A 144179-nucleotide genomic window follows, 5' to 3' on the forward strand; every position below is an offset into this window, starting at 1 on the left:
TTTCTAATCCAATTCATGACTACCAGCCAACAGCTTTCTACACAGAATTTAATCATTTTGGTCTCATAAACAGCCCAGACATGAGGAAGACATGCCCCCCAGCTCCTGGGGAAAAAAAAAAAAAAAGCACTAGGAAATGGAAGAAATGAGACATGAAAACTTGGAAAATATTTAAGAAGGCAATTACTGAATCTTTAGTGTTGATTACTAATTTGAGTAACTGTATTATTTACGCTTTGGTTTATGAAAACTCATCACATTTGTCACTTTAAGAATGATTTTAATCATTTCTACTCCCAAAGATTTGAGAAGGTAAGATTTAAGATCCAAGCAAGGCTTTCTTATTTTCTGGAACTTCCTTCAGTGATAGCTGCACTGATGACAAACTAGGGGTTGAAGAGTCACCTGGATGATGTATTTAGGTCACGATTCATAGAGGATCAATTTAGTCAATTACTTTCCCCAATTCACAAAAGCATGACCTTAATACATATAAATTGTTTTATTTTTAGAAGTTACACGTTTTAAAAGAACAATTTCTTTTTATTCTTTCATTCTAGTAATATTATCACTACTTAGAACATTAAAGGAAGATATTTTCACTTATGATAGTTGAAACCAAAACTTTGTGAGGCCAAAGCAATGAATAATCTTCAATTCAACAAGAGATGCTGGGATACCTAAGGATTATGTTTCCCGTTCTGTATTAAAGAGCACAACATTCAAAACTATAACAAAATTCAGACATTAGTTCCTTAGCTAATGGAAGTTTATGCATTTGGTATACTCTACTTCATTTTTAATTTGGAAAAGTACATGTTAAAAATAGTTTTAATACAAAGGCATTATAAATGTAAATTTAAAAATCAGACTTTGTATGATCAGTGAGAAATGTTTAAAATATTCAGCACACACTTTCCTCTTCCTGGAAATTCTCAGATTAGAAAGCCCAAGTTTGTGAACTTCTCATTTGGCAACAAACCTCAATTTAAGAACTAAAGTGTCTTAAACTTCTTCTTCCACCAAAAACACAAATGAAATCTAATTTTCCTCAATAACTAGAGAACAATCCCTGCTCTTAATATACTGTCCTTTTTCTGAAAATAGTTCAATTTCATAAACATTTATTCTAATATTTATTGCTACTAATGTAAGGAATGCTTCTTGATATCCAATATGTTCTTAAAAAGTTTAGCATGAATCCTAGTATCAAACAAAGAATACGGGGAGCAATAAAATTCGTGTTTTCTAAAATAAAAAGTTCATAAATATAATTTTTTACAATAACTATATTTGATCATTCTAAGCAGTACACTTTTTAACACCTCTAAATTAGGATGAGTCTTAGAATTGATGTCAGCTCACCATCAACTGCATGGCCTCAGGCTCCTGGAGCCACCAGCTACTCTCCTGCTCCATGAGGATCCACCCTCTACTCCCAGTTTTTCCAGCCCTTCTCTCAGCCTGGTCTGCACAGTCCCTCTAGCCTGTGTCCTCTCAGCTAAGGACAAGCCTGAAGAGTCCCTGGACCGCAAACTGAGGGCTTTTAAACCAGGCAAGCATGCTGGAGGTCAGAGTGAAAAACTGTTATCCAGTTCTTATACTGGTTACAAGCTCTTGGTAGGGAGGACAAAGGACTGAGAAAAAGGCATGTGTAGAAGTTGGCAAAGCTTCAGTGCTCTGTACAAGTGTCTTACTGCCCTTGCACCCCACCCTCTGCAATGAGAAATCCCTCCCTTCATCCATTTTTGGTAACTATAGAATGTAATATCTGGAAAAGCAAAACTAAATATAATCAGGTGCTCAAACTTTTATTTTCTTACAAAATGCTATAGAAATGAACCCAAACTAAACAGGTATGTACGTGTATATATGTACAAAATTTTATTTCTGAAAAAGAATCTATAAAAATAGATGGTATAAAAAAAACTTAAAAAGATTTAAAACCAATACTATGAAATTGATTTTCTTAAAGTAATAGTAATCTTAAATTGCTGGTTGTAGTTGGTTTTCTAGGCTTATTTATACGTTTGATTGTGGTTGGATATATAAAGGAGTTTCTTTCATTTCAGAATGTCTCCAGTCTCATTTTATTATATCAAAGAGTCCAGAATTTTTTTCCCTTCACAAATCCTTCAACATCAGGACAAGGCATGTTACGTTACAAATCAGCTTTGGTCATCTTCCTCTTGTTGAGTCACAGGTCTGAAAGGCAATGTAGTTTGTCCTCTTTCAGGATCAGACATTCGGAGAATTCTTATCAGTTTACTTGATGGAAGTGAACTGGAAGAAGCAAAATCAATTAATCAAATTTCCAAGAAACCTTTTACCAATTAAAAAAAATTCTAATGTTACCTCATGAAAATATAAACCTAAATATTTGGCTATTATCTGGGATATGTCTAATATCTAGAGTTCTAGGAGAAACATCATTTGCAATAAGGAAATAATTTGTTTTCAATTTTAAAAATTAACTTCCTGCTAGATTCCATGGATTTTCAGTTTGGAGGAAAAGAAAATGAAAGAAATTTATATATCAACTATTTTAAATTTCTGTTGTTGTTCAGCAAGGAAGGAGTTACCTGAACATTCCCGACCACAAATTTAGATCCCCATATAATCACATGGCCACTTTAGAGACAGAATATCAACTCTAAGTGACATAATGTCTGACACATTGTAGGCACCCAATAAATACTGACTGACAGCAGAGTAGAACTCTTTGTTTAGAAAGATTGACATCTGTAAGTCACTAAGAGAAAAGAGGCAAGATTAGGGAAATCATAAATCATTTTAGTCCAAACAGAATTACTAAAATTATATTACTTTAGTTTGTCATGATAACTACAAAGAAGCAGACTCAGAATAGTAACAATTTGCTTCAGTTAAGAAAGGGAAGTAATACAAGTAAAATTTAAATATCTCAAAAAGATAAAAACATTCCAAATTTCCCAAACTAGTAGGGGAGTTAATTTTTATTTTCATTGGTCTTGTATGTATTTGTATTTTAAAAATCAAAATTGTAAAAGATTTCTTTCCCCCTTTTGTATACTTGATATGTATCTAGAAAGTTTTAAAAAGCTACCTCATGCTTTGAGGTGTAAGTAAGATAAACTGTCTAAAACGCTGGGAATCTGCCATCTTCAGTATCAAGTCCATGGCAATTCTCCTATTAACCATATCCTGAAAAACAAAGGCAAAAGTTAGGATTGCTACTGTGTAAGTCATATTTCTGTAAAAGCAGCATTCTGTGGGCTGACACAAGCTTCTGGATTTTCATCCAGGGATCAGCCATTACATTATCTATGATGTCCAATAAATCTGTTATACTGGAAAAGAAATACCAGAAACCATTAGGAGAAAATTGGCTGGCTGCAGTGGCTCATGCTTGTACTCCCAATGCTCTGAGAGGTGGAGGTGAGAGGATCAATTGAGGTCAGGAGTTCGAGACCAGCCTAGGCAAACATAGTGAGACCCTGTCTCTACCCCCCCAAAAAAAAAAGTTGGGCATGGTGGTGCATGTCTGTCATCCTAGCTACTTGGGAGGCTGAGGCAGGAGGATCACTTGAGCCCAGGAACTCAAGAGTATAGTAAGCTATGATCACACCATTGCACTCTAGCCTGAATGACAGAGTGAAACCCCATCTCTAAGGGAAAAAAGAGAAACTCTTAGGGGACAATAACTGAATAAATATGTCTTTCAGGTAATTTCTATAGTCAAAATATTTGTATGCATGGCCCCCCTCCCTCAAATACGTGTAGCAATTGAAATAATCAGAAAATATTCTCCTGACACAAATAAATGTTCGAGAATAAATCTAATTTGTACAGTAATGGTTAATGACTCAGGGTAATGGTAACAAAAGTGGCTAGTCTCAAATTCATTAAGTCTCTCAAATTTTCCCTTAATGATAAAGGTTAAGTAAAAAGTCTGCCTCTCCCCATTACCTCTACCATTTGTACAATGTAAACCAATTTGAACTTACAGATCAATTTCTTGATTGTATCTTTAAATAAGTTAAATAGCACATCAAGGTAGAGAAAAAGAATAATGCTTAGTTATAATAGGGTTTGGGATTAAATGATCTAGACCTGTGGCTACATTTTCTGAGTTAAATAACAGTAAAAGAAAATCAAAATGTTCCTCAACCACCTTGAAAACTCCTAAAAGTTGAAATCATTGACACATGAACACGTATATTTTAAAGGTCTTAATTTAAAACTATATGTGGTGCCGGGCACAGCAGCTCATGCTTGTAATCCCAGCACTTTGGAAGATTGAGGCGGGTGGATCACTTGAGGCCAGGAGTTCGAGATCAGCCTGGCCAATATGGCAAAACCCAGTCTCTACAAAAAATACAAAAACTAGCCAGGCATGGTGGTGAGCACCCGTAATCCCAGCTACTCAGGTGGCTGAGTCACAAGGATCACTTGAACCCAGGAGGTGGAGGTCGCAATGAGTTGAGATCACACCACTGCACTCCAGCCTGGGCGACCGAACGAGACTATGTTCTGAAAAAAATAAGTAAATTAAATAAAAAATAAAACTGTATGTGGCAATACAGCACAGTGATTTAGAACAAGGGCTGTGGAGTCAAAAGGGGATACAGATCCCGGCTATATTGCTCAATGGCTCTGATTATAAAAATTCCATCAGGCGTATATGCTGTGAAGGCCTATTATTTTATAACAAAACTGCTAAAGTACCAAAAAAAAAAAAAATTGTTTTCCTTGGATTAGCTCACAGAACTTGGGTACATTCTTCTGAATAATTTCATTGGGGCAAAGTGCCATTCTGATTAAGAAGCTCTAAGTTTCTGAAAGAGAAAGGCGCTGCTTAGAATTAAATCTGACATACAAGATGGGTGATAGGACTGCACAGCACCATTCTGGACAAAAACACTGCGTAGAAAGAATAATCATCTTCTGTGACTCGTGATTAGCTCTGAAGACAATTCTTGGAGGAATAGCTAACCCATTTTCAGCAATAGTATCATAGGAAAAAATTGACACTGAGGGGATTATACAGCACTCACAGGTATAAATTCTGATTCATGAATACACACTTACTGTTTATTATAGACTAGGCATTAGGAGACATAAATATCTAAGACATAGCTGACAACCTCAAACTGGTTACAATCTGGTGGGGGATTCAGATATAAAAATAGACAACTACAACAGAATAAAAAATAGTATAAAATACTATATAATAATATAAAGCATTGTTATATTTTTATCTTAAATAAAAATACAAAAGTAATATATATTATGAGTTGATGTAAGGTGGTGCAAAGGAAGCTCTGAGAAGTTCCTCATCCTGCCTGATAGGGTATGGCGGTCACAGAAGTCTCATAAAAGTGGCATTTGAACAATGTCCTGAAAGATGAGTACAGTGACATGTGATTAAGGAGGGCGTACTAGGTAGAGGCACCATATTTGGAGAGTTACAAACAGCTTAGAACAGCCGAAAAAAGTAGGCAAATAAGGCAGAGTGACATGTGATTAAGAAGGGTGTACTAGGCAGAGGCACCATATTTGGAGAGTTATAAACAGCTTAGAACAGCTGAAAAAAGTAGGCAAATACGGTATCATGAAGGGTCTGAAAGCTACCCTACAGAATTAAACATTTATTCCATATATAATAACCACCAAAGGGTTTTACATAGATGAATGACCACAATCAGATCAACTGTAGAAATGTAAACCTGCCAAAATGGTGGAGGATGGACCGAAGAAGGAGCCACATGAAAGCCTGGGAGTCCGGAGAAGAGGCCGTCACCACAGGCACGAGGCAAAGAGAGGGCGATGAGAGGAAGAATGTCAGCGAGAAAGGAGAAGAGGGCAGAGACCAAAGAGCGTTTTTAAAGGAGAAGCGGACAGAAGTCAGACTTGGACAAGGAAGAATCCAAGATAAATCACAGGTGTCAAAGGTAGGTGACTGCGTTGGAAATGACAGTTTGCATTAATCAAGGTAGGGAATTCAGGCAAAGAAAGAGGAGGCTTTGAGATGAAGGCACATTCAACCTCAGGCCTGCTGAATTTCAGATACTGGTTGTTTACCAGGTGATGTCTAACAGGTAGTAGGGCATTTGGGTCTAGAGCACAGGAGGGTACAGGATGTGGTGCCATGAGTTGGTAGGTATCTGTCCATACGCAGGTAGTAGTTTTGGGGACTGTGATATGTGTATATGCGTAGGGGGAAGTAGAATATGGAATTCAGGAAAATCAATAACACTATAACAAGCAAACAAAGACGTCAAACATTTAAGGGCACCAGAATTAGGGGAGGCAGCGTGGCAGATTAAGAACAAAGAATAGAAAAACAGGAAAACCAGGAAACAGAGGGTGGCAGCTGGTAAGAAGACACATTTTAAGGTATGGAGGATAGGTCTGTGGTGTCAAATACTTTAAAAAATAAGGTAAGATGAAAGCTCATTTATAACCTTTGCTAAACAAGTTTTGCTAGAGTAGTGTCATCTACATCCAGATTACAGTAGATTTAGGAAACAATGAGATATGAAGAAGAAAATAATTGCTCATTTATGAGAACTTAATATATGCCTGAACCACAGTAAGTATAATGTATGAAAGATACCATTTGAGCCTCAGTCTAATCCTGAGAGGTAGGAATTAGTAATAATATTGTTTTGCAGATGAAGAAACTGAGACCCAATAAGTAGAGATATTTTGCCTGTCAGAGGTAGGTCTCAAATCCTACGCTTTTTAACCGGAAATTAAAAAGTTCTTGCTCCCTTATGTTCTATACACTGTTCTGAAATGTGCCGGTATGATGGAACAGTAAACAGTGGCTAGGGTGAGTCAAAGCCAGGGTGGTGAACTGGTTAGAATTTTGTATTAAAACAAAAAGCCTGAACATATTTATGGGTTGATGAAAATAAGCTGGGAGAGAGGGTGAGGGAGAAAACGCCGATATGATGGAGGGCACGGATATCCATGCTGGGCGAGGAGGACCCCTCCCGGGTCTCTAGGGGTACTGTGTGTCTGGAAGCAAGGGAGAGAACTCCAGTTCTTTAGTTCTTCCCCACTACTGGTCACAGACTAAACAGTCAGGGCAGGATCTTTCCTGTAAGGGGTAAAACTAAAGAAAGATTTCCTTCCTTTAGAAATACATGTTTCAAACAAACAAAAAAATGAAAAAGAATTTAAAATTGAACAATACCATGTAGACATCAAACTCATCCAGGCATCTGAAAGGAGATTCCGCGATGGACCACAGGGAAAGAATAAAACACACCGTGGAGAAAGAACGTTCGCCTCCAGACAAGGCTCTCATGTCATTGAAGGCAGCTTTATTTCCTTCTCCAGGCTGAACCTTGAAGAGAATGAGTTGACAAGGAACAAAAAACTAAGTAAATGAAAGGCCAGATTAAATTTTTTACAATACAAATAATAGATATACAGTAAAAAGGAGATGAGAATAAAATGACTTAGTGATTTGAAAATATCCATTCCATTCAAAATATTTTACAGTAAAACAGTTACACATAATGGTATTTCTTGCTCTACTGCAAGAGAATAAAACTGAAAACTTTTTTTCACCATAACTGAATCTAACATACCAAAATTCCAAAGGTTTAATAATTTAAAAAATGTTAATAAACGGTGTGATCGTGGCTCACTGCAACCTCTGTCTCCCAGGCTCAAGCGATCCTCTCACCTCAGGCTCCCAAGAAGTTGGGACCACAGGAGTATGCCACCATGGCCAGCTACTGTTTGTATTTTTTTGGGGGGGTGGAGATGAGGTTTCCCCATGTTTCCCAGGCTGGTCTCAAACTCCTAGGTTCAAGCAATCCTCCCGTCTCAGCCTCCAAAGTGCTGGGATTACAGGTTTAAGCCACCACACCCGGCCCTGAAATTTAAGCTTCAAACATTTAGAAGTGCTGGGATTTTTTGTTACTTGAATTATAGTGACACCTAGTGGTTAAGCTGCATTAAAAGTAATTACTGAATGTCAAAAGGACAGAACCAACTTGAAAAAGTTTACACTGGCCGAAGAAATGCATTGAAATACATCTTTTAAAAGATTTAAAGGGCCGGGCGCTCACGCCTGTAATCCCAGCACTTTGGGAGGCCGAGGCGGGTGGATCACAAGGTCAGGAGATCGAGACCATCCTGGCTAACATGGCGGAACTCCGTTTCTACTGAAAATACAAAAAATTAGCTGGGCGTGGTGGCGGGCCCGTGTGGTCCCAGCTACTCTGGAGGCTGAGGCAGGAGAATGGCGTGAACCCAGGAGGTGGAGCTTGCAGTGAGCCGAGATCGTGCCACTGCACTCCAGTCTGGGGACAGAGCTAAGTCTCAAAAAAAAAAAAAAAAAAAGATTTAAAGGATTGCTTGAACCTAGGAGTTCAAGACCAGCCTGGGAAACATGGGGAAACCTCATCTCCACCAAAAAAAAAAAAAGTACAAAAATTAGCTGGCTGTGGTGGCACAGTCCTGTGGTCCCAACTACTTGGGAGGCTGAGGTGGGAGGATCGCTTGAGCCTGGGAGGCAGAGGTTACAGTGAGCCAAGATCACGCCACTGCACTCCAGCTTGGTCAACAGAGCAAGACCCTGTCTCAAAAAAAAATAAAATGTATTTCTTTTGTATTGTATTTCTCATAAATTCTAAATGAAATCTTTTAAAATTTAAATAATTTTAAATTTTAAAAAAATCTAAATAAAATCTTTTAAAAATTCTTTACTAAATAAGGGCCCCTGAAAACAGTAAGAAAGCAACTAATAAAATTAACAGCAAATCGTTCACACAATTTCCTGAGAAGATAATATACAATAACATTAGGAAGGATTCTATTTTTTTTGACAAAATTCCAGACATACATATATGCATACAAGGTGAAAAAAGAGAAACAACTAGTTTCATATCAACAGCAGACATATAACTTCCTATATTTTTTAATTCACTATTTGAAAAATGATACAGCTCTCAAGTGAGCATTTATTTATTTATTTATTTTATTTTATTTATTTATTTATTTTTTTGAGGTGGAGTCTCGCTCTGTCGCCCAGGCTGGAGTGCAGTGACCGGATCTCAGCTCACTGCAAGCTCCACCTCCTGGGTTCACGCCATTCTCCTGCCTCGGCCTCCCGAGTAGCTGGGACTACAGGCGCCCGCCACCTCGCCTGGCTAGTTTTTTTTTTTATTTTTTAGTAGAGACGGGGTTTCACCATGTTAGCCAGGATGGTCTCGATCTCCTGACCTTGTGATCCGCCCGTCTCAGCCTCCCAAAGTGCTGGGATTACAGACTTGAGCCACCGCGCCCAGCCTCATTTATTTTTTAATATTAACATTATGAATATTCTAAGGTAAAAATTCCAATTCTAAACATAGTCTAAAATTTTACATCTATCGTAAGTCTGAACAAATCAAACCAACAATCAACCAAATAAAAATTCCCACATAAAAGCAAGGACTAAACACCAAGATGCAATCTTGCCCCAAAACTGTACTTTGCACCAATTTAATAAATGAAGCCCTAGGTAAATCTGGGGGATCTAGCTTTTACCCTCTCATCTATTACTAACATATCATGGAACTTCAGTGTCACTTTCCTTATTAGTAAAATGAAGGCCATATAAGTTAAAGATTCATCTGATATTCTTTTGAACAACAGAGATGACAACATCAGAAAGTCTAGCTTGAGTTGTTTTGTATAGTTAGCTCTGGAGATAAATTATTCAAGCACTTCTAATACTTTCCTTTTTCTCCATTTTTTATTACAGTAATAGTTTTTATAGAGTAAAGAGCACAAAAATGTAGAACTCAATTTTTACATGAATACATACACACACCTGGGTAACCACTACTGAGATGAAGACACAAGAATATTCCCAGCATCTAAGCAAACTATTTGTATCATACTACCATCCCTGAAAAGGTAACTATTATTCTGATTTTAATCACCCAAAATCAATCTTAACAATTTCTGAATTTCATATGTAGATGTTACATATAGTCTTTTGTATATACACTCCATATTTATATACACTATGTACACCCTTGTAACTGGCTTCTTTCACTCACCATTGTCACATCATCTATGGTGTGTGTAACAGCGGTTTGTTATTTTCATTACTGAACAGCATGTCACTGTTTGAATATACCCAACTTAACCATTTGACTCTAGGTAGACACTGGGTTGCTCAGTTTTGGGCTATGATAAGAAAAACTTCTTTGAACACTTTCAAACATATCTGCTTGAGAAAATAAGCGCTAATTTTTTCTTGGGTTTATGCCCAAGAATGGAACTGCTTTAACAGACATTGACAGAGAGGTTTCCAAATTAGTTTTACCAAGTTATACTCTCACAAGCAATATATGAGAGCTGCAATTTCACATCCTCACCAACACACGACATTGCCAGTCTTGTTCATTTTCATCATCATAATAAGGGTGTGACAGTAACTTACTGTGGTATAAATAATATTTCTCTGATGACTAATGACACTTTTTCATGTGTTTACTCACCATTTAGATATTTAAAAGTGGTTTCTGTTTAAGCCTTTTGACCATTTTAAAGAGACATCAGTCTCTTTCTTACTAATTATTTTAAAATTCTAGATAAGTCCTTTGTTGCATGTATGCATCACAAATCTTATCCTAGTCTGTAGCTTCTTTTATCACTTGTTTAATGTTACTTTTTTATGAAGAGAAGGTCTTAATTTTAATAAAGTCCAAATTATCCATCTTTTCTTTTCAGTAGGTTGCCTTTTGTGTCACCCATTCAAAAAATCTCAAAAAACCATGAAGACATTCTCTTCCTCTAGAAGCTTTATTGTTTTAAATTTAGGTCTATGATCAACTTCTAAATTAGTTTTTGTACATAAAGTTAGGGGGTCAAACTTTGCTTACTATTATTTTTTTTTTAATTTTTAATTTTTTTGTTTTTTGTTTTTGAGACAGTTTTGCTCTTGTTGCCCAGGCTGGAGTGTAATGGTGTGATCTCGGTTCACTGCAACCTCCGCCTCCCGGGTTTAAGCGATTCTCCTGCCTCAGCCTCCTGAGTAGCTGGGATTACAGGCATGTGCTACCATGCCCAGCTAATTTTGTATTTTTAGTAGAGATGGGGCTTCTCCATGTTGGTCAGGCTGGTCTCAAACTCCCAACCTCAGATGATCCACCCGCCTAAGCCTCCCAAAGTGCTGGGATTACATGCCCGGCCACTTACTGTTTATTTTACCAAAAGGATATCCAACAATCTGAATCTCACACCATTCATGAGAAGACAGGCTTGCAGTGGAGTCTTGTCATTACATATATGTATGACTTATGCATGTAGGTAAGGTCTTCCTCAGGTGTCTATTCCGTTTCATTGCTATTGTACATTTGCTTTCTACTATCCAATTTCTGCTTTTATCATTGTATCCATCTCTCTACTTGAATTTATAATGGACTTTTTTTCCTTTTAGCATCCTGAGATAGAACTTAGATCATTAATGTTCAGCCTTCCAGTTTTACTAATGTATTTAGAGCTATAAATTCCCTTCTGAGAAATCCTATGGCTGTATCATACAAGTTTTGATGTTTTCTTTTTATTGTTGTTTGATTCAAATTTATCTTCTAACATCTATTTGATTTCTTTTTTGACCTACAGATTATAGAGAAATGTGCTGCCTAATTTTCTAACATTCATTAAGTTTTAAGGTTACCTTTCTGTTATTTCTAATTTCATTCCACTTTACAACATATTCTGTATGACATCAATTCTTTGAAATTTGTTGAGATTTGCATTATAGCCAGGAAATGGTCTATTTTGGTAAATGTTCCACATGTACTTCAAAACAATATACAATCTGTGGTAGTTTGGCACAATGTTCTATAGTTCTACCAATTAGGTGAATTTGGTTGTGTAATTTAAATCTTATATTGCCTTACTGACTTTTAATATGATTGTTCTATCCATTACTGAGAAAAGTTTACTAAAATTTCCAACTATAACTGTCAATTCTTTTACTTTGCCTTTTAGTTCTCCCAATTTTTATGTATTTTGAAGCTACGTTATTAGGTACATACAAATTAATTTTTTTTTAAGTAACTTTTATAACTACAAAGTGGTCCTTTTGGCTTCTAGTAATATTTCTTGCATAAAGTCTACTTTGTTATTATTATAGCTTAACCAGCTTTCCTTTGGCTAATGTTTTCATGGTGTATCTTTTGCCATATTTTACTTAGGATCTTCTCCGTCCTTATGTTACTATTTAAGGTGTATTTTGATAAACAGCAGTTAGTTTTTTTCTATTCAGCCTGTTTTTAATTTAATAATTTAGTGCACTTACACTTAATGTAATTACTGATGTATCTATATTTGAGTCATGCATCTCCTTTCAATTTGTTCCGTATGTTCTTTATTTCTCTTCCCTTTTTGCCTTCATTTAATTGAGTATTTTTGCTTTCCATTCCTTTTATTTGGTCTCTGTTAGCTTTAAAATTATACATTCTTTTAAAATTCAGTGGTTACTCTAGAGATTGCAATATGTATCGCTGATGTATTAGTGTATCTTAAATTAGTATTGGTATTACTTCCTGAAAGGTACAAGAACCTTACAACAGTTTAGAACTCTATGTACTTCTATTCCCTTTTGGTGCTATTGTCATACATTTGATTTTTACAGCTTCTAAGCCCCTCAAGACTTGAGTGTCTATTCAACAATATTATTATTGTTGATTTAGACAGCCGAAACTGTTTTGTATTTACCCACAGATTTACCTTTTATATTCCTCTCTGTTCCTTCTGCAATTCCATGTTTCCATCCATTTTTCTTTCATCTGAAGATGTTCTCTAGTATTTCTTGTGGGCCAAGCATACTGAAGAATAATTATTTCAGCTTTTGTTTGTCTGAAAACTAAGATGTTTCATCCTCATTTTTGAAAAGTAGTTTTGCTAGTTATTGAATTCTAGATATCAGTTTTTAAAAACAATTCTGCTAGCACTTTAAAGTCTGTCAGGTAACGTTTATTTTCCACAATTCCTATTAAAAAGTCTGCCTTCGGTTTTATTGTTGCTCTTTGGAAACTAACGCATATTTTTTCTCTTGCTACTTGTAAGGTTACCTCTTTGTTTGTGGTTTTCAGCTATTTGACTATCATATAGATTTTAAGTGTGGTTTTCTTTATATCTACCTCACTTATAGGTTGCTGAGGTTTCTGAATCTAGATAGATGTATTTCAGTTTTGAAAATTCTCAAACATTATCTCTGCAAATATTCTTTCTGCTCATTCTTTGTTCTATCCTATAGGGACGCCAATTATGTTAAACTTGCTGGTTGTGCTCCTCATATCTCAAACTCTGTTCAGCGTTTTCTGTTTTTATGCTGTTCAATTTAGACATTTCCCTTTAACCTGCCTTGATTTGTTAATTTTTTCTTCTGTTGTGTCCAGCTGGCTGTTAAATTCATCCAATGAGTTCTTAATTTCAGATACTACACTTTTCAGTTTTAGAATGTTCTTGTAGCTTCCAATTCTGTATTGAAATTGTGGACTCCAATTCAATGTTGAATCTGTTTTGTCCATTTTGTTTATGATGAACTCTATGCTCTTTAACAAATTAATCATGGTTAAAAATATTAGTCTGCTTTCTCTTGTAACTATCATTTGGTGGTCTGGTTCTATTTTCTACTTTAAAAAAAATTATCAGTCACCTTTCCATGCTTCTTTATATATGTGGTAATTTTTACAGCTTTAAGTATAAATGAAATATAATAAACTGTATATATTTAAAGTGTACAATTTGATAAGTCCTTCAATTTTATTCTTCCTTTTCAAAGTTGTTCTGGCTAGTTTAGGCCCTTTGCATTTCTATATGAATTTTAGGATCAGCTTGCCAATTTCTACAAAAACGTCTGCTGGCATTTTAATGAAAATTGAGTCGAGTCAGTCTGTAGATCAATTTGGGAAGAACTTACTTCTTAATAACACTGAGTCTTCTGATCTAGCAATACCCTGTGTCTCTCCATTTATTTAGGTCTTCTTTAGCTTCTCAGCATCTATTTTAGTAGTTTTCAGTATACAGGTCTTGAATATCTTCTGGCAGATTTTTCCCTAGGTAGTTTATATTTTTGATGCTAATATAAATAGTATTTTTTAAAATTTCAATTTCTAATCATTTGGTGCAAGTATATAGAAATGTAATTCATTTTTGCATACTGATAGTGTCTGCAACCTTGCTAGTTATAACTTCAACTAGTTCTAGTAGCTCTTTTTGTAGATTCCATCAGATTTTCTGCAGAGATAACCATATTATTTGTGGACCAAAAGAATTTTACTTCTTCTGTTCCAATATACATGTCTTTTAGTTCTTTTTCTGGGCTAACTGCACTGGTTAAAACCTTTAGTTCTACTTCTGAATATAAATGGTGAACGTGGACAAAACTGCTTTCTTCCTGATCTTATGGTGTAAGCACTCAGTCTTTATTATCTTACGCTTGATATTTTGTGTAAAAGATCAATGGTGCCTCCAAATGTACAATATTTCACGAAAGAGGGGCCCCCTTTCCTTATATTAGGCTTCAGGTATGACAGGGCTCACAGTCAATAAGGGAGAAAGCTGGATTGGGCATAAATTGCAATTTTCCTAAGACTTAGTCCACTTTTCATTCATAACTGTTCCTTGGGCCAACTGTGCACAACATCAGAACTAAGGAATTGACTGACTGAAACATTAGTTAGGTGCCTAGCAGTTCCCTTCCCAAGTTTCTACTGTCTTGTCAGCCCTCCTCCTCCTCCTGCTACTACTTGTTAGCCCTCCTCCTCCTACTAGACTACTGAAAGCCCAGAATCAGCAAACGCTCCCAGGAAAGAAAATGTCCAGCAATTGTCAGTTTACCTTGGACAGGCTCCCCTATCCCTTGGAATTCCAATTTGTCTAGTCATTACTGTTTAGACAGCTTTCCCATGTCTTTTTAGAAGTAAAAGTTTTGTAATTTCCCTGGCTTTTTTATAGTCTACAGTGACAACAATAAACTACTATGACATACTACCTTCCCTATCAATAACCACAATTCTTCTCAATACTTTCAATTTGTATCTTTAATAACTGGGTCTTTTAAAAACCAAAGGTAGGTAAAGAGGAGTTACCAATGATCTAGCAGTAGAAATTAAAGAGACAGTAAAAGTTAACTTTCTAATATGGTTAAAATACAGAGCTTTTAAACAAAAAAGATGTTTCAAAAATTTAACATTTATTCTAAGTACTAAAATGAAAGGATAAGATTTATGGTAACTAACAGTAGTAGGTAATTATTTGAAAATTCTGCCCCAGAATAGTTAGAGTGGGTAGTTGTTCCTGGCCTCCTGACTGTACATTTTTTTAATGCCATATCTCAATATGCCCTTTTAACACATGACTATGAAAGAACCTATAAAATCAAGTTGAATACGGTAGCTTTTTTTTACTCAAAAGTGGCCAGATCTAGGGACAACTTCAGAAGTAAAGAGTAAAAACACAATTAAGTGGGGAAGAACCTTCTTTACTTCCTTATAGGAGACTGGAGACTATGTACTTTCCATAAAGTCCCAAATAATTTAAAATGCTGTATAAATTTTAAAAGGGAACTAGTGGAGTAGAAAGACAAGGTAAATACTTGTCACTGAAAAAAAATTCCCAATTATCACCCTAAGAAAATAATGTGTTTGTCTACAAATAAAATCTACGCTAGGAGCTTTATTTAGTAAGATCAATTTAAATTCAACACGTTGGCAAAGACCATCCTTAAGTTAAAAATCAAAGACAACAGGTTAAAGTTTATCAATGTTTTATCAAAAGAAAAGCAGCAGGCTAGGCATGGTGGCTCACACCGATAATCCTAGCACTTTGGAAGGCCAAGGCAGGAGAACTGCTTGAGGCCAGGAGTTTAAGACCAGCTTGGGCAACATAGTGAGACCTTGTCTATACAGGAAAAAAAAAAAAAAATTAGCTGGGCATGGTGGCATGCACCTATAGTCCTAGCTACTTGGGAGGCTGAGGCAGGAGGGTCACTTGAGCCTATGCAAGGTTACAGTGAGCTATGATTGTACCACTGCACTCCAGCCTGGGCCACAGAGTAAGACTCTGCCTCTAAAAAATACCCAACAAAAATAGAAAAGAAATAACTAGTTTTTCTAATGATTAGGATGAAAAGAATTAAGATACTTACTGATATACTTAGAGTTTCATTCTTGTGGTCAAAATTCATTTTTCCACAATAGGCCCGCTGAGATAGTAAGTTGTCAAAGTACAATTTGCATCGTAAAGTCAAACACCTTGAAATTTAAAAATTAGGCACATTATAATAAGAAGGCAACGGTTTTTTAAAACTATATTCAGCATGATCTAAGCATGTTAGAAAACCAGATGGAAATATGCTGAAATGTAAACATTGGTTATTCACTTACTAGTTGAGTTTTAGGTAATATTTTTTCCCTTGTGTCTTTATATTCATTTATGTCCCTACATTTTCACCAGTACATTTACTTTTATAATAAAAAAATTAAAGAGTCATCTCATGTTTAATATAACACATTATACCATAGTCAGTGCTTAGGAATGTATCAGTCATTCAACTAATTAATAATCTAAGGCATTACCCTAATATATTACAAAGATATTTTGTCCTTGAGAGGATTAACTCTAACGGTGACAAGATAAACGGACAAAGTATTTATTTTGCTTCCTTCCAATTTCACAGTAGCAAAAAAGCTAAGGGCACTCTCTTAAGCACTGGGTACCTCTAATGCCTTACACTTTGCTTGGCACAATGCAAACTCTATCTTTCCTTCTCTATATATTAGATGGCATTTTACCGTAAGGAACTTTCCCTTCTTCCTCAATTCTTTATTTCCTTATCTAACTTTCTATGTATCAGAATAGACTAGGGAGTCTTATTCATTGGCTTTATTTTTACATTATTCACACCATCTATTACTATCCTTATTGAGATCCTCAAACTATCCTAGATTTTTCCAGTGGGCACCCCCTTCAAGCTGGATCATGTGTCCTTTCATCATGACTCCCCCTTTTTTCTTGAGCCCTTCCTTCCTTTCTGCCATAGCATGAGGTTCATCTGTACCTTCCCCGCCCAGTTCTGGAATCCGCCATTTCTCCATGGAGCCCTGGTTCCTTTCTGCGGGGAATGGTATTTAGAAAATAAGATTTGTGTGGTAAGTCACTGGCCGTGGTTTCAGAACATCTTTGCTCCCTAGTAAGCCTAAGGCTCATTTCTCTGGTACTCTTTTCCTTCCTATTTCCCTCCCTGAACTGCATTAAATTCCCACACTAGAAATCACTGATAGCCTGAGTTTCCTTCTGCTGCCACAGCAACCACTGCTAGCTGGTTTTCAGAGTTTTCTATTAACTTTTCTTTCAATACAGATATGTATTCATTTATTGCTCCATTCATGGGATGTCTAAAAGAGACTGTTGTCATAAAATGGCAAAGTTCTGGCTGGGTACGGTGGCTCACGCCTGTAATTCCAGCACTTTGGGAGGCTGAGGTGGGCGGATCACAAGGTCAGGATATTGAGACCATCCTGCCTAACACGGTGAAACCCCGTCTCTACTAAAAATTAAAAAAAATAAGCCTGGCATGGTGGCGGGAGCCTGTAGTCCCAGCTACTTGGGAGGCTGAGGCCAGAGAATGGCGTGAACGTGGGAGGCAGAGCTTGCAGTGAGCCGAGTTCGAGCCACTGCACTCCAGCCTGGGCGACAGAGCGAGACTCTGTCTCAAAAAAAATGGCAAAGTTCTCCAGAGTAAAGACATAACAATTTTAAAAATTAGGTCACTTTCACTCCCCTTCTAAGACTGAGTAAACAATACGAAATATGTAAGTGGTAAAGAATCATATGAAGGTAATACAGGCATACTTCAGAAATACTGCAGGTTCAGTTCCAGACTACCACAAAAAAAAGTGAATATTGCAATAAAATGAGTCACACACATTTTTTGGCTTCCCACTGCACACAAAAGTTTTGTTTACACTATTGTTGATATTTTGACTTCCTCCCATGAATCATAAATGTTCTTAATGGTATCTAGAATGATGAGTCCTTTCCAGAAGGTTTTCAATTTACTTTGTTCAGATCTATTGAGGAATCACTATGTACAGCAGCTATGGTGTTAAAAATATATTTCTTAAATAAAAGACTTGAGAGTTAAAATTACTCCTTGATCTATGGGTTACAGAATGGATGTTAGTAGGCATGAAAACAACATTTTCTTCTTGTATATCGTATCAGCTCTTGGGTGACCAGGTGCACTGTCAATGAGCAGTAACATTTTCAAAGAAATATTTCTTCTGAGCTGTAGGACTCAATAGTGGGCTTAAAATATTCAGTAATCCATGATGCTATAAACAAATGTGCTCTCATCAGGCTTTGTTTTTCCATTTGTAGAGCACATGCAAAGTAGACTGCATAATTCTTAAGGGTCCTGGGATTTTCAGCATGGTAAATAAACATTGGCTTAAAGTCATTAGCTTCATTTGCCTCTAATGAGAGATTTGGCCTGTCCTGTGAAGCCAGGCACTGACATCTCCTTTCCAGCTACGAAAGTCCTAGATGGTATCTTCTAATACAAGGATGTTTTGCCTGTGTTGAAAATCCATTGTTTAGTGTAGCCACTTTCATCAGTTATCTTAGTCAGATCTTCCAGATAATGTGCAGCTTCTACATCAGTGCTTGCTGTTTCACCTTGCACTTTTACATTACAAAGATGGCCTCTTTCCTTCAACCTCATGAACAAACCTCTGCGAGTGTCATACTCTTCTTCTGCAGCTTCCTCACCTTTCTCAGCCTTCATCGAATTGGACAGTTAGGGCATTGCTCTGGATTAGGTTTTGACTTAAGGGAATGTTACAGCTGCTTTGATCTTCTATCCAGACCATTGAAACTTCCTTCATTTCAACAATAAGGCTGTCTAATTTTCTTATCATTAGTGTGTTTACCGGAATAGCACTTTTAACTTCCTTCAAGAACTTTTCCTTTGCATTTACAACTTGGCTAACTGGCACAAGAGGCCTAGCTTTTGGCTTATCTTGGCTTTTGACATATCTTCCTCATTAAGCTTAATCATTTCTAGCTTTTGATTTAAAGTGACAGAAATCCTACTCTTCCTTTCACTTGGACACTCAGAGGTCACTGTAAGGCTATTAACTAGCCTAATTTCAATACTGTTGTGTCTCAGGGAGCAGGGAGGCCTAAGGGGACAGAGAGAGATGAGGGAATAAATGGCCAGTCAGTGGAGCAGGAAGAACACACACAACATTTGTTGATTAAGTTTGCTGTCTTATATGGGCACAGTTTGTGGCACCCGAAAACAATTTCAACAGTAACAAAGATCACTGATGACAGATCACTACAACAGATTAATAGTAACGAAAAAGTCTGAAATATTGCAAAAATTAAACAAAATATGACACAGAGACATTAAGTGATCACATGCTGTTGGATAAATGGTGCTGACAGACTTGGTTGAAGCAGGCTTGCCATAAACCTTCAATTTGTAAAAAATGCAACATTTGTAAGTGCAATAAAGTGTACTGCAGTAAAATGAGGTATGCCTGTAAACTGTAAGACCAGTACTTTACAAAAAACCTTTTAAATACAAATTTCTGAGTAATGATATAAAAATAAATCCTACTGCATCTGGAACAGATTTATGTAGTAATAGAGATTGGGTTTATTCTTCTGCCTGAAACTAAAATACGAGACAAAATACATAAAACAAGCGTTTTCAGACTCTGGCTATCTTCGGGCTCCACATTTAATTCTAGTTCTCTTGCCACTTCCACCACATCTGCAGTCACTTCCTCCACTGAATCCCGCAAAGATAGCCAAGGGGGTTGCAATTAACTTCTTCCAATCCCCTAGAACAGGCAGTTCTAGTCAAATGATCTCTGAAAGATAGGAAACAAACACTGAACCCTACCAATGCCCCACATTGCTCTTTACCGAAAGAGGACAAGGGAGTAGAAACCAAAGTAGAGCTGTTGCTCTTGTTTGAGGAGCTGGAGCTGGGAGTCTGGGGAGGCAAAATAAACTTCAGAGGCTCTACAAAGGGTTCTGTTCCAGTCTTGAGCTGAGTACTGGTCAGTGCATACGTGTGAGGACACCATTTGAGGCTGGGAAAAGAAATATCCAAAGGAAATAGAATTCCGACAGCTCACACACGACCAGGAATAGTTATCATATAGGTCTTGGCTACAGCGAAGACCTCGTGATTCATAAAGTATCGGGAGAGTATTCAGAATAGCACTGCCTCAGAGGTAGGAAAAAATTAGCCCGCAACCAACGGCTGCTCTAATCTCATCTAACAAGGCTTAAAAGTAGCCTCAAAAGGGTATAAATGGGTCCTATTCAATTCAAGTCCTACTAATATGCCTGTAAAACTGAAAAAGGAATTTCAAAAACTAACCTATGGTTTCACTAAGGAATATAAGAGCTAGGTACAATTTTTTTTTTTTTTCATTTGTACAGGCTTAAGATGGTAGAATTTTTGGTGTAAAGACAGTTTTAAAAAGCATATTACTGAGGGAATTTGCCTGGAGAAAAACAGAGGCAAATGGAAGAACTAGGGCTGTCTCGGATTCGTGTACATTAAAGGGCCATCCCTCCCTATCAACTATCCTCTGTTTATTTCCGCCACTTGTTATCAGTTGGAGTCAATCTATCTTTGTGAGTCTGTACATCTCTGGATATACTAATATCCAGTTTCCCTAATTCTGTATTCATTTATCCAACCAACGTATATTGGTATGTATCAGGTACGGTTATAGAAACTAGAGATACAGCAGTAAACAAAACAGAGTTTCTGGATTCATGGAGCTACGTCATTCTAGTAGATTACGGTAAATCAACTGAGGTATTACCTTTATAGTTCCTACCAAATGCTTGTATCCATTAAAAACATGCAATAGCCAAGGGTAAAGTAGGCTATTTTAGAACCAATGAGTTCCCTTTCAAAGGACCTGTTTAAGCATAAAGGACCTATTAAGCATAAAGAATATCTAACAGAGTGGAACAGTTAGATAAGCTCACTATAAAGAGTCCTGCAGATTCAGAATTGTCTGATTAAATTAGAGAATCCTAAGAACTGAATAACAAAGCAAGCATTAATAGTCTTTGCTATAAGAGAATTATATAAATAATGTGAAAACAGAGAAATACAAAAATGTACAATACATAGTAATGTTTTCCAATGTACTTACCTTCTAAATTGTTGATATGTTTTGAATCTGTGGTCCATGATTTCTCCCAATAATTTAATAAACTTTTTTAAAGTCCTTACTTTATTATCTAGATCAAGATAGGTCTCTCTTGCTTCTTGGTACTGCCTATTATATAAACAAAATATTACGTAAGAAATATGCCACACGTAAAAAACGTAAGAGTAGAATCTGAAACAGATTTAACTGGGAAGAATAGGGAGGGGCAGAGAGTACTAAGGGGACCTAGCAGCAGTCAATTTCATAAATTTCCAGTGAAATTACACTCCCAGAGTGAAAGGGTGGTAGGAATGAGAGAGTACTACCGAGACAGGGAAGGAACAAGGTCCAAGCCCTACAGGAGGCAGAGACAGTGTGTGAACAAGTACCCTGGTGGGGCCTAGAGGTGGCAGATCTTAGAGAATGCCAGCAAATACACACCTTCAAAAAGGGAAGGGGTCACACTGGAAGAAAGGTTTCCTTCAGTAACAGATGCCAATAAAAGAAAAAAAGAACTCAAGCCAGCATTAGAATCCACCCTCCCCTGTCCTAAACAAGATAAGATCAAAGAGGCAGAGATGGCATGGCTACTCAAAGTGCTATTACAAAAGGCAAAAGCCTTTTACTGTGGCAAGCCTATAATTGAATTAGCATGAAAGGCAATGCTGGTCGAGGCTCCCACAGCTACCCTTCCCATTCTCCTTCAAATAACTGGTCCAGGAAAATTCAACTAATTAAAAAAATAAGTAACAAAAAACGCTGGCACAGCATCCAGATATTTATGGGGAAAATATGAAAAAGAACAGCAAAACTCTCCTACAGACAAAGAAAACTTATTAGAACAGTGTTGCCACAAAGCAGATGAAAATTATAATTGAACATCATAAATTAAAACAACAAAAGAGGCCAGGTATATTGGCTCATGCCTATAATCCCAGCACTTTGGGAGGCCAAGGTGAGAGGATTGTTTGAGCCCAGGAATTAGAGACCAGCTTGGACAATATAGCAAGACTCTATCTCTACAAATAATAAAATAAAAATCAGCCAGGTGTGGTGGCATGTGCCTGTGGTCTCAGCTACTCAGGAGGATGAGGCACAGGATCACCTGAACCCAGAAGTTCAAGGCTGCAGTGAGCCATGATTGTACCACTGCACTTCAGCCTGGGTGACAGAGCAAGAGCCTGTCTTAAAGAATAAAAACAAACAAACAAATACAAACATCAGACAAGTGCTACCAGGAAGGAATACCTCAAAGCAGACAAAAGAACTGAAAGAACAGATAAACAAAAGAAGGTAATCATCAGACAAGAGGAGTAGGTAAAGCAAGAGAACCCACAGGCAGGAAGGTAGGAGGGCTAGAACCTCCTCCTAAAAAGAATACACACAGATATGAAGACAAAATGAGAAGACGCATAGGAGAAAAGAGAAACGTGGAAAACACATAGATGGAAAAAAACATAAATGAGAAAATCAAGCAAAATGAAAAAAAACAGACAAAAGGGTTAGACAAAATGATAACTAGAGAAGATATAGATATCCAACATTATAAGTAAAGGCCACAAAAAAAACCAAAACAATGAAACAAAATATTTTAAAGTAAAATTCAACAAAATTTTTAAGAACTAAAAGACTTAAATCTAAATATTGAAAAAGCAATGTTTAACAACAAAAGAATCACTGAATTCTAACATTCTGGACAAGTTACAGGACATAATAGACAAGCACCAACATAAACAAGATGCTCAGGAGAAAACGTATGAGCTAAGGATTTTATATTAGGCCAAACTATCCTTCAAACATAAAAGCTAAAGACAAATTCTTATCAACTTATAAAACATAGAAAATATTCATACACACTATCCTCAAGCAAAAGAGAACAAACAACTTTTCAAATGGCTGCATCGTCATGTGGAAAAAGACAAAACCTATTCCTCACACCATACATGAGAATAAACTCCAAGAAAATCACAGATATGTAAAAAATGGACATACAGAAGTACTAAAAAATCATAGGTAATTAGAACATGTGGAAAAAGGAATAAGAAAAAAAATTGTAGGTGAATATCTCCATAACCTAGATGCAGAGAAAAGCATTTTAACTACGACCCAAAATCCAGATGTAATCAAAGAACGACAAATTGAACCAAATAAAAATAATCTTTTCATAGCAAAAAATATATATGCAAATTCAAAAAAGAAATCAAGAGAAAAATTTGTAATATTTGGCTAATACTCCTCATACACACATATATGTTAAAAACTTAAACTTTGAGGGGAAAAACACTATAGAAAAACAATTTTAAAAAAGAATAGATAATTCACAAGGTATAAAAATGATTCTTAAATACATGAAAAAATGTTAAGTTTTATTCATAATGATGGAATGTAATTAAAGTTACATTAATATACAATTTCTCAGCCATCAGACAGGCACAAACTAAAAAGCTTAACTATATACTATACACTTTGTTGGCAAAGTTGGGGAAAAAGTATCCTCTCTTATACAGGTTGAGCATTCCTAATCCAAAAATTTGAAATTTGGCCAGGTACAGTATCTCACGCCTGTAAGCACTTTGGGAGGCAAAGGCAGGAGGATCACTTGAGGTCGAGAGTTCGAGACCACCCTGGCCAACATAGTAAAACCCTGTCTCTACTAAAAATACAAAACTTAGCTGGGCATGGTGGCAGGTGCTGGTAATTCCAGATTCTTGGGAGGCTGAGGCAGGAGAATTGCTTGAATCCAGGAGGCAGAGGTTGCAGTGAGCCAAGATCATGCCACAGCACTCCAGCATGGGCAACAGAGTGAGACTGTATCCCAAAAAGCAAACCAAAAATCTGAAATTCAAAATACTTCAAAATCTGAAACATTTTGAGCACTGATAGGATGCCAAAAGTGAAAAATTCCACACCTGACCTCATGGGACAGGTTGCAGTCAAAATGTAGGCACACAATGCAGTTTATTTATTTAGTGTCCCCAAGGGAAAAGAGACCTTCCTAGCCCCCTTCAGCTGTGATATATCTTTTCTGTACATGTATGACATACATACATGGTAGATATATATGTCACATTTTTTACTAAGTACTTACGTGTGAATAAGTGTAAGAAAACGATTGCTTATATAAATTCAGAATCAGGAACGACAGTGATGTCAAACAACCACAGATTGTTTACATGGACGGCTAAGATAGTAACACTTTCACTTTCTAATGATTCAATGTATACAAAGTTTGTTCTGTGCACAAAATCATTTAAAAATTACATAAAATTACCATCAGGCTATGTGTATAAGGTGTATATAAAACATAAATGAATTTTTGTGTTTAGATTTAGGTCCCATCTCCAAGATATCTCATCAATACGCCAATATTCCAAAATCCAAAATCCAAAATACTTCTGGTTCCAGGCATTTTGGATAAGGAATACTCAACCTATACAATGCTGGCACAAATGCAAAAATGATAGATAGACAGTAGAAGAGAAGGTCTGAAAATATCTAACAAAACCACTTACACATTTATGCTTCAAACTAGTAAAGTCACTTCTGGAAAATTACTGTGAAGATACAGATTTGAGCACTGATATGATGCCAATAATACACATACACACAAATGTGCGTGCATGTGCAAGATAATTCATTGCAGCATTATCTGTAACTGCAAAATACTGGAAATAACCAAAATGCACACACACAGAATGATTGAATAAACTATGGTACAGATCAATGTGTGTGTGCAGACTCACAAAACAGAGTACAACGAAGCTGTAAAAAGAATGAGGAAGATCTCAATGAACTGATACAGAGTGATCTTCAGGTATATTGGTGAATGATAAAAGCAAGATGGTTGACTACCTTTTATGAAAAAAAGTAGAGGAACCATGGAAAAAAGAAAACACATATGAACCCGCTTACTTTCACAAACAAATAAAAAACATGAAAGATAGAAAATAAAAAAGAACTGTTGCCTATAGGGAGTGGGCCAGAAGAAATGGGGTGGAAAGGATGAAAGGGAGAACACATCCCTAAATATACTTTTGTTTATGGCTTTGACTTGTGAAAACATGTTAATTTCTACATATTCCCCTCGAAGAGAAATTACATAAACAAGGATTAGAGAAATCTAAAATTGAATACAAACAAAAACAAAAGCATTTCTAAATCAAGACAATAACTACAACAATAAAAACCTAATCCAAATAACTTTAGAACACAGTAAATTTACTAAATAGTAGAGAAAAAATAATTGCAAACACATCTTGAATGTTTTTCAATAATTTTCTTTTTGTAGATATATATTGTGGAACTGAGTAAATATTAACATTGTTGAGAGCCAGAGTTCCTCCCATGGAGGAAAAAAAGCAGAAACAAGGAATAGGTTAAGGTTAAAATGCCCTTTGTGGGATTGGACTGCCACTGGAGACACCAATACAAACTCACATTTTTAGTTCTGTTAACTGAAAGGTACTAGAAGAAATGCTACTCCAGCAAAAATTAGCACCCCTAAAATCCAAATTTTGTTTTTAGGTATCATTCCTTAAAAAAGGAACCAGGGCTCTTTGGAGAAGTGACTGACTTCAAGGCTGGGTCAGGTATAGAATGAGCTTGAAACATTCTGTTATGTCACAAAGTTTAAAAATGCTATTTAAAAAAAAGAAGAAAAGCATGTTAAGAAAATGCAGGAACCAGCTTGAAGAGCCTCCATTTGACCAAAGATGAAACAATTTAAATCTTAAAATAGGCCATGCAGTGGCTTATGCCTATAATCCCAGCACTTTGGGAGGCTGAGGCGGGAGGATCACTTGAGCCCGGGAGGCAGAGGTTGCAGTGAGCCGAGATCCTACCACTGAACTCCAGCCTGGACAACAGAGCGAGACCCTGTCTCAAAAAAAGAAAATCTTAAAATAAACATGGACTATAAATGACTACAGTCCATTGAGTAAAACAGAAGTCTGTAAAATTAAATTAACAAGGAAACTGAACGCAAATAAAAACATTTCCAAATCAAGTCAATTAATAACTGTAACAGTAAAGAGAGAAAGAAAAATTTAATCCAAGTAACTTTAGAACACAGTAAATTTACTAAATACCAGAAAAAAAATAATCGTAAACACATCTTGCAGACGGGATTTGGCAATAATTGCAAAGCCCATATTGCAAAGGCAAGTAAATAAATTAATAAATAGATAAACTGGAGATAACGTAGGCTCTTCCTTTCAAGTGACTGATAAATATGAAGGATGCAACAGAATTGAAAAATCCTCATTTTGCAAGCAGTATAGTAAAGATTCGTTCAGGTAAGAATCATTAGCAGATGATAAATCTAGGGATGAAAATATGATAAAAAGCAGGATACTGACAGGGTTGCAAAGTGTCTGTCTGCAGAATGTTTATTAGTTGCAAGGAAAAAACAGTAAAGCATACGACGGAAAAACCAATTAACGCCTTTACTTTTGCTTTTGCTCAGGTTACTAAATTCACTGAATAAATTAACAATGAAAATCAGAAAGAACATCATAAAGCCACAATAACTAAAACAGTATGGTTTTTTAACAACTGCCCGTGGCCAGATGTGGTGGTCAAAATTAACATCATCAGTGAGAGAGACAGAGAGAGAGAGAGAGAAAGAGAGAGACAGAAATAGATAGATTATGTGCCTCTGGATGTGATATCTGGAAAAAGATACATCATCATTTCTGTGGCATCCTGGCCAAGAACACATATGAACCTAATTATGAGAAAAAATATCATATAAAACCAAAACTAAGAGCATTCTGTAAAAGAGTATGACAAATGAAATACACGACCTTAGACTGCATCTGATATCGTAGGAAAGACATGGAGAACTGTCAACATTGGAATTGGACTACAGGTATCAATGTTAAGTTTCCTGAACTTTATAACAGCATTGTGGTTATGTAAGATAATACTCTTATTCTTAGGGAATATATTGAAGTACTAAGAGGAAAGGGTCATGAAATATGAAACGTACTTTTGAATGGTACAGAAAAAAAAATTTAAAGAAATGTGAGTGCATGTATATGTGTGCATGTATACATGCTAAATATATATATGGCTTTTCAATAATGTTTGACGTTTTATGATTTTTGATAGAGCTCTCCCTCAGTATCCGCGAAGGAATTGGTTCCAGGGACCCCTGTGCAGATACCGTGAATCCCTTTTATAAATGTCACAGTATTTGCGTATAACCTATATACATCTTCCTGTATACTTTAAATCATCTCTCGAGATTACTTATAATACCTAATACAATGTAAATGCTATGTAAATAGTTGTTTTACTGTATTCTGTATTTTTTTTAATTTGTATTATTTTTTACTGTTGTATTCTTTTTTTGTTGTTTTTGAGATATTTCCCCCCGTCTTTTCAATCTGTGGTTGGTTGAACCTGTGGATATGGAACCAGCGGATACAGAGAGCCAACTGTATTTATAATAATGGATGCATGTCTATGGCAACTGGATCTAGGCAATTTCTCTGTTCAATACACTATTAATTCCAAATGGGAAAATCTACTAGGGTTAAAATTTTGTTTGAGCTCCAGTTGCCTCTTAAATCATTACTGCAATTATTTTATTTTGTAACTAATAGAAAGAGAAATGTAATATGTGAGTGACTAGCAGACCATGGGATTAAAAATTGATTTTCCACAGAAAAATAAATAGCTTTTGCTCAGGTTACTAAATTCACTGAAAAATTAACAATGAAAATCAGATAGAACATCATAAAGCCACGATAATTAAAACAGTATGGTTTTTTAACAACTGCCTGTAGCCAGGTGTGGTGGCTCATGCCTGTAATCCCAGCACTTTGGGAGGCTGAGGCAGGTGGATCACCTGAGGTCAGGAGTTCGAGACCAGCCTGGTCAAAATGGCAAAACTCCAGCTCTACTAAAAATAAAAAAAAATTAGCTGTGCGTGGTGGTGCACGCCTGTAATCCCAGCTACTTGGGAGACTGAGGCAGGATAATCGCTTGGACCCAGGAGGCAGAGGCTGTGGTGAGCCAAGATCGCACTACTGCACTCCAGTCTGGGTGACAGAGGAAGATTCCATTTCAAAAAAATCAAACAAACAAAACAAAAAAACAAAAAAAAACCTACCTGTGAATATATATCACAAAATTAATTTAATTTAAAAAATCTGCATAATGTACTGAAAATTTAAAAAGTACATGAAAAGGTTACAAAAAAATAAATATAAATAAATGAAAAGATGTTCAACTTCACTCAATCTAAGAGAAATGTACATTAAAATTACAGTTAATTATTTTTTTTGGGAAATCAGCAAAAAAAATCTAAGGACACACACTGTTTAGGCTGTAGGGAAACAGACACTCTAATACATTGCTAATGGGAATGCAAAATTAGTAATCCTTAGAAAGGGAAATCTGACCATATGGAGCTTATACTATTAAAAAAAAAAACCCTGAGTACATATAAAATAACGCACATTCAGTTACTGTGTTCCACCATTTGCAATAGCAAAAGATTAGATTAAAACTCAACTATCCATGAAAAGATTATTAAATACAGTGAAATTATAAAAGACACTGAGGAAATATCTATGTACTGATACAAGATCTTCAAGATATATCACTAAATCAAAACAGCAACTATTCACAATAGCCAAGATATGTGATCAACCCACATGTCCATTAATGAATGAAGAAAGAAAAACGTGTATACATACACACACACATACACACACACACACAAACCCCAGAATACTATTCAGCTATAAAAAAGAATGAGGCCAGGCATGGTGGCTCATGCCTGTAATCTCAGCACTTTGGCAGTCTGAGGCAGGCAGATCACCTGAGGTCAGCAGTTCAAGATCAGCCTGACCAACATGATGAAACCCGGTCTCCACTAAAAATACAAAAATGAGATGGGCGTGGTGGCATGTGCGTGTTTGTAATTCCAGCCACTTGGGAGGCTGAGGCAGGAGAATTACTTGAACCCGGGAGGCAGAGGTTGCAGTAAGCCAAGATTATGCCATTGTACTCCAGCCTGAGCAAGAGGAGCAAAACTCCATCTCAAAAAACAAAAAAAGAATGAAATCCTGTCGTTTACAGCAACATAGATGGAACCGGAGGTCCCTTATTAAGTGAAATAAGCCAGGCACAGAACAACAAATCTTGCATATTCTCACTCATACACATTGTATGTATGTATCAAAATACCATACGTACCCCACTGGAGTATGTAATAGCAACAAAATTACCTGGTCAATTAAAATTTCGACAAAATATGTTGACATACCACTAAATGTTTTTCAGAAAGACATTAATGATAACTAATACACTATATTTCCTACATATTGTTTACAGATCATTTCATTTAATCTTCAGAACAATCCCCATTTTGTAAATGAGAAAATTAAAGTTCAGAGAGACAGGTAATTTGCCAAAGTCATATAAGCAGGTGGTGGAAATGCAATTTAAATTGAGATAACTCTTTCTTCAGAACTTGTGCTCTAATTATCAAGAGCGTCCGTTTTTATCAGTAATATAAAAATTTCTATTTCACTGAACTCTACTGACATAGAATATTAGCGTTATTTTCATCCTATTTGATTTGATGTATTTGAAAAATGGCTTCTGTTTTGATTTCCATTTCTTTCATTACTTATGAAGTTGAACATTTTCATGTCTATATGAAACTTACAGATACACAAAAGCATTTATGTTAAAATGAAATTCCATAAGTTTTATAATAGTTCAGAAGAAAAAAGGTTACTACTTATTGAAAATAACACACACATTAAGGACTACTTCAGCTATAAGTATTTGCTACAGTAACACTTCATTTAAATTTAAGACGTGTATATGTTTTTCATTTTTTGTCTTGATGATATGCATGAATAATATGGTAAAGCAGAAAAGCTACCAGCTACTTACCTCATTATTTCCTCTCGATCTCCATGACTAGCATGTTCTGCCTGTATCTTCTGCCTTAATCGATTAATTTCTTTGTCCAGAATTGATGCAGATTTTTCTACTTCTATACGCTCCGGGCAGATCTGTCTTGCTTGTGACATTTTCTCCTAAGAAAATAGATGTTTAAATCTTTAAAACTCTTCTTTGATATAACAATTCATTACACTACTTGTGGCAAAATATGCAAAGTAAAATTCTGAACTTATGTTTAAGAAATGTATTTTAATTACATTTAATATCAATGTTATTTATATTTATCTAGGTTTTATATTGAAGATAAAGTCCAGAGGGAATGACCTCAAGAGAAAACTGCATTGCTGTGTGTAACTTTAATAAGGTGCAAGATCTCCCCAACTTCTTAGTGAAACAAATTTAATGTAGCAGTTCCGAAAAGCTTGCTACCCAGGGCACCAAGGTGAGATGTAGGTTTCCATGTCCTTTAGGGTGGACTCTGAGCACCAATGGTATTAAAAACACAAACAAAGACCCTCATGGGGTAAAGAATACAAGGCACTTTTACAGATAGTACTTATTTATATTCACAACTTTCTGTATTATTCTTAAACAAATGAGGAAAACAAATAAGAAAATGAATTACAGTTTAGATCATTTTCCTTAAGATATAAATGCAAAATTGGAATCCATCTGTTCTGGTTAGGACAAGATTGCCTTCAATTTATTCTCCTCTAAACACTGGGCCACTCTAGCTGCCAACAGACATGTCTAGTAGGAGCTAAAATCTAGCCCAGCCCACAGCCCAACTACTCTCTGGAAGGGGTGCCTTTTCCGGACACACAATGGCTATCCACTTGCCAAGGTGGGCATCTAAGGAGCTATGTTAGCTGAAAGACAGTGCTGCTTTCTAAAGCACTCAGAGGCATAATACAGGACTGCTGGAGTCTTGCCTATTTAAGTCCTCACACTTTGAGGGTCCCTAAGTCTCTTCTGTTGATTCACCCAAACACCTATTACTCCATATGAAACAAATTCAGACAACTTGTCTGTTTTTAGAAACATGACATTAGGGAAAACACACTTTAATAATCATGACTCAGGCTGACAACAAAATAACTTGAAAAACATGGTGAAAAACCTGTAGTTCTTTCTCTTTCATATCCAGTTCTCGTTTCTTTTTATTTAAGGTATCCAAGTGTTCTTTTTGTTTTTCTTCATAATGTCGTTTCCCTCGTTTTTGGTTATCCACTTCAGAATCAGCAAGGTTTAATTCATCCTGTTTGAACAAAACCAAAATAAAAGACTGTTTTAAAAAAATTTCCAGTATAGGCATAAAGATAATTAACAAATCAATAGAGTGGCTAGGATTATGCTGTTTGAAGAGGCAAGTGTTATTTTATCCATATGAGTCTGAATACAAGTGAGGAGTCTCCCAAATTAGGAAGTCACCTTAAATTCAAATTCTTATCTGAATTCCCCATATATATTTCAGTTTTATTTTAATAAACCAGGCATTTTTTGGGGAATCCACATTAGCCTTTAAAAACTTACAACAATGCAAGTGTTAGGTACTTACAGAGGACACCTGAAAAAGAATACCTGGTTTTAAAAAAGGTGGGTCGGGGAAAAAGCAAGGATGTAAAAAAATTTAACTCTGATTTATTTAGTAATATCTGGTATAACTTCACAATTTTGAGCATAAAATACAACTGGAAAGAAGCTATCCCAAGATCACTTTAAAAACAAACAGTAGTAGATACAAGGTAAAGATGCATACTGTAATGCATGGCCACCACTGGAAAAATAAAACGAAGGGTATAGCTAAAAAACTGGGAGAAGAGATAAAGGAACATTCATATTTACTTGGTAATCTCAAAGGAAGGACACGAAGAGGGAAAGTATGAAGAACAACAAAAACAGGACCATTAAAAGCAAATAGTAGCTATTACTTCATGATGAAATATAGAATGCTTTCTTTCTAAGAACAAGAGCAAGGTAAGGACTTCTAGTTTCATGGCTTCTATTCAACAACGTACTAAAGGTCAACTGTTGTTGGAGGTCCTGGCTAGTTCAATTAAAATAAAAGGAAATAGAAAGCATAAAAATCAGAAAAAAAAAGCGTAATACTGTATTTATACAGAAACAGATGATGGTACATAAATTCCAAAAGAACTTTAAACTAATGAGTGAGTTTAGAAAGGTTACTGGATACAGGTCAATACAACATTCAGTAATGTATCTATATACTAGGAATAACTGAAAAATGAATTAAAACATTTACTATACCATGAAAAACAGCCAACACATATCCAGAATAAAGAACTCTTACAACTCAAAAATAAAAGACCCATAACCCAACTGTAAAATGGGCAAAGATTTAAAGAGACATTTGCCCAAAGATAAACAAATAGCCAATAAGCACATGAAAACTACCAACGGTATTAGCCATAAGGAAAATACAAATCAAAATCACAATGAGATACCACTTCTCACTCACTAGCATGGTTAAAATTAAAAAGGCAGAAAATAACCAGTGTTGATAAGGATGTGGAGAAATTGGGACATTCAAACACTTGGTGAGAACGTTAAATGGTACAGTTTGAAACTTTGGAAAGTTTCAAAATTCTTCAAAATGCCGTATAAGCACATAGCCTAGTAATTCCATTCCCAGGTATCTGAGACAAATGACAATACATATCTACACAAAAACTTGTACATGAATGTTTGCAGCAGCAGCGCCCAAATGTCCATCAACTGATGAACGCATAAATAAAATGTGAACTTGACTAGGCAATAAAAAGAAAGTTCTGACACATGCTACAACACGGATGAAACTTGAAAACATTATGCTAAGTTGAAGGAGCCAGTAAAAAAAGACTGCATATTATATGATTCTACTCATATGAAATATCTGGAATAGGCAAATCTATAGAGATAGAAAGTAGATTAGTTTTTGCCAGGGGATGGGGATAGGAGAGAATTGGGAGTGACTGTTAATCAGTACAGGTTTCTTTATTAGGTGATGAAAATGTTCTAAAACGGTGGAAATGGTTACACAACTCTGAATATATGAAAAATCATTGAACTATACACTTTAAATGGATAAATTTTACTAAACAATATTTAAATAATGATTAGATCCTGTTGAGTTTTTCTATATCCTTGTTCACTTTTGGTATAGTTGCTCTATCAATTATTGAAGTTCTATAAGATTTTGATAGGATTTTGCTTCCCATATGTTACAACTCTAATATTTGTTGCACACATATTTAGAACTGCTATGTATTTTTGGTGGACTGAACCTTTTGTCATTACATGTCCTTGTTTGTCTCTGGTAATTTTATTTTGAAGTCCACTTCATCTGATTTTAGTATAGCTACTCCTGCTTTCCTTTGATTATTATTTGCAGGATATACCATTTTCCATCCTTTTACTTTCAACCTGCCTATATGGCTGTATTTGAAGTGAGCTATTTATAGAGAGCATATAGCCATGTTTTAATCTACTTTGTCCATATCTGTCTTTCATTTATTTAGACAAGCAAGTCTAAATTTAAGTCTGTCATTTTATTTTTTGTATTCTGTTTGCTGTTTATCTGTCTTCTCCTTCCTGCCTCATGTGTTTACTCCAACATACATTAAGGATTCCATCTCATTTGTAGTATGTTTTAGTGCACCTCCTTGTATAGCTTTTTTTAGAAGCTGCTGTAGGTATTACATTATATACACCAAACATCACAGTCTATTGGCATAATTATTTTACCAGTTTGAGAAGTATAGAAATCTTATCTCCCTATTGTATCCCTTTTCTTTTCCCCATTTTAAATATGAGTCTTAAATACCTTCCTCTACATACATTTAGAATTACCTCAGATATTATAATTTTTGCTAGCCTTCTAAACATAATTTTTAAAACTCAAGAAGTAAAGTCTATTGCATTTTTTCCTATTTTTATCTCATTCTTTTTTCCTTCCTGATGTTGAAACAAATTCTCTAAGTTTGCCTTTATCTGAGAATATCTTGATTTTTTCCTTTATTGCTTGGAAATATATTTGGTGGACACAGGGTTGACAGGTCATTTTGCACTTGAAAAATATGCCACTTCCATCTGGCCTCCATGGTTTCTTATGAGAAATATGCTGTCATTCAAAAATCCTTTTCTATATAAGGTTTTCTCTTGCTATCTGTAAGATCTTTTCTTTAATTTCCAGAAGTTTCACTATAATGTGTCTTATTGCAGATTACTTTGGGTTTATCTTGTTTTCAGTTTACTTACATTCTTTAATCTGTAAGTTTATGCTTTTTGCCAAATTTGGGAAGTGTTTAGCCATTTTTTTTAAGTACTTCTTCAGTCATGCCCTCTTTTCCCTCACTTTCTAAGACTCCAACAATACAAATGTCAGCTATTCTGTTGTAGTTTCACAGGTCCCTAAGATGTTGTTTGTTTGTTTCAGTCTATTTGTTTTTCTTTATTTTTTCTCTGTTGATCAGATTTACGAGGAATAATAAGGGAATATTATGAAAAACTTCATGGCCAATTTTGTCTTAAAAAATACGAGCTAAAAATAAAGTCAACTGAATTCAGCCTGGAACATAATGAGATAGCTGACAAACAAGAGATGAGTAGTACTTTATTTCAAGTTGGCTTTTATAGCAACGAATCTTTGAGTTATTGAAGCAAAGCTGGGACAACAGAACAAGTAAGCACAGGGACATTCCACATGTACAAGATGTCTCTGCTCCTGGTTCTGATTTTTAAAAATCATAGACGTTAAAAAAAAAAAAAAACTATAATCCTCTAGGAGAAATGGAAATTTGGTGATTTATTCTCCTAAAGGCATGAACAGAAGTGTTTAATACTAATTGATCTAATGATGAAAGTTTGGTTCCCACTATTCTTTATATTTGATTTTTATGCTATTATATTTACATTTAACCAGAAATGCTTTTAGGCCAATACCCAATAAGTACACTGTGGATATAAAACTAAACCATAAAATATATACATAACAGAATATCAAAAATATATACCTTAAGTGGGTCGGCTAGCTCTGATAGTTGATTAATTTTTAATTTAATTGCATCATACTTATTTTCTGCTTCTATTTTCAGACTTTTAAGATGCTCCATATTTTCTTTTTGTTGCTCCATATGTTTCTCAACCATTTTCATTTTGCTTTTATTTTCCTGAGCTTCATCTTCCTGATAAAATTTAAACAGCATGTAGGGTTAATTAAAACACTTTAAGCTTTCCAATAGAAGAAACATATAAATAATTCTGAGAGGAGAAACTATAGGCTATACGCAAATCAGATCAAATACAAATAGAAAGAACACTAGAATATTTTTATACTCTTAATGGTAAATTAGGAAGTAGAGGAAAACAAGCTGAAAAATCAGAAGGGATGATATTTAGGAGACAATATTCTGCTTAAGATCATAATCAAAAAGAATAACTTTCATTCTATCTATTCATTTTTTCCAAACTATACTATATCTTGTGCCAGAGAATATGTTAGATGCTAAGTAAACAAAGATAAGTAAGATATTATCCGTATGTTTAAGAAATTTAGTCGGCCAGGTGCAGTGGCTCATGCCTGTAATCCCAGCACTTTGGGAGGTCGACACAGGTGGATCATCTAAGGTCAGGAGTTTGAGACCAGCCTGACCAACATGGTGAAAGCCCGTCTTTACTAAATACAAAAAATTAGCTGGGCGTGGTAGCACATGCCTATGTAATCCCAGCTACTTAGGAGGCTGAGGCAGGAGAATTGCTTGAATCTGGGAGGCAGAGGTTACAGTGAGCCAAGATTGCACCACTGCACTCCAACTGGGGCAACAAGAATGATACTCCATCTCAAAAAAATAATAATAATAAAAACGAAATTTAGTCTATCAATAAAAGGAATTAAAGCGGAAAAATAAAAAGCAGAAAGTGAAAAACAAGACTACTAGTAAAAAATGAAGAGAAATTCTAATCAGAGTAAAGCTTCACCAGCACTGAGACTTATTCCATTTTGTGCACTGTTGTATTCCTTAGCAGTTAATATGCTTCCTGATACAGAGCAGACACACAATAAATATTTATTAATTTTAACAAAACTGCAATTTATCTAATTCACTGTTTACTGAAACTCAGAAAAAGCTAAGTGTCATAAACAGACTCCTGGAAAAAAAAATACAGTAAAAAATGTGTTGAATTAAAATGAAAAATACTGATTTGAAAAAAAGAAAAAAAAACAAGACACCAATTAGAACTGATTAAAAAATGATCCTGACATCTGTGCCCATTCATATTGATACTGATGAACTCTGAGAGTGCCTATATGAAAAACACTATGCTCAGTAGCAGGGTTTGATGGGCCCTTGTTTAGAAATATAATTAAGTTCGGGTAAAGCTTTTTTGCATGTGATAGAAGACAAAATCAATTATTATGCATGAAAGTTATATATACACACAACATTAAAAAATATGAAGGCTATATACCAGGTAGTTTTTACCTTCTTGGTGAATGGACACAGCAATCATAAAGAGCAGCTTCAATTAAAAGAACTTTCTAAAAAAGCTGAGTTGATGCCATTAACCTGAATCGTGGCTTTATCCTTTAATATTACATTTAAATTGAAAAAAAGTATTTTACCAAAGTTGCAATATCTACAGACTGGTGTTCTTCTATGTTCTCAAGTTCCCGAATTTCAGAATTACTTTTTCGTATTCTCATCTAAAAGAAAAGTATTTGGATTTTAGTAACAAAAAAAAATTTAAACCAAAAACCTTGGAAAGGATGTATTAATCTACAAAGCTCTACAATGTTGATGATACAGAAGGATTCCATAATTAATGAAAGGGGTACATTAGTATTAAATTAACCAAAGGAAATTACATTAAATTAACCAAAGGAAATTACATTCTGCCATATCACTCTTATATACTAATCCATTCCCATGCAAAAGAGATGTAAGTAATCCATCTTAGCATTTTAAATGATGGCACTGTTGAGTCCATCAAGAAAAATTTTTCTGAAACATCCAAAGTCTCAAGTTATGGAATGATTATTCTAATCCAGTGGTTTTCCAAGTATGAACCAAGTAACCTATGGGGGTTTCTGATATCCTTTCAGATAGTCTGTGAGGCCAAAACTATTTTCATAAAAATAATTAGACATTATTTGCCATTTTTATTAGCATTTTCTCATGAGTGTATATAAGGTTTATAAATGTATGATTTGTAATATCACAACAGACTGAATGCAAAAACTGATACAACTATTTATTGAATTTTATTAAACTGAACATTAGAGACTTACAAAAATATTCCAATCTTCTCACAAAATCTTTTTGGTTTCAAAAATTTGTTTTTCTAAATAAAAAATATTTCTGTTAACTAAGTTTATTATTATTTTTAAATGATTTGATATGGTTTGGCTGTGTCCCTACCCAGATCTCACCTTGAATTTAAGTTCCCATAATTCCATGTGTTGTAGGAGGAACCTGATGGGAGATAACTGAACCATGGAGGCAGCTACCCCTCTACTGTTCTTGTGGTAGTGAATAAGTCTCATGAGAGCTGCTGGTTTTATAAGGGGTTTCCCCTTTTGCTTGGCTCTCTTTCTCTCGTGGCTGCCGCCATGTAAGACGTGCCTTTTGTCTTCCGCCATGATTGTGAGGCCTCCCCAGCCACGTGAAACTGTGAGTCCATTAATTACCCAGTCTCTGTCTTTATCAGCAGCATGAAAACAGACTAATACATGAATTAATAAATATTCTTAAATATTGTTTTAATTTTTAAAAATGTAAACGTTGATAGATATACCCACAGAAAGGAAAGCTCTATGAGTGTAAAGGGGCTTGAGGCCAAAACATCTGAGAATTACTCGAAGTTAATAATGGGATCTTAAAATCAACTTGGTAGTAGTAAGTTGAAAAAAAACAAAAGAATGTTTATTTGTTTTTTTACCTCCAGTTCTTTATAATGTAGTTGGCACCTTTTAAGAAGTTCCTCATTGCGTTTAATACCTTTTTCAAGGTCAGATAAATGTTGCTGAAGATTTAATATCTGGGCCATCTTATTTTCAACCTCATTCTCCAAGTCACTTGATAGGAAAGGAGAAGATAAAAAATACTTCAAAACTTTTTCTCAATATTACAAATACTTTAGACCTTTACAAAGAAAGCCTTATTTATAGTAAGTTATGTGCAAAATCCTTTTCAGTTAAACTAGTTCTACAATCCTACCAAGCTATTAATCATGAAAATCTACTGCAGACATTTCAAAAAACATTCTAAACAGGAATCAAGTTTTACTTATTTCCTTAACAAGTAGAGTTTACTCTTGAACAAAGCAGGGTTTGAAATATGTGGGTCCATTTATACACAGATTTTCTTCTGCCTCTGTCACCCCAGACACAGTAAGACTAACCACTCCTTTTCCTCAGCTTATTTAATGTGAAGAATAAGGATAAAGACCTTAATGATGATCTACTTTTATTTAATTAATAGTAAATATATTTTCTCTTCCTTATGATTTTAACATTCTCTTTTCTGTAGCTAACTGTGTTGTAAGAATATAATATGTGATACACTGTATGGTATAATATACTGCGTTTGTAGTATATTGTATAATATACTGTACTGTATATACTATATTATAAGAATACAGTACATAATAGATAAAACATCTAAAATATATATTAATCAACTACTTATGTTATCAGTAAGGCTTCCAGTCAACAGTAGGCTATTAAGCTTCTGGGGAGTCAAAAGTTAAACACAGACTTTGACTGTACTGTGAGTCAGTGCCCCTAACCTCTGCACTGTTCAAGGTTCAAATGTACTTATGACTTCTGTGTGCCAGTATTATGCATAGTGGTAGACAGAAGTAGAAACAGAATTAAGATGTGACTCTGAAAAAAAAAATCAGGAAATAAACTATAACATTAAAATGTGAACAGGACACTATACTATATATCCACAGTACTACAGGAGCATAAGAGTGAATCTGGGAGAAGAGATAACTGAATTGTATTCTCTAATTTTTCATCAGCTGGACCAACTAGGGGAGAAGATAAAAAACACAAAAAGGCACAGAGAGTGATTAAAACAGATAAAACTAATAGCTTAATACTTCTGTTGGTGAATAAACACTACGAGGAGTGAAGTGTGTGAGGAGTGAAGGGGAAGAAGACGACGACAATAAAAAGATACAGAGAATAAACAAAGTACCGGATTCCAAATTCATAAAGAAGGGTCCCCATATGGCAGAGTCAAATGGCTTCAGAAGTGATCTTTTCCTCACTAATCCAAGTATCTGTCTTCCAAAGCTGTGTGCTTGGTGGAAGAGAACTACCTTTGCAGTTAAGAACAACTTTTCCCTAGTCTGGGGGATATTCCCTGGAGCTGGCCATATTCCACTGAGATGCATATTTCTCCACATTTTAACATCTCTAAAATATGAAACCATTTTGCAGTCTGTGGTTCAATTAGTATTTATTTCCTTTTTACTGGTACATAAGATAATAGTATATACAACATTTACTGGTATGTAAAATAACCATGCTACCTTGCTAGAATTTTTAAATTAAAAAAAAAAGGCTCAATAAATGTTAGCTGAATAAATGACAAAAATGGGGAAAGGAATAGTATGGGGATAATGGAATAGATAGAAAAATGGGGAAAGAAATAGGAATTTCTGATAAAAATGGAACCAGGAGAAAAATTTAATATGGCTCCTCAGGATTGAATATGAAATATTTATTTTATCGTATATAAACCTAAACTTTTATTAATAGTAATTTTGCTATTAAAAAAAAAAAGGCTGGGCATGGTGGCTGACGCCTGTAATTCAGCACTTTGGAAGGCTGAGGCGGGCAGATCATTTGAGGTCAGGAGTTCGAGACCAGCCTGATCAACATGGTGAAACCTTGTCTTTACCAAAAAGTACAGAAATTAGCCAGGTGTGGTGGCATGTGCCTGTAGTCCCAGCTTCTCAGGAGGCTGAAGCAGGAAAATAGCTTGAACCCGGGAGGCAGAGGTTGCAGTGAGCTGAGATTACACCACTGCACTCCAGCCTGGTCGACAGAGTGAGACCCTGTCTCAAAAAATAAAATAAAATAAAAATAAACATTGCCCGGTCAGGTGCAATGGCTTAACCCTGTAATCTCAGCACTTTGGGAGGTGGAGGTGCCAGGAGTTTGAGACCAGCCTGGTCAACATGGTGAAACCCTGTCTCTACAAACATTAGTTGGGCATGGTGGCGCTTGCCTGTACTCCCAGCTACTCAGTTGGCTGAGGCACAGCAATCACTTGAACACTGGAGGCAGAGGCTGCAGTGAGCCAAGATCCTGCCACTGCACTCTAGCCTGGGTGACAGAGTGAGATTCTGTCTTAAAAAAAAAAAAAAAAAATTGCCAAGTAAACAAACTTTAGAAACTACAGCCTAAACCAAAAATGAAAACCAACAAAATAAGCAAGACAATATTGTTATTATATAATTTTTCTGAACATACAGAATAAATTGAAGCAATCAATGTAATCTGCATTAATAAAACTAATAAATTTTACAACTTTCTTTTTACTGGGTAAAACTAATTCCTATACATTTTCATAGAATGTTCCTCCTTAGTTTTTTTAATGAGTTTTTACATAGAGAACATGTTACCTAATGAAAACTATATTAAGCCTGAGCTGAGTATGTGAGTTGTTTGTGTGGGACGAATACATATTCCCCGAAAGCCTATCTAAAATAGTATACTTGTCACTCTCTTGCCCCATACTATGCTTTATTTGTCTCCACAGCACTGATCACCACCTAACCTAGTATTCATTTATAGTCTATCTTCCCCTTAATTTAAGATCCAGTAGAGAAATTATGTATATCAATACTTTGTTTCCTTATGTGTCTTATGCCTTGATTAGTGACTGGAATTTAGATAGCCATTAAATATCTGTTGTTTGAAGAACAAATAAAAGAATAAAATTTTAAGAGCATACTTCAGAAGATTACATTAAAACGTTATAGTGTTTTAACAACTCAAAAATTCACATGTAATTTTTTTTATGTACCACCCTGGTAATCATTCTAAGGGCTTGGTTACACATTATGTGCACTTTTATAACTGAAAACTGCATTAAGATAATAAACAAAAGCAAGTGCCACAACACCAAGGTGCTAGTCATTCAACTTTTTCTATTGCTAACTGAAGTTTTACTAAACTTTCCAACATCCATTATGGTATTATGGTTATTTTCCTTTCCTCTGCTCTCATAATCACATAAAAATGACTAGAAGAAATCTATTTCAACAAAACTCTCATTTCCCCTACACATACAAGTCATTTATAATTTTTTTTTTTTTTTTTTTTTTTTTTGCTCAGTTTTCTTAGATATTTCTTTTAAGTCCTAAGCTCTTCTACTGAAGATCTTCTAAGTCATTAATTCAGGCCCAAACCGTCAATTCATCAATTGAATGAATTCAGTTAAGCAATCATGGGGTTGTTTTTTGATACCAAAATGTCTTTTTGCATGTTCTTGAATCTTTTATTAGTTTTTCGTTTAACTTCTCAATTTGTCTCTTCTAGCAGCTGTATTTTTCTAGGCATGAGTTCTAATCATGTCAATTGATCTTCTTTCTAGAACTGTGCAACTCAAAGTACCAATCAGGGACATTAAAAGGAGCTTGAGCCAGAATGTAAACCAGCCTGCTGTATCCTCTCTTAGACAAATCAGCAAAATTAAACAGTAAGCACAGTGATGTAGCTGATTTATATTCTGAGTCAAGCTCCTATCTCCTTGAGGACAAGCAACAAATAGTGTACAAATGAGCTAGCTGAGGGAATACGTTCTGGATTATCAGTCCTGAATGCTGTTATCAAAGTGATGATGCAAGATAACTGTCAACCTCGAATTCTATAACTGGCTAAGTGATGTTTTAAGACTAAGCACTGAGATCGATTACTCCCGTCCTCACTGAAACAACACTGAAAGAGTAATATGAAAGAAAATGAACCCCAAAGGAAGCAGTGGGAATAATACAGTAAAGTTAAACTTGACTCTAACCTTATTTCGGAATCCACATCTCTGCTTAGGAACTTAGGTCTTGTATATTCAGATGAATAATAACGTCCTGCAAAAACTTGATCACCCTCAGCAGTAAAAGCTTCTCTACAATTTTTGGGTGGCTTTTGGGACTGCATTATTGCACGAGCTACAGAATTACTCTAAAAGAATAGAAAAAAATAAATTTTTTAAAACGATGTGAAAATTTTTCTGATGTATAGAATTTCAAAATGTTACTCATCCTTATTATTTTAATATGATTCAAGTATTCTTTTTAAAACGTTCAAATAATTTTATAAAGTTAAATGTAAGAATTTTAAAACTTTCAAGGTTAGAAGAATTAAAACTATTTAAAAAGTCTTAAAACAGTTTAGTAAACAAGGCTTCATGACAAACTGGTGTATATTTATTTTTAAATTTGAGTGTTGTTATCCATTTAAAAGTTAAAGCTATTTTAAGTGCTTTTTAATGTGAAAATACAGACTTTAGACCAGTTCATACTAATTATTTTTTCTAAATGACTTTTACACCCTAGAAAAGATATGAATGAATAGCAAATTCCAATAAAAGATTACTATACTGAAAAATGTACGGAAAGTCTGGAAATATTTAAGCCCTGGAGGAAGTGAAAGAAGATTAGGTTAATTAAGGCCTAATCAACCTCTCTGGGGACAGACCTTTATAACAGGGCTTTATTAATTTTTTTTCAAGTATTATTCTAAAATATGAGAGAGAACACACAAATAATTACAATATGAACATATGTATATATATACACACACACACACATTTGAGTTATCTAGACCCTTCTTAGCTTCTGTTAATGAGAAAAAAAGACTTTTGTCTTGATTACAGATTTGTTTCAAATAACAAGGCAATATAAATCACCTTGTCCCTTCTCAGCAAATTTATGCCAACAGAGGAAACAAAATATGGTGATCTAATCTAACAAGCACATAAAAATACCTACACAGATAAACAGTAAATATTGATTTATCTAACAGAGTACAAAGTTATATGAAAAAGAAGTCATAAGATATCAAGCAAAATACTTCATTTAAGTAGAATGATAATAATATATGTATCTGTAAGGGCAAATAAAGAATAAATTTGTCAGCTAAACAAGAATGAACAAAAAAATTTTATAACATCATGCACCAAAAGAATAATATGCGTTTGTGAAATGATTTTATAAGGAACAGCCAAAAGTTATAAAGTTCCATGGGGCAGAAAACATACAAATCAATCAGTTTCTGTATTACCCTATGATTTTCCTATCAGGTAAAAGTACAATAGTGAAACACATCAACAACTCTATGATAAAAGGAGAACTGGAATTTATATAATCATCTTCAGTTTTAAAAATTTAACAATAACATAAAATACAGCAAAGATCTGGTGGTCTTACTTTGATTAGTAGCACTGTCTCTATGCCTCTCATGTCAATTAGGCTATTTGCCACGACCGCATTATCTATTTCTAAGGCTGTCAGAACTGTTGGAAACTCTGGATGATAAGCAGCTCTAGGAGACAAAAAGACAGAAGGATTAACTTAACAAATTTTAATTATAAATATATACATATGAAAACTGTGTATATATCTACATACAATAGAGTATATATATTTCCATATATATTTGTAACAGGGGGAGATTATAATAAAGCAGACAGTATCAAATACCTGGTAACATTTGAAAACACAGGTTTTCAAATATATAGAGGTTTGTTTATTTAGCATTTATATAATACTATGTGTTAGGCACTGTTCTAAGCATGTTACAACTATTAGCTCATTAAATCCTTATAACAATCACATAAGATAAATAGTATTATTCTCTCCACATTTTTTTCAGATGAGGATGCTTCAGAGAGTTGAGTATGTTCCCCATCGTCACGAAGCTAGTTATGTAACTGGGCTAGGATTTAAACCAGGCAGCTCAGCTCTAGAGTCCAGATTCTTAATCAATATGCCCTGCTGCCTACTATAATTAATAATTACAATTTTCTTAAATCTCATACAGTTATCATACACATAAAAGTCATTTAAAATTTATTATAAATAGCTAAACAATTTTTTCCCCGATATAAGAAAAGAAAAATTGAAGCAAAGTTTATTACCAACACAGAGGAAATATGAAAGAAAAGATATTCTTAGGAATTGTAATTTGGGCTCATGAAAGAGACAGTCTTTCAACTAAAATGTAAACATGTAAGCTATTACTAACACTGAAAAATGAACACACTAAGAATAGGAGGTACAGGAGCAATGAATGGCTGAGGAGGAGATAGTGGTAGCATTCTTAGTGCTTTTCTAGTCCTAGAATTCCAAAACAAAGTATCTTTGCATGCATGTTTTATACCTACTCATCCATTAATTCAACACATATTTAGTGAGCACCTACTTTGTGCCAGGTGCTGTTCCAGAGGATAAAGGGAGCAGTATACAAAACAGACTACACCCTGTTCATGGAGCTTACATTTTTTTGAAGGAAGACAGAGAACAAAGAAAAAGAACAAGGGAAAGGCATAACACACACACACACAAAGACTAGAAAAAGCCTCACTAAGATAACACTGGGCAGATATCTGAGGAAATGAGATAGTCACATAAGTAACCTTAGAAGACCATTCCGGACGAGGAAAGAACAATCATGAAGACCCTAAAAGGTGTGTCAGAGAAGCAAGGAGACAGACTGCCACAGCAGACAGATCAGGGAGGGAAGTGCTTCTAGAGACAGGATAAGAAAGATGGTGAGAGGACAGATCACCCAGGCCTAGAGGTCACAGTCAGGCCTGTGATAAGGAAAACAGCAAAGTTTAGAGTCCTTTGAGCAGAGGCACAACATGACCTGACTTTACGTTGGCTGCTGTACTGAAACTGTGGTGCCAAGTAACCAGAAGCAGGGAGATCAGCCTGTGAATCCTCAAGGGAAACATGATGATGGCGTGAGCCAGTGTAGTCACCACACAAGTGGTCAGATCTTGGATATATTTCTAAAGTACAGCCAGTAGGATGTGGGGTAGCAGAAAGGAGTCAAGAAGGACTCTGCAATAGGGAAATGAAGATGGAGAAGATTACTGAAAGTGCAGGTTTTGGGGTGGAAATCAGGAGTATAGCTTTCAGACATGTTAAGTTTGAAATGCTTATTGGGCATCTAAGTGGAAAATACATATTAAGTACATTATATCCTAGAGTTCAGAAGAAAAAGGCAACCTACAAACATAGTTTCACAGTCATCAATGTATGATCTGTAGTCATGAAATCAGATGAGTTCACCTAGGGAGAAGTGCAGGCCAAGAAGAGTTCTGGAGCACTGATACAGTCAGTAGTGAGGAGGAAGCAGCAAAAGATACCAAAAACGAATGCCTAGAGAATTAGGAAAAGGAGAAGAGTGAGGCCCTTGGTGCCAAGTGAAAAAGTGTTCAGGAAGAATGAAAGGATCAAGGGCAAATACTGCCAGTAAGTAAAATTAGTGAATAGTAATGACTTTGAGTTAATTGAGTTAAGCAAAGTGAGGCTTGCTGATGCCTTCATGAGAGCTGTTTTGGTATGTGATGAAATTATAAAGTCTGGCTGGAGAAGGTTCAAGAAAGAAGGTAGAGAGAATTTAGAGACATAGACCACTCCTTTGAGTTTTTCCTGAAAAGGGAAGCAGAGAAAAGAGACAGTAGCAGGTAAATGGCTTTTTAGGACAGATTTCAGGTGGAAATAAAAGCAAGGATAAGAAAGAATAGGGTGTGGATGCTCTAGAAATGTCGCGTAGTCAATGAAACAAAGTAGAGAACAAGGAGATAAAGAAAGGGAGTAGAAGTCTAAGAGGGGAGGATGTGGTAGGCAGTTCTGGTGAAATGCAGACTCTCGTCAGCCTGTGGAGAGCACAGGTTTTGACACTAGGAAGGAGTCACCATTTTTGGGCAGCCACAGGCCATCATTACATGAAGTTGTTACTACCAGTTTGCTCTAAAGCTCTAAGTCACAACTACCTCTTCCTTTTGCTATTCGTCCCTGGGATTTACTTCATACTGGCTTATATTACAATTAATAGTATGTTGAGGGAGGATACAAAATCAGTCTAGCAGAGCAAAAAGTAGAAAGGAACATTAGTAATGAGATGTTGGTGACAGGGGACAAGAAGAAGATAATAGGACATAGGATCACAAACAATGTTAAGCAGAAAGTCTAAACAAAACATACCGACAAAGGAAAAAGTGCATAGAAAATCTAGGCAAGTATAATAGGCCTCACTGGTAAGTGGAGTTACAGGACAAAATGCTTTTTCCATCCTAATTATATTTAAATCATTTGATAAAAAGATGTGACTTCTAAAGTCAAGGAAAAGGAAAAACACCACTAAGTTAAAATATAGGAAAAACAAATATGATTCAAATTTGGTGTATTTTTATTTTATTTTTTTTGAGACAGGATCTCCCTCTGTCGCCTAGAGTGCAGTGGCACGATCACAGCCCACTGCAGCCTTGACTTCCAGGGCTCCAGTGATCCTCCCACCTCAGGCTCCTATGTAGCTGGGACCACAGGCACACAGCACCATGCTCAGTTTATTTTTGTATTTTGAGTAGAAACGGTGTTTCAGCACATTACTCAGGCTGGTCTTAAACGCCTGAGCTCAAATGATACACCCGATTCAGTCTCCCAAAGTGCTGGGATTACAGGTGTGAGCCACTGTGACTGGTCTAAATTTGGTGTATTTTTAATTTTCCAAATATAAGAAGATATAAAGTGAGAAGATACAACAGACTATGAAGAGAGCTGTAGGGAGCACCAGAAGGAGATGAAGAAAAGCCCACATATAGGCTGAGAAATACCTAAAGAGTATGAGAACCAAGAAAATGGTGTCATAGTAACAAAAGGAATATGAAGTTTGAAGGAAGGTGTATTTGATAGTATCTAATGCTTGAGAGAAGGTAAATATCAACTGGATTCCGCAACAAGGAAATAATTGGAGAATGTAATTAACATTTAGGGACCTAGAGTGGTATGTCTATGAGTGAATGCAGTCTTCCCTAGGAGGGGTGTGTTTTTAAAAGGAGAAACACAAATCAGAGACCTACCATGTTTAAAACAGAGAGAAAATTTTAACGGGAAAGTTTAAGGCTCAGGAGAGCTGAAATAATTTTTTTAAATGGTTAATGAGTCAGGCAAGAAAGTATGTGACTCAAGGTACGAGCAGACTAGCCTCAGAAAGAATCTCTCTTGAGATGGGGGCAAGATGTACAAATGCAGGCATAATAGCAGGAGGAGTAGTTTAGTAGCTTCTATGTCCTCTGAGAAGAAGAAACAAGACCATCTTTATAGGAAAAGTGAGCTAGGCACCTTCCTAGGTACCTCTGTTAAAGTTATCTAGCATAAGCCTAAATGACTGAAATGAGTCCTGTGTATCTGATGCATTATAAACTCTAATAATATTTTACTATTTTTCACATTAAAATAATGTAGCCAGTTTTTAAATTTAGCATTTGAACCATAATTCATACCGAAAAAGTTCTTCAAACACACAAAAAAATCACCACTTCAAAATGTTTACAAGGCAGGTATAGTTAACAGAATGTTAGACGTACTCAAGACTCTTGTCAATATCCTGTGAACACCCAAGAGGATGACAGTCTAGTTTCTTCCACTATTTCAACAACTTGCGTTTCAGCTACCCGCTCCTGAAGCCAAAACACGGACTTTGTCATCCCTTAGACCTGTTCCATTCAACCTGAATTTTTCACTCTTACCACAACCTCCTCTCCTTCCAGACTTATCATGCCTTTAAGCATGTTCTCTAACTTTATTAAGGTGGGTCTAAACACTTTCTCCCAGTCCTCTCTTTCTTTAAACTAATTTGTCAACAATACACTCAACTGCTTCCCTTTTCCCTTTCTGTAATACCTATCCACTCTAAAACATTCTAATATTTACCTAACAGTACAGACTCTCCCTCCACTCATCTCTAAAGAAACATTATCAGTGAAAAATCCTGCAGCCACTAGACTTTTGTATCTTAACAGACTTTGAGTCAGCTTCCTCTCTCATTCTCCTTGGCAGCCAATCTAAACCCTTAAAGAAGGTACCTCCTACGAACTCCTGAGGCCCTTGTTCTCGGCACATAAACTCACCTACTTCCAAGAAAACTGGCATTATGACACACACATTGGATCCCTTGTCACATGTGTTTCACGGCTAAGTGACTAGAAGCACAGGCTGGGACACACAATGTGCCAGCAAGGCAGCACCAGGCACTCTTCTTCAGAGTCCTCATGGCAGTTCACAGAGCAGGCCCTGCCAGAATGGCCATTCTCTTTGGTCCCAAATGACAGTTCGGATTCAAGGAGGACATTCCTCACAATTGATGGCATCCTTCAGCTAGTCACTCCAGCCAGAAACCTAGAAGTCATCCTGATTTTTCCTTCTCTTGCATTCAATTAACAAATTTTATTTTGTCCAAATCTCTGCTAATCTGTTTCTTCCTATCAAAAATGCAAATGCTATTTTTTGCAGAATAACTCCCAATGTCATGCTTCCACATGTTTTACACACAGAATTCTATTTGCCTACAAGGCAATTAACTTTTTCTATCACTTGACAAACTCATCAGTTAAATCACTGATGATTTCTCATCTCCTCTCTGAATTCTTCCTTGTCTACCTATTAACATGAGTTAATTACACACACAAATTTACCAAATATGAGAGACACAGCATTAGACTTAATTAAAAAGAAGGTTTATTTTAAAAAGTGCAGATGGGAGAGAAAAGAAATTTTAAAATGTAATCTGGGAATAGAGATATATATACTTTTTTTTTTTTTGGATACAGGGTCTCATTCTTCACCCAAGCTGGAGTGCAGTGGCATGACCCTGGCTCACTGTTCACTACAACCTCCGCCTCCTAGGCTCAAGCAATCCACCCACCTCAGCCTTCTAAGTAGCTGGGACCACAGGCACACACCACCAAGCCTGGCTTTTTTTTTTTTTTGTATTTTTGGTAGACAGGTCTCCCCAAGTTGCCCCGGCTCGTCTTGAACTTCTGAGCTAAAGCAATCGGCCCACCTTGGCCTATCAAAGTGCTGGGATTACAGGCATGAACCCGTGCCTGGCCTACGTTCATTTTTAAAGTGTTAGCCAGCAGTTAGCAAAGAGGCCAGTTTGGGTACTGAGCTCCCTTGAAAAGACTTATTAAGGTCATCAAAGAACACAATTACTGTCTTTATGGATTCTGTGGAACACCTTCAGAATTTAACTGTGTGTAACAAGCGCCAATGTTCTTCCTTAGGCCCTCCCTCTTAATTTGGTCATATCATTTTCCTCACGGGTGTAATTTCTAAGCCATACTACATCTGTTTCCCTGTAATGTCTCCCACATATAAGAACTTCAATCATAGGGAATATTTATCTATGTTTCTCTAACGCCTAGAACTAACACCTAGACAGAAATTAAAGTGGCTTGATGAAATTTTACAAATCAGTGGTAAAGATATGATTAACATTAAAAGTGTTTTAACTCTTTCCAGTCCTGTATATGATTAAACAAAGCCAGAAACATATTCAATTACTAATGCCTTACCTGTGTCTTACATCATATATCTCATTCCGAAACTCAGAAACTATTATCTGTGGCCGTGAGGTCCCTGGTAAATAAAACCTTTTCATGAGTGCCTGAAGGACACTTTCATCAGCATGATTATGGCAACAATAGGCCTGCAGAAGCCCTTTTAAGCAAGATTCAATAGCCAAAGCAAGTTCTGGGTCCCGAAGATGAATGCAAGCTCCTAAAAGTGAGAGAAAATTATAGACAAGCTCATAAATACTTATTTTGAAATACTAACATCACTCCTCTTTAATTATAGTTTATAAATGACATATTTTTATACAAAGCAGTTTAAATGACATTACAGATCATTTAATCATAGTTTATAAATGATTTAACATACTTTTATATAAAGCAGTTTAAATAATATTTTAACTGAATGGGAAATCCCCTATACCCACAGGATACAATGGAGAGAAAATCCACCAAATCCTGTGAAAAAAATCGTCCCACTCTAATGTAAACCAACAGTGGCTTTTCTATATTCAGTTTATACTATTCTAGTCTTTCAATGGGGTTCTGAAAATCAAGGGCTTTTCAAATTCCTTAATGGGATGGGAAAAAAAAAGCCTCGTCCATTGAAATGGATCCTGGTATAAAGGTACATATCATTTAAAAGAAATATTACTATAACATTTAAATGCAATACTTTACGAACAAAATATATTTATAAGCATTTTCACCTAATGATTTTCAGAATTAAAGATAACCCTCCAAGAAAACGTGATTTAAAATTTTTTTTAAGTACCATGTATACGTAAGAGTAAAGTAACCACAGATTTTACAGTTGGAAGAGAACTTAGAAATCATGCTGTCCAACCAAAACAGAAACTAAGAAAGAAAAGTCATTTTAAAAAGGTTACCAAAACTCAGGTAACTGCTCCTTCAACTATGTCTTGATGTTATTATTTTTTTTTTCTGAATACTCAATTATATTAGTTCATTCACTTATTTATTCAGAAAAACAAGAACCAAATTATTCAACTCTATAATTACTTTTCCTTTTCCAAAGTTCTCTTCCTTCTGGATATTTTATGCTCTAAAAATATAAAATGAAAGCTACAGAGCTTAACATAATTTCATCATTTTATCTTTCTTAATGAAATCACTTTATTTTGAAAACTTCAATCATTCTGAAAATAAAAACTTATTTCTAAAGTTTATTATAACCTCACTAAATTAAGACAAATACCTAAAGGGCCTACAGGTTTATAGGTAAAAAGTCCTTGTCTATAAGCATCATCTATGGCTTCAAGAAGAGCTGGAACATTAGGGCCAAATCTTTTGAGTCGATCAGTTTTACTATCTTTCAATTCTTTCAGTTGCCTCTGATTGTAGCCCAGTGCATGCTTCACATCTGATTCTTCTCTCCTAAAAAACAAAAGCAGAAAAACAGGACAGATATGTGATAGTTTTAGAGAAACATTTAACCTTTGCCCATAACACCTACATCCCAGTGAATGACCCACCTAGCTACCCTAAAAACCAAAAGCAGAATTATTTATTTGAAAATAATTGTGTTACCAGAGAAAAACAGTCTGGAGTCCTCAAAACTTGGCATAAAAAAAGTAATGCAACGATGATGGGCTAGGAATCCCAGAAATTGTTCAACTCTACAACTATAAGAAGTCTTGAAAAGTGATTTTAAAAGATCCAGCTGGCTCTAGGTACACTGGCTATGAGTTAGCCCTGCTCTGCAAGGTATTTAACATAAAAATAAAATCTTTTTTAAAAGATCCCTTATTATGTAGAAGAAACAACCGTATTTGCTCTCTTCATATAAGAACAAAACTATATGATGTGAAAGTAATTGAAAAAAATCATTCTAAGGATGTTGCAACTTACTTAATTTTGCCATGTTCTTCTTTGTCCTTTTCTATGGCTTGCTGAAACTGTTCGATCTCTTGATTGACTGAATTTTCTTGATTTCGTAAGGCCTTTACTCTCTCTTTTAACCAAGATATTTTTTTTTGTCTTTCCAACCGTTCAGGTTCCAAAGATTGGTCAGTACTAACAGTAAATAACCCAAAGTGAAAAATGTTAAATGAACAGCTTAACATTTAAAGAACACAAGCCAATGTAATAAAATTCCATTAACAACAATACATAAAATATAATATTCCAATGCATCTACCTTACTTTATTACAAAATGAGAGTCATGAAAATTTCAAAATAACTATCCTACCTTTTTTTCAGTTCTTCAATTCGTTTACAAAGCTGCTCATCATCTTTCTTTAATGCTTTATATTCATTTAAGGATCGGTTATATAAAACCTAACAAAAAAAATTAGACACGTTTTGCTAAAATGAAAACAAATATCCCATTCGAGTCCACTTTCGTCAAATCCTTAGAGACTGAATGTGTACAGGAATATATTTTTTAAATGAAGCACAAAATGGCCATTTGAAACCATTACATTTTTTAAAATCTCAAAGCATCACTAATTTCAACTCACGTACAAAATCTCTACTTTAAAAAATAGAAGGCTGGGTGCTGTGGCTCATGCCTGTAATCCCAGCATTTTCAGAGGCCAAGGCGGGTAGATCACGAGGTCAGGAGATCGAGACCATCCTGGCTAACACAGTGAAATCCCATCTCTACTAAAAATACAAAAAATTAACCAGGTGTGATGGCACGTCCCTATAGTCCCAGCTACTCAGGAGGCTGAGGCAGGAGAATCGCTTAAACCCAGGAGGCGGAGGTTGCAGCGAGCCAAGACTGTGCCATTGCACTCCAGCCTGGGCGACAGGGTAAGACTCCATCTCAAAAAAATAATAATAAAAAAATAGAAGAGGTTGGGTGCAGAGGCTCACACCTGTGATCCCAGCACTTTGGGAGGCTGAGGCAGGTAGATCACTTAAGGTCAGGAGTTCAAGACCAGCCTGGACAATGTGGCGAAATCCTGTCTCTACAAGAAATACAAAAAAATTTAGCCAGCCGTGGTGACAGATGTCTGTAGTCCCAGCTACTCAGGAGGCCAAGGTGGGAGGATAGCGTGTGCCCAGGAGGTAGAAGCTGCAGTGAGCCGTGATGGCGCCACAGCACTCCAGCCTGCATGACACAGCAAGACTGTTTCAAAAAAACAAAATACAATAAAAAAAGAAGAACAATCTTTATATTTGCTGTGTGGCTTTTAATATTCCAGTTTAGAAAACTTCTCTCACCTCAGCTTCATTATAGGCCCTTTTCTTAGCAACGACATCTGCTTTCAATGCCATACATTCTGGTGCTCGTGCATTTGTCTCTTCACTAATCTTTTCTAGTTTGTCTTGAATATCCTTGTACTTTTGTTCTGCTTCATTAAGTCTGACCTTTAAGAAAATAACATTATCAAAGTATATTTTTTCAATAGAGAGAATTTTTAAAAATTATCTATAGTTCATATACCAATAACAAATTTAACTTCACTCAAGACATTAGGCAAATAAACACAGTAACATAACATTATATAAAATACTATAATATAGGCCGGGCGTGGTGGGTCAAGCCTGTAATCCCAGCACTTTGGGAGGCCGAGACGGGCGGATCACGACATCAGGAGATGGAGACCATCCTGGCTAAACCGGTGAAACCCCATCTCTACCGAAAAAAAATACAAAAAACTAGCCGGGCGAGGTGGTGGGAGCCTGTATTCCCAGCTACTTGGGAGGCTGAGGCAGGAGAATGGTGTAAACCCAAGAGGCGGAGCTTGCAGTGAGCTGAGATCCGGCCACTGCACTCCAGCCTGGGCGACAGAGCGAGACTCTGTCTCAAAAAAAAAAAAAAATACTATAATATAATTTGATCTTAACCCACAGTCAGTTATCCAACAAATGTGCTATCCTCTAGGGATACAAAGACATGATAACAAATGTCCTCAGTTAACATAAAAGAGAGAGATATAATTTAGCAGAAAAACAGAACACAAACTGATGATACAGTCTGTATACAATAATACTAAAGCAGGGTACACTTATTTTTAATTGTGGGAGCACAGAGAAACAAACCAGAGGTTGGCCAGAAAGTCAGGAATGCCTTCAAAGAGATAGTAGTATTTTGAGCTGAGATTTTAAAAATTAATCTAAGTGTACCAGGAAATAAGTTGAGGAAGGGTGTTAGAGGCAGATGAAAGAGCATGTACAAAGGTATTCATATTTTAGAAATTAAATATTGCTAGAGCTTAAATTCATAGGATAATGATAGCAGATGAGATGAAGGGGTAGAGGGGCCTTGCATTCTACAATGAACAGCTTACAACTTAATGTTCTAGACAACAGGAAGACAGCCTAAGTCTGTCTCTTATCTCCTAAGTCTGTGTGTTAGATTACTCTGGAAGCACTTGGAACACAGGGTAGACAGAAAAATCAAAGGAAAAGATTTCAGTAAGAAGTTAATATAATATTATGGATCAAAGACAATTAGGGACCAAAATGGGATGCTAACAATAGGGACTGATGAGAAGGAACAAATATAAGCACTATTTCGATCGGGGTCAGCAAACTTTTCTATAAGAGGCTAGATAGTGTACACTTCAGGCTTTGTGGGCCACATGGTCTCTCCTAAAACAATTCAATTCTGCCATTAAAACATGAAAGCACCCAAGGACAATGAGTAGAGGAATTGCTTTTTAATAAAAATGAAAGCTGGATCCAGGTTTTATACAAACTAAACATGATTGATATTATTTTTCAGTTTTAAATTAACAAAAGTTTAAAGTCTGCTTTAGACACTGTTTCTTCAGAAATCTTCCATTTAATAGTCATTCTACAAGCAATAATCAAGCAAACACAATGTGAAAGGCTTTATGTAAGACAAGATGGAAAGGATATAAAGACAAAATAAGATAGTCCTTACCCTCCAGAAATTTGCCATTTACTACATAGAGTATGCAAACGCTTAAACGGAGAAAAAGGCCTACTAAACTAAACATCACCTAGCCTTATGATCCTCCTTTCCCATTTAAAAAAGAGGTGAGGCCAGGCGCGGTGGCTCAAGCCTGTAATCCCAGCACTTTGGGAGGCCGAGACGGGCGGATCACGAGGTCAGGAGATGGAGACCATCCTGGCTAACACGGTGAAACCTCGTCTCTACTAAAAGAATACAAAAAACTAGCTGGGCGAGGTGGCGGGCGCCTGTAGTCCCAGCTACTCGGGAGGCTGAGGCAGGAGAATGGCGTGAACCCGGGAGGCGGGGCTTGCAGTGAGCTGAGATCCAGCCACTGCACTCTAGCCTGGGTGGCAGAGCGAGACTCGGTCTCAAAAAAAAAAAAAAAAAAAAAAAAAAAAGAGGTGAGCAGCTGTTACTCAGACTGAATTCCATCTTAGACTGGGAAATGCTTGAGGAGGAAAGTATTTAAGGCCTTACCTGATGATAAGCTGAGAAATGAGGGTGAGAAGAGAAACATACTTGATGAAAATTTCAGAATATTCTCTCAGAAATGAAAATTTAAGGTGAGAGATGGAAAGCGTTGAAATTCCACTTACTGCCTGAAGAGGGAGTAAGAAACTTAGCCCACAAATCACTAAGTGTACTATCTTTACCTATTTTTACATACTCATCTATTACCTCTGATGAATTAACGTCATAACCCTTAAAAGAAAAAAAGATCAATCTGCTCATCTTAGAGGCAGACAGAAAAAGCAAGCTAGGAGAGATTACATTCTATACCATAGCCAAGCTTGGGGGCCAGAAAGAAATTTCCTAAGCAAAACAGAGAAAATGCTAAGAGGTAAGTAAGCTACACCGACATACTGAGTACATTTGCTGGGGAAGGGGAGTAAAGAAAAAAAAAACTAGGAGTTCTACTTCTGGCATTACAGCATGAGAAGCCCCACAGTGCTGGCTGCTCAACCTTGTGAGTATACTAAAACCCAGTCAATTATACACTTTACATGGGTGAATTATATGGTATATGAATGATATCTCAATAAAGCTGTTCAAAAAAGAAACAGTGAGTATAAAGAGTGGATCTGCTGAATGGTAAAAAGGTCACATGGAAAGCCCCACCAAAGAATGACTGCCTTTACTCGACACTCAACTTCTGTAACCTCTAGGCCCATGTGGAAGACTTTGGTGACTTTCTTGAATTTTAGATAGGGTAGTTTCTACCTGCACTCCTAGATGTCAGGCTGAAATTAACCTTAACAGACCTAACAATGAATTTCACTTGCCTTCCACCTATATAAAATCCTCTGACAGGCCATCTTAGTTCTGGACCATACATCTCAGTTCCCTTAGCAATATCTGGGCATTGTTTTCAGTTCTGAGTTCTCATACTTTCTGATACCTACCTTTAATGTGATTCTAATTTATATTATTCTAGCACCCCTTTATTTCTCAGGTCTTTCTGTGTTTAAAGTCCTTAATGAACCAAAGAGTAAAAGCTTCAGGCTCTTCTTATACGTCTTGTCAGTAACAAAGTTCCACTGACAAAATGCATGAGTTCTAGAGCCCTAGCCTCAGACAGGCTTATCATAGATAGAATATTCTTTTCAAAAGAGAGTTACCACAATAGGCCTTGAAAACAAGTTTAGGTCTATTTCACCTAAGCAATAAATTCAAATATAGACAAATATACAGTCTGAAACTGCCAGTTTAGTGGGTCATAAATAGTCTAACATCAATAATTTCATATGATTCAACCTATTAAATCTGCATTTAAAAAACTGTAATTACCTGCTGTTCTTCCATTTTCCTGTCAAGTCTAGCAGCACGATCTTCTCCAATTTTGATATTATCTCTGATAGCATTCAATTGTTTTTCAATTTCATTGACCTAAAAAAATTATACAGCAAATTGATAAGATTAACAATAATAACCAAATATATTCTGCAGATCCCCTATATATGTGAACAAGTAATTAAGTGATAATTACCACTGCCCAAGCCATTTCATGTTTCAAGGATTCTAAATTAGTCTTCATTGTACTTAAACCAGCAATACTTTGAAAACGTTCCTCTTTCTCTACGCACTGGCGCTTCAGTTCAGTAAGCCGCTTAAAAAAAGAAAACAGAAGGGACATATTTTTCATTAATGTTGAAAAAACACATTTTTGCAAATCTATTTCTTTTAAAAATAATGCCTAAACAACTATTTCACAAAGATTTGTTTAAAAATAACTTCTATTTTTTTAAATTATTCTTGATTCTTCGGTATACTTTTAATAAGTCCAATAATTTTGTGAATTTCTACACTATAAAAATGGCCAAATACTCTTCAGATGAAGAGCAAAGGAATTAAAGGTTCAGGACTACGCAAATATAGAGAAATCCCAAAACTCACTTTCCCATTTTCCCTCTTTATTCCCTATCTGATAGACATGATGGTCTGTTCTTCAAAGTAGAGTCAGCAGGCATTCCAAAGAGAATGTAAGGATCAGGAGAAATTTATTTCTGAAAATCAAACAAGTTATAATTTTCTTAACTAAGGTCACTTTTTTTTTTTTTTGAGACAGAGTCTCACTCTGTCACCAGGCCAGAGTGCAATGGCACAGTCTTGGCTCACTCCAACCTCCACCTCCCAGGTTCAAGCGATTCTCCAGCCTCAGCCTCCCAAGTAGCTGGGACTACAGGCAAGCACTACCACGCCCAGCTAGTTTTTGTATTTTTAGTAGAGACGGGGTTTCACCATGTTGGCCAGGAACTAAGTTCACTTTTAATAATTAATTAAAAATCACCAAATATCAAATACTATGATATTCAATTTCTGGAGATTATATATCTCATATTCTGTACACCTGGGTAGACAGCCTCTCCCCTTCATTCATGCTTACCAGAGTCAACTAGGGCCTGAACACTGTAGACCTTACTTTGTTTCCCTATCAAATGCACTTTCCTATTCTACAAAATTCTTTCAATCTATTATCATTCTCTTCAAACCTCAAATGCCCTGCCACCATATTCCCTCATTCATGCCACCATATTCCCTCATTCATCCCCCTCTCCAGCTTCAGATAATTTAGAAGCCATCAGACAGAAACTCCCTCAACAATCTTAACTACAAATCTAAAGCAGGCATCCCTTTCCTTTTGCAACAAAAGAAAGGTGGCCTCATATTTAAGACCCATGCCATCCTCTACCTATTATCATGGATTGTACCCCTTTTCTATCTTCTCAAAAGTCTAAATCCACTGATTTTCCATCACATCTTTTTGTCGTTGTTTCCACTTTACCCTCTTCATGACTCATGTTCATCACTACTTGCTCATCTTTCCAACTTACAAACAAAACCACCAATACCCATCCCTTGGCACCACCTCCTCCTCTAAAATTCTTCTTCCCTTTCTATCCAAGTTTCATGAAAATTGTCTCTATCTCCTCCATCTCCTCAAATTTTCTAGTTCCACAAATCTGGCTACTGTTTCCACTGCTACTGAAACCCACTTTGCCATAGTCATCTATGAAGATTATGTCATTAAATACAGTGAGTTTTTTCAATTCATGTAGTGTCGGACCACAGGTACATCTCACGGTCATGACTTGTTCCTTCTCAAAATCTCTCTGCCCTTGGCTTCTCATGGTTCAGGCCTGGCCCCACTTTTCCCCTATCTCAGCAATCTATATTATTCTTTTGGCTTATATACTAATAGCACACTGACAACTCCCAAATTTTTATTGAGGCCAGACTTGACTTCTGTATTCTTAATTTACATATCCAACTTCCCACTTCATATTTCCACTTGGATGCTTTATAAGCACCTCAAAATTAATGTGTTCAAAATATAATTCAGTTTTCTTTAAAAAAAGAAAAACTGGCTTTTCTTCCCAAACTTCCTATCTCAATAAACTTACTCTACTACTAAAGTAATTAATTTGGAGGTCATTCAGTCACCTTTGATGACTCTGTCTTAACTTTACTTCTCCATGTCCACTACAACATTTGCCTACATCATTTAAAAGTTCTCTTTCCTACTAATGCCAATATCCTTAACTTAAGCCATCATTATCTCTTTGGACAATGATAATGGCTTCTTTATCGATCTTTCCACATCTCTTCTCTCCTTATAGCAGTTTATTCTCTTGTACAGCAATCTACTGAAAATACACAATTAATGAAGTCATCCATTTTCATGTCTTCTATTGCCCCCTAAATTTTATAAGGTCCTCCACAGCCTGGCCACTCATCTCTCACACCTGTGTTTTACACTCTAGCCAAACTGGAATTCTTCTAGTTTTTTAAAAGAACACATGCTTTCTTGCCCCTGAGGCTTTAACCATGCTATTTCTTAGAACATCCTGCCTTACCCTCACCATCCTTTGCCTGGTATTACTCATCCTCCAGTTTTCTTCTTAGGCATCACTTCCTTAATAACTCCCCCATCACGACTGCCCCCGACACTGACAGTACCCTATTAAGTGCTGTTGCCTAGTCTACATCTCTTTTAGTAGTCCTCACCATACTCAAATTATTTACCATCTATGTTTCCTGCTGAATAACTAGGTCTATGATCCCAAGAATCCTATTTATTTGTCACTATATGACCATGGCCAAAGCACGATGCTACAAGGCACATGGTAAGAACTTAATATTTATCGACTGAATGATTATTCTAGCTTCTAGCCTTTACATACTATTTCTTAAAGATTTAATTATTCAAACCAAGAGTTTATTTTGAGAATATAGGGTATTTCACCAATTAAGAGAAAAGTTCTTACTGAGTACATATTATGCATCAGGAATTCTCCTACATAATTTAGGGAAGTGCTCCTTATACTTCATAATTACAGTATCTTTAATTGTTATTGGCATACTTTGTATACCATGGAGAAAATAAGTGTTTAATCCCAAGTGGTCGGAAACAAATTTATTTCAAGTCCTGATTTATTATATTAAAAATAGTAAATGTACAGTTTGTTTGAATATACAAGTATTTTCCTTCCCCAATAATAACACTGATATTCCAAGAAAGTGTGCTTTAGTATTTTTGTGGTTTATAGTAGCTCCTTAAACACCACCACATAACCCAGGTTTGAAAAGATAATGTGGGAAATAAAAATAAATATACTCATCCTTAATTTTTGAATTTTCATTTAATGAAACATATAACTATAGACCTAACTTAAAATATGCATTCTTCAAAAACCTGAAGTAAAAAGGTCAGTATAATATAATGAATTTGACTTTAATCATTAGTACAATCCTACCTCAAAAGGACAAGCTACAAAGTTGATGAAAATTCAACTGGTTATATAAAACTAACAAAAGAACAATATATGGAATTACATAAAATTGGTGGGACTTAATACACTGGATAAACAGCTATAACGTAAGCCTTAAAATTTTGAGGTCTCTGATTATCACACAGAAAGTTGGATCTTCAGGAATCTGAAGAAGAAAGTATAAGAACAAAATATAACAGATTTAAAAACAAATTGAAGTCAGTCATGGCTGGCATCAGTGATTTAAAGTGCAAGCAAATCTGCACAGCTGCCAAGCCTGGTGAGTAAGGATGTCACAGCTGCTACCAACCTACCAGTTGCTTAAGAAATGTTAACATTTTACTAGAGTTATAATTACTACGATTTGTAGATTACAGTATATAATTATAAATGCATACTATGTTTAATAACAGTTTGAACCTTGTGCTGCTTATCCCAGAGGAAATACTGTAGTTTTTAAACTACTTATAGTTTTTAAACTACTTAAACTACCATATCTTACTGTGGAACCCATTAGTCATATTATCAGAGGATAAGTATGTAAGATACCGCCCTGTTCTTCAGCTTATAATCTAATAGAGAAAGTAAGACACGTACGTACTCATTATTACAAAATAAAAAAGTAACAGCTGATTAATACCCGGAATATAAACACTACATTGTATATACTTCAGAGTGCTATAAAAATATTACTAGTTTTATATAAATATATAGATGCATAGTTTTACAATATCATTTACTGTAATTACTATAGGAATTTGGCTGATCCCAAAAAGATTTATATTAACTGTTTACAAACCTCTTCTCCTTGATGTATCTGCTCCTTTGTTCTTTCTTTTGTTTCCATAATGTATGAATAATCTTCCTTCATCTGTTCAAGTTGCGTTGCTTTCATGAAGAACTATTATCAACAACAAAAAAACGCAATTAGGAGTTTGTAAACTTCCATAGAACTGTTAAAAAGAAAAAGAAAAATTTGGTCTCTGAAAACTTTTAGATCAATGATATAAAAAGACATTAAAAACATAAGCAATCACACAAACACAAAAGAATACATTTCAGATTCAAGTTTACTGAATCTACTATGCTCACATCCACATGTTCATTTGCAAAAGCTCCTAAAACTCCATGAAAGAAAACACTGCGGGGTGTGATAATAAGCTCGTTTTCACTATTGACATTATTTAAGCAAAAACAGCTGAAAAGACTGGCATCCTTGGTCTTAGTACATCTTAAATTTTTAGAATAAGAAATACCAAAACTCACTCAAAAGACTACACAGAATATTTAGCAGTATAGTCAAGTATTTTGTTAGCTTTTAAAGTTTTTAATAGTTTAAGATTTACAGGCACACTGGCTCACACCTGTAATCCCAGCACTTTGGGAGGCCAAAGCGGGTGATCACTTGAGGCCAGGATTTCAAGATCAGCCCGGCCAAACAGGTGAAACCCCGTCTCTACTAAAAATACAAAAATTAGCCAGACATGGTGTCATATGCCTGTAACCCCAGCTCCTTGGGAGGCTAAGGCACGAAAATCACTTAAACTGAGGGGTGGAGGTTGCAGTGAGCCCAGATTGCACCACTTGCACTCTATCCTGGAAGACAGAGCCTTGCTCTGTCTTAAAAAAAAAAAAGATTTACAAGTTATTATGTATGTAGGAGCAACTGTTACCCTGTGTTTCCTTAAAGATTAAGAATTAAAAGCCAAAAAGTAAAAGCAAAGATTTAAAAAAATTATACCCCCATCATACTTAACAATTTCCTAATCTAGGAAATTGAATTACTTTAAACAGATGGCTTTAAGAAAAAAAAAAAAAAAAAAAACTCAGACTCCATTATGTGAGCAAGAATATTGTTTACAATATGCCTAAAGGTACTCTTTTTAAATGGGTTTATATTACCTTGGTGCCACTTACTTTGTATTTGTCTCCTTCATTTTTAGACTGTAAGAACTGCTTGCTCATTTCTTGTGTTAAAACAGAAACTGGATTATCCACCTCAAACAAAAAGTCATTTTTGAATATTTTACTTTAATGCTTTAAAGATAGGTAAAAACTGAAACATACATTACAAGTGATCTATGGTGCCATCAGGAAGGCCAAGCAATAGCCAAAGGTTATAACATTAGGATAAAAATACTAAAAAAAAAATTAGAAATGTATAATGCAGGAAAAATAATTTAAAATTTCATTATACCAACATACATCGTATAGTTAAAATTCAATATTCTACCAGTACATGAGGGCACAAGCACAAGAACCCTGTGAAAAAGTGTTTTTATTAAAAAGTTTTTCACTTCTTACCTGCTGTATAGAATATCACCCTCGTGCCAATGGTTAATCATGGGATAGCAGAATGGGAAGAGTCCTAGCATGGTAAGGAGTCAGCCACCTTGGGTTCTTGTTTGAGCTCTGTTGCTAACTTCCTATGTAGCCTTGGACAAGTCAGTTACTCCAGTTAAACACAGTCCAACTCAGGTATTTCTAATCAGAATCATGATAACAAGTACTGTTTATTTTTCTTATAGAAGTTCTTCATATTATTCCTTCATGAGGATATTGTAAAACAAATGAAAATAATGAAGCCTTTCTATCTTTTGGAAACTAGTCATTGCTTGAATGAAACTACCTTTGCCTAACGTGACGGTTATTACTGAGTGTCAACCTCATTGGATTGAAGGATGCAAAGTATTGATCCTGGGTGTGTCCCCAAGGGTACTGCCAAAGGAGACTAACATTTGAGTCACTGGCCAAGAAAGGCAGACCCATCCTTAATCTGGGTGAGCACCATCTAATCAGCTGCCAGGGTGGCTGGAATATAAAGCAGGCAGAAAAACTTGAAAAGATTAGACTGGCCTAGCGTCCCAACCTACATCTTTCTCTAAAACTGGATGCTTCCTGCTCTCAAACATTGGACTCCAAGTTCTTCGGTTTTGGGACGTGGACTGGCTTTCCTTGCTCCTCAGCTCGCAGACAGCCTATTGTGGGACCTTGCGATCATGTGAGTTAATACTTAAAACCATATATATCTCCTATTCATTCTGTCCCTGTAGAGAACCCTAATACACCTAACAAGTTAAGATATCACAATAAATTGGAAAAGTATAGAAAAAAATACAACTTTTTCCAAAAAGATATAGGGTCATTACTCAATTACTAACAAATAAGTTTACATGTTAAATGTTAGTCAATTACTAACAAATCCGTTTACATGTTAAAAATAATCTTAAGGTTATCGTATAAATGAAAAAAACTTTAAACCCTTCACGTTTACTGTCTATGAAATAAATATTGTGTAATTTGTTGGTATACCAATGGTTAAAACATTTCTCTTAAGTAAAATGTTGGGCCTCTCTTCTAAGATAATAAAAAACATTTATGTAGTTATAAACAAAACTTTACATGTGACATGTTTCTTATTATATAGACCAGACTCCATCTGCCACATATTTTTTCACAAAGCACCCCTAGCTCATCATTTCATACTGCATCTGACCACTTAATAGACCTAATGCAGTAGTAGCTCTAATAACAAACATCTTAATGTCAACTTTCAGTTAAAAGCTTCACCAAAGTTTATATTCATTTCTCTATACCTTTTTCACTGTTTTTGAAATGGAGTTCCTACTTCTTGTACTACTCTTGGGATTATTTAAGAATCTTGGCCAGGCACAGTGGTTCATACCTATAATCTCAGCACTTTGGGAGGCTGAGGCAGGTGGATTGCTTGAGCCCAGGAGTTCAAGACCAGCCTAGGCAACATGGTGAAACCCTGTCTCTACAAAAAGTACAAAAATGAGCCGGGTGTAGTGGTACCCGCCTGTAGTACCAGCTCTCAGGAGGCTGAGGTGGAGGATCACTTGAGCCTGAGAGGTGGAGGTTGCAGGGAGTCGTGATCATACTACTGCATTCCAGCCTGGGCGACAGAGTGAGACCCTGTCCCAAGGCTCATGCCAGCACTTTGGGAGGCCAGAACCAAGGTATGAGGATCGCTTGAGGCCAGGAGTTCAAGACTAGCCTGGGCAACATGGCAAAACCCAGTCTCTAAAATCAAACCAAAAAAAAGCATGTTGTAGCTCTATCTGTCAGAACCCTGAAAAAAGCAAAAAGCAAAAACAGGTAAACTTCAGCAAGAGGATAAGAAACGGAGGCACAGAAGACAAGTATGATGAGGTACTTAAAGACATTAAATGCCCTCTTCCCTCCTGGTTGTTCTAGACCAACACTGTCCAAGAAAAATATAACGCAAGTCACCTATAATTTTTTTTTTTTTTTGAGACAGGGTCTCACTCTGTCACTCAGGCTGGAGTGCAGTGGCGTGATCTCGGCTCACTGCAACCTCAGCCTACTGAGTTCAAACAATTCTTCCATGTCAGCCTTCCGAGTAGCTGGGACTAAAAGCATGTGCCACCATGCCTGCCTAATTTTTGTGTTTTTTGATAGAGATAGTGTTTCACCATGTAGGCCAGCCTGGTCTCGAACCCCCGACCTCAGGTGATCCACTGGTCTCAGCCTCCCAAAGTGTGGGGATAACAGACGTGAGCCACTGCACCCAGCCCACACATACAATTTTAAATGTTCTAGTAGCCACATTAAAAATATAGAGAAATAGGCGAAATTTAATAACATATTTTTAATCCAATATAACCAAAATATTATCATTGTAACATGTAATCAATATAAAAAACTAAGTTATTTCTTTATATTAAGTTTTCAAAATCTGGTGTGTATTTCACATTACTGCATATCTCAATTTGAGCTACCCACTCTTCAAGTGCTCCACATCTACCTATGGCATGGCTCTAGATCTTCTGCATTTTAATCAATGAAACTGAATCTTTTGTTACACATTAAGTAAACCATGGAAGAAAAAGGACCACGAATCTTTAAATATTTCAACAGAGAATAACATGTTTTACATTCCCCAAGGAAGTGAGAGCTTAGAGAAATACGCTTTTTTTCAATTTTCCTCATAATGAAAACTTTCTAATAAATACAGCTGTCCACAGAAGAAGGAAGCAGCCTTGGACAGAGGTGATTTCCCCATCATCCTTTCAAGAACCTGCGCAGGAAAACCTGGTGGAGATTCTACACAGGGTCAATACACAGTATTTATACAGTATACTGAATACCCTTCAAGATTCTCCCAACACCTATGATTCCATAAACTCTAACTCTTGGTTTTCCTGATTCTAATAAATTGTCCTGCATTCTAGTCTGAAATTCATTTGCTGTACCTGCTTTTCTCTAGATTTTAAGAATTATTTTTCCTAAACTTGTACTGTCTGATATGCAGCAGGCCCATTTGCCATGTGTGGCTTATTCTACTTAAAAAAATACTATTAAAAATTAAATTTCTTAGTCACAATTTCAAGTAGTCAAGAACCACATGTGGCTAATGGTTACCCCACTGAACAGCATAAATACAGGACATTTCCACCATCACAGAAAGTTCCGTAGTTCTAAACCAAAGTGAAAAAGAGACCCAGACTCCTAATTGTTCTTTTTCTTTGATCGCAAATCTCGGAGTTCTTAATTCTGTAACGAGGCAGTATTGCACAATGGATAGAGCAGTAGAATGAAACAGGGATGCCTGGATCCCAAATCCAGGTTCTACCAGTAACCACGTCTAGACAGCGTTAAATATAAATTTATTTTTGGTAGCTCCCAGTTTCTCATCTACAAAACAAACAGCCTGGATTAGGTGTCTTCTAAAGGTAAGTCTAGTGTAAATGTTTACAGAACTACATGTACCCTATTATCAATTAATTCAGCCAAAGTATCTTAGCAGAAAGGACTCAAGCCTTGTCCCCTACAAGTGTGATCAGTAGCTCTGAAATAGAGAAGTGCTTTATCTTTCTAGAATAAATTTTCTTTAAGAATTTAGTTGGCCGGGCGCGGTGGCTCAAGCCTGTAATCTCAGCACTTTAGGAGGCCGAGACGGGCGGATCAAGAGGTCAGGAGATCGAGACCATCCTGGCTAACCCGGCGAAACTCCGTCTCTACTAAAAAATACAAAAAACTAGCCGGGCGTGGTGACCGGCGCCGGTAGTCCCAGCTACTCAGGAGGCTGAGGCAGGAGAATAGCATAAACCCGGGAGGCGGAGCTTGCAGTGAGCTGAGATCCGGCCACTGCACTCCAGCCTGGGCGAGAGGCCGAGATGGGCGGATCACGAGGTCAGCAGACCGAGACCATTCTGGCTAACATGGTGAAACCCCGTCTCTACTAAAAAATACAAAAAACTAGCCGGGCGCGGTGACGGGCGCCTGTAGTCCCAGCTACTCGGGAGGCTGAGGCAGGAGAATGGCGTAAACCCGGGAGGCGGAGCTTGCAGTGAGCTGAGATCCAGCCACTGCACTCCAGTCTAGGCGACAGAGCAAGACTCTGGCTCAAAAAAAAAAAAAAAAAGAATTTACCAACTTAAGAAGCTAAACACTCATCCAGGAAAAAAAGAGAAGAGTTTAGCAACTGAGTTTAGGGAACAATGATGCTATTTTGACTAGGACAGCAAAAAGCAAAGAAACCTGACATCCTTATTAAGATAAATTTTAGCCTAAAGTAGTATAGACTAAATGTTCTTGACTGCTCTATCAAATTAAAGGTGTTATATTATGTATTGACAATCCTGTGTTGAATTAATAAATTCTGGTGTTTTTTTTTGAGATGGAGTTTCACTCTTGTTGCCCAGGCTGGAGTACAGTGGCACAATCTTGGCCCACTGCAATCTCCACCTCCTGGGTTCAAGTGATTCTCCTGCCTCAGCCTCCCTAGTAGCTGGGATTACAGGTGCCCACCACCACACCCAGCTAATTTTTTTTTTTTTTTTTCTGTATTTTTATTAGAGAAGGGGTTTCAGCATGTTGGCCAGGCTGGTCTTGAACTCCTGACCTCAGGTGATCCACCTACCTCAGTCTCCCAAAGTGCTGGGATTACAGATGTGAGCCATTGCACCCAGCCAAATTAGTAAATTTTAAACAACTTCACTGATAATAGTTACACATATGCTTCCTGTGGTCAATTTACTCATATGAGGCCATTTAAATTTTTTTCTACACAAGTGAAATCACACTAAAAAATGACAAGCTGTATGAATTAATCTGAAACACAAATTCACCAATTACCTGGATGTTAAAATGATCAAGAATTGCAATCAGCTCTTCTTTCTTAGTGGAAACCACGGAGCCTAGTTATGAGAAACATATGAAATAACCAAACTGTTTCTAGGGCATAACACAGAAAAAATGTATAGTTACTTAAAAATATAAATATTAATTAGCTTTCATTGCATCATCAAGAAAGGTACCATTGAATATGTATAAACATGAATGAACACAGCACAAGTACAGAGGAAGAAAAAGTACCCACATGCAATAATGGTGCTTATCTTGTTCCCATAGCTAAACATATTTTGCTCCTCATCTATCTCTCTTCAAAAACTAAATGCTCACCTCTTCTTTTATGTCATTTTGCACCTTTGCTAACCACTTATTTCCACATGCTATAAAAACCCTGGTGTGACAGGAAGTCTGTAGGTGAAAACAAAATAGCACAACCTGTTTCAAATAATCCCCAGTTCTGCTAATTATGCTTTTGGTGCTATAATATCCTGGGGGAAAACAATCATGTGTAATACACACACACTTACAACCAATCATGTTACAAGGAAGACAGTTCAATCAATACCAACAGTCATCTAATTCTTTCTAATTGAGTATTTCCTAATATTTTACAAGAAATGAAGAGAATCAAAACAAACCTGTTGCACTTTTAAGTTTATAAGATCGACTTCCATCTATGCTGATGTGCTGCTGTATAAGTATAGAGTTACCATACACACTGGCTTTAAAGGCATCATCTCCTCTGTTCCTCAATGTTATTGAGATATCGGCAGAGCTGAAACAATGAGGTTAAACTAAGTTACGTGAAGATACAGTGTAATTACAATACTAGGTTGCCACAATTTTCAAAATTTTCAAAACCACCAAATAATTTGGCCAATTCATTTGCAAATTAGCTTTACATCAATAGCTGACACTGATTATTCACTACAGCATAACATTAACGATACTGTGCCTAACAAAAAAATAAAGTTGAGAATAAGTGATGCTTCATAAAAAATAATTGACTGACTATTCTATCTATAATAGCACATTTGCACAAAAACCATTAAGTTTCGGTTGTTTCAAGACATGTAGGTAAGTTATACATTTTCCTGTAAAAATCAAGTAATCAACATTATACTGCCTGACTACTATAAGTTATATAAAGCATCATGCCTGACAGTAGGCCTTTAAAGAATGATGAAATAAAAATTATGGTAAAGTAGTAACATTTTCAAAGAGGATTAGAATTAAGAAAGATAATTTTAATTTTTCAAGTACTTAGAAATAAAACATAAAACCGTTTGATATCAAGAAATGTAACTAGGCTGGGCACAGTGGCTCATACCTGTAATCCCATCACTCTGGGAGGCCAAGGTGGGTGGATCACTTGAGGTCAGGAGTTTGAGACCAGCCTGGCCAACATGGCAAAACCCTATCTCTACAAAAAATACAAAAATTAGCCAGGCGTGGTAGTGCATGCCTGTATTCCCAGCTACTCGGGAGGCTGATATAGGAGAATCGCTTGAGCCTGGGAGGCAGAAGTTGCAGTGAGCTGAGATCATACCACTGCACTCCAGCCTGGGTGACAGAGAGAGACTCCATCTCAAAAAAAAGAAACTAAAGCCCAAAATTTCTTTACTGGCATTAAAAGTAATGAGTATAAATCTGCCTAACCAATAGGCTCTGTTATAGTTTTTAAAGTTTTAAAGATGTTTTAGGGACTTATAGCCATGCATGTTTTAAGATCTATAGGAGTAAAAAAAAAAAAAAAAAAAAATTTATTTGTGTACTCCAACTTGTGTTAAAATAAGACTTGGTAGAAAAACAAAGATGCTGATAAAGGACATTAATAAAGATATACTTATAATTTGCTTACACATAAAAGCAGATATTTTACCTGGTAGATATGAGTATCTGTCAAAATGCTAAAGTCCTTTAATATAAAAGTGTTTTAATTGGTAATTAAATGAAACCTTTAACAGAACAAACTTGTTTTTGTGATTTTGTAATCATACTCGAAAACTGTTCCCATTTGTGGGAAATGCAGGAAGAAATATTCCAGATGAGCTTCACTGTGAACTACTGCTAAGACAGCAGACACACTGAAGTGTTCGCTCTGTTGCTCACCCATCCTCTTCTGTACAAGTGCCCTAGCAGAGAGAGCAACGATATAATTTTCCACCCTATCCTCTTGGGATTGAGCTAAATATAGACATTTTTACCAACTGAGCAATCAGATTTTCTTCTTTAAAAAATCAAACTGGCCGGGCGCGGTGGCTCAAGCCTGTAATCCCAGCACTTTGGGAGGCCGAGACGGGCGGATCACAAGGTCAGGAGATCGAGACCATCCTGGCTAACGCGGTGAAACCCCGTCTCTACTAAAAAATACAAAAAACTAGCCGGGCGATTTGGCGGGCGCCTGTAGTCCCAGCTACTCGGGAGGCTGAGGCAGGAGAATGGCGTAAACCTAGGAGGCGGAGCTTGCAGTGAGCTGAGATCGGGCCACTGCACTCCAGCCTAGGCGGCAGAGCGAGACTCCGTCTCAAAAAAATAAAAATAAAAAATAAAAATCAAACTAAGAAAATCTGGTTAAAAAAAATTCAAAAGTCTGTAGTTTAGTTGATTTTGTACCAATGTTAACAGCATAGCTTTGATAAATGCATCTTAGTTACGTAAGATATCTACATTAAGGAAAACTGGGTGAAGGATATACAGAAAATTGTACCATCTTTGCAACATTTCTGTAAATCTACAATTATTTCAAAACAAAAAGGTTTTAAAAAATTCAAATTAAGACATGATCAAGTCGAGAGATAGTGAATCCTGGGAGCCACAAAGTTATGGAGCCTCTAGAGCTAGAGAAACCAATTTGGGGCATTACACTCTGATAAGAAAATAGGAAAAGCTGAATAGAACAGATAAGCTCTTCGGAAACCACCTAGGCAGACTAATAAAAAGACACACATACTCACAGATACTGGCAGTGAACCAGAGGCACAGAAAACATAAGATTACTTCCTTACACACATACACCACAGACTAGGACAGTAAGACTTATAAATGCCTGCACATGCGAAGACACACAGTAACAAAGATTAGCAAAAGAATAAGAAAGTACACATACTTGAGACAGTGATACAGAAAAACACACTCACTTACTTACCTGTACACTTTTTGTAAGGAGAGACAGGAAAGAGCAGAGCATAGTACACACACACAAAAGTATAGCCAATCAAGTTAGGATTGTGAGGGAGGTGCAGAGAGCAGAGATGCAGAACAACCAAAGGGAGGGAGAGGGAGACAGAGGCCCAGAGACAAGACACACAGAGACAGCCAGAGATGCAATTACTCGGTTCTTACAGGGTCTCAGTCTGGTCCCTCAAGAGACCCTGCAGTATTTCCTCTCTGCAGTTTCATGGATATATATCCTTCCCTCTTTATGGTAAATATCCTTTCCTAGAGCTACCCTGAATAAATTGGTGTGGTTTTTCTATAAAAACAAAATTACCCAATTAAGACAGATATGCTTCAGAAAAATTACAATTAATGGGATTATTTAAAAGCTCCCTAAGTTGATTCTAATGAACAGTTAAGGTTGAGAACCACTAAAGTATGAGGGGAAGGCTGGCTGGCCTCTGATAATGTAGCTAACAAATATTTTATTTCATTAGCTAGTATGATTACCTGCATTAAGTTACTGTACCTCATGAAAACATTTCTTAAATGACTACATATATGTGCTCTCTGAATTATCAAGCACCTCTCTTGATTACCAAACACCTACTTTATTATCTTCATTCCTAGCTACTCCCTGTATTTGAGCTATCTTTAGCATAGTGAGAACTTCAGAGGCACTGATACCCTACTGCTATATAAATTTTCTTTTCTTTTTCTTTTTTTTGAGACAGAGTCTTGCTCTGTCACCCAGGCTGGAGTGCAGTGGCATGATCTCAGCTCACTGCAATCTCCACCTCCCAGGTTCAAGTGATTCTCCTGCCTCAGCCTCCCAAATAGCTGAGATTACAGGCACCCACCACCATGTCCAGCTAATTTTTCTATTTTTAGTAGAGACAGGGTTTTGCCATGTTGGCCAGGCTGGTCTTGAACTCCTGACCTCAAGTGATCTGCCCACCTCGGCCTTGAAAGTGCCAGGATTACAAGCGTGAGCCACCGCGCCTGGCCTGCTATACGAATCTGACAAATACAAGAAAGCAAAATTCTTCTAAAAAATAACACTTATAAAAAAGCCTCATAATTACTGCTAAACAAACAAAAAAAACCACTTCTGCTGGAAGACAGAGACAACGAAGCTGGGCACTAGCTCTGCAGTCTTCCCCTTTACACCGATACGGTCTGTGCTGATGCTTAATTTGGGTCAAACAGCCATAGAGCCGAATGCCTGTAAATACAGGAGAGCCTTAACTGAAAAGAGAGGCTATCTATGAGATTTTTTTCAGAATGACAACACAAACAAGCAGTACCACAGTAAGAATTTAGCTTCTTTCTGAACTCAGGAAGAATCTGTCTACGTGGAAGTAACCGGCAGCTGTGCACATGGATGAGAACAAGGAAAAAGAAAAGTCATACAAAAAGATGATACAACTGCTCCTTCTCTGCGTCACCAGCTCATCTGTAACAAGTTCTGTATCCTTGACTAAATAAATCAGGAACATAAAACAGGAGAATGAGTTTTTGTCCCTCTATAACCCTTGTGCCACAGTTGATGTCAAAAATTAGACTACTGCAAAGACCCCAAGGCTACTAGGGTTGGTATTATGAAGGCCAAGGGAGGGAACAGTAAACTGTATATGTTTAAAGAGAATCTAAATAGCAAACGGCATGAGGCCTTGGGTCACTGAGAAAGGTTTTCATGTGAAGAGATACATTAGGAGGATTCATTCAGTCCCTGTGTCACTGCAAAGGCTTGGTAGATAATTAGAAGGATGAGTCCCAGGCAATGTCTCAAGGTGCAGTTCTGTGGCTTCTCCAAACAGTATTACGCAAGCATCTCGAAGGAGAGTTGAAACATCCCAAGGAAGGAGACCCAGAGCACAGGTGTCACAAATGGTGAATGTAATGTTAGAGATGGGGGAAGGGAGGGACAGACTCCTTAGAAGAACTACCTCAAACTTGTGCTGGACTACAATGACAACATTTCTTCAGGCAAAGTGAGACTCCTGCATAGACTTTAGATGTGCAATAGAGTAAGAACAGAACTAAAAACCTCAACAAGCTGATTCTGCAAAAAAGTGATGACAGAATCAGAGACTATAAAACCAAGGGAAATTTTATAAATACTAAATGTTTTCAATGAGGGAGGGGATAGATAAGAACAATACAGATACGGAAAAACTCTTTGTTACTTTTTTAGACAGAAGACTAAGTTGAGGTTAGAGTTTTTAGCTGTTACTAACTGTGTTTTAAAATATATTTCCCCCAATTTTGTACTGGAAAAGAAAAAATAAAATATATATATTACTATTTCACTCTACAGGCAGCCATGTCCTTAAAAGTTGGTGATTTGTTTAAGCTAGTCTTTTTTTATTAAATAGTGTTCAGAGGACAGGTCTCAGAGAGAAATTTCTACCCTGGGCTAAGCACTTTTCAAATGAAAAAAAAAAAAAGAAGTATTTAACTGAGAAAACATGTAACAGTACATAAAAAATAATTTCTTCCTAAAGACTGTATCTGAAAATTCAATGTGCTATTTGGCCAAGTAGACTGGGTGATTGTTTGGACAGCTAAGAAATGGATAGTGGCTGGGTGTGGTGGCTCACACCTGTAATTCCAACACTTTGGGAGGCTGAAGCAGGCAGATCACTTGAGCCCAGGGGTTTGAGACCAGCCTGGCCAACATCACAAGACCCCTTCTCTACTTAAAAAAAAAATTAGCCAGGCATGGTGGCATGGCTGTAGTCTCAGCTACTTGGGAGGGCGAGGCATGAGAATCACTTGAACCCAGGAGGTGGAGGTTGTAGTGAGTCAAGACTGCGCTACTGCACTATGGCCTGGGAGACAGAGTGAGACTCTCTCTCAAAAAAAAATAATTTCTCATGGATTCTAATGACTAATACATAATAATAATTATAAAAAAATTTTTTAATATAATGAACTGAACTAAGAGTTGATACTACTAACTTAAAGGTGTTAAAATAGCTAATTTTTTGTTACAAACGTCATTTTGGTTTGTGGTGAAAGGAAGACTTTGCTGGACTGGGGCCCCATGAAGTGGAGACAGAAACTATGCTGGAGAATTGTTATCAAATAGTTTTTTCCCAAGGCCACAGAGCATGGGAAATAATCTTCTGTGTATCTTTTCTCTTTTTTTTTAAGTCAATTTGGAATCTTGGCTTAAGGTTAAGATTCCTAAGGCTTCTGAGGAATACATAAGAAATCTGCAGGTCTAATTCACATCCTGTCCTTGTTCTATTTTTTAGTAATAAAATAGAAGAGAAATGGATATAACACTGAGTAGAAGGAAAAGTCAACTGAATGAGAAAAAAGATATTAGTGTTAATTATGAAAGTTTCAAAAGTTCTCGGCACTGGGCATGAGAAGGAGGAATGGGAGTAGCCTCATGCTAGAAGATGTATGACAGCATTTGGGGCACTTTGTTGTTATGAAAAACAAAGATGCCTTCAGAGGTATCTGGGGCAGTCTGGAAAAGAATGAAGAGATAAGCCTGAAGACAGAACAGCTAGTGGGCAAAAAGCAGTGAGTCCATGATGATGCAAACTGGACAATTCATATATAGCTATGTGATGGCAACTTACGACAAAAAGAAATATAAATGTAAAGCCAAAGACAGTAGTGATATAACTATTCACTAAGGGTCTGGGATAGACCACAAACAGATCTGTCACTGTGGTCCTCAAATTAAACTCACTGGCAGCCCACTTGGGTAAAGGGTATAAAATCAGAGTCAAAAAGTAGAATTCTTATTGTGGGACTTCTTAGAGAGCTAAAGACAGTTTCGTGCAGGGACACTTTGGCTGGTCACTGATTTTGCTCTCCCTACTATCGTATCAATGTGGACTCACCGATGCTGGGTTTGGGTCAAGAGTCAGGAATTAGCCAGGTTTATAAACACTTGTTAAACAGGATACATAGATTTATCACAGCCATTTCTTTCAGCAAGTAACAGAAGCAAGATGGCCAGGCACATGGCAGTAAGTTACACAAGCTATCTGTCTTGAGAGGATAACAGGCAACAGTGCGCCATGCCAGCAACAAGGGGTAAAAGAAAGGAATGAAAAAATAGGACACCTCTGCTCCTATTCTGGGAAGGCACTTCATTTCCAGTCATGTCGATGTGAACTGGGAATCTAAAGTAACTGTTTTCTTACTAAAGAATTGAAAATAGATGGTAGAAAGCAAACACTTACTTCTGTCCATCCTTCACAAAACCTTTTAAAGAGGATCCTCTATTAGTAGCAACTGCTCTTCCACCAAGACCAACTATGAGAGCTGTGAGTACTGCACTCTTCCCACCTAAAGAAAAAGACATTGAAGAAATCACATTCATTAAAAGAAAAAGGAAAAAGCTGACTCCTACCATGTAATGCAAAAAGATTTACGAATGAGACTCACTTTAAAATAAAATGTTAAAATTCAACTATAATGTTCTTCCCATGCAAAGCAACAACTTAAAAAAAAAAAAGTTATATATGTAATGAAAAATTGAGCTGCCGCTATTAGCAAAAAAATAGTACATTTCAGGAATCAAATTTTTGCCACTAAAAGGAAAATGGTAAAAATTGTTTTGACACCTTTCCAACCTAAAACTTGCATTGTACCACCTTGGCCTATCAACCTAATAAATGAATGTATCCCTCTATTTACATGTATATTATTAATCCATCTAATTTTTACGACATTTTATTGGCATACTCATTGCTCACTGTAACCTCAAACTCCTGGGCTCAAGTTATCCTCCTGCCTCAGCCTCCTCAGTAGCTGGGATTACAGGCACACATCACTACGCCCAGCTAATTTTTTTTTTTGTAGAGACACATTGTTGGTATGTTGCCCAGGGTGGTCTCAAACTCCTGGTTCTCAAGCAATCCTCCTGCCTTAGCCTCTCACAGTGCTGTGATTATAGATGTGAGCCACTGGGCCCAGCCAGAAACTACTGTTAACATCTCTCCAAAGTAAGCTCCATGTGGACAGGAATGTTGTCTCTTTCATTCAATACTGTATCCCTAATATTAGCACATAATAAGTACTTGCATTATTTGTTGAATGAATGAACTTAAGTAGAAAAAAATCAGCCAAGTCATATACATGTTTTTATACAGTATTTTAACAACTGTTATTTGTAACTTGAATATTATTCATTTTCTAGCTCTTCGAGAACTGTACTTCTTTATACCCTCACGGATCTAAAATATTACAAGCTGAGGGCTAGGTGTGGTGGCTCACACCTGTAATCCCACCGTTTTCAGAGGCTAAAGCAGGAGGCTCACCTGAGACCAGAGAGACCAGCCTGAGCAACAGAGTAATACCTGGTCACTACAAAAAATAAAATTAGGCAGGCAGGCTGGGCACAGTGGTTCACGCTTGTAATCACAGCACTTCGGGAGGCCAAGGCAGGTGGATCACTTGAGGTCAGGGATTCGAGACCAGTCTGGCCAACATGATGAAACCCCGTTTCTACTAAAAATACAAAAATTAGTTGGGCGTGGTGGTGCACACTTGTAATCCCAGCTACTTGGGAGGCTAAGGTGGGAGGATTACTTGAACCCAGGAGGCGGAGGCTGCAGTGAGCCAAGACAGCACCACTGAATTCCAGCCTGGGCAAAGCAAGACTCTGTCTCAAAAAAATAAATAAATAAATTAGGGAGGCATAGTGGCATGTGCCTGTGGTCCTAGCTACTTTCAAAGCTGAGGTGAGAGGATAGCTTGAGCCCAGGAGTTCAAGGCTGCAGTGAGCTATGATCACACCATGCAGTCCAGTGTGGGTGACAGAGAGAGAGAGATCCTATCTCTTTAAATACACACATACACACACACACACACACACACACAGAATATGGTAACAATTTTTTGAACTCCATTCAACCAATCCAATCAACTTTTATTAGCCCATTACCTTCCTCAAAGTAACACAAAGTAACTAACACACACCACTGATTAACCCAATTTAGTTCCTGGAATGCCTTTAAAGTTCCTATTCTAACTCTCTTTTCTTCATTACCAAACGCACTGCCTCCACTGTTTGCATTATTTCCTCTTCTATTAGTTTTTATTAATAAAAACCATTGTTCGAAAGTTAAAAGACCTAACTTCAGAACCCACCAGTATTTATTTCTTGTCCCATGTGACCCCTCTAAAATAGGGATCCCCTTCTCCATCCATTTCTCCTAGAGACACTTTCTTCTTGACTGAATGATCAAGTAAGAAAAACAGAACAACAAAAGGGACGGCAGAGCTACACATAACCTAGCTTCCTATTCTAGCACTGTCACCAGTTGGTAGACTCTGGTAAGCCTCCTCTCCCTGTGTACCTTCTCAGTCCAGGAGTTAACACCACATTCTTGGCAGACCTACCACAGAACTGCCTGGAAACTTTCTGCCTCCTGTATTTTTCCCCTTCTAATCCATTGTCCACAATGTGGTCAGTCTGTTTCATGAATTGTGGCCATGTCATTCCTTTACTCAAAAACTTTAATTGTGGCCAGGCACAGTGGCTCACACCTGCTAATCCCAGCACTCTGCAAAGCCAAGGCGGGCGGATCACTTGAGGTCAGGAGTTTGAGATCTGCCTGGCCAACATGGTGAAATGCTGTCTCTACTAAAAATAACAAAAATTAGCCAGGCGTGAAGGCACACTAATCCCAGCTACTCACAAGGCTGAGACAGGAGAATCACTTGAACCTGGGAGGCAGAGGTTGCCCTGAGCCAAGATAGCACCACTTCACTCCAACATGGGCGACAGAGGGAGACTCTGTCTCAAAAAAAAAAGAAGAAGAAAAAAAAAAAAAACAACCCAAACCACCAAGCAACAACAAACAAAACTCTAATTGGTTCCCCACTGTCTTCAAAATAAAACTCCAAACTCTTTATCATGACATTCAACATCCTCAACAATACTGCCTAGAATATGACTCTCCATAGTCAGCTTCTGCTTCTCTCCACCGTCCACCATACAATAAATCATATAAGGTTATTCACCAGTTCCTATACACATCTACCTCTACTCCTCCAAACCTTAGCTGATGAGCAATCTTTGTCTGGAACATCTCAGCTTCTTCTTGCCAATGAGACCTACAGAATCGATAATTTTCATTCAAGAACTGGCACAAATACCACCTCCTCTTAAAGCTTTTATTGGCCACTTGGTGAGAATTTGTTACTTTTATGTTTGGATTGCCAAGTCACTTCATTTGTGCTCTATTACAATGTTTAGTAAAGTAAGACACAAGGCTGCCTCAATTGCAATAAGGATCGCTTGTCTACCCTTCTGTGGTATAGATTCCAAGATAAATACAAAAACATAAGCAGGAAATGTTTATTCCTATTGCTTAAGTAACAAACCTAGAGTTAACTCAATATTTTCTTTAAGTGTACACTGGCAGCAAATACCAAGAATATTCATAACCACAAGTTATACATCTATAGACAAAACACTTATTAGCACTAATAGTCACCTGTTTCAAAAAGTTAATGTACTCTAATCTCAAAGCACTACTCAAAGTCAAACAAAGAGGGAAAAAACACTTACTTCCATTGTTGCCAACAACAAAGTTGACATTAGAACCAAACTTAAAGGGTCCAAGCATTGAATGACACATGAAGTTTTTTAAGTGAATACTCTCAATTATTCCAACTTCTGCTGCAGTCTATGAATAAAAAACAATGGGAGAAAATAGTCAATCTAATTCACTCATTATAACCATTCAAGCATTGTTGGCATCAGAAAGACTAGCACCATCATCAATGAAAAAATTTACAGAAAGTGACTAATGGTAACTTCAATGAATAAGATGAAATTAAATGGGAACCTTCTATGAGTCAGTACTCATTCTAAAATCTTTAAAGGATTTAAAAGTGTATCACCAGGTTTCTTACTATTGGCAATAACATTTTGGGTCTGATAATTTTCTGTTAGTGGGGAGGTCTGTCTTGTGCACTGTAGAATGTTTAGCGGCATCCCTAGCCTCTATCTACTAGATGCTGGCAACACATACCTGTCCCTAAGTTGTGACAACCAAAAATATATCCAGACATTGCTAAATGTCTCTGGCGGACACAAAAGGGAGAGAGAAGAATCCCCTTTGTTGAGAACTGCTATCCCAATTGGCATAGCAAAACTTCCTATATACTTTATTTAGAATACCTCTGAAGGATGACTATCCAGCCATGCATTCAACACTGAATTCACTATCTGACATATACTATTTCAATTCAAAGAGCGGAGTACATGTTCTCAAAAAGTAAAGCCTGCTCTTCTTGTGACTTTGTCACTTATTATGGCAGCTGTGTGACTTTTGGCAATGTTATAAAGAATATACAGTTTCCGAGTCCGTAAAACAGGAATAATATTTCCTATACTGTAAATATTATATCAGCATTAAGTTACACAAGGTTTACAAATGGTTAAACCAAGAGTTTGGCAAGTGGTAGTCACTTGCACTTTGTAGTTATCTAAGTACCATAACAAATCAGCCTTATTTTATCAGGCCTTCTAATTTTTTTGAAGACCATTTTCAAGTCTCCAGGTATTTTAAAGATTTCTTTAAAACTCCCTGGCTCTCTTCTTTTGGACATACATCTTATTAAACAGTAGAAAACATTTACATCCTTGTATGAGTAGAATACTGGAAATCACGGTTGAAGAATTTTTGAAATATTTTTATTTTTAAATAATAACAGATTCACATGCAATCCTTAAGAAATGAGATCCTCTGTACCCTTTACTCAGTTTCCTCCCATTGTAACTTCTTGCAGAGCTGAAGTACAATATCACAACCAAGTTACTGACACTGACATAGTCAAAATACAGAATATTTCCATCATCATCAGGATCCATCATGCTGCTCTTTTATAGTCACATCCACATCCCACCTTAACCCCTGACCCACTAATCTGTTCATTTCTATTAACTTTGCCCTTTCTAAAATGTTAAATAAATGGAAACAGACAAAATGTAGCCTCTTGGGACTGGCTTTTTTCACTCAGCCTAATTCTCTGTTGTTGCCTCTATCAGTAGTTCACTCCTTTTTATTCTTAAGCTATATTTTATAGTATGGATGTACCAAGGTGTATTTACTAGTTCCTTTGCCTTTTCATCTAAATTTTAGAATAAAATATACACCTACAAAATATCTTGCTGAGGTTTTAATAGAACTGCATTTAAACTTACATATCATTTTGGGGGAGAATTGACATAATTTCTATATTATGTCAATGAATAAGTATGTGTCTCCATTTATTCAGGTGTTCTTTGATTCCCTTCATCAGCACTGTATAATTTTCACCATATTAGTCCTGTACATATTTTGTTAGCTTTAGACGTATTTCATTTTTTAATACTTCATTTTTTAAGAGTAGTTCTAGATTCACAGCAAAATTGAGAGGAAGATACAGAAATATCCTATATACCCCCTACCCCCACACACGCATAGTCTCCCTCATTATCAATATCCACCATCAGCGTGGTACATGTGTTACAGCTGATGAACCCACACTAACACATCATTATCAACCCAAGTCCACTGTCTGTACTAGGGTTCACTCTTGATATTACTGTACATTCTATAGATTTGAACAAATTTATAATGACGTTGCCACCATTTTAGTATCGTACAGTTATTTTTACTGCACTAAAAATCCAGTGCTCCACCTATTCATTCCTCGCTTTCCTCAACCGCTAGCAACCAACCACTGATTTTTAACTCTCTCCATAGTTATACCTCTTTCAGAATGTCATATAGTTGGAATCATACAGTATGTAGCCTTTTCTGATTGGCTTCTGTCACTTAGTAATATGCATTTAAGGTTCCTCTGTGTCTTTTCATGGCTTAATAGCTTAATACTAATAGTCCATTGTCTGGATATACCAGAGTTTATTTATCCATTTATCTACTGAAAGACATTTTGGCTGCTTCGGAGTTTTGGCAATTATGAATAAAGCTGCTATAAACATGAAAGCACAGGTTTTCGTGTGGACGTAAGTTTTCAACTCCTTTGGGTAAATACTGAGGAGTTCAATTGCTGGACTGTATGGTAAGAGGATGTTTGGTTTTGTAAGAAACCGCCAAACTGTGTTCCAAAGTGACTGGACATTCTCACCAACAATGCATGAGAGTTCCTGTTGCTCCACATTCTTGTCAGCATGTGGTGCTCTCAGTGGTTTGAACTGTTGCCATTTCATCTTTATCAGGTGTGTTGGTATCTCAATATTGTTTTAATGTGCATTGCCCCAAAGTGGTTCATTTTTTTTGAGTGATTGAAAATAGTATTTTGAATTTTAATGTCCATGTGCTCAATGCCAGTATATAAAAGTAAAGCATTTTAAAAATACCTTATCCTGTAACTTTGCTGAATGTATTTATTCATTTTAAGAGTTTTCTGTAGATTCCTTGAGATTTTTTATGTAGAAAATGAACAAATGGATTATCTACATAATCTGCAGACAGACACTTTTTGTGTGTTTTTTTCCTTTCCAAACTCTATACCTTCTGTTTCCTTTCCTTGATTTGTTTGCACTGCTAGATTTCCCAGCACTATGTGTTCAATAAGTGATAAAAGCAAACAACTTTGTCTTCTTCCTGATCTTTGGGGAAAAGTATTCAATGTTTTACCATTAGGTATAATGTTAGCTGTCAGTTTTTTTGTGGGTGCACTTTAACATACTGAGGAAGTTCTAGTCTATTCTTATTTTTCTGGGAGTTTTAGTAATGAACAGGTGTTGAATTTTATCAAATATTTTTGCTGCACTGAGTAATATAATCATGTGATTTTTCTTCTTTAGCCTGTAACATGGTGAATCACAATGACTGATTTTTGGATACTGAATCAGGTTTGTATACCTAAAATAAACCCATTAATCATGACATATAATTCTTTTACATATAGTTGGCTCTTCCTATCTACGAATTCTGCAGATGTGAATACACAGGGCAGATTATAAGGGACTTCAGCATCAGTGGATTTTGGTCTGAAGCAGAGTCCTGGGAACCAATCCTGCTTGAATACCAAGGAACAACTACATTGCTGAATTCTCCTCGTAAATATTTTGTTCAGTATTTCTGCAACCATATCTGTTAGGCATACTGGTTTTACAGTTTGTTTTTTTGGGGGTCCCACTTTGTCTGGTTTTGGTATCAAGATAATACATTGAAAAGTGTTCTCTCCTCTTACGTTTTCTGGAAAAGACTGTGTAGATTCATGTTGATTCTTCTTTAAATGTCTGGTACAATTCTACAGTGAAACCAACTGGGTCTGTAGATTTCTATTTTAGGAGTTTAAAAATATGAATTAAATCTCCTTAGTAGTTATAGGGCTATTCAAATGATCTATTTCATACTGGGTGAGTTGTAGTAATTTTTCCTTTTTGAAGATTGGTCCACCTCATCTAAGTTGTCAAATTTATGTGTGTAGACTTGCTAATTGTATTCCTTTGGATGTCTGCAGGGTCTGTGGATAGCCCCTATTTTATTCCTGATATTGGTAATTTGTGTCTTTTCTCTTTTGGCATTTGTTGGTCTTACTAAAAGTTTGTCAATTTTATTCACTTTTCCATACATTCAGTCCTTTGATCATTTTCTCTACTAATTTTTCTAATAATTAACATAAGCTTCAAAATTAGCCAGAACAGATTTTACCTCAACTTTTAAAAAAACGTATTACTTTTTCTTGATTTTAAGTTATCACAGAATGTGATATTATGAATGTGACAAGAAAAACATATCAAAAAGCATAATTTTATAATTTTTCACTTACCAAAGTAGAAGTACCTTTACATTCGTCTTCGTCACCATCTTTATCAAAATCCTCCAATTCTTCTTGTCTTGGCCTTTTGGCATTTTTAGGAGAGGAAAAATTTTCTTCCTTTCTTTTGGCCATCAGGTCTGAACAAATATTTATAGCAACAATGAAGTAAATCAAGTTCCATATATATTAAACTTAAAATAAATCTAACAAAGTTAATCAAACTTTAAGTACTATGTCCGTCTATTTTTACCTTAAAAATTAAAGTAAATTAGTCTTGCATCTTGCATTGAGGAAGAGAGACATGAGTCAAAAAATGCTGGACAAGGCAAGGAAACAGATTTTCTCTTAGAGCCTCTAGAACAGAACATAGCCCTACTGACATTTGGATTTTAGCCCAGTGAGACCTGTGTTGGACTTCTAATCCACAGAAGCGTAAGATAGTAAATTTCTGTTGCTTTAACATCTGCATATTCTATACTAGTAGATTTTACTTCAGACATATTCATAGCCAAGATTTTATCAGTAAAAGATTTTGTGAAATTGTGGTTTCTAGTTTTCTAAATCTATTCATAGAGATGGCATGGTGATTTCTGAAATTAATCCAAAGCAATCCCTAGTTTTTACAAGCTATAAAGTAATCAGATAAAACTTTTAATTTTTAAATTGTTTTCCCAAAGAATCATATTTTGAAGCACATTGCCTAACACCAGTGGTTTCCTTTAACTCTTCCCTAAAAAAAAGTCCGGGTTGATTGTCTATTTTTTGCCAATCATCTACAAAATTTAAACCTAGAAAATTAACATCTTGGCCGGGCGCGGTGGCTCAAGCCTGTAATCCCAGCACTTTGGGAGGCCGAGACGGGCGGATCACGAGGTCAGGAAATCGAGACCATCCTGGCGAACACGGTGAAACCCCGTCTCTACTAAAAATACAAAAAATTAGCCGGGCGAGGTGGCGGGCGCCTGTAGTCCCAGCTACTCGGGAGGCTGAGGCAGGAGAATGGCGTGAACCCGGGAGGCGGAGCTTGCAGTGAGCTGAGATCCGGCCACTGCGCTCCAGCCTGGGCGGCAGAGCAAGACTCCGTCTCAAAAAAAAAAAAAAAAAAGAAAATTAACATCTTTAAGTTACACATGATTTTGCTGAACATATGAATACTGAACCTCCAGTCAAAGCTGATAGCTTGTGATTAAAATTAAACTTTATGACCTCTTTGATTGCTGCTTTCATTTTTTTCTTTAGAATTCATTTAAGACCTAAAATGATTAAGTATCTAATTTAATTGTTTGCTAAATGGAGAGAAAAATCTCTAACATAATCAAAAATTTCTAAGATATAAGAATATAAGCAACAGTTCTAGGCTCAATGTATTTAAATCCCCCAAATATTAGACCATAGCAACCCTCTCTGTACCATGTATATAACTGGCTCCCCTACCCATGCAAGCAAAATCCAAGGGGGTAGCCTGGACTTCCACTATAGTGAGGCTACAAGGTGGCATCTCAACACTCTAACGGGGGTAGAGTCAAAGAAGGCTAACTAGACAAGTAGAGAGCCATGATAATGGTGTCAGTGGGGACCACCTAGAGAGCCTAGATTTCCACCCACACAGGAAGTAGTAGGGTGTTACTTACTCCTTCTCCTAGTTGGCTACTGTCGAAGGAGACCTAAAGCAAAGTCAGGACTTTCGCCATTGCCCAGAGGCGAGGAGGCCACTCCCACTGCAGTATCACTGGAGACCACATGGGAAATTGAAACTGCAACCCCAGCTTAGCAGTCACTGTGGCTAAGGAAATAGCTCTGATTTAAGTTCTAGATCTGAGTCTCTGTGTCCACAGTCCAATATGGAGGGAAGCAGTTCTCAAAGGTTGTAATCTCTTTTACAAAGGACTTCAAAGAGCTTTTGCTTATGTCTACCAATATTTATTATATTAGAAATTAAAACTAAACAACTTTTTTCTCTCTTTTTTTTTTTTTTTTTGTGATGGAGTCTCACTCTGTCTCCCAGGCTGGAGTGCAGTGGCACGATTGCAGCTCGATGCAACCTCCACCTCCTGGGTTTAAGTGATTCTCCTGCCTCAGCCTCCCACGTAGCTGGGATTAAGGTGAGCGCCACCACACCCAGCTAATTTTTTATTTTTAGTAGACATGGGGTTTTGCCATGTTCGCCAGGCTGATATCAAACTTCTGACCTCAAGTGATCTGCCCACCTCGGCCTCCCACAATGCTGGGATTGCAGGTGTGAGTCATCATGGCTGGCCAAACCTGAGCAACTTTTAAAACAAGGGACACACAGTATATATTCCATCAGTCAGAGCAATGACATCTCACAAGTCATAAGTGAATGAGAGTGAAAAGGGCAAATAACATCTTACTATTATCATTAAAACAGTTTTGGCCTTGTAGATCCCTTGCAAGAGTCTCATGGATTCCTGGACCACATTTTGCAAAGTGCAGCTACAGGGGGATATTAGAAGCAAGTCCATGATACAGTCTCATAAATTATAAGGCACAGCTAGCAAGTAATAAAGTTAGAGCAGTAGGAAAGAAACAGACCACAAAAGGACTTGTAGACTCCTCATATTTAAAGTGTGGTCCAAGGACCAGCAAGCAAGATCTACATCTCCTGGGAAGATACCCAATTATCGGATATCCAGAATCTCAGGCCCCACCCTAGAGCAAGTGAATCAGAATCTTCACTTTAACAAGACTTAAGGTGATTCACAAGCCCATTAGAGCTGAATTGTTATGTAAACCATGGAAAATAACTGGGACTTTATCCTATCCTGAAGGCAATGAAGGACTTTATATATTATGAAGTCGAATACCATTTAAAGAGTATATTAATTATCATCCAAAGGATATTACCATTACAGTTACATCTATGTAATATTCAGCTTCATTTTTACAAATTATTTAATATTTTGAAACTTATAAAAATCAAAAATTCAAAATCAAACATATTTTTCAAAATAATAAAAATCAACATAAATCAGTTTCAGTTTATTATTAATTTAAATTCCCTGAGATACTACCAGGTCATTATTTTTCCAACACTTTCTTCTCTGCTAACCACCCTCCATTCCCTTCTCAGTTACTGAGCAGTAATTTATTTATTACAGAAGAGCAAAGAGAAAGCATTACTTTTTGGTGTCCCCAACATTTAATGTCCTTTTAGAAACTGTTTTTATTAATGCCTAACACATGATCATGCAGTTAGCAGGCACTCAGATATTAGCTAACGGACAATGCACTAGGGAAAATGTGACGTGCTTCCCACAAGGAATGTGAGATTCTATACAGAAGACAGTATACCCAAACACTACATGATGACGATGTTTTTTATTTCCTGAGCATGACCTGGGATTTGCAGTTTGCTATTAGGTTGCCAGGGTAACTTGCATCTAACAGACACTGAAGGATCCTACTTTTAAAAGAGGAATCACTTTGTAATTTAATGATGATGGATTTTCAAACACAGATTTGAATGTCTAGAGCATCAGATACAGATTAAAATAGTAAAACTGTTTCCAAAAGGCTAAAGAGACATATTTACAGATGCAAAGAAAAATATTTTAATTTTGCTGGAATAAAAAAAGGAGAAAAAAGGCTCCTCTGGGATTTTCAATTTATCCATAAAGCTCGTCATAGTTACTAATATTTCTTTACTTATTTATAATTAAAAAAAAAACAGAATTAAAGAACACCTCATTTCTCCCTTACAAGAAGACGCAGGGACAATGAAGATCATCAATAAAATAAGTTCAAGAAGAAAAATTAATGGCCGGGCACAGCGGCTCACGCCTGTAATCCCAATACTTTGGGAGGCTAAGGCAAGCGGATCACGAGGTCAGGAATTCGAGACCAGACTGGCCAATATGGTGAAACCCCGTCTCTACTAAAAATACAAAAATTAGGCCATGGCACACGCCTGTAGTCCCAGCTATTTGGGAGGCTGAGACAGAAGAATGGCCTGAACCCCGGGAGGTAGAGGTTACAGTGAGCCAAGACTGCGCCACTGCACTCCAGCCTGGGCGACAGAGCAAGACTCCATCTCAAAAAAAAAAAGAAAAATTAATAACCAAGAGTTCATTATAGCATGTAGATGTTTAGGAAATTTGATAGAGATCACGCATTTTAACAGAATTCTAAATTTTATTAAGTATGTAATAATTCATATTTCCCATTAATACTAAATTAGGAACTAAGAGTAGTGACACACATAACAGAATTAGAATTTAATAAAAAAGTGTTATCATTTTTTTAAAAAGGCAAATTATTACTACTTCTTAATCTGCACTGGATTGTGTTTACCACATCCTCAATTCTACTGTGCCTACCACAACAGACATTTATTCTACAGTAAACAACTTCATTTTGAATGTGCTTAATTAAGTACACTGCTTGGAATATATCATGAAATTACATGAGACTAACTAGATAGTAAATAGTATAAATACTCAAGTGAAAAAATTTGTTAAGTCCATCCATCTAAAATGTTAGGATCAGCAAAATTGCGAAGTAGAAAGCACAGCATTTCAGTTAATAAAATCTGAACACTGAGATTTCTGTACTGAAAACATCCTGTGGCTCAATATAGAAGACAGATGAAACAGAACATAAGAATAGCAGCAGAAGAGATGAGTTGCTAAACAAAAACAGTGGTAATATCAGGGACAAAGCGAAGAGATAAAATAAGAAATTTAAAAGACTGAATAAGTAGAATAGGTGAGTACAAATGGGTGAGTAGAATTAACATTTGTTGAATAACTACATACTTAGCTTCTGAGAAGAACACTTTCTATTTTCTTTGATTCCCAACATCTTTATGAGATAAATATTGCCCTTATTTTTACAAAAGGAGAGATTGAGTCACAAGTAAACGACTTAAATTTGTATTTACAACTTAGTTCTAACATACAAAGGCTTCTATAGCTCTAACATAGCAGAGCTCAGATCCAAATCCAGGTTTGTCAAAACCCAGTTAAACCTCTTTAACGCCCAGGTTCCTACTGGCATAAACTGAAATTTGACAGTTAATTACTCATAGACAGTGAAATTGGCTATTAATCTGTCCTTCATCTTGTCTATCCTTCATTAAACTTAAAAAAAGACTCTATTATTGGCTGGGCACGGTGGCTCATGCCTGTAATCTCAGTACTTTGGGAGGACAAGGCAGGCAGATCACCTGAGGTCAGGAGTTCAAGACCAGCCTGGCCAACATGGTGAAACACCATCTCTACCAAAAACACACAAAAAAATTAGCTGGGCTTGGTGGTGCACGCCTGTAATCCTCAGGAGACTGAGGCAGGAGAATCACTTGAACGTGGGAGGCAGAGAATCACTTGAACCACTTGAACCTGGGAGGCAGAGGTTGCAGTGAGCCGAAATTGTGTCACTGCCCTCCAGCCTGGGCGACAAGAGTGAACAGCTGTCTCCAAAAAAAACAAACAAACAAAAAAAGATTCTCCATTGTTACTATTAAAGTCAATCAAAACTTTGGGTGTGCTTTATAAAATTTCATTTTGTGTTTCACCTTCACACTTAGTACTAAATGCCATTATAAGTTGATGGAACAGGTTTGGCAAGAAGGGAGAATGAAATATTTATTTTATTTGAAAACACTGAGTTTGGGCTGGGCTCAGTGGCTCATGCCTGTAATCCCACCATTTTGGGAGGCCGAGATAGGTGGATCACTTGAGGTAAGGAGCTCAGGACCAGCCTGCCCAACGTGGTGAAACCCCATCTCTACTAAAAATACAAAATTAGCCAGGTGTGGTGGTGCATACCTGTAATCTCAGCTACTGGGCAGGCTGAGGCAGGACTGCACCACTGCACTCCAACCTGGGCTACAAGAGTGAAACTCTGTCTCAAAAAAAAAAAGAAAGAAAGAAAGAAAACACTGAGTTTGAAGTGCTCCTAAGGTATTTGAGATAGAGAGGCCAGTCAGTAGTAAAGTATACTCTGCAATAGAGAAGGATTTGTGGGTGGAGCTAAGAAAGCTACTGGAAGTAGTTTGAATTTGGTGACTAAGAAAAGCATGCTGAGAGAGAAAAGATGTAACTTATTTAAATAGTGAATCAAAAATGCCAATATTAACCTAAGCAACTACACTTGACCCTCAGTCAGCTGGACTTACGGTTGTGTACAAAGAACTGTGGCATTTTAATTGTGTTTTTAATTGTGTCTTAAATATAATGCAAGCTATCATGGTAAAATTTTGAGTTACTTACTAATTCCTACAAGTAAGCCAAGTACAGTTTTAATTATCTTTCCTAACTTAGGTCGAAAAAGGACAGTCAAGCTTTAGGTAGGTTTTACATAAAATTCTACAGATTCAGTAAAATACACTCAGTAAAATAAACCTTTGGGGAATAAAACTTGTTATTCACTGTAATACCTTTAACACGACCTTTGTACTTTTCGCCGGGCTCAATACTAAGTGCTTTATACGGATTGTAGACAGATGTCGATAAATAACTACATAACTTTCTCTTCCTCTCTGTCTCCACATACTTAAGAATCCTGTCAGCTAGGTACAGTCAATCCCTAAGAACTGGTTCCAAAATGACAGCTCCTCTCTCTCACTCAGATACCAAAATCCACAGATGCTCAAGTCCCTTATATGAAATGGCGTCATATTTGCATATAACCTCCCCACATACTTAAAAATTATCTCTAGATTACTTATATAATCTAATACAATGTAAATGCTATGTGAATAGTTGTTATACTGTACTGTTTAGGGAATAATGACAAGAACAAAAAAGTCTGTGCAACCATCCACTTTTTTTCCTCTGAAATATTTTCAGTCCCTAGACTGAGTTCACGAGTACAGAGGATGCACTGATAACGGTATTATTTCTTCCAACTTACAGAAGAAGAACTGAAACTTACAAGAGGTGGTACCAACCTGCTCAGAGTCACACAATTCTGGCTCTTTGTGATATAAATACACGTTTTTAGGCAATATACTAGTGCTCTCCAAACGTTTTGTCTTGCACCCATTAAGCAAAAGAAATTTGAAATACACATTCCAACATAAAATTAATACTCTATGTTCCCCATAGAAATCAAATGAAATAAAGTAAATCTAAATAGAAGTTCTCATGTTCCCTCTCTACTCACACACCCATGGACCAAGCTGCATGCCACTGTATATACTATTGTACATGTTAAAAGTTCACACAGCAACCATATAAAAGTCAGGAAATTTGGGTTTTTGTTTTTTCCTTTGAATATATATTACTGAGAAGTTTGCCTTTAAAACAGTGGCTTTTAATCTCCTACTCTGAAATATGCAGAGTAATAAGTGCTCACAAAACTTCTGTCTTGAGGGTTTAAAACCAAATGATTGCTCTAAGAATTTTCACAGTATTACCTCAAGCCCTATTGGTTCTACAACCCTTTCTCTACCCTAGAGTCCTGTTTTCCGCAATTCCCAATTGGGATTCTTCTCCGGTTCATTTCCGTAAGAAATGAGGGCAGAGATATGCCATCAATAAACCTTTGAATACATGTTAATTTTTCTAGATAATACAGTTTGCATTTTCCTAAAACTGGGCTTTAATGACAAATTCGATTTCAGTGATCTTTGCATACACCCTTTAAACACACCAGTTGCCGTCTGCGAGGTATCATCAGACTCATGCTAAGAGCCACTCCCGACCCCAGCTTTCCCCAGACCTCTCCCCACTTTATAGTTATTCGCCACAGCCCGGGGGAGTCTGGGGACCGCTGCCTGGGAGAGAACGGCCCCGAGCCGACGCCAGATTTCCCGCGGCTCAGGAGACCGGTACCGCCTCGGAGAGCGCGCGAAGGTGCCGCCGGCCGCCCGACCCGCCCGAGGAACGGACATCCCCCGCCCAGGCCCGCAAGGACGACCATGAACACCGCCGCAGCTCAGCTGACCCTGCCTCTCCCAGGTGGCTGGGGGTCGCCAACCAAGGGGACAGCGGGCGGAGGATGAACCCCGGAGCAAGGGAAAGCGACAGCGCGCGCCTTCACCCTACCGCCAACAATTCGAAGTCTCCCAAAGGAACCCGATCGGCGGGGCTGCCGTGGTACGACCGGCCGCTAAGGCCACCCTGCGGGTGTCTCGACCTCGGGTGACCGCCGCTGGCCCGCTGGGAACCGCGCGCCTTCAGCAGGAGAAGGTAGGATCCCGGGCGCCCAGGCGCCCACCGCGGGACTAACCGCGCTTGCGCCCCGCCCTCCCTCCCTTCGGGACTCCGCCCGCGCCTGCGCAGTTCCGGGGTTTCGCGCAGCCGGAGTCTGAGAGGCCGGAAGTGCCCCTTGGCGGGCGGGGGAAGCTGGTAGGCACCCGCTGCTCCGTAGTTACCGGACGCGGGGGAGGCGAGTGATTTGCCTAAGTAAAAGGGAAAGATAACTGAGCGACCCCCGGCAACCGGTCTACGCATGCGTCCGCTGGGCAGATTGGGCCGGCAAGGGAAAGCCGAGCGGGCCCTATTGGGGGAAAGGGGTCAGTCACTTCCCGGAAGAGGCGGGGCCGCGCGGCCCGGCGCCGGATTCGAAACGCTTCCTGGTGTTCCTGGGCCCGGCGTCTGAACCCGGGGTGCTAGTCTTTGCTTGGGTAAAGAAAGAGGAATTTTCTTTTTTTTTTTCTTTTGAGAAAATTCAGGAATTTGGAGACACAATAGTTAGGATTCAGGCCAAACTGCTAAATGACGAAGGGGCTTCTTCCAGAGCCAAGGAGGAAGGGTTGTCCGGGTAAGTCCCGCGGGACGTGGAGACCCTGCGCCGCGGAGAGACTGCGCCGCCCGGGCCCTCCCACTGGTTCCTTTGACCATCAGGGTTGGGGGCAAGCTCTTTGTTCGCTGCTCCTCCGAAAACGCGTTCAGTGACTCCCTTTGAATAAAGTATGAAGTCCGAACCGAGCCGCCAGGCCGCGACCTGGACCCTGTTTTCCACTCGCGCGGGCCCTGCGGGTTACCCCGCCCCGGGAAAGCTGCTCGTTAGCCGACCGCTCGCCCTCAGCCGAAGCTGATGGGTCCCGTTGTGCGTCCCCTGGGCATGCGATGTGGATAATTCCCACGCCTCGCTCAAAGCCGTCCCGGCGAGACCTCCCTGGTCCCCATAGGCACAGTTGAGTGTTCCCTTTTCCGTGTTAACCTTGCATTTTGGATATAGTTCCGTTATAGTAATTACCTTAAGGGATTGTTGTTATTTACAATCGTTCCTAACCCCCCCCCCCCCCCACGGTAAACTAAAGTGTAAACTCCCTAAATAAACGTTAGAATTAATGAAGTCTTACTTCCTTGGCTTAGGTTTCAGCCCCCTTCTCAACCCCACACTACCCCTTCAGTCTTTACGCAACCCTTCCCACGAATGTACTGACCTAGCCGGTAACCTACGTTTCATACTCCAAAATGTTCTCTTCTGTGTGGGGAAAATAATGCATTGACTGCCACTTCACCCCACCTTCAAATAAATTGATGTTGCAATTCTGGCCTCCAGTAATGGAATTCTTTCCATCAAAGTCACTTTTTATTTCTAAAAGTAATCACATATATATTATATTCCTACTGTGGCCCTTGCCATGTATCTACGAAAAATATGACATAGTCAAAATAGACCAAAACATCTGGCCTTGTTGTAACCAATGGGAAACACAGTTGGGAGGTCCCTACTTGCATGTCACTTGCTTCAGGTACCGTTCCTTGATTCCTAAGTGGGGGACCTTTTTTCCTAAATACAACTATAGCTTGCCTTCTTACCTCTTACGCCCTTTTTATCTGCAGTCTCACCTACCCTACTAAGGTCTTCAAATGCAGAGCTGCATCTTCTTCCATTATTGTATCTCCAGCACCTATAAAGCATTCCTGTTAAATAGTAGACATTTAATAAGTATTTATTGATAAGTGTGAATTATGCCTCAATGTTTAGGCTAAATTCATATGAAAATAAAATTGAAAAAATAATTTTAAAGAACAGCATTAGTTACTGAGATTATGTGGTAAATCCTTTAAAATATCTTGCATTGAAAATAGTTTTCACCATTTACCAATCTTTATATGAATATATACTCATCTAAATGGAAATTGGGAAATTTAAGCATTTTCTGCTTTTCCAAAGTAAATTTTCTAATGTTTTTCCTAAAGCTGAACTAAATTGGAAAACTTGCTTTAATAAAGTGTGTATTTTTGCATCAGTTAAGCCCCTGACCTCTTTATGTTTTTTAAATTTGATTCATTAGTGAAATTAACAAGGTTCTGTGTTTTTCTCACCTCATTCAGTTTTATAATTAACCAATAAAAGCTTATTAGCTTTTAAGGAAGTTTTAGGAACTTAAATTGATTTATGGGCACCATATGGTTACATCAAAGGACTTGTTTTTGTTTTAACTGGAAGTGGATTCTTAAGTCCTTTAAGATGGACATTTATGTTCTTTCTATTATACCAAGCAATACTTTCTGAAATAGAGTGATTTTTTTTTTTTTTATTCCATGCTACCAGTTGGTCATGAGATTCAAATATTAGATACTAGATTACAGATATTAGAATCTTGTAATTCATCTGGTTTAATACCTGTCATTTTGTAGAAAGGTTGAATGTCTTCCCAAGGTCATACAGCTGATCAGTGGTATATTCAAAACCCAAATCCTAGGCTTTCTATCTGAAGTCCATTGCTTATAAAGTTGTTAGCTATGTGTTCTGACTTTGTTGATTCAAATAAATAAGCTAAATAAATTGAAGCCATTAATAGATTTGTAAAGTTATTTGCTATATTGTTCTTACGTCATTGGTTCATGTAAGTAGGTTTGTGTGACAGCTAATTCTTATGAAGATGTTAGACTTCTTTTGATATATAATATATATATTGATTGTATGAACAGATTGACATCAATATAATTATTCATTATAAAAGATTTGAGTGGGAACTCACCAAATCCCACACCAAAAAAATTTAAAATTTTATCATAGTAAAAAAAAATAAAAAGCAAGATGAAATTATACATAGTTCTTGGTGTGGTATTTTTAATTTTTATTTATTTATTTTTATAGAAATGGGGGCTTACCATTTTGCCAGGCTGTTCTCAAACTCCTGGCCTTAGGTGATCCGCCTGCCTCGGCCTCCCAAAGTGCCAGGATTATAGGCATGAGCTACCATGCCCAGCCCGTGTAGTATTTTTAAATTTTACTTAATGCTGAGCCATTTTCAAATAACCTCATCACATTATGACCTCATGCAAGAACCATCTGTTCTATCTTTCAGTGTAGTTGTACTTTAATATCTTAGAAGCTATTGCATTCTGTCCTGTTTTGGAATGTTTTATGCTTTCACAGTCTTAACCATTGCTTCTTAATATCACTTCTGAGGAATAGCTGGTACAAAGAACATGTGATAAGGAATGGAAAACAATTGATGATGGAAACAGAGATTTGGGGTTAATTGCATTCTTAAAATATGATGTTCTTTCTAATAAAATGTACGTTTCACGTAATTTTCCTTCAGAAGTAACCATGATTAATCATTCTTTAAACCAGGTTCGTTTCCAACAAAAGAAATGAAATAGTAACTAAATTCTAACCGTAGTAATCATGTAATATTAAAGATATTATTTATGGGATTAGTTGAAAGCCCTCTTTATCTTGCTTAGGGGTTTCCAATAATCAAATCAGTGCTGGACATTTTTTTTTTTTAGGCATAGCTGCCCCCCCCCCCCGTTAATAATATATTTAATTAAAAGCTTTACAAAATGATCCTAATATACTTGAAATACTTAGAGGGCTGCAGTTTATAAAATCAAGAGTCTACCTTGTTGCTGTTTCTTTTTTTTTTTTTTACCATAACCCGCAGAAGGAATACAATTGACATCACAGTCCTATATGTAAATGTGTGTTTATGTGTGCCATCGTAGACATCACTGCACTAGGTGGCAATCTTCGCTATTCATTTGTATATGTGTAGTCAACCAACGAAAGGAATCATTAGAAACAGGGTAGGAATGTTGAAACTTAGAACTGGAAGTTGCCAGAGAAAATACGTGCCCTGGCCAACTCCACAGGACTAGTTCTAGGCAATCTGAAGGAAACCAGAAAATGTGAATGTCTCTTCCCTCAAAAAGCTATACTGAAGTAGTATTTAATATTCAAGTACTTGTAAATTTGCAGAACAGTACTTTTTAATTTGACCCATGAATTCTATTTAAATTTGTCACTTAATATTTAGCCAAGAAGCAAACCATCTAAAAAGATTTATAGTTTATTTCTCCAACTCCTAATAAATAGGGTCACATATTTTTTAACTTTTTTCTAATTTGAAAAGTAATACAGGTATGTGGTATTTTTAAAATGAAACAACACAAAGGGATATGTTTTGAAAAGTGGTTCTTGCCATCCCTGAACTATAATCATCCCTAACATATTCATACCTGTTTTCATTTTAAAACTTGCATCCGTTTTTTTATTAGTACATGTATTTCTATCCTACTGATTTATTTGCGATATCATCTAATTTAGTTTCAATATTCCATAATTTACTTAATCAGTCCTCCATGAAGACCTGGCTGGCTCTTCTCAGTGTCTTACTATTATTATAAACAATGTTACAGTGAATATTGTTATATATAAATCCGTACACACCACATAACATATCTTAAATTCCTGGAAGAGATATTGCTAAACCAGAAGATAACCTGCATTTAAAATTTTGACTGCTAGGGTCAGGGTCACATTTAAATGAAATTAGAACAAAGGAATTGCCTAATTTTCTTTGATAGCAATCTATTCCAGTATGCACTATGAGTCACAAAGGAAAGCAAAACTGTCAAGAACTTTCTTCTCGGACTTTTGGTTTAATGTGTTCTGATGGGTTAATAATTTGTCTCATTTCTCTTCATAATAATGACCTTAAGAATATATGTACCCCACTCTTTTTCCAGAATTAACCACAACTTTTCACAGTAACTGAATCAATGTCACAATGGTACATTCAACCAGTGGGGCTTCAGGATGTGAAATAGACAATATTAGTTCTGGGTCACTGTTACTACCAAATACTTTCTTGACCCTTTAAGTCTGTATATTTTTACCTGTAAAATGACATCCATAGATGTCACTGTACACTTCATAGAAATGAGTACACAGAATAATACTCATGGCAGAGCTGGGTGCGGTGGCTCATGCCTATAGTCCCAGCACTTTGGGAGGCTGAGGCAGGCAGATCACTTGAACCTGGGAGGCAGAGGTTGCAGTGAGCCGAGATCTCGCCTCTGCACTCCAGCCAGGATAACAGAGCGAGACCCTGTCTCAAAAAAAAAAAAAGGAATAATACTGTGGCACCACTGGCCACACTGTAAAATTCAGGTTCAGAAAAACAGGGTAAGTCACAGACAGCAGCCCTTCCAGCATTTGTTTTCTTTGCATCCATGTGCAATTTGAGAAAATTTACTTTTAGAAAGAACTCTGTTTTTTTTGTTGTTTTTTTTTTTTTTTTTTTTTGAGACGGAGTCTCGCTCTGCCGCCGGGGCTGGAGTACAGTGGCCGGATCTCAGCTCACTGCAAGCTCCGCCTCCCGGGTTCCCGCCATTCTCCTGCCTCAGCCTCCAGAGTAGCTGGGACTACAGGCGCCCGCCACCTCGCCTGGCTAGATTTTTGTATTTTTTGGTAGAGACGGGGTTTCACCATGTTAGCCAGGATGGTCTCGATCTCCTGTCCTCGTGATCCGCCCGTCTCGGCCTCCCAAAGTGCTGGGATTACAGGCTTGAGCCACCGCGCCCGGCCAGAAAGAACTCTGTTAAAGGTACAGACGATACAGTACTTTTTATTCAGAAAGTTTCTGCATAAAGGTGATAGTCTCTTGACTTAATATATTCTTGTCTCCTACATTGTGTTTTTGGAATGAATTAAGATCATTATTTAGAGGATAATAATCTGGGTTATATTTGTGTCGTCAGATTGAATTTTCATTGCACATGCTACATAATGTCAATTATTATAACCAAATAGTAACAAAGGGAAAGAAAACCAAATATGGATGTATAATAAGGAAACGCTGGCCTATAGAAAATACCAAACCAGGTAACAGTAGCAAAGTTTAAGCCAATGTTGTTTTTAAAATGTCATGTACGTGGAAAAACATTTAACTTTAGTTTTCTTTGGGTGGTGGTTAAAAGTTTTAAGTGATTAAAAGTTGTTTTTCTTTTTCTACAATGAACATGATGTGACCTTGCAATTTAAAAAGCCAACGCCCTTTTAAGAAAGATATGTCTATGAATAGTCCTCCAACTTCATTTTCTCTCGTTTCTTCTTCCCTCACTTTTCTAAGTTTTTCTTCATTAACCTCATTTTTCTTTAGCTTGTTTGCATGCTTTCTTGCTTTTGTTTTTTTGTTTTTCCTGGGTATGATAGAGAATTAGTCCCACTCTCCAAGTATGTAAATCAAGGAGTGAATTTTCAAGTAGACAAAAATGATGTACAGCATCCTTGCGTTCTCCACCCATCTCTGCATTTGTTAGCTCTTGTTTTTAGCTGGGGAAAAGCCAGTTACCACCATTTTAACGTTTCAGGTGTTCTTGATTCATTTTGAAAAGCTGACTGATTAAAGAAATAAGGATAATCCTCTATGAATTATCCTGAACTGACTTATATTGTTTGAATCCCTATTATGAGCTTCTGTTTCTTTAACAATATTTTGTAAAGTGTGTTTCACATAACAGCAGATAATCACCAGAATGGGAGTGAATGACTTGTGGCAAATTTTGGAGCCTGTTAAGCAACACATTCCCTTGCGTAATCTTGGTGGAAAAACCATTGCAGTTGATCTGAGTCTCTGGGTGTGTGAGGCACAGACAGTCAAAAAAATGATGGGCAGCGTCGTGAAGCCCCACCTCAGGTATAGTGAAAGTTCTTGGTGTCTTGATTTTGTTTCACCGTTTTTTCTTTTGTTGTTGTTATTCTTTTACGTTTTGAGGTTTCAAGATCTATTTAGCATGTGTAGATTCACTATCTTTATATTAAGGACTCAGATTTGTACCTCATACCCTTTGAGCTCCAGATTCACATATCTATCTCCTACTTAATGTATCCACTAGGATGCTTCAGATACTAAAAGCCAGAGATTTGGGAGACATTTTCTCCCTATTCTACTTCTCTCCACATCAGTAAGTCTTGCTAGTTCTACCTCCAAAATATACTTTGTGTTCACAAACTTATCTCAGTGTCCAGAGGTACCCAACCACCTCAGTCTATGCCGACCTCATCTCTCATCTGTACTCCTGAAGTGCCATCTTCACTAGTTTCTTGCTCTTGGCCTCCCCTACCTCAAACCATTTTCCACATAGCAATTAGAATAATCATAAATCTCTGTTGCTTAAAAATATTCAGTGGTTTGGCTGGGTGCAGTGGCTCACGCCTGTAATCCCAGCACTTTGGGAGGCTGAGGTGGGTTTATCACGAGGTCAGGAGTTTGAGACCAGCCTGGCCAAGATGGAGAAACCCCGTCTCTGCTAAAAATAAAAAAATTAGCTGGGTGTGGTGGCGGGTGCCTGTAATCCCAGCTACTTGGGATGCTGAGGCAGGAGAATCACTTGAACCTGGGAGGCGGAGGTTGCAGTGAGCCGAGATCACGCCACTGCACTCTAGCCTGGGCAACAGAGTGAGACTCCGTCTCAAAAAAAAAAAAAAAAAAATCAGTGTTTTTGGCCAGGCACAGGGGCTCACACTTGTATTCCTAGCATTTTGTGAGGCTGAGATGGGCGGATTATTTGAGCTCAGGAGTTCAAGACCAGCCTGGGCAACATGGTGAAACCCCATCTCTACAAAAAATACAGAAAGTTAGCCGGGCATGGTGTCACACACCTGTAGTCCCAGCTACTTGGGGACTGAGGCAAGAAGATCACTTGACCCAGGACGTTGAGGCTGCACTGAGACGAGATCATGCCACTGCACTCCAACCTGGGTAACAGAGTGAGACTCTTGTCAAAGAAAAAAAAAAAGTGGTTTTCCACTCTAATTAAAACCTTAAGTAAAATGTTACTACATTAAACTTTTTGATACTAGTCTAATGTTCTTGCCTTTATGTTATACTATTTTGACTTTTATTATGTGTATGATGATTAATATATTACTAATTTATATATTTCAGGAACTTATTTTTTCGTATCTCATATTTAACACAAATGGATGTAAAACTGGTGTTTGTTATGGAAGGGGAACCACCAAAGCTGAAAGCTGATGTCATAAGCAAGAGGAATCAGACTCGGTATGGGTCTTCTGGAAAATCGTGGTCTCAGAAAACAGGGAGATCACATTTTAAATCAGTCTTAAGAGAGGTGAGCATTCAGATTTCATTCAGTAATTCTGATTTGATTTAAAGGATACATTTTACTCTTAATAGTTTGTCATCTTTTATACTTATTAATTTTATTGTGACTAGCCAGCCAGTGTGCATAGAGAGAAGAGCTTATTTTTTAGAGTGAAATTGACCTGAGTTTCATTCCTGGCACTGGCATGTAGAAACTCTGAGACATTGAGCAAAATTTGTAACCTATCTCTACCTTGTATGTTATCTTGTGAAATGACAACAGTAATACTCAGCCGGGATGAGATAAAAATAAGAGAAAGTATATCCAAAGCAACTAGTGCATAGTAGGAACTTGATCATACTACCTTTTATAACACCTTCAAGGACTTAAAGAATTCCCAGAATACATGAGATCTCATTAATTCGCACTTCACTCATTCAGAATTCATGATAGTTCATATACAGAATACATATTTGGCTTCCCTTAGGGCTTGTAATTTTAAAAACTAATTATTGTTACATTACAATGTATTCTTTGTATGTTACTTTAATATTGCTATATTTTATATTTGTATAAAACTTAAGAAAGAAATCACCTATAATATATAATTAATAGGAAGGTTTTTCTGTGTCTGTGTTTTTGTTTTTGTTTTTTTTTTTGAGAAGTAGTCTTGCTTTGTCGCCAGGCTGGAGTGCAGTGGCGTGATCTCCGCTCACTGCAGGCTCCACCTCCCGGGTTCTCGCCATTCTCCTGCCTCAGCTTCCCGAGTAGCTGGGACTACAGGCACCCACCACCACACCCAGCTAATTTTTTGTGTGTGTTTTTTAGTAGAAACAGGGTTTCACCATATTAGCCAGGATGGTCTTCATCTCCTGACTTTGTGATCCACCCGCCTCGACCTCGCAAAGTGCTGGGCCTGTAGGCGTGCGCCACAGCGCCCAGCCTTTTTTGTCTGTTTTCAAGTGTGTGTAAAGAGTTGTAGTAGTACACATGATTTTTAACCTGGCCTTTTCACTTAATGCTTCATGTTGTCATATCTCCCTTTTGTCACATTCTAATCGAAATCATAACTTGTAGTGATTGTGCAACATGTATGAAGCTATGAATCATACCCCCGATTGTATATGTTATTTACTTTTTTAGTTTTTCTCTACTATACATGAAAGTGTAATGAACATTTTTTGTGTATATAATATTTTCTTGTGATTTGAAATTTTAGATAAAATTACCTAATGTTGGATGGATGGGTCAAAGTTTTGGAATGATTTTATTGCTCTTGCTGGTTAATTTCTACTAATACAGATGTCAGAGAAGCAGTGTCAGTGCATTCACAAGAACATTGGATGTTAGGAGGCTTGTCTTTATAATATTTAGTGTGCAAAAACAAAGATATTTAATATGCATTTGTCTTTTAATAGTAACATTAAACATTTCACCTATTTTTAGTCCCCCTTTGGGTGATGGCTATCATGTCCTTCACCCACTACCTCTTGAGGTTTTAATTTTTCTTTTGTGCAAGTTCTTTATGTTTTAAGGATATAAGCTTTTATCATATTTGCTTTGAATTTGTTTTTCTTTTTAATTTTAGTTAAAAATAATTATGCCATTTTTCTCCTCTTCTGAAATTTTATTTTCTACGCTTACGTTTAAAAATAGTTTTCAATTAGTGAATATTCCACTTTAATGACTATCAGCAGTTGAAGAAAATATCTGTGCTGAGTTCTAATTACTTCTTGTATAATCAGTTACTGGAAATATTCATGGTCCTCAATCTTAGAGTGTTAAAGAACCAGCATAAAAAGAGATGTCCATATTTTCTTAAGAAACTTGCTCCATTCCTGTTTCTTTATTACTGCAGTAATTACGGTGTTCTTAGGCATTTTGTGTCAGTTCAGTATTGCCTATTCGTCATTTTTATATTTCTATACTTTTCAGTTACTAGGCCCTGCTTCCTCCTAATCCACTGCCATCTTTTAGGTATTAGCATGAAAAGCACAAATTAGTCCTCCTCCAGTACCACTTCCACCCCACATGGTAGAGATATAGAGTGGGAAAAATTGCAACAGCCTTATAGGAAATTATGTGCTGGTTCTTTGAAAAAAATTGAAGTGGCAAATAGTATAAGAAGTTGAAATAACTGTATCTGAAAGGCTACTTTTTACCTAGGGGTAAGGTGGAAGCAACACTGTCACAAAACTGTCTCTGTAAATTCACGGGGCCAGCGTCCTGAAAAGCAATATTTTTCAACATAGTACTTTGACTTTTTGAACCTTGTCCACCTTGGTAGATAGAGGTATTTATTATGTAACGTGGCATGGAAGTCAAAGCAAGAGATGATGTTTATTCTCTCAGTCTCTAGAAACTACAAGTAAGTAGCCTTTTCTCCCCACCATACTCAGTAGTCCTTGATAAGAGAATGATACATGAGAAAAAGGAATGGTGTATGACAAGAAAGAATGAACTAGGCTATAAGCCTACTAGACTACTAGCTACCCAGCTGGGTTAAAATCATAAACCAAAGGAAACTCACAGCAAATTATTTGTGCATCAGCATAATGATGTAATCATTCTGCACAAACATTTGATTTCCTAGGAGGACACTGACAGCTGACTCCTCCACAGTTTCCCACAATATGAGAGTTTCATTGTGCAGAGAAGGCGAGATGAGAAAAAGATGCAAACATTAAAATTCAAGCCAAAACTGTATGATAGCATCTTCTTTGGAAGTATGCATATTGGGTTGACCATCATGTGAGAAAAATTATTGAAGTTTTGTAGATGTAAATTTTTTTTTTTTTTTTTTTGAGACGGAAGTCTCACTCTGTCACCCAGGCTGTAGTGCAATGGTGCGGTCTCAGCTCACTGCAACCTCCACCTCCCGGGTTCAAGTGATTCTCCTGCCTCAGCCTCCCAAGTAGCTGGGATTACAGGCATGCGCCACCATGCCCAGCTAATTTTTTTATTTTTAGTAGAGACGGGGTTTCACCATGTTGGCCAGGATGAATCTGTTGACCTCGTGATCTGCCCGCCTCGGCCTCTCAAAGTGCTGGGATTACAGCTGTGAGCCACCGTGCCTGGCTCTTTGTAGATGTAAATCTTAATGTGATTAATTATTAAAGATATTTTCAGAATCTGACGATAATAGCAATGAAATGTGAATATGGATTACTTTGTAATTTACATTAAAATCTTAATTTTTTATTACAGAAAAATTTAAATCAGCACAAAAGTAACCCATTACCAATCTTAAACCGTTATCTTGGCTCATCTTGTTTCATATATTCCCCTACCCACACATCATTTTGAAGCAAATCCTAGACATAATATTGTATCATTCCCAGTATTTCATCTTTTCTAAAAGATGATTCCTAAAAAAAAGAAACATAACCACAATGTAATTTTTATTAGCATACCTAAAAGTTTGGCAGTTCATTCCTTAAAGCCCTCAAATATTCAGTCATTATTCAAATTTCCAAGTGTTTCTTAAATATCGTAATTTTTAAAACACCAAAATAGCTACTATTAATATTTGTAATACAGAAATACGTTTAATAGTAAACAAATTAGCAGTGAAAACATGCTCTAACATGCTTGCTTTTTGTTTTCAGTGCCTCGATATGCTCGAATGCTTAGGAATCCCCTGGGTTCAGGCTGCTGGGGAAGCTGAAGCCATGTGTGCTTATCTTAATGCTGGTGGTCATGTCGATGGCTGCCTCACCAATGATGGCGATACTTTCCTTTATGGAGCCCAGACTGTTTACAGGAATTTCACTATGAATACAAAGGTGTTTAGTTTCTTTCTCTTTTTCAGCGTTTGTTTACGAACTACCTTTTTTAAAGGGCTGATTAAATGAAATAGTAGATATAAAATGCCTACTGTAATGCCTTGCACATAGCAATTGCTAAATAAAATGTTTACTATTATTAAAAATCATTGCCACGTAGTTCATTGTCTTCAAAATAAGGATTTATCTCATAAGAACTTGACTTGTTTGTTTCACATGGTTTGATTCTAAATCATTTTCAAAAATACATCATGAATTGCATATGAAAATGTGTTGCTTTGATCCTGAATTTCCAGTTTAGTATTTCATCCTCAGAAATACCTCCAAATATGCGCAGAGAGAGAGAGATAAAGATGTTCACTGTAGCATTGTTAATAATTACAAGAATTTGGCAAGCAACCCAAGTGTTCATTGATAGGGACATGGTTAAATACTTCACACTTACTGGTTCCCAGTTGGAGAGATACCACCAGGAGACATTTTGGTTGTAACAGTTCAGGCTTGGGCAAAGGAGACTATAGATATGTGGTGGCTTGGTGCCAACCAAACTAAACCTTCTGCCAGACATTTCTGTTATCCCTCCCAAAATGCTAATATTAGCACCCCCATTGAGAAACACTGTTTCAGAGTCCGTATGATGTAATACAGTGCAGTCATTGTAAAGGCTATTATTGACATAAAAGATATCCAGACATATTGATGTTGGAAAATGTCTCAAAATAGTATTTTTATATAATCCTACTTTTACTTAATGTAATTAACAATAAATATTCATATATATGTATCAAAGAAGATGGTGTTTTGGAATAATATGTACCAAGCTATTAATGATAGTTTAGGCAGTGCAATTACAGGGAATGTTTACTTTCTCTAATATATATATGTTGCAGTGTTTTATTTTGTAAGATGGAAATGTACATTTTTTAGACACCAGAAAGCAATAAAATGGAAAAAAATTGGCTAACATAGTTATTTTTAAACCATTTTTGAAACTACAACTTTATTTCCATATATTGAAGTGTCAGATTCTATAAAGATTCTGCTGATCAGGCTAGTTTTCTTATATAAATGTTTTGGAATAATTAAGCTTTTTTTCTTTTTTGAGACGTAGTCTCACTGTATCACCCAGGCTGAAATGCAGTGGTGTGATCTCGGCTCACTACAACCTCCTCCTCCCGGATTCAAGTAATTCTTGTGCCTCAGCCTCCCGAGTAACTGGGACTGCAGGCACGTGCTACCACGCCTGGTTAACTTTTTTGTATTTTTAGTAGAGATGGGGTTTCACCATGTTAGCCAGGCTGGTCTCAAACTCCTGACCTCAAGTGATCCGCCCACCTTGGCCTCTCAAAGTGCTGGGATTACAGGCATGAACCACCATGCCCAACCTGGAATAATTAAACATTTAAAGATAACACATTATTTTGGTAATGTTGTTTAATGTATAAATATGTACTTTTTAAGGATTAAACTAAATCTGTTCTTTCTTTAGGACCCACATGTTGACTGTTACACAATGTCAACTATCAAGAGTAAACTAGGTTTGGACAGAGATGCTCTGGTTGGATTAGCAATACTTCTTGGTTGTGATTATCTCCCAAAGGTAAGCTGAAATTGTCATATTTACTTGCCATTCATAAGTCTTTTTTCGTTCTTATGTGCTGTATAAATATGAATATAATATGGCTATATGATTAAAAATTGAATTTAAAATATAATTTCAGGCGTAATAAGCTATTCAGTGACTAAAATAATCAGCATTTCAGATGGCACTAAAAAGCTGACTTGTGACACTTAATATTATAAGCAAGAATAGAATAATGTAGTACCACAGCTTGAATCTCAGTAAACCGTTATTCTAGATTAAGAGATTCACATTTATGTTTGACTATCTTTTTAAATAAATATAGGAGTTATTCTTTTCTTGTATTATGCCATTGTTAGTTTCTTTCACCCCTTTTTCTACTTTTTAGTTTTCTGTATTCTTTGTGCACATGCTCAATGCTATTACTGTTGCTAAGTCATGTGATCATTGGGATAAGACATTCATATTTCCATGCCTCTCAGCGTTGTGCTGGGTTTTGTTCATGGAAATATTTCATTTATATCTTAAGATGCACAATCTAGTGCTCTGTAACAAATAGGTATAATAGGTGAGTGATGAGTTAAGTATTATGAGAATAATACCATTTTCTTAAATGTAGTGTTTAAAAATATAAAATGACTGGTATTGTAGGTCTTACTATGTAGTTCCCTTATTATGTTCACACTGATTATTTCTATAGCCTTACAAATCCCTCATTTTACCTCTATTCCCAAGAGAAGTATAAAGAAGAATGACATGTATTTTTTTTCCATCTAAGCTCAGGAGAAAGGAAAATATAGTAGGATAATAAAATTATTAAGCCTAATTTATAATTTATATCATCAAAGAACTTTTTTTAAACTCTTAGGAAAAGAAAGCAGGAGGAAGAAAACTTTTAAATACCACAAACCATTATTGTAATTCTCCTTCTAAAATAGAAGACTATTTCCTAAATAAAATTATATCATAATTAAAATCTATAAACAGCCCAATGTTTAATTTAAGAAAAAATTTGCTGCCTTGAACTCACAGAAAACAGCTTTAGCTACAGTGGTGTTCAAATTACGTGTTAGCCATAGCTATATTGACCTTTTGTGTTTTTTAAAACCAAAACTGCTATGTGTTTACATTGTTCTACTTAAAGATTTTTAAGACTGTGTACTAACTTGATTTGCCTTCAGAAACTTAAAGATAAAGCTAATGCTAATACAAGAAGGGTGATATTCAAGATACCTAATAACGTGTATGCCAAAGACATAGGCAACAGAGATGGAAGAGACTTCTGGGTATCCCTGCTGTGCCATAGACACTCTTTTTAGTAGCTGGATTCTGGGTATAGGTGGATTGGAAAGTGTTCAGGTTAGATGGGACATTCCTGTGCAGGCAGACACTCAGAATGCTTGGGCAGTAGCTGTTTACTAACCAGTTAACATGAGTGTGTCAATCCTAGTGCATACTGGTTAAATAACAGCTCTGCTTATAAGGACATATTCATACACTTATAGGGGCTGGAAGACTCAGTTTAAATCAGAAATTGTGATAGGAATATACATTAAGGCATATCATTTTTGCATATTGGAAATTCACACTTTAAATTTTCGTAAGTTTTTAATTTCAAGAGTTAGAACATTCCTTTGTTCTCTGTTTATGTCTGGGTTTTGGAATATTAAATGTTCATGTAATTAAATGAACTTGCTTTCTCCTGATTACAAACATAGAGTTAGGTTAAATTAAAATATTATCCAAATAATTAACATAGTAAATGAAAGCCCTCTAAAATTATGACCCTCCCTTCCCTAAAATAAACACCATCAGTGGTTTGGTATGTAACTCTCTGAATTTTTTATTTACATAGATATCAGTGTAATTGTCATTTACTTTACAAATCCCGATGATATACACTATTGTGCAGTTTTTGTTTTATGCATAGCAATGTACCTTGCACATCTTTTCCTATCTTTAAGAGTTACCTCATTCTTTCTTTCAGCTGCAGACTCTTCCATTCAATTAATGTACTTTTAACCATTCCTAGTGATTAACATTGGAGTTATTTTTTTCCCACTTTCTGAAAGGGAGTCCCTGGAGTTGGAAAAGAGCAAGCATTAAAACTTATACAGATTTTGAAAGGGCAAAGTTTACTTCAGAGGTAACTAATAATTACTTTCTCTTGCAACATTGAACTTTTATTCTTGCTGAACTTAATAATGAATAGTACAAAAAATGATTGTTTTCCAAAAAAGGGTTTTGTATTTTTAAACTGACCTATATTTTGATTTAAGATAATTTATTTTTATTTATTTTGAAATTTTCCAAAGGAAGGATGAGAATACATGTTCTAAGCCATACCGCATTTTATTTTTTCTTTTTTGGAGACAAGGTCTCACTGTGTCGCCCAGGCTGCAGTGCAGTGGCGCAATCACTGCCCACTCCAGTGTCAACCTGCTGGGGTCAAGTGATCCTCCCACTTCAGCCTCCTGAGTAACTGGGACAACAGATATGCGCCACTGCGCCTAGCCACCAAACTGCATTTAAAATATATATATTATTTATATTAAACATGTTAATATATTAATTTTTTAAATTTTTTTTGTAGAGATAGGGTCTCCCTATGTTGCCCAGGCTGATCTTGAACTCTTGGGCTCAAGTGATCCCCCTGTCTTGGTTTCCCAAAGCGTTAGGATTACATGCATGAGCCACAGTGCCCAGCCACCATACTGCATTTTAAAAAATCTTATTAGCTCACTAAACACATTTATACAATATCAAGTGCATTTATGTACGACCATGGGCATTTTGCCACTAGCTATTTTAAACCCTTTTACCAACAGGTAAAGATAAACGTGACATTAAAATAATTTTGTATTTAATACTTTGATATTGTATTTTTCTTTCTATAAATTAAATGTCTGTGGCATGTTGTAAATATTTAATAATAAGCAACATTAATCGAAATCATACTTGACTGGCCTTTATGGCTACATATTTAATAATAACATTAATTAATTTAGCCTCTACAGTTTGAGGATTCAGAACAAGATGCAGATTATATAGAAGTTAACAAACTATGCTATTTACTGTCTCAAAAACACATGAATTATATTTACTGATGAAAGCAATGCTTTATAAAATTAATATTAATGATGATAGGTATAGAATCAATAAGAAAGGAACTAGGACACTGGGAAACTTAAAATAGTCTTGGCCTCCAGCAGGTTCGAGATGGCAAGTGCCTGGAAAAGAAGTGTTAAGAGGTAAAAATGAAAAAAAAATGACCATGAAGAATACATCGAATCACTGTATTCTTTCCTATGATACTTCTCTTTTAGCTGTAAAACTGTTGATAAATCTTAAGACTTCAATAAATCCATTATTGACATCAGTTATTACTGTGCCAAAGCAAGCAAGAAAAGGTATACTTTGGCATGGGGGTCAGTGAAGGAATCATTTGGGAATTGTAAAAAATAATATAAAGAAGGAAAAGCAAGTGAATATAACAACTGGCTAACTCCAAACCATTCTTATTGAAACAGTTTCAGCAAATAAGCGCTGCTGACACTTGAAAATAATAAAATTACATTTATTTTATAATCATCTTTTATTTTGTTTTATATACTGAATATTTTCCTGCCAGTTACTTTTAATTTTTGAAGTGCTATTCTTCATCTGGAAGCAATTAATGCTAATTTTTAACAGGCTTGTACTTGGTCTTTGTAGTAAATGAGTTAGAAATTCCAGAAGCTAAATAGTAACTCTTAAGTACCAGATACTGCACAGTGACCTGAAGAGATCATTTAGCTTTTTATAAAAACTTCAACTTGTGTGAGTAGAGGAACATAATTCAGAACACACATGTTTTATGATTAATACCTAACCATATCATTTAGCTTTTTATAAAAACTTCAACTTGTGTGAATAGAGGAACATAATTCAGAACACATATGTTTTATGATTAATACCTAACCATATCCTTTGTGGCTTTATGTTAACCTGGAACTTTAGCCAAAAACGAAATAAACTTTTAATTAGTGGAAATCTTTTTTTTTTGAGATGGAGTCTCGCTCTGTCGCCCAGGCTGGAGTGCAGTGGCCGGATCTCAGCTCACTGCAAGCTCTGCCTCCCGGGTTTACACCATTCTCCTGCCTCAGCCTCCCGAGTAGCTGGGACTACAGGCACCTGCCACCTCACCCGGCTAGTTTTTTGTATTTTTTAGTAGAGATGGGGTTTCACCGTGTTAGCCAGGATGGTCTCGATCTCCTGACCTCGTGATCCGCCCGTCTCGGCCTCCCAAAGTGCTGGGATTACAGGCTTGAGCCACCGCGCCCGGCCAATTAGTGGAAATCTTTATAGTAATATACATTTTTCTTAAAATCTTTTATGAAGCAGGTAATGTTTTGCTCTATGAACAAGAGATTAAGAAATGATCACTTTAGATGATTTAGCTTTTTGATACAGTTTTCACCCAGAAGATTAATGTTTTATTTAATTTTATACATTACTCTTTACCCTTCTTTCTGAGATAGAGAAATGTTCATGATTCTGTTTTGTGCTGTGGCATACAGAGAAGAGATTAAAAGGAGACATTTACAAATCAGTCTACTCACATATTGCTGCCTAACTTAAGATTCTTTAAAAAAAAGAGGCTGATTGGAGATACATATATATATACTTTTTTTTTTTTTAAGAGATACAGATATGTAGATAACACACACACATATACTCTCTCTCCTGTCTTGCAGTTCTCCTGTCCTTGGGCCTTGGAGCCACATTTAAAACTTGGGACAGGGTTTTCCCATGCTAGGCCAGCAACTTTATCAACCACCCAAGGGAAAATAATTAGGTAGGTGAAAGGGAATAGTTCAGCCTGATATTTGAGAACATATCAGTTTTGTGACCTCATTTTTTGTCCTTTTTTTAAAAACCACTTTCTATTAAAGGTTTAATCGGTGGAATGAAACATCTTGTAACTCTAGTCCACAACCTCTAGTCACTAAAAAGCTGGCTCATTGTTCTGTATGTTCCCATCCAGGTAAGGAGACATAGGGAATTGTTATTAGTATCTCATACCTATGTTTTAATTCTTGTTCACATAGTACTTTTTACATACCAATGTTAATAATACTTTGAAGGGTTTTACATTGTCTTCACTAGATTGGGAATTCCTTGGAATCAGTTTTGTTATATACACATAGTAGTCACTCAGTAAATGTTTGTTGAAACCAATAATGTGATGTAGATGATAAATATAGGATAAGTACAGTTTCAAACTATGATACCAAATTAATTAGATCTTAAAATTATGTTTTCAATGTAGAAATTCATTTTAAGAAAAAAATGTATACTAATAAGTCTTAGGGAAAATGGAACTGAAACCATTTGTTAATATATTGGTGATTTGTATTTATCCACTTAAAAGATTCTTCGTTGTCCTATAATGCGTTTTAATTGTGTATGAAGACAGTGACTTAAAACTAATTTCTAATGTTCACTATTGTTGAAAATAGCTTGGATCTTCTTCATTAGTCTTGGTTTAAAAAAAAAAAAAATACTACAGAACACGTACTGGATGAGAAAGGCCTTTCATTCCCAAAAGAGAATAGGATATCATGTTAACTCATCTTTTAAAAGAAATTCTGCTATATCTAATTGTCTTAATATATTTTTATTAACATTATTATAGATAAAATCATGGAAGAAAATAAATGTTTTTATAAATAAGATGCTATTGTATAGTTTTCTGATAACTTACAAATGACAATTTTAGGTCGTATCAAGTATATATGCTCTTACATATTCTCAAGACAATGTTGAAAGTAATCACACTTTCCTTTTAAAGGGAATTAAATTTCCACACCTGTGCCACAGTCATCATTTGTTCATGTTCCAAGGATAGTTTAAAAATAACTGTAACTGAGAGCTAGACACTAGCAGAGGTAATTAACTGCTGTATTCTTTTAATACACTCATTAAAGAAACTATTCTATTAGAGCTATTCTATTAAGTAAATAATTTTTTTTGCCAATAATTACATTCTACTTTTTATGCGTGTAGCTTCTACTTAAACCAGAAAGTTTTCTGTTGTTGATTATTGTAAATGTATAATTTCAAGTGTCTAATTAACACTTTCAAATAGAAGAATAATTTTTTCTAAAGTGTCATTTGATAATAATAGTTCAAGATCTACTTGATCCCAAGAATTACTATGATGTCTGTTACTCTATTCATCTTAAATGTATTGAAACCTTTCTATATGCTAGGTAGTGTGCTAGGCAATATTAATCTTGGAAAATGTAGATACAGGCAAAAAGAATGTATGTGGAAAGTAATTATAAAAGGCAAAAGATATACTTTTTTTGGGTCTCCATAAAGGTTCACCTAAGGATCATGAACGTAATGGATGCAGATTATGTAAAAGTGATAAATATTGTGAGCCACATGACTATGAATACTGCTGCCCTTGCGAGTGGCACCGCACAGAACATGATAGGCAACTCAATGAAGTAGAGAACAATATGAAGAAGTAAGTTGTTTTAAAAACTCACGATTTTTCCTGGCATGACCTATACACATACCTTTGGTTGAATTATTTCCACATAATCTTTCCTCACATGTCTAGACTAGTCACATGTTTAAAAAAACTTTTTTTTCATTTCTGTTCGAAAATTTAGCTAACCTAGGAGATAGTAATGTAATAGTTATTCAAAGAGAAGCTTGACTGTTTGGGATACTGTAAATTCACATTTCTTATTAAATGGAAGGAGATTGACTGAGATGATTTCAGAGTCTAAAATTGTCTGATTATAGTAATAACATATATATAATTTTTTTTTTCAGGAAAGCTTGCAGTTGTGAGGGATTCCCATTCCATGAGGTAATATCCAGTAATTCAACTGTATTAATTGTAGAAGCTTTCTTAGAAGTTTAAGTCTCAATTCCTATTTTCTTTTTTCTTGCTAGGTTATTCAAGAATTCCTTTTAAACAAGGATAAATTGGTGAAGGTTATCAGGTACCAAAGACCTGATTTGTTATTGTTTCAGGTATCTGAAAATAAATTCTCGCTTTACCATATGAAGTTACATGCTGGAAAGATAGGAGCAGATATTCACTCTGATTGGTGTGAGAGGAGGTTTAAACTTAAGACAGGAAGCTCTTATATTTTTTCAGCATTTATTTCTAATCTCTCATTTGCCATACAGTAGTCATACTTTGCACACTGTAAGACAAAGTACAGTTATGCTGTTTTAGAAGATGCCTTAATTAGCATACGTGGATATATTGCATCCAAGGATATTTTGGGGGAAGAGGGTTTAATAACAAGAGAATGTCAAGATCAAGTATATAATTATGGAAGGTAGTATCGTTTACAAAAAACATTGAGGTCGGAAATTAATGACCTAAATTTAAATTTGGACCATATTCCATTTACTGTGTGACCCTGGATGTGTATTATTCTCAAAATAGAAATAATAATATCTCATGAAGTCACCATGAGGATTAAATGAGATTATATTAACTCCTAATATAGTGGCTAGGGACATGGAGTGGTTCAGTAAATTGCAACAGCTGGATACTTACAAGTATTAATAATGACAGCCACATTAATAATGGCAGCCAACATTTATTAGACATTTAAATTTGCTGTTATGTTTAATGCATTACTTGTAATCTCAGTCTTTATCATCTGTGAACTGGGTTATAATATTTTCACATTACAGATGGGTAAAACTGAGGCTAAGAGAGGTTAAGTGAGTTACCCAACATCTAAGAAATATCCTGGTGTTCAAACCAAGAGCCTTCACTCTTAATCATTATACAATGATGATTCTTCTTTAGGAGGCTTATTCTTTCTAGAATATTCTCATTGATACTACTTTAACTTATGTTAATTCTAAAGGAAAAATTATTAATATCACCTAGGAGTGCTATTTGTCCACAAGAGGTAACAAAATCTTGTTTTATTTTTGTTATATTTACAGAGATTTACTCTTGAAAAAATGGAGTGGCCCAATCACTATGCATGTGAGAAATTGCTGGTACTTTTGACCCGTTACGACATGATAGAAAGAAAGCTTGGTAGCAGAAACTCTAATCAACTACAGCCAATTCGGTAATGTAAAGAACTGTATGGTGAAGATGGTGTTTTTACTTGAATATCTTATAAGTAAAATATTCCTAGTATCTTTAAGCTTATTTTTGTAAAGGTAGAGGAAAGGCCTCCTGGAATATTAAAAGCTTGTAATAAGAACAACATAGTAAGTCATGCTTTTCTACTTCAAACACATAGTAATAATAGATTATAAAAAGAAACAAGCATAAAAGGATATAGCCAGCCTTTATAAGACAACTGTTTCAATGGACCAGGAAAGGAACAAACGTGTAAAGGTAATGCGGGACCTAAAACTGGTTTTGCAGAGCCTTAAATCTAGAAGCCAGCAGTATCATCCAGGAGGTAAATCACTTCAGAGGAAAAAAAAAAAAAACAGGGACCAAAAGTGCAAGATGTTGATGGAGTCAGGCTTATTTCTTGAAACCCAGTAGCTAGGGTGGAATTTCTCTGTTCCTATCAGGAGATAAGAGGCTGGGGTAGACGATAAAAAACTAACCAAATGTTGCCTGAAACCCAGAAAGCCTACTGGCAATCACTCAAAAAGACTAGAGTGATAGAAGTGAAGACAGATAAAATATAAAAGAATTGAAGAAGAAAGCTTAACATATAAAGAAATACAATATTTTAAAAATCAAAAGTCATGAATTCACTTTAGATTAAATTAAGTTTTAAAACAGTCTGACAGGTTTTATGCAAGGGGTGGGTGTGGTTGGCCTTTCAGAATGCTAGAATCCTCAAAAAGATGAAGACATATGTCTGTAAGTAACAGAAGGCAAAATTATAAAAGTGTATGTAAATGGATGGATATAAAAAGTGAAGTATTAGCTTAAAAATAGTTGTTTAAATAAAAAGCATTAAAGGGGACTCTAGGCTGAACTTGGTAAAAAAAAAAAAATTAGTAATTTGGAAGAGAAATCATTTCAAAGACTCTCATATAAAAAATGCTTAAGAGTAGTTTTGGATTAATTCCTAGAAGCTAATAAAAGAAAAGGTTGAAAAGTAATTTTGAAAAGATGATGTCTGAGAGTTTTCCAAAATTTAAGACAGATAAAATTATACTCCAAATTATAGTCACAATACATAAAATACCCAAGGCATATTGTAGACATCAACGATAAAAGGAGTATCTTAAAAAGTATCAAAAAGGCAACAATCATCAATGGATGTTAAAACCATTAGATGAAAGATTGCTGGAGAGAAAGGATAATCACAGTCTGAAGTACCACTCTACAAATTAATTACAAAGGAAAAATGATATCTTCAAAAATGGAGAAATCCAGTGGACGTCAGTTTAACTAAATGATTAATTTCCAATAAAAGGACAATAGACCGATTTCATATGCTTTCTAATATGTTAAACTGAGAAAGATACCACATTATATAATATTTTTGCCAAAAAAGCTTGAGCTAGGCAGGGTGTGGTGGCTCGCACCTGTAATCCCAGCATTTTGGGAGGCTGAGGCTGGTGGATTGACTGAACTCAGGAGTTCAAGACCCATCTCTTCCAAAAATACAAAAAATTAGCCAGGCATGGTGGAGAGCACCTGTGATCCCAGCTACTTGGAAGGCTGAGTTGGGAGGATTGCTTGAGCCTGGGAGGTGGAGGAGGTTGCAGTGAGCTGAGATCACACCACTGCACTCCAAACTGTGACAGAGTGAAACCCTGTCTCAAAAAAAAAAAAAGTTTAATATGTATCTAATCATGAGGAAATACTCTAATGAATCCAAGTGAAAAACATTCTGTGGAGCTATTATGCTGGACTCTTCAAAAATCAAACAAAAAAAATCTAGGTAGTTTTTCTGGATTAAAATAAAGAGACAACACAATTTGAGAAAAATGATCCTGATTGAATTCTGAATTGTTTTTAAGTCATAAAGGACTTTTTTTAGGACAATTGGGGAAATTTGAGTATGGTCTGTATATTGTATCAGTGTTAAACTTCCAGAGTGTGATAGTTTTTTGTGGCAGTGTAGGGAAATACTGTACATAGGCTGCAGTATTTAGGGGCGATGTGCCATGAGACTGTTGGAACCCAGTTCCTTAGGGATTGAAGATCGGCGCGAGGAACCACGCGACACAAGGATTTCGGCAGAAAGCTTTTTACTGGTGCACCAGGGCTTCTCCGCCCTCCGAGTGGAAGTAAGGGAGAGTCAGAGAGAGAGCCCCGATCTGGGGTTGTACATTCCTTTTATAGGGTTTGGACTTTATTAGCATACAGGCTATTAATTGGCTTTGCTGCGACCCTGAGACCAGGTGTCTTTGTCTGATTTGACGACGCAAAGGGGGTGGAAAAGGTACTAACCCCGGGGAAGTATGGGGAATGCAGTTTTTTCTTTGGCTGATGCAACCCTGGGTCTGGGTTGCAGCGGTCGAGTCCCGCCACTTTTAGCATTTCAGTTAGGTTTTGAAATTCTGGCAAAGGCAGGGCTTGTTTTACAATTCTTAGGGCAGGGAAGCAGTTTTACAGAAGCAGAACAAAGGCAGTTAATCATTTAGCAACAAGCCTCACAACAGGCTTTGCAGCAAACACCTTGTGGCTTTGTTTGTGTCACAAACGAACAGAACCATTTTAGGGAAGGGCATAAAATTTTACTTTTCAAGACGTGTTTGCAACTAACTTGCAAATGGAGAAAGCAAATGTGATAAAATGTTAACAATTGATGAATCTCAGTAATAGCATGTGAGTATTCATTGTACTATTTCTGCAACTTTTATAAAGGTTTGAAATTTTTCAGAATAAACAGTTTGCTGGGAACTATCAAAGGAAAAAGATCAACTATCTGATAGCACACATCTTTCATAACAGTAATAGATGCCAGAAGATGCTGGAGTGATGTTTCGAAGTACCGAGTAAAAATAATTTACAACCTTGAAATCATTAAAACATTATTCATAGGAAAAGCATTTTTAAACATATGAAGACTAAGAGAGTTTACCACTCATAAACCTTCCTTAAAAGTGCTGTTAAAGGGCTGGGCGTGGTGGCTTATGCCTGGATCAGCACTTTGGGAGACCAAAGGAGGTGGATCACTTGAGGCCAGGGGTTCTAGACCATTCTGGCCAACATAGCGAAAACCCCTCTCTACTATAAATACAAAACATTAGCTGGGCGTGGTGGCACACGCCTGTAATCCCATCTACTTGGGATGCTGAGGCACAAGATCTCTTGAACCCAGGAGGCAGAGGAGCCAGGAGGCCAGGAGGCAGTGAGCTGAGATGGCATCACTGCACTCCAGCCTGGGCAAACAGAGCAGGACTCAAAGAAAAGGATAATTTCTTTTTTAAAGTGTTGTTAAAGGATATACGTCAGCAAGAGAAAAAATGAACACAGAGGGAAGATGTGAATTACAAGAAATACGTCAGCCCAGGAATTGATTAAAACATATTTGGATAATTTAATAAACTGACTAGAAAAAATTATATATATAAATATTTGTATAGTATGTAATGATTAATACATGATGATGATGATGATGATAAGCCAAAACTCCCAAAGTATGCATTCAAACACCTGCTAGAAATATAATCTGTCTTCCAAACCAGCACAATTAAAATAAGAAAGTAAAACTATCAAACCAAAAGAATACAGGAAGAAAGAAGGTGGAAGGAACAAAGAAAAAGCTGGTGACAGCAAACAAGATAAGATGCATGAATGAATCCAGCAGCTATATCAGTAATCACCAAAAATGTAAGCAGATTAAACTCACCTATTAAAAGACATATTATATTAGATAAGTAAATAAAACTCAGCAATATTCAGCTTATAAGGTACATGTAGAATAATACTACACAGAATTTGAAAATAAAAGAGATTTAAGAACACTTAGTAGGCAAATACTGTACTTACCAAAGTAATATAACAAACTTTAAAACAAAAATCATTATTGTGGAGGTGAGGAACACTGCATAATAAGGTAAGAAACAATTGACTTAGAAGATCTAATAATAATAAACTCTATGTACCTAACAATATTATCTTTTGAATAAACTAGTCAAAGGACTAGGCAGTAATTCCTTGAAATGTTTTTACTTGGCGGAAAAAAAAAACTATGGAAATTATTCAGGTTACAAATGGAAAATTTCCAAATATCTTATGTGATTAGACTTCATTAAATGAATTTGTTTTTCAGAATTGTTAAGACCCGAATCAGAAATGGAGTTCATTGTTTTGAAATAGAATGGGAAACGCCTGGTATGTATTCACTTTAAGCAAAATATTCCATTTATAATATTTGACCATGTATGTCTAGTAAATATTCTACGTGTGTGTATATGTATGTATATATACACACACAGCATGTGTGTGAAAAATAAAGATGAAACCCATCACATGCACCACAGGTTGATTTCATAGTTTGCCTGTGTTATTTTAGATAGGTTTTGACTAATAGTAAACATGATAAGCTTTGATTTTATTTTAATATCCTAATTTGACATTTCTTTTGTAATGTTTAAGGAAGTAATGCTGAAATAATTTTTATTTATATTTCTCAAATACGCTTTTACAAATGCTCTGGTCATTCAATGTCATATATAAGTCCATCTGAAAAAATTGAGATTGCTAAAATACCCATGGGATACACTTCCTTTCCTTTTCTTTAACCCTGCTTAGGTTTCAGTGGGAATTTTTTATTATCAAATTATTCTTATTTTTGCTACAGACAGAAATACAGTGAACTCTGAATTAGCTCCCAAACTGGAGATAGTGAAACACAGATAATTTAAAATGGAAAATGACACCAAGTTGATTTCTGTTTGGCTTTGAAATTAAACTGTATGATCATATTTGAGAGAACAGGTTTGTCCAATGAAAGTTTAAGCTGTAGGTAACTTTGAAGAATGAAATTACAGCGAATTAGATAAATCATTCCAAGCAGTAAGAGGAAGATAGAATGCCGAAGAATTTTGAAAAGTATTTAGAAACAGTTACACCGACTAGTATATTTTCAGGAAAGAAAATGATACTAATTTCAGTTTGGCAATGCATCTGTCCTGTCAAGAACTGAGGATCAGATACCCATTTTCACTGATCCTCGTGGGAGCTATTACAGGAGAAAATGTACTCCAAGCTAGTTTAACTAAGGAACACTTTTAAGATCACTCATTCTCTTTGTTTCTGCTTTAAACTTATCAGTATTTTCTTTATAATTTGGCTTATTTTATAGTTTTGCCCACATATAAACCCAAGAATCTAGTGTACTGTTTATAAATACACTGTACTATAAATTTATATATGAACATTTTTATTTTTATTTATTTATTTATTTATTTATTTATTTATTTATTTATTTAATTTTTTGAGATGGAGTCTCGCTCTGTCGCCCAGGCTGGAGTGCTGTGGCCGGATCTCAGCTCACTGCAAGCTCCGCCTCCCGGGTTCACGCCATTCTCCTGCCTCAGCCTCCCGGGTAGCTGGGACTACAGGCGTCGCCACCTCGCCCGGCTAGTGTTTTTTTGTAGTTTTTAGTAGAGACGGGGTTTCACCGTGTTAGCCAGGATGGTCTCGATCTCCTGACCTCGTGATCCGCCCGTCTCGGCCTCCCAAAGTGCTGGGATTACAGGCTTGAGCCACCGCGCCCGGCCTATTTTCATTTATTAATTGCTTGTAAGTCCAGTTAGATTGGGCTTGAGACATTGATACCCTCTGAAACAACAATCTGGGAAGTAGTAATACTTTTTTTTTTTTTTTCTTGAGACGGAGTCTTGCTCTGTTGTCCAGGCTGGAGAGTGCAGTGGCACCATCTTGGCTCACAGCAACTTTTGCCTCCTGGGCTTAAGTGATTCTCCTGCCTCAGCCTCCCGAGTAGGTGGGGTTACAGGCACCTGCCATCACGCCTGGCTAATTTTTGTATTTGTAGTAGAGATGGAGGTTTCCCATTTTGGCCTGGCTGGTCTGGAACTCCTGACCTCAGGTGTTCCACCCGTTTCGGCCTCCCAAATTGCTGGGATTACAGACGTGAGCCACTGCGTCCGGCCTGGAAAGTAGTAATGCTTTTGATGACCCTTTCAATTGTGTTCTTTTCAGAAGCCATCACTAAAGAAAGCTGATGTTGAGTTTTAGGAAGCTATTTCATTTCTTACCTGGAATTTTAACACTTACTTAACTGAATTAAACCAACCAACCTTACCTAAACAAAGTTTTCTATTCTTTCAGCTACTGCTACCATCTCTGAAATAAGAGAATTTAAAGTTCTAATTTAGAAAGAATCTCCAGCTATTGCCAGGCAAAAAGAAAATAAATTATGTACTGCTATCAACAGGTTGTTAGAATATAGGTGTTATAAAGCAAGATTTGCAATGAATAGTTCATTTGTGAATGACTTATTTTACCTGGTAAACCTAGTTACCTGGAAAGATTGAATTTTTTTTTTTTTTTTTTTTTTAAGATGGAGTTTTGCTCTTGTTGCCCAGGCTGGAGTGCAGTGGTGCGATCTCGGCTCACTGCAACCTCCACCTCCCAGGTTCAAGTGATTCTCTTGCCTCAGCCTCCCGAGTAGCTGGGATTACAGGCACATGCCAGCACGCCCGGCTAATTTTTGTATTTTCAGTAGAGATGGAGTTTCACCATGTTGGTCAGGCTGGTCTCGTGTTGGTCAGGCTGTTCTCGAATTCCTGACATCATGATCAGCCCGCCTTGGCTTCCCAAAGTGCTGGATTACAGGTGTGAGCCACCAAGCCTGGCCAATTGGATTTTTTTAAAATGCGTAATTAAGGATGCTTTGCTGTGTTTTTAATCTTTTAGAACATTATGCTATGGAAGATAAACAACATGGAGAATTTGCTCTGCTAACAATAGAAGAAGAATCATTGTTTGAAGCAGCATATCCTGAGATCGTTGCTATTTACCAAAAACAAAAGTTAGAAATTAAAGGGAAGAAACAAAAACGTAAGTTTTGGGTTTGATAGCTATTTATGCCACATGCAAATGTTATAGAAGAGCCACCTCTTCTGTTTGAATCTACTCTGTCTAAATTTTACTGAAAAATCTATAAAATCAAGAGTCAAGAATTGTATTCTTCCTTGTCTTCACATACTTTCTTTTAAAGCTGAAAAGCCAGGAATAAAACATTCTGCTCTGTCTACTAACTTAACCAAGTGTTAATAATAATAGTTATACTGACCAATTGGTCAGCAGCTACTATTTATAGCATATTCGGGTTTTAAATACATTTTCTTCATTTCCCAGAACTCAGTGAGGAAAACAGCTCAGTTGTTTTCAGAGGGAAATATTTTATAATCTAGGAATGCACTGAGACCAAAAAAAGCCAAAACAATTCATACAGATTTCTCTCTGAACTGTTTACTTATTTTTTTTTTTTTACCCAAGTTAAAGCAAAGAAAATAAATGTTGATTATATGTATTTTTTTCTTTTCAGGTATTAAGCCTAAAGAAAATAATTTGCCAGAACCAGATGAAGTAATGAGCTTTCAGTCACACATGACTTTAAAACCCACATGTGAAATCTTTCATAAGCAGAATTCCAAGTTAAATTTGGGGATTTCCCCTGATTCTGCATTACCACAGGAATCTATATCTGCCTCATTGAATAGCTTGCTTTTACCTAAAACTACTCCATGTTTGAATGTACAAGAACAGTTCATGTCTTCTCCAAGACCTTTGGCTATACAGCAAATCAAAGCTGTCAGTAAGTCTCTAATTTCAGAATCTAGTCAACCCAGTACCTCATCTCATAATATATCTGTGATTACTGATCTACACTTGAGCACTATTGACTGGGAAGGTACATCTTTTAGTAATTCTCCAACTATTCAAAGGAATACTTTTTCTCACGGTTTAAAATCAGAAGTTGAATCAGAGCTATCAGCCATCCCTGGTGGCTTTGAAAATATCCCAGAACAACTGTCATGTGAATCAGAAAGGTATACTGCAAACATAAAGAAAGTGTTGGATGAGGATTCTGATAAGATTAGTCCTGAAGAGCATCCACTTGCTGGCATTACTGATTTATGTCTTCAGGATTTGCCTTTAAAGGAACGAATATTTATAAAATCATCATATCCTCAGGATAGTCTACAACCAGATGTCAACCTGAAAACTTTGTCCATACTTAGTGTAAACGAACCTTATATTGCTAACAGTGGTTCTGATTGTACATCACATCTTTCAAAGGATCTTCCAGGAATTCCCTTGCAAAATGAATCCAGAGACTCTAAAGTTCTAAAAGGAGACCAGCTGCTTCAGGAAAACTCTAAAGTCAATACTTCTGTACCTTATTCTATCAGTAACACAGTAGTAAAGACCTGCAATGTTAGACCACTAAATACTGCTTTAGATCATAGTAGAAAAGTTGATATGCAAACCACTCAGAAAATTTTAATGAAGAAGAGTGTTTGCCTTAACAGACATTCCTCAGATGAACAAAGTGCCCCAGTGTTTGGGAGAGCTAAGTACACATCTCAAAGAATGAAGCACAGTTCTCAAAAGCAAAATACATCCCAGTTCAAAGAAAGTGGCCAAAACAAGTTGGGTAGCCCTAAGATACATATTAAAGAAAGTGAACAGTGTGTCAGATCTTACAAAACAGCTGAAAATGAAGAAAGCTGTTTCCCAGATTCAGCAAAAAGTTCTCTGAGTTCTCTACAATGTCATAAGAAAGAAACCAATTCTGTTACTTGTTTGGATAGTCCTCTTCCTTTATGCCAGAGATTAAAACTAAGATTCCAAAGCACTTGAAAGGAACTTTAAAACACTTAAGTGTAACTTATTATTTTAATTCTTCAGCAATAGCAGAGACAGAGGGAAGGTATCTAGTTCATGTGTGGTAAAAATTTTAATATCCTCTATGTCATGAAACACCATTTTAATCAAAATTGTGATTTTAAAAATGTCACCTAAAACTCGGGTTTTAAAAGATCCTCTGTATTGAAAACTTCTGATAATGCATGTCATTATTATGTCCTTATTATTCCTTAATTGTGGTTTTAAAATATTGGTATACTTCTTGACAGAGTAAATGCTTCATCTCTTTGTTCATTTTTACTTTTACTTCCACAAGCCTCTAAAGTATTTATATTCCAGCTTGTTCCCAAGAGGATAATTCTTTACACTTCTCTGCATTCTTTTAAGGCCTTGCAAGGTCTTCCGTTATAACTCTTTTTCCTAAGAGTTATTTTCTCCCTAAGTGTGAAGATACCTTTAGTGTGCTCTTCCACCTTGGAAGGCCTTGCAAGTCTTCCATTATAACTCTTTCCTGAGAGTTATATTCTCCCTCAGTGTGAAGATACCTTTAGTGTGCTCTTCCACTTTTGGTGTCTTAGTCTCCTTTTTGAGGGGCAAAAATAGAAAAGGAGAGAAGATGTCAGTGTGTTTAGTAAAAATCATGCTTGTAATGGCTGAATAAACTAAGCAAAGTAACTTATGTATCCCCAGAAGTTCACAGATATATCAAGTGGAAGAAGATTTGGAAAATCAAATGTATTTCTAATCCAAAAGGATTAGAAACTTGCCCAGGATCACATAGCTAACTAATAATCCTGTGGGAATCAGTTGTCTTGCCTGCTAATTTTTTTATTTTTCTATTTTTTCCTTCTGTAGCACTTTTCCCCCTTTTGTTTTAAATCTACGCAATATTGACTTTAATACCACCAAATAGTAAATCTTGCATTAATTTAGGTCGCACTCAAAAATTCTAGAGAGGTATCCAGATTGAAGAGGAAAATTGTCTCTGCGGGTGACAAGATTGTATGTATCAAAAATTCTAAGAAATCCACTAGAAAACTATTAAAACTGATAAAGTGAGTTCATCAAGGTTGTAGAATACAAGACCAATTGTGCAATGATCATTGTATTTTGTTTGTGTTTGTTTGATTGATTGTTTTTTGAGACAGAGTCTCACTCTGTTGTTAAGACTGGGGTGTAGCCGGGCGCGGTGGCTCAAGCCTGTAATCCCAGCACTTTGGGAGGCCGAGACGGGCGGATCACGAGGTCAGGAGATCGAGACCATCCTGGCTAACACGGTGAAACCCCGTCTCTACTAAAAATACAAAAAAAAACTAGCCGGGCGAGGTGGTGGGCGCCTGTAATCCCAGCTACTCCGGAGGCTGAGGCAGGAGAATGGCGTAAACCCGGGAGGCGGAGCTTGCAGTGAGCTGAGATCCGGCCACTGCACTCCAGCCCGGGCGGCAGAGCAAGACTCCGTCTCAAAAAAAAAAAAAAAAAAAGACTGGGGTGTAATGGCGCCGTCTTGGCTCACTGCAACCTCTGCCTCCCAGGTTCATACGATTCTCGTACCTCAGCCACCTAAGTAGCAGGAATTACAGGTGTGTGCCACCATGCCTGGCTAATTTTTAGTATTTTTAGTAGAGATAGGATTTTCCCATGTTGGTCAGGCTAGTCATGAACTCCTGGCCTCAGGGATCTACCCATCTCGGCCTCCCAGAGTGCTGGGATTACAGGTGTGAGCCACCATACCCAGCGTTAACTGTATTTCTGTACACCTCTAAATAAATGGAAATATATTCCATGTTCATGAATCAGAAGACGTAAGGTGACAGTACTCCCCAAACTGATCTACAGGTTAAATGTAATTCCCATTAATTCCAGCTGGTTTCTTTGCTGATTATAAAATTCATATGGAAATTTCAGGAACACAAGAAGAATCTCGAAAAAATTTGAATGACTCACCCTTCCTGATTTTAAGTATACAAAACTACAGTAATGAAGAATGTGTTGTACTGGTATAAAGGTAGACATATAGGTCAACATAGGTCAATGGCAGAATTGAGAGTTCAAAAAAAAGCCCTCACATTTATGGTCAGTTGATTTTAAACCAGAGTGCCAAGACAATTCAATGGGAAAACAAAACTGTCTTTGAACCAACTATCTTCTGGATGTATTGGATATCTACATAAAAAAGAATGACATTTGATTCCTACTTCACATGATATTTTAAAAGTAACTTAAAATGGATCAAAGACCTAAATATAAGAGCTACAGCTATAAAGCAGAAGAAAACATAGAATAAGTCTTGATGACTTTGGATTAGGCAAGGATTTCTTAAATATACCCAAAGCATAGGCAACAAAAGAAAATACACAAACTGGATTTCATCAAAACTAAAAACTTGTTTGAAATGACACCATCAAGAAAGTGAAAAGACGGCTTACAGAATGGGAGAAAATATTTGCAAATCATAAATGTGATAAGGGACTTGTATCTTAGAGGGGTGTATATAAAGAACTCATAACTCAATTATAAAAAGACAACTTCAAAATGGGCAAAATAACAGGCATTTCACCAAAGAAGAAATACAAATGGCCAATAAGCACATTTAAAATTGTTCAGTACTATTAGTCATCAGGAAATTGCAAATCAAAGCCACAAGACACCCAATAGAATGTCTGCAATCAAAAAGATAATAACTAGTATTGATGAGGATGTGGAGAAATTGGAATTCTCATGCTGGTAGGAATGTAAAATGGGGCAGCCACTTTGGAAAAAGTGTGGTATTTCTTCAAATGGTTAAATGTAGAGTTAATATGATCCAGCAGTTCCACTCCCAGGTATATACCCAAGAGAAATGAAAACATACATCCACATAAAAACTTGTGCACAAATGTCCATAGCATCGTTATTCATAATAGCCAAAAAGTGGAAACAATCCCAATTCCAGAATGAGGAAAGGGAAAAACTAATGTGTATTAGCTACTGTGTGCTAAACATTCAACTAGATTCTTTACAAACCTTGTATTGTCTCAACAGCTTTTTAAGGACTGTATTGCAATGTTTTGAATATTCAGAGAGAAAAAAATCGTTGCTAAAACATTCTTCCAAGGTTCTGCTTATTCTGATTTGTTCAGTCGTGGCTGTGATAGTTTAGGACCGTCTAGACCAGGTAAATAAAATATCTAGAGGCATTCTTGAGATTGTATGAGGTGAAAATAACAATTAGTTGGGAGTGGCCAGTCTAGGTTCATTTTGGTTGAGATTGTATGAGATGAAAATAACAATTAGTTGGGAGTGGCCAGTCTAGGCTCATTTTGGTATATAGCTCAGGTGTCCCCAGGCTGTGGACAGGTACCAGTCCATGACCTGTCAGGAACTGGCCTGCACAGCAGGTGGTGAGCGGCATGCAAGCAAGAATTACTGCCTGAGCTCTGCCTCCTCTCAGATCAGCAGTGGCATTAGATTCTCATAGGAGCACGAACCCTATTGTGAACTACACATGCAAGGATCTAGTTTGCGCACTCCTACTGAGAATCTAATGTCTGATGATATGAGGTGGAACAGTTTCATCCCACAGCCATCTCACCCGCATCGTCCATAAAAAAATTGTTTTCCATGAAAGTGGTCCTTGGTGCCGGAAAGGTTGGGGACCGCTGATACAGCTAATACAGGCATAAGTGTAAAATTATACTTCCTCCTCCTCAAGTTCTCGGTTTTCATTGTCCAGGTTATACCAATTCTTTTTAAAGCATTCCATGTTCTTGTTCCTTGGTATGGTCATGTTACCGCTTGTATATCAAATCTTACAAGTTGCTGCTTACGTATTTGCTAACCACTTCATTGTCTTGTTGAAGATGCCTTGCTTCCCTTTGAAATACTCTGCCAAAGATCTGCCTCCAGCTACTAGGATCCTGTAATTGGTTTCTTTCTGATGGCTCCATCCTAAGGCCCTGCTCTGGCCTAACTACTTTGGGCTTTGTGTAATCAATCTTAAGTTTTTGGCGGTTCTAGATTTTTGTTTTCTGTATAAAATCTCTATCTGGCCATGCGTGGTGGCTCATGCCTGTAATCCCAGCACTCTGGGAGGCTGAGGTGGGTGGATTGCTTGAGGCCAGGAGTTCAAGACCAGCCGGGTCAACATGGCAAAACCCCATCTCTACTAAAAATACAAAAATCAGTGGGGCCTGGTGGCACGCATCTGTAATCCCAGCTACTCAGGAGGCTGAGGCAGGAGAATCACTTGAACCTAGGAGGCAGCGGTTGCAGTGATCTGAGATGGTGCCACTGCACTCCAGGATGGGTGAGAAAGTGTCTCAAAAAAATTAAAATTTAAATTAAAAAATATATAATCTCCATCTTCTAGATTTTATAATGAAGACTGTACTTTTTCCTTTTGGGTAGCATGGCTTGAGCCATCTTGTCAGGCATATCTAGCTTCAGATTCTTTTCTGCTAACAGATTTTCTCTGCGACCCTGAAGACATAACTTTTCTGAGACTCATTTATTCAAATGTTTATGTGACAGGCATTGTGCTGGGCCCTGGAGATACAGTGATCAATGGTATCCTATAAGGTTGTTTTGGTATCTGTCAAGTCGCTGCCACCATTGACACATTGTACAGACTCAGTCAATGGTAGCTGTGTCCGGTACCATCATTTGGAAAGAGCACTATCAGATTTTGGATTCAAATTGAATGCAGCCAAGCACTGCCTTTTGGTAAAAAAGTGGACACAGTAACGCTAGCAGGAGGCAGTGTGAGGGTGGGAGATGTGTTTTCAGAAGAAGAAAACTCTAGCATCATCACACAAGGGATCCTAACGTGGCATTTGAGCTACTGGGAAAAAAAAATGTGCTTGCTTAAATATAATTTGTTAACTAATATTCATCTGATCACCTATGACATTCGTGAGCACCCACTTTGAGCAAGGTTCTTAGGCTTTTCTATGTATAACAGCCAGCTGGAGGCCCAGTAAGTTTAAAATTTTTCTAGGTCACCCAACTAGAAAAGGTTAAAGCCGGGACTAGAACTCAGATCTCCTAATTCATGAGTGAAAACGATTCTCTGTATTTATGTTTCCACACATCATTCAGTTCTTGACTCAAATATCACCTCAGAGAGTCCTAATCTTTTTATCTCCTGACATTATAAATGTTGAGTTTAGGGTTTTTTTTTTTTTTTCATTGTTTCCCAAACTAGAATGCAGACTTGATGAGGGCAGGGATTAAGTCCTTTCTGTTCACAGAATTCTAGAACAGTGTTTGGCACAGTAACTGATAGATGCATGAATGACAATTCTCCACAACCCCCCAGCCATGGAGCCTGTACCAGCAATGGCTGCACTTAACCTTGCAGAATCTGGTCGTAGTACTTCAGCATGGCTCACAAGGCTGAGGCAGCCTGGCCCCAACTTGTCTTTTCAGTTTCATGCATTCATAGTCATGAACCTTGGCCCTAGCCACCTAAGACCATTTGTTATTCCCTGCACGGATGTCTGCCTGAAATGCTGCTAAGGCTAGATAAACCTCATCTGTTAAAGACCAGCTCACATGTCATAACTTTCTAATCCCAAGCCAAATTAATTGCTCTATACGTGTCCCCAAAGAAATTACCCATACATTCATCATAGTATTTGTCACATTCATTCATTCCACAAATACCAGTTGATACCTACCATGTAGTAGGCACAATATTCCTTGTTTAAAAATGCCTCTGTCTCTCTCTCAGATAAGACTAAGATCTCTTTGAGCACAGTAATCAAATCATTTCTGTTCACTTCCCCCAGATGCCTGCCCAGGGTTTGACTCTTCTGCCTCACCAACTCTTTTATTTACCCATTGAGATTCAGTGTAAACATGGTCTTAAAAAAGGCTTCTGTTGCTTCTCTGGATCGCTGCTAGTCCCCATAGACTTCTAAAATATTACCTGTCTATAATTTGGTGTTGGGTTACATTTTTTGTTGTTCACGCCAGACTGTGAACATCCTCAGGGCAGAGAAACCATATTGTACTTCTGAATCTATAGCACCCAGCAGAGGGATTGGCACAGAAAGTGTCCAGTGAGTCCAGGCACAGGGGCTCACACCTATAATCCCTGCACTTTGGGAGGCTGAGACAGGCAATTGCCTGAGGTCAGGAGTTTGAGACCAACCTGGCCAACATGGTGAAACCCCATGTCTACAAAAAATACAAAAATTAGTGGGCATGGTGGTGGGCACCTGTAATCCCAGCTACTTGGGAGACTGAGACAAGAGAATCACTTGAACCCGGGAGGCGGAGGTTGCAGTGAGCTGAGACCGTGCCATTTCACTCTAGCCTGGGCAAGAAGAGCGAAACTCCGTCTCAACAAAAGAAAAAAGACAGTGTTAAGTGAATGGGTGCTGATTGACTGGTGGTGATTTCAGGGTCTTAGTTCTAAATTCCTCTGTGGAGAGAGACCAAATCTAACTGGGTGGATTAGCTTGATACCTAGTCGCCTTTAACCACCTTAAGATGCCCTGCCAAGATGCTTGCTTTCTGAAGGTGAAGAGTCTAAATCAACTGCTGTTCCTGTTCTGCTGGTAGCACTTAGGGTAAAACAGCTTAAATAGTATTACTGAAGGCAGTCTCCTTTCATCTATATATTAACGTGGCAATGTTTATCACCTTCTTAGTCAAGCAAAGCTTTTATCGGGCTCAGCTAACAGCTTGCATTAGCCTCTTTCAGGAACTTGCCACATTGCCTATAAACTGACATGCTGCAGAGTCAGCCCCACCAATAGTCCAAAACAGTGGGACTCTTTGATGATTTCAAAATAGATAGTTTAGTTAGCCCCAGGCCAGATAAATTCACTAAGTTGCCTGTTTGGCAGTGGAGGGGAGAGTCATCGGCAAAGTAGGCTGACCCTTCTGTGGGCAGAATGAATATTTTGCTAATGTGTAGAAGAATTCGTTTTGTAAGCACCAAAGAACTTTAATAAGGATTAAGTGTCTGAGTTTCCTCGGCATTATTCTGTTCCAAGACCCAAAAAGGAAAATAATCTTCCTAAATGGTAAAAACTGCTTGTATATTTAGAATTCTCTGATCAAAGACCTAATGAAAAGATTCTATAGTGTTTACATCATCATAAGTTAAATCTTCATCTACCACCCAACTGATACCTGTCTTTCTGTGAGTGAAGTTAGAAATGGCTGTTCTTTAATAAATGCTTTCGATCTGAAAGTGAGAAAGTGATTTATGAAACACCCAGGTGAGGGGAGACTACAAGTCCCTTTGCCTTTTAGTTTTCAAGCAATACTGGTTATAGTAACTGCTCTGATGTAATTATTGCTAACATTTACATTTTTATTAAACTGAAAATGCTAACTGTGAATGCCAGATGTCAGAAGCCTTATTTTACATAATTGTCCAAACACAGACCAGGCATTGTGAAGGCCCCACAGCTTCACAGCTGGGATAGTTCTATGGGAGGTGTCAAAGGACTGGGTACAACCAGGTCTACATCTTCTGAAACAAACCGAAGGACATTTTCTTAAACCTGAGAGTCTCTGGTCTGAGAAAGTGTCTTGGTTCTGATAGACACTAGCTACACTGGGCAAACCTCCCCTGGCTTCACTTCCTTCTGTCTTCACTCTCAATCACATTTGAGGATACATATCAATATATATGAAACGTATATCAATATATAAATTTAGCATTACTGATGTCTTTAAGATGTGTTCCATTACAATCTGTATAATTTTTTGAGAAGGGGATTGTCTGCTTATGAAGAAAAGAGAGACAAAGCTCATTGGGCACTAATGAATATAAGTAAGCTTATACAGTTTCAAAAGTCTGTTATGCAAAGCATTAGTGAATCTTGGGAAAAGACAAACGATGTATATTAAATGTTTATGTGCCACACACCTAATTAAAATTTCTCATCTATGCCTCACAAAAACTGAGAGGGCCGAGTGTGGTGGCTCGCGCCTGTAATCTCAGGACTTTGGGAGGCTGAGGAGGGCAGATCACTTGAGGTCAGGAGTTCAAGACCAGCCTGACCAAAATGGTGAAACCCTGTCTCTACTAAAAATATAAAAATTTGCTGGGCGTGGTGGCAGGTGACTGTAATTCCAGCTACTCGGGAGGCTGAGGCAGGAGAATCGCTTGAATCTGGGAGGTGGAGGTTGCAGTGAGCCAAGATCATGCCACAGCATTCCAGCCTGGGTGACAGAATGAGACTCAGTCTCAAAAAAAAAAAGAAAAAGAAAAAGAAATACTGAGAGGCAGGCACTGTTATCCCCTATTTGCATTTGAGGCTAAGAGAAGTTAAGGAACTTATCCAAGGTCAACATCTAGTAAACAGCAGGACCAACATTTTAACTCAGAGCTACTCTAATTCCAAAGTTCCATTGCTGTCTCCCCACTCTTTGTTTCTTTGGAAAAAGTTAAGACTTTTTCTGTGAACCCCACATCTCTCTGAGTCCGTGGCACTTTTAAAGAACCCACTCATCAGAGAGATGCAATAACCTCTACTGATAACGATTTCTAGAAAACTGACTACTAAATAAGAGTAGTTCAGAGTCCCAGAAAAGCTGTCTTGTGAACACTCAGGAAATTATCACAGAATTTAATTTTCAGAATTAAAAAAATAACTATTAGACCAGGCGTGGTGGCTCACGCCTGTAATCCCACCACTTTGGGAGGCTGAGGTGGGCAGATCACCTGAGGTTGGGAGTTAGAGACCAGGCTGACCAATATGGAGAAAGCCCGTTTCTACTAAAAATACAAAAAATTAGCTGGGCATGGTGGTACATGCCTGTAATCCCAGCTACTCGGGAAGCTGAGGCAGGAGAATCGCTTGAACCCGGGAGGCAGAGGTTGTGGTGAGCCGAGATCGCGCCATTGCACTTTAGCCTGGGCAACAAGAACGAAACTCCATCTCAAATAAATAAATAAAATAACTATTAAAGTCAACATTGTAGGAGGCTGGGGGTTTTCATATGTGAGGAAGGAATGAAGATGAGGGGGAGAGGCAGAATTCTAGTCATTTCATTACCCTCCAAAGCTCTAACCGCAGGGATGAGTCCTCTGAGGACTAGGCCATCTGCAAGTTCTTAGTGGTGCATGAGTTAATAGTGTCTCCTTTTTAGCGTTCATGTCTTAGTTGAATCACCTTTGCACAGTACCTGCAATGAGCCAGGCCCTGTGCTGATCATGTTAAGTACATTTTTTCTTCTCTTGAAATCAGTCCAGGGAAGGAAAGCAACATGCCTGAGGTCACACTTACTACACAAATCTCCCAGTTGCCTTTGGAGTAGCAGTACTACCTCCAAAGGGCAAGTACCATCTTGCAGGAACTACTAAACAGCCTTCCAATTGATCTTCCTGCTTCAAAACGCTCATGCCTTTCTGTTGTGCACATACCAGCGAGATTATTGAAAACGCAAATCACATTCTAACCACCCCCTGTGTAAAAGCATCCCATGGCTTCTCATCACCCTTTGTAAATCCCAGCCTCCTCAGCAGCTGTGGTTACCTGTCTCCCTCACCTCACCCTCCGTTGCTTCCCCTTGCTCCCCTGGCCCTTGGCATATGGCTTGCTTTCTTTCCTTAAACACACTAAGCTCACTCTACACTCTGGCTCCTGCCCTTGCTGCCCACTCTGTGGGAAGTCCACACAGAGCTCTTTATCACCACCCAGGTCTCAGCTTCTTGGCTAGTCCTTTTGTGATCACGTTAGCTAAGTAGCCACCTCCCACTCCTGCCACCACTCCTTCACACTTGCATCTCACCCTGTATTATTTTCTTTACAACTTATTAAATTTTTTCTCTTTGTCTCCTATCACTAGAGTAACAGCACAAGATAATAAACTTTGCTTTACTCTTTGTTATATTTCCAGAGCTTTGAACAGTGCCTAACATGTAGTATGCATTTAATACATACTTGTTCAATGAATAGAGTTAACTCTTTTTTTTTTTTTTTTTTTTTTTTTGAGATGGAGTCTCACTCTGTTGCCCAGTCTGGAGTGCAGTGGTGCGATCTTGGCTCACTGCAAGCTCCACCTCCCAAGCTCCGCCTCCCAGGTTCACGCCATTCTTCTGCCTCAGCCTCCCAAGTAGCTGGGACTACAGGTGCCCGCCACCACACCCAGCTAATTTTTATATTTTTAGTAGAGATGGGGTTTCACTGTGTTAGCCAGGATGGTCTTGATCTCCTGACCTCGTGATCTGCCCGCCTCGGCCTCCTAAAATGCTGGGATTACAGGCGTGAGCCACCACGCCCAGCCATAAAGTTAGCTTTTCAACCCAAATCTATCTAAAGACAAAGCCCATGCTTTGACCACGAACATGCTGCAATTTTTTATTGAATTCTTAAGATGGATTTAGTCCTGGGATAGGCATACTGCCAAGTATATGGGAAAACATCTGCTCCCTCCCTTCAAGATGTTTATAACTTAGTTGTGATGCCAGACTTATTTATTCTTGAGATAACAAATACAGTAAGTGCTGAGAGAAGGGAAATGTATCAGAGGGCACCAGAATGTAGAAGAGAGTGGTCAGTGAAGATCCAGGTGGTCCTTATAGGGCCTCCTAGAGCTGAGAAGCTTGATAGGAGCCTTTTATGGTGGATGCCAGTTAGTGGGAGGGTAAGACTTGTCAGGTCTTGGATGAGACTTAGAGAATCAGTGAGTTTATCCAGGGAGGAGTCATTAATGACATGTGTTTTAGGGCATTCCAGAGAGGGACATTTGCTAGATACTTTTTTCTGGAAAAAAAAGCCTCACTCTTTACTTACAAGTATAGTTTTATGAGAAAAATAACGCAGGCAAGAGAAAAGGAAAGGAGGAAAGAGAAAGCAAGGCAGTGAGGTTTCTTCTTTCTCACTCTGGCTGTGGTTGTGGTAGGGGCAAGATGGATTGAGACTGGCACACAGTGAGTGCTAGGTAATTATTGGCCCACTTACTCTTGAAGGTCTCCTCTGTGGGATTTGCCTGGAATTCCACACTCTCTCCAGAAATAAATTGCCAACTGTGGAACTTAGGAGGCTACCTCTTTAGGACCAGCAGTAAGGCAAAGCTGCTGTGCAGCATACTCTGCCTCAGTGATTGGACTGCACAGACCCTTGGCCACTGGAAGAGATTGCACCATCCCAGAGTTTCTCAGAGGGCCACAGCTGACCATCATGAGGATTGCTCCTGTCATGGCTCCCAGTAAAGGATAGAGCAAGGAGACCCCTGAGAACTAAGTTGCCAGCCAGTGAAGATGACTTACTATGCTCAGAATTAACATTCATCCATCCACCCCCCTCCCCTCAACGCCTTCCATCCATTCAGGAAGCAAACACTCTATGCCAAGAATCTTGCAAACTGTAGGAGCTATCATAAGGGTTAGATAGTTTCCTTTCCTTGAGGAACTCATGGTCTACTCATAAAGAAAACCATATGCCATTAGTTTCTTAACTCTACCCATGTTTCCAGGGCAGAGTTCAATAAAAGATTTATCACATACCCAGGCTTGGCCACAAAACCACACCACAACAAACCAAAACACTCCATGAAGGGAAAGACTAATGAACCTTCCCACCCCCCACCCCTCAAGCCCTTTTCAGAAAGGTGATAATGAAAGATTTGGTCTCTACTGAATCACAACAGGATTTGCATTTTAAAGTTTGACAGATCTTTATAGGCCTTTTGATCTCTTTTCAGCTCTCCACCTACCCACCCCAGCCTTGCTGCCTCCTCCCAAACCCCCGTCAATTCTCTACCCTGTACAAGCTATAAGCTTCAGAAATGATGGCCCCAGGTCCAGAGGCCTCTAGAATATGTGCCCTGGTGTAATGTGCTCCTAGCCATATAGCTCCTATTTATTGAATACCAACTATATATCAAGCACTTTTCTTCCTAACCCGCACAATCACCCTGCAAGATTCATATTATTTACCTTTTTTTAAGTGAGGAAGAAAATGAGGCTTGGAGGTTAAATAACCTGCTCCAAATCGCTAATAAAAAGTAGGAGCGACAGAACTAAAACCTAGGGCTGTGCACCGCCAAACCTATAACCTTTTCGTTAAGCCACACTGACTCCAATAGACAATACTGGTTATTGTAGGCTATTGTAACTAAGATCCTTCTTGGAAAAGGTAATCCTGCATTCCAGTTTTCTTGCAGGTGTTATTCTGGAAATAGCCCAATAAATGTCACAATTTGATTTACTCCAGGACAAACTGCAGCTGTCTTTTCTTTTAGAGCTCTTCTTGAGCTCTTTTTCCTCTTTTTCTTTTTTTTTTTTTTTTTGAGACGGAGTCTTGCTCTGTCGCCCAGGCTAGAGTGCAGTGGCCGGATCTCAGCTCACCGCAACCTCTGCCTCCTGGGTTCACGCCATTCTCCTGCCTCAGCCTCCCGAGTGGCTGGGACCACAGGCGCCCACCACCTCGCCCGGCTAATTTTTTGTATTTTTAGTAGAGACGGGGTTTCACCGTGTTAGCCAGGAGGGTCTCGATCTCCTGGCCTCGTGATCCGCCCGTCTCGGCCTCCCAAAGTGCTGGGATTACAGGCTTGAGCCACCGCGCCCGGCTTTTTCCTCTTTTTCTACTCGTCTTTCACACAGAGCACTGCAGCCCGACAGCTGCATGTCTTGGTTTGGGACCGTTATCTGCAGCCTCCTGGGCTCTGTGGAATGGAGTCTGTCCAACCCAGAGAAAGCCTATTGGAAACAAACTCAGAGTCTCAGATACTTACATTTTTGCAGCTAGAGGGAACCCAGAAAGCCATCTAAAAAACTGAGTTTCAGAGAATGACTAGTGCAAAATAACTGGTATCAGATTTACTAAAATACTATAGCTTTGCTATGTTAAAGTAAAAGAAGGAAATGAGTCACATTAATGAATATTTCAATGTGCCTGGTGCTTTATCTCCTGTAATCTTCACTACAACCCAGTGAGGTAAAATTACTATCCTTGTGCTCCAGATGAGCCCTGACTCAGAGAAATAACTGACTCTACAGTGATAGCTGGCAGGACCAGGACCTCAGGTAACTGCAGAGAGCACAGACCCTTTCCCACACCGTACGGCGGGCGTGAAAAGGCGCACAACCAATATGCTGGCTGGTGACTGACTGGCCTATGAAATTTGCTCCTGCACTGAAGAGCAAATCATTTTGCACTCTTAATGAGGCCATGTCTGTAACCTACATTCGTCTGGCATTCACAACAACCTGAGTCATACTTTGACCCCCCATTTGACTGAAAAACGCGGGCTACAGCCTCGACTACAGCCTCTCCTAAAACATTCTGAGTGTGTGTTACCAGTTAGAAAATTCTGCAAGTTCCTTTCCTCCTTGGAAAGTCCATCCCCCATCCTCAAAGAGGGGGGCTTAGAAGTGCCAAATTGGGAGCCATAAGAAAGCTGCTGATGGCTGCTGAGTTGTCCTGTCGAGGTTGAGAGATCAGGTTCAAAGCTCCAGCCGCAGTCTCCCCGCCCCGAATCCCCACCCCGCCTCCTGTCCAGAGAGGGAATGGTCCTTCCCATCCCCCACTATCATTTCTTGTAAAAACTTCTGGATTGTGCTCAGCTGGGGGTCATACAGGGCGCTCAAGGCATCCTTTCTGCTCTCTCCAGATCGACCCCAGCCTCAGAGAGGAAGCTCTTGGGAAAGTTTCTCTCTAGGAAGAATGGCTACAGATGCAGAAATCTCCCCTCCTTAGCACCCAGCAGAGATTTCGGTATGGATTCGGCTGCTCCTAAGAAAGCTGTTTTCTCCATGATTCTCTGTCAACCATGCAGCTGGGGTTCCAGCATTCAGAACAACAGGGGTGGGAGGTAATGCTGGGCCTGTGGCTTCAAATCTTACCCAGCAAGCCCTGGCCAATTGTTCTTTATGGTACAACTCACAATCCATTTCTATTATAGCATTTTTTTTTAAACTATCTATCCATACTAACCTCATTCTTCTCAGAAAGGATATATACCCACACATAACTATCGTGAGACCAGACCGTTCCCCAATGGCATTTGAGTTGTGCCTTGGGGGACACCTTCACCTCCTACCTAAGGAAACTTTTCTGCATCCTGACATTCCCCATTCTGGAGCATATAGTTTACCTGCTAATGACAGTGTTACTAAAGATCCCTACCTGGCATAATTTTGTTAGCATACCAGTTGGGGAGCAAGTACTCCTATTAGGAAGCACTCATCTTCATTATTTATTTATTTATTTTTTTTGAGACGGAGTCTCACTCTGTCGCCCAGGCTGGAGTGCAGTGGCCGGATCTCAGCTCACTGCAAGCTCCGCCTCCCGGGTTTACGCCATTCTCCTGCCTCAGCCTCCGGAGTAGCTGGGACTACAGGCGCCCGCCACCTCGCCCGGCTAGTTTTTGTATTTTTTAGTAGAGACGGGGTTTCACAGTGTTAGCCAGGATGGTCTCGATCTCCTGACCTCGTGATCCGCCCATCTCGGCCTCCCAAAGTGCTGAGATTACAGGCTTGAGCCACCGCGCCCGGCCCTCATCTTCATTATTAATCCCTTCTGTAGTAGCTCAGCCCTTTTAGATCTAGATCTCTACATCTTCCTCTATCTATAGATCCTATATCTATAGAACTATATATCCTAGATCTATAGATCTAGACCTATATCTCTAGATCTTCTTACCAGTAAAATTTATGTGGGCACATACACCATTTTTGTTGCATGGCTGAAGCTTATTCCTGACCTCTCTCATGCTGACTTCCCGTTCTAGACAGTGAGCTCCCTGGCACAGGGACCTTGTCTGGTTCCCTGTGTGCCTCCAGCACATAATGGGGTTTCTGCTCCTGTGAAGAAGCTAGGTACCCTCTGCCGCAGTAAGAATGGCACTGAGTGATTGCACAACTCAAATTGAGTTCCAAGGCTGCACTCAGGGCAGAAATGAGAGAGGGTAGGACGATGAGTTTGACCAGCATCAAAAAGGGAAACACCTTGGGAAGGAACAGCCTGTACTGGATCAGGTGCCAGGTAAGTAATCCCGGGGATTATAAACCTTTAAAGCAACTGCTCTCAAATTTAGCCTTCCTAGAACTCATCTAAAGAGTCTGTTATAAAAACAAATTACTGGGTTCCATCCCCCTGGATTTGGATTCAGTGGTCTTTGGACCACACTTACAGAAACTCTGCTGTAGTTGGGAAAGAGATGTAGAGGGCTGCAGAAGAAAAGGAGAGAAGAAAATAATGGTGTTTTTGAGTATAGACTCACCACATGTGGTCAGGATAACAAGCTCTCTCCCCGTCTGCCCCCCTCTCTGTCATTCTTTCTTCCTCCTTTTAATACTGTAGTTATAAAAAACTTTTGAAAGTATAAAAAGCTTTTGATCACTGTCCAGAGTGATCAAATATTAGCCTGTGGCAAATTTTTTATTTATTTATTTTTCTGGTGGAATCAGTACTCCTGGCAGGCCTATCACTTTGTATGCAGGAAGGGCCATTTGACAAATAACTTAGGTGGTAACTGAGGAAAGTACAAGCCTACAAAGTCCTGCTTGTTCTGCCTCCACAGGGGAAATGGCTGACCAACCTAGGAGCCCACGGCATGAGCTGTGTTTTCCCAAGCTCTGCATTTCAGGTGCTTCCTGCTCAGTGCTTCTCCTCAAAGAACATACAAGGACAGGAGGTACCATGGCTACCTGTAGCTATGGATTATGGAAAGCCCACTGAGGCTGGTCTTTCAAGGCCTAAAGATGACCATTTGTACCCAGCATTTCCAAACACAGTGTCCCAGACTGGGATCAAACGAGCTATAAGACAATTGCTTGAAGAACTCTGGACAAGGATGTCTGGGCCTCACCCCAATGACTCTTGGCCCATGAGATCTGAGACAGACTCAGGAATCTATACCAGGTAATAATGATGGGCAACTGGATTTGGAAACCACATCCAACTGGAAGACAATAGCATCACAGAATCTGTTTGGGTCCTCCAGCCGGCTGGGGTCAAAATCCCCGTCCTACATCTGGGTAAAAGGCTTCCAGGCCTTTTTCTTACAGTTCTATACATCAAAGTTCTGATGCCATTTTTTCCAGGAAGTTTTTCAGGGTCTCCCAAGTGAAATAATTTCTCCCTTCTTTCTCCTCCCACAGCATATTTTCAGTGTCTTTATAATACTTTATAGCAGCACCCCTCTCCTCATATAACATTTATCCACCACCTTTGTGCAATGTAAATATAATGCCAACCATATATCTTTACTTTTCTGTTAGCCACACTTTAAAAAAATAAAAATAAACAGGTGAAATTAATTTCATAGTATATTTGATTTAACACAACATTTCAAAATGTTATTTCAACATGTAATCAATACAAAAATCATGAGTGAGATATTTTATGCTTTTGTTTTTTTATTTTGTTTTGTTGTCTTCCTTTTTATTTCTTTTGAATTTTTTTCTTTTTCTTTCTTTTTTTTTTTTTTTTTTTTTTTTGAGATGGAGTCTCACTCTGTCACCCAGGCTGAAGTGCAGTGGTGCGATCTCGGCTCACTGCAAGCTCCACCTCCCTGGTTCAGGCCATTCTCCTGCCTCAGGCTCCCAAGTAGCTGGGACTACAGGTGCCTGCCACCACGCCCGGCTAATTTTTTTTTTTTTTTTTTTTTGTATTTTTAGTAGACACAGGGTTTCACTGTATTAGTCAGGATGGTCTCAATCTCCTGACCTCATGATCCGCCCTCCTCAGCCTCCCAAAGTGCTGGGATTACAGGTGTAAGCCACCGTGCCTGGCCAGAAATTTTTTTCTTTTTATGTAGTTTTAAAATATTTTTTATGATATTTTACATTTTTTATTTCTACTATTTGAAATCTAGTGTGTATTATACACTTGCATCACATCTCAGCCTTGAGACTTCATTCCACATGTTAAATCACCACACGTGGCCAGTGGATGCCATGTGGCTTTTGAGGTCACGTGTGCTGGGTTTTTTTTTGTCTCTGGGTGCTCAGACTGAGCACAGTCCCTTCCAAAGAGTTTCCTTTGGTGTTTTTGTTTGGCTAGCTATTTTAAAGCTCAGGATCTTAGGAGACAAGAGTAGGGAAGAGATACATCAGTCTTACGGAGGGTGAAGCTGGCTGGGCATGGTGGCTCATGCCTGTAATCCCAGCACTTTGGGAGGCTGAGGAGGGTCAATCACCTGAGATCAGGAGCTTGAGACCAGCCTGGCCAACGTAGTGAAACCCTGTCTCTACTAAAAATACAAAAATTAACTGGGTGGTGGTGGCACATGTCTGTAGTCCCAACTACTCAGGAGGCTGAGACACGAGAACTGCTTGAACCTGGGAGACTGAGCTTGCAGTGAGTCGAGACCATGCCACTGCACTACAGCCTGGGTAACAGAGCAAGACTCTGTCTCAGAATAATAATAATAATAATAATGGAGGGTGAAGCCATCCAGAGCAGGCTTCCTATGAGAGGAGTTGAGTGGGAAAGAAGCGCAGCACAGGACACTGTGGGGAGCAGAAAATGCCAGTCAGGCCAAAGAGGCAGGTACCTGCTACCTCCTCCATTCTGCATGGCAGGATTGGATGCTGTAGACACAGGTAATGGTGGCTCTGAGCCACATGTTCTGCCTGCTTTGTGCAGGTTGCCTTGAGCCACCTGGAGAACACTGGCTGCCAAAAGATTTGATTAAGATGTAATGTGATCACTTAAATCTCTAAAAAATAGCTGCAGTCAGAATGTATTTTCAGCAAAGATGTCTTCTGAAAACAAGTTGCACCAGGTCACACTCTGGCCAAGGCTTCCCAAGAGAGTTCATTGATTGACTCACCTCATCATTCAACCACAGTTGGTTCAATTAGGAAAAAGGACGATGACTTTTGCCAATACAGAATTGCCTCCAAGGTAGTGCCCACAGATATAAGGTTCCCTGAGGTGGCTTTTTGAGAAACAGACATCTCCTGAGAAAACCTGAGTTTCAGCCTTGTTACCTAGATCCTCTGAGGTCAAATAATCAGCAGACAGAGCTGCAAGGACTAGAGTTTGGAACTCCCCAAGCTGGTTGTCACCAGCAGTGTAATGCTTTCCACCTCAACACCTGAGGAGGACCAAACCCCGGGTTGGACCATATCCATTCCCAGATGAGGCCCCAGGATACGGTGGCAAGAGCCCAGCCTTTGAAGAGGAACACTGTTTCCCAAACGCCAGCCCACCAATTCATTTGAAACATTCTTTATGCTAGAACTCTTAGCTTGGTTTATGCGAGGCATTGTAGCAACCAGTTAAGGCATTTGGACCACCAGCGTGTGACCTGCAGCAAGTTATCTTACCTCTTTAAGCCTCAGGTTCTTCCACTGTAAAACAGAGGTAGCGTCAGTCCCTACCTCCTCGTGCTGTCCATTAAGCTATGAGATAAAGTACTAATCAAAATACTCCATATAAGTTCATAACTATAAGTTCCTAATATAAAACAGCATAATTTAAATCAGAAAAGTGAGTTTAAAAGAGCAGAGAAAGAAATATTCTCAAGCAAGTGGGTGCTGAATACACACACATAGAGCCAGTGCTGGGCAGCTGAGGGTGATCAGCAGAAGGGCAGGTCCTCCTTCCTGTCCCTGCTTCTAGTCTAATTGAGGGGACTTTCCCATAGGAGGAAAATCCTGTGTTGGGCTGTGCAGCACCAACTATAAGCACAACAGAGGCCATCAAGACCACAAAGTGGTGACTGCTGGGAATCAGAGTAGGTCAGGAAAAACAATTAGGATTTGAAAGGCCATGGGATGGCACCACTCACCCTAGGTACAAAACACACACCAGCCGAGGCACCACAATGGGATGAGCAGCCTGTCTTCCAAGGAGACGGAGAAGGCAAAGTCCAGACTGGAGGAAAGGGAAAGGTGGAGAAAGACCAGGAAGCTTTAGTGACAAGATGAATAACAAACATATCAGTGAGAAAACAGGCCAAGGAGTCATCAGCAGCCACAGTCCCTGCTGTTTTGCAGGAGAACAAAATGCTAAGCTCCATGAGGTATGTATTGTAGGGAAGGGAGGAGAGGAGAAGGGAGGGGAGGGGAGTGAGGACATTTTCTCTAATCCCTTTGTCTGTCCTTAGCACAGACACTGCTAGTGTTGCCCAGCTCTGCCAGGAATATGCTTCTGGAGAGCCTATCAGAAATGCTCTCACAAATGATTGAAAGGGCCGTGCAGCCCCCACATAGTCTTCATTTTTAAGAATGCCCCGGAAAGGTGAGTTAAGACACTTACCTTCTCTCTGCTTGGCTTTCTTACTTATACTCACCAAGCCTAGTCTTCCTATAAGAAATCATTAGATTTTATCTTTAGAACATTTTGAGCTATGAGAAGAAAGAACATCATGTCCATACATACAGGCACAGTCATTACCACAGGATTCCCTTTCCTCTGTTCTGTTTGAATCCATCTCCTGGCAACAGCTGTCCAGCTCCCTAAAGCCAGCAGCAGCTGCAATAATGAGCCAACCATTTATCTGAGTGTGTGGATGACAGTCATAGCCCCACGTGCAGCTGTTCCTTAAAGTCCACTGTCTTGTCCCTCCCTTGGGCATAGACAACAAAGAGAGCCATTCATTAAACTCCTCTGTTTCAAGTTTTAGGGAACCCCCTATGCCTTTTACTGGTGGTATGGTCTTTTAATTCTGCCACTTGCTGGTAGTTTTACCATAAGCAAGCACAAAAAAACTCCCTCTTTGAACTTTGGTTTTCTGAACTCTCCAGAGATAATAACCATTACCCACCTCATGAGGCTGTTGTGATGCTCCAAAGATGTAATTGATGTGATAATCTTTTATAAACTATAAGACAGCATTCTTGTATTATTAATTATTAAGGTCCTTGTTTCTATGTTTAAAGTGAAAAAATTACTAGAAAATATAGGACACTATAGTAAGCTTCTGTGGGCATCCAGATAATTGGTCATGGAGAACTGGAGGAGGCAGAGTGTTTCTGAAGAAGGCAGTTGGCCCTGGCTTAGAGGGAGTGGTAGAATCTGAGAGGTCGAGGGAGAGGGAGGGACAGTTGAGTGAGGGACATAAGCCAGGCAAAGGCCAAGAAAAGAAAATGTGGTCTATGGACAGCATAGCACTATCCTGGAATCAGGCAGAGAATGGGCCTGGGGACCAGGAAGACATAAAGTTGGAAGGGTTGGGATATGCCAGACCAGAAATAGTCTTAAATGGCAGGCAGAGAATTTATCAGGAGAGATTTTAGTACTATGAAAAGTCAAGGAGTTATAAAAGTCTAGAGATCATCTGGTCCTACTCCCTGTATCTGTGGTTTTATCTCTGTTTAACAATCTCGACAAAGTGGCCAGCCCTGGGGGAGCTCTTGGCATCCTGCCACCGGCTCAGTGCTCTTGTATCCTGGGAGGTCTTTGTTCTGCCCAAGTCATCAGTTCTTCACTTCCCTGTATATTAAGAAAAGAGACTATTAAAACCACTGTTGCAAAATTATTACAGTGAAAGAGATCTGACCTAACCAACTCAGCTCCATCTTGCTTCTAATCTCCAGGCTGTCCTTGTTCATTCCTGGACATAGGCCAAACTGACTTTGGGAGGAACTTAGTTTATAGTTTAACTTTGAAACAAAGATGATACTAGCCCTTTCCTGAAACAAATCCCTTTCTTGACTGGCGACTAGACTGCCTTTGTAGGACCAATAAGTTAGCCAAAAGATTAGAAATTATGGTTTAGGAGTCATGCAGCTAGAGGCTACAAGATTCTGACCCTCTCCAAATTGCTTCTGGGAATAACATTGCTACTGTAAAACCTAAAATCAGTGCTTGAGATATTTTGTAGACCCTGCACTTAATGGATCAGCTGGCACCACCCAGATTGCTAACCTTGCTCATCTGATCTGAGGCCCCTACTCAGTAACTGACTGAGCGCAAAAGGACAGCTTTTACTCCCTATGACTTCATCTCCCACCCAACCAATCAGCACTTCTGACTCACTGGTCCCTACCCACCAAATTATCCTTAACAGCTCTGATCCCTGAATTCTGAGGAGACTGATTTGAGTGATAATAAAACTCTGGTCTCCCACACTGCTGGCTCTGCATGCATTACTCTTTCTCTATTGCAATTCCCCTGTCTTGATAAATCGGCTCTGTCTAGGCAGTGGGCAAGGTGAACCCTTGGGTGGTTACACTACCAGGCCCCAGCTCTGACTTTACCAAGTCAGAATCTCCAAGAGAGGAGTCTAGGAATCCTCTTTTTTTTTTTTTGAGAAGGAGTTTCCCTCTGTCACCCAGGCTGGAGTGCAATGGCGCGATGTCGGCTCACTGCAACCTCCGCCTCCCTGGTTCAAGCGATTCTTCTGCCTCAGCCACTCGAGTAGCTGGGACTACAGGCACATGCTGTCATGCCCGGATAATTTTTGTATTTTTAGTAGAGACGGGGTTTCACCATCTTGGTCAGGCTGGTCTGGTCTTGAACTCCTGACCTTGTGATCTGTCCATCTCGGCCTCCCAAAGTGCTGGGATTACAGGTGTGAGCCACCGTGCCTGGCCCTTTTTTTTTTTTTTTTTTTTTTGAGATGGAGTCTCGCTCTGTCACCCTGGCTGGAGTGCAGTGGCAGCATCTCGGCTCACTACAACCTCTGCCTCTTGGGTTCACGCTATTATCTGCCTTAGCCTCCCGAATAGCTGGGATTACAGGCACCTGCCACCATGCCCGGCTAATTTTTGTATTTTTAGTAGAAATGGGATTTCACCATCTTGGCTAGTTTGTCTTGAACTCCTGACCTTGTGATCCACATGTCTTGGCCTACCAAAGTGCTGGAATTACAGATGTGAGCCACAGCACCCGGCGGAACCCTCTTTTTAAAAATATGCTTTCCCTCTCCCCAGGTGATTCTCAATATCTGGGAAGTGTGGGAATGCTGTGAATGTGAACTCTATGATTCCCTACAGCGGGAGGCTTCCGTGGGCTTCATACATGCTGCAGATGGAGGGTAACCACTCAGTCCACAGGGGGCTGAGCATAGTTCTTCAACTGCTCAGCAGCTACACCTCTGGGATGGAAAAGACTGGAACCTTTTTTCATGAAACAACATTTCCTCTCTTTCATTTTTCTTGTTGTCCTCCTCTGAGTCTCTTCTCCACTTCTTTCTACTCTTTGCAAATGAAACACGGAACTCCAACAAGGTCTCAGCAACCTTATATTCCTACCTGTCAATGTCCCAGTCATCTTTACAGGAGCACTTCCCCCTGAAGCTCCTCCCTCCCTCCTTTCCTTCCTGTCTGCCTTTAAAAATGTATATATTTAAATAAATGTACTACCTATATGCTTTGATTCAACTTGAGAGCACCTGCGATTCCTGAATCTTTTTCATTTACACATAGGCCAGCCTTGCCCAGTCACTGGTTTTAAAATTCTAATTTTTTAGTCAGTAATTTTTTTAAATTTTGAAAACACTAACAACTGTCAAGATGATAGCAGCAATTAGTACTGACTATATCTGAGGGCAGTATTATGACATTTCTTTATGTATATTGATCTTTACAACAATCCTGTAAAGTAGTTGTTGTTATTATCCCTTTGTTTCAAGTAGAGGAACTGAGACATTAAGAAATGAAGTTACCTGCTTATAATCATTTAGTTAAGTAAGCGGAGGAGTCAAGGTTGGAGCCTAGGAACTCTGGCTCCTAACCACTAGAAGAAAGTAAGATGAATGAAGAAAAAAATTACTCTCAATTCCTGTTACCAGAAGTAACCACTCTTAACACTTAGCCATATTTCGATGAGAAAGAATTTTCAATTGGATCAAAGTATTAATTTTATACATCCTACTTAAAAATCTTAATCTTAAATTAAGTTTCCTATATTAAATGTTATTCATAATGATTTCTTTATCAACTATATATTTCATCATATGAATAGGAAATAATTTATGCAATCACCTCTTTGCTACTAGATATTTAGGTCGTTTCTAATTTTTTACTATAAGACTATGGTGAATATTTTTTATCCTAAATATTTGACTGTAACTTTGTTTAGCTCTATAAAGTCCTTGTGTCAAAAGTACTTTTGAATCTCAGATGAATTTTGGACTTTAAGGTACTTTAAAAATTGAACCAGTTGACTCTCCTACAAGCAGTGTGTGAGAAGGACCACTTCCTCACCCTCTTGCCAACTATGCCAATTTGGGAGGTGAAAAACGGTCTTGCCTTGTCGTTTCCATTTACATGTCTTTGATTACTACTGAGGTGAACATTTTCTTCTATGTTTATGAGCCACTTGTATTTCTTTTTCTGTGAGCTGTTTATTTATGCCCTTGTTCATTTTCCCAATGGCAAGCTTGTGTTTTTCTTATCTGTGTGAGTTCTTCATAGCAATAATGTTTTGCCTGTCATGTCTGACTATCCCATATCAAAAAATTGAAAAATATTTCCCCCAATTTCTTCTTTGCCTCATATCAGCTTTTTAGGTGTCAGTTAACCGGCAAGTGTGGAAATCCGTATTGAAAACGCTCAAAAACAGAGGCCAAAGTTTGTGAAAATAAGCAGGCTCATTATGCAGACAACCAGTTTTAGTATTCACTTTAACAACAGGACTTTTGTCATCACTGAAGAAAAATGAAGAAGTAACGTTGCACTTTTCTCTTTCTCAGGCTGGTAAGAACAGGGGAGAATCCTTGGAGAACAAACTCTGTGCAAATTGCTTTCAACTTTTTGACATGGGTATTAAAATGCCACCCCAAATACCCGTGGTAATAAAGAATCCAACTTAAAAGGGGGAGTAGGTGTAAATGTAACACATGAGATTTCGTTTAAATCTTGCTAGCCAGTTGCTGAAGAATCCACGGTGAAGCACTCAAGGCTGCTACCCCTCCCGAATCGGTGACAGGAAACTTGGCTATTTGGGGATAAATGTTGAC

At 37.6% G+C, this 144179-nt stretch overlaps 2 protein-coding genes across 4 annotated transcripts; one reads left to right on the plus strand and one right to left on the minus strand.

Annotated features, from left to right (window-relative positions):
- Window positions 1-487: 487 nt before the first annotated feature.
- On the minus strand, window positions 488-90145 carry SMC6 (structural maintenance of chromosomes 6). 3 transcript variants are annotated; one of them, XM_023199436.1, is made up of 27 exons: window positions 89942-90145; window positions 81942-82069; window positions 77719-77836; window positions 74381-74486; window positions 67649-67785; window positions 67014-67075; window positions 61809-61889; window positions 60691-60792; window positions 56609-56728; window positions 56410-56508; window positions 52920-53066; window positions 51940-52028; window positions 51599-51763; window positions 50946-51124; window positions 49730-49934; window positions 43572-43686; window positions 42164-42324; window positions 38067-38202; window positions 36751-36831; window positions 35141-35311; window positions 31249-31386; window positions 30117-30262; window positions 21204-21329; window positions 16157-16262; window positions 7184-7336; window positions 3086-3183; window positions 488-2283 (listed from the first exon to the last, which is right to left on the minus strand). In XM_023199436.1, exons 2-27 carry the CDS (start codon window positions 82062-82064, stop codon window positions 2169-2171), a joined length of 3279 nt encoding a protein of 1092 aa, XP_023055204.1. In that variant the 5' UTR covers window positions 82065-82069; window positions 89942-90145; the 3' UTR covers window positions 488-2168. The 3 variants fall into 3 exon arrangements, with proteins under 3 accessions (XP_023055204.1, XP_023055209.1, XP_023055212.1); XM_023199441.1 differs by lacking the exons at window positions 488-2283; window positions 3086-3183; window positions 7184-7336 and adding an exon at window positions 12713-12830 and having other exon boundaries at window positions 89942-90096; XM_023199444.1 differs by lacking the exons at window positions 488-2283; window positions 3086-3183; window positions 7184-7336 and adding an exon at window positions 12753-12868 and having other exon boundaries at window positions 89942-90096.
- A 402-nt stretch (window positions 90146-90547) lies between these two features.
- Window positions 90548-120663, plus strand: GEN1 (GEN1 Holliday junction 5' flap endonuclease). Its single transcript, XM_023199453.1, has 13 exons — window positions 90548-90659; window positions 98038-98224; window positions 101806-101982; window positions 103472-103582; window positions 105637-105710; window positions 108499-108590; window positions 109931-110081; window positions 110396-110432; window positions 110519-110599; window positions 111539-111669; window positions 115801-115862; window positions 118413-118556; window positions 119047-120663. The coding sequence occupies exons 2-13, from the start codon at window positions 98072-98074 to the stop codon at window positions 120363-120365; spliced, it is 2532 nt and encodes an 843-aa protein (XP_023055221.1). The 5' UTR covers window positions 90548-90659; window positions 98038-98071; the 3' UTR covers window positions 120366-120663.
- Window positions 120664-144179: the final 23516 nt, after the last annotated feature.

Source organism: Piliocolobus tephrosceles, chromosome 15 (assembly GCF_002776525.5).
Source record: "Piliocolobus tephrosceles isolate RC106 chromosome 15, ASM277652v3, whole genome shotgun sequence".
In the NCBI taxonomy this organism is placed as follows: Eukaryota; Metazoa; Chordata; class Mammalia; order Primates; family Cercopithecidae; genus Piliocolobus; species Piliocolobus tephrosceles.

What these genes read in the sequence shown, in the direction of transcription:
- SMC6 (XM_023199436.1), bottom strand. Translation starts at nt 82,064, where the DNA reads ATGGCCAAAAGAAAGGAAGAAAATTTTTCCTCTCCTAAAAATGCCAAA. An exon ending in TTTGTGAAGGATGGACAGAA is followed by an intron (nt 67,786 to 74,380) that starts GTAAGTGTTTGC and finishes TCATTGTTTCAG; the next exon opens with CTCTGCCGATATCTCAATAA. An exon ending in TAAACTTAAAAGTGCAACAG is followed by an intron (nt 67,076 to 67,648) that starts GTTTGTTTTGAT and finishes TCTCATAACTAG; the next exon opens with GCTCCGTGGTTTCCACTAAG.
- GEN1 (XM_023199453.1), top strand. Translation starts at nt 98,072, where the DNA reads ATGGATGTAAAACTGGTGTTTGTTATGGAAGGGGAACCACCAAAGCTG. An exon ending in CTGATTTGTTATTGTTTCAG is followed by an intron (nt 110,600 to 111,538) that starts GTATCTGAAAAT and finishes TTATATTTACAG; the next exon opens with AGATTTACTCTTGAAAAAAT. An exon ending in TAAAGGGAAGAAACAAAAAC is followed by an intron (nt 118,557 to 119,046) that starts GTAAGTTTTGGG and finishes TTTTCTTTTCAG; the next exon opens with GTATTAAGCCTAAAGAAAAT.